Source organism: Chelmon rostratus, chromosome 16 (assembly GCF_017976325.1).
Source record: "Chelmon rostratus isolate fCheRos1 chromosome 16, fCheRos1.pri, whole genome shotgun sequence".
In the NCBI taxonomy this organism is placed as follows: Eukaryota; Metazoa; Chordata; class Actinopteri; order Chaetodontiformes; family Chaetodontidae; genus Chelmon; species Chelmon rostratus.
Genome location: NC_055673.1, coordinates 16,266,945 through 16,374,733, shown reverse-complemented (window position 1 = coordinate 16,374,733; position 107,789 = coordinate 16,266,945). Strand labels below are relative to the sequence as shown.

Genomic DNA, 107,789 nt, shown 5'->3' with positions numbered 1-107,789 from the left:
ATTTGAAACCATAATACCATGAAGAGAAAATTATGCAGAGGAGTTGCTGAGTGAGTAGATGCGGATGGAGCGGGACACTGAAAAGAGGAAAATTAATCAGTGGTTTATGCCAAAAACTGCTCAGGAATGACTTAATGGATATATGGTTTGCTGTGGTTTCGCTACATGCACAGAGGCCAGACCTCATCCAATTTAACCCTTTAACCCACCCTCTATCTGGCGTGTGTGATATCTCTATTAAACAATTTTGCCAAATTATTTCTTTTCTTTTCTCTTCTCCCATATCCCTCAGCTAGCCAAAAATCTTCCACAGCATGGGATGTCCTCTCCAGTTTCATCTAAAAAGTGGTTTAGTTAATATGGGCAGTGGGATGACCGCTGTTCCCCTCCTCTGCAGAACAGCTTTGTTTGCCCTCACTCATCCAGACATGGATAGTAGAAGCCAATTATCTCGCACCACTGACTTCATAATTACTTTGAAGGGGCTGTGTGACAGATCCGTTCCCACCGTAGCTTGTCAAGAGAAACCAACCCTCAACTAGATCAGATTGTTAAACCAGGCAACAGACACTGCTTTAAAACCACCTTTTCACCTCTGCAGGGTGGCTGGATACGGTCTGAAACACGTCCTGAACGCAGAAGGCATCATTATGCTTCAACTGAATCTGTAACTTGCATGTAGTAATGTGTGCAAGACTGTGAATTACAGAATCCTACTACATCAAGATCTAGAGATGCCATTGAGGACGCACGAGTTATAATTCCTTGCAACATTTTGGTTGATTTGTGCACAAAATAAGTGTATAATATACTTAATATGATAAGAATATTCTATGTTGAATGCATATTACCACACAACTACAGTTCGTCTCAGTTCAAGCATAGCCAACGTGCATTAAGACACACACAACTGATTCAATAAAACCATTAATGAATTGAAAAATGATCCCATCTTGCCCCTTATCGGCTATGATGCTATAGGCTTTTTATGCCAGCTTCAAGCGTGGCCTTTCAGAATGGCTATAAACACTTTCCCTTACTAGTTTCAAATAAGAACAAGTTGTACCTGTTCACATTTGTTTGTTTGGATGAAATCTGACTTTTATGAAAACCTCTGGGCAAAAAGCCCAATGCATTATCTCAGTTTGTCAATTGAATAAAAAAAAATAATCAAGTAACAATGAACAGAGGCGATTATAAGTTCCAAAAGACAGAGGCAGACTGACCTGGCCTGACTTGGCCCCAGATGACAATTCACACTTCCTCCGCCCAGTTGACAGGTCAAACAAGTGCATCCCACTTCCTTTTCCTACAGTGACCTCATCCTTCAGCTGTGGCAGGCATCGACACTCCTCCCACCTCGGTCTCTGGGTGCCCTGAAACGTTAGACAGGAAACGCTGTTACCATCCTACTGTCCCTCCGACATATACATGTTTCTGTCGGCTTCCAGAAAGTTCACTGATGTTTGCTTGCTATATACAACAAAAGATGCAGATGTTAGGTATTGGATCTTGAATGATTCCATAATACTGACAAATACGGACGCACACATAACTATACACACAAAAAGAGGATATGTTTGGATTCAAGCCCTTTCAGTAGATGGAAATAATTATGCATTTCCTTGAAGGTTGGTGTTACAGACTTGGCATTCAGAACGGCAGTTGCGAGGGGCGGGTCTACAGGTGGTGTGATGTGTCTCTGAACACATCTCACCACCATCATTTGGGTTTTAACCCCGTCACAGACTTCAAGTGCCCACGTATGAAAATGGAAACATCAGAAGCAGTTTTCCAAGCGTGTTACTTGTGCTGCTATTTTTAGGTACAACGCACCTTTTTAAAATGAGGTACACAAGTCCATGAAGAGGTGCTAATGAATGACTCACATTTCATGGAACCCTCCGCTGCGCCTGTCATTCTTTCCTTGCTGATTCAAGCATCCACACCTTGCACCAATGACCACAGTCATTCCGCTATTTTCGTGGTAGCTGTAAATATCGGAGGTCACGCTCACTCTCTCAGCTTCTGACTTGGTTTTATTGTACAGAGAAGTGACTATATAATGACTGAAAAAGATCCCTTTGTTATACTTCGGTAACCCATCCATCCATCTCTCCATTTCTCTCTCATTTATCACTCTATCCAACAGCCTTTTACTCCCTCCTGTTCCACATGATTCCTGTTCATGGACTTACCATGACCATACTGGTGTTTTGTGGTGTTAGGTCCAAATCACATTAAATCTCTTCCTTCGAGGTGGCCTCTGGTTTAATATTCATGACTGTGCTATAAAGTCTTCTATACTTTTTCAAATGCGTTTTTATAAGTCACATTATAGTCACATGTTAATGCAGCTGTGAGTAAAAACCTTCACATTGCATCTTCATGGAAGCTCCGTCAAAAATTTAGAAAACTTAAAAAAGCACTATATACGCTGATGTTTTTGCATCAAAAAGGTGGTGTGTGTGATTCGTGTTTATATTTCCGTTAAAAATAACGGCAGCACAGACCTTTAATGCACATGAACCTTCAGGTGTGTGTATTTGGCTCTGCAGTGTACCGTATGTGATCATCATACAGTATGTCGAGCACCAAGGTGTCGAGAGGTACCTCATGTGTCACATGGAGCACAATGTTAGTGTTGTGGTGTGTGTGTGTGAGAGTGTGGGGGTGTTCAGGGGGTCGCTGAGGTGTGAACAAAGAGGTGCGTACTGGTCGAGGGAGCTGCAACTGTGATTGACGGCGTCTTGTTATAATTACACACTTATGTTCAAACCTGAATATCTTCCAAACACATTCACCCTGCAGGTTATTACGTTATGGTCTTTTCCTCTCCTCACTGTTGCGCACCAATCTCCTCCACTGACATGTTTTCTCAGCGTTGGTGTTATTGCTAATACGGTTAGTGCTGGAAAACCAAACAAATCATGACACAGCACTCCATCACCTGGCCTGATGATGTCATGAAGTCATAAATACCGTGCTGAGACTGCGGCCCCACCTTCCTCCCTTCACGTTTGGAGAGCCGTGGGCAGGTGTGTGTGTGTGTAAGTGCAAATCAGTGACATTTTTTGGAGGTTGAGTAGTGACAGGGCATGTTTTTAAGACCCCCCTTCATATTGTAAAGTTGAACCAGACCATGCAGCGCCGGAGCTGGTTGTGAATGGGGGTTGTGTCACTGAACAGTCCACTCTTTGAGCGTCCACAACCAGGTCCACCCTAGCGGATCAAGCATTCATGGTAGAGGTGTCGCCGTCGGGATGGTTGGTGCCCCAGGCCTCAGGTGTTAGAGTCGATTTAGTGTTTCAGCCTTATTATGGTTGCATCACATCCCATTAGTACAAACTATGGCAACACCAGTGAGATCATTCGTGATTCCACCTTAACCTTTAGATTTATTCAAGAACATACTGTGCACAAGAGATGCCCTTTATATAGTTAGCCAGACTCTACAGTCACGCTGGCAGATTTAGGCACAATAGCGTTTTGAGCTAAAAGCTAGCAATGACAATGCAAAGATATTAGCAAAGCAATGTTTATGCTGATTAAGTTCCCCATCTTAGTGTTAACATGCTAACATTTGTTAATAAGCATTAAACACAAAGTGCAGCTGACACTGATGGGAATGTCATTATTTTAGCAGGTATCATAAACAAAAATACTGGACGTTTAAATTTAGACATGATGATGGCGCTAGATGAAAGGTTGATGGATCATGATTAAGTGATTACACTTCATCGTGGCGGGTCATGAAAGTTTGTAGCAAATTTCAATAGAAAAGCTATTGAGAAATCTCGTTCAGAACCACAAAAGTGAACCACGGTCAAAGGGAAAAAGAAGTCATTGTCAAAGGCAGTACAATATATATTATACCATGAACATCTGTATAAAATTTCGTGGCAATCCATCCAATAATGTTTGAGATATTTCTGTCAAAGTGGTAGACCAACAGGCTGACCGAGTCTGCCGTCCCGTTAGCCTTGCTGAGACTGCATAAGTAGACTCTGCTGCTAATGGTACTTTTATAATCTAAATTAAACAATCTGCATTTGCAATTTTTCATAGTATTGTAATTGTAACCTTTACATAAATTCTGACTGTATAATTCTAAGTTGAATAAAGACTAAAAAGCCTTTACAGACAGACTTTTAAACAGGGTAATCATGTGTTTAAGGCTCTGATTTGTGGTAAGAATGTGAGGCACTGAAGAAAAATGTTGGATTCACTGCCATGTGAACAAAGACATGAACTGTTTACCCGTGCCAGATAAACGTACTGCTCAAATGAAAGTGTCATCACTTTCATCTCGACTAAGGCATGCACTCGTTTTTCTCACAGCATCATCTATTCGCACTCATTCACACCTGCCAAGAAGCAGATAAAACAGAGAAGGACAAAAGGAGAGACAGAAGTGAAGAGGAAAAAAATGTGATTGTTGGACGCTCCTGTGCATTTTGAGTCATGCTTTTGTCTTCCAAAGCACATCTCCGAGGACATCCAGGTCTCCTTCAATCAGCTCCACTGGCTTTTATGTCCGCTGAAAATGTCTCCATGGTGTGTGCTGCATACCGAGAGCAAAAGAAACCAAATGTGGTATTCTGAAAACAGATTGTTTTCAGTGATTATGTTTCACTTCCCTTTGTTTCTTACATATACAATTTTGGTTTGACTGATTATGGTTAAATTTCTGAATCAAAGAAACGCTTTCATGGAATTAAAGCAGGGGAAATAGGAAATAATTACATGGTCTCACAACATATTAACAACAAAATCGATTCGTAGTTACTGTGAAACATAAACCACATTGTGCTCAGATGACAGAGGCTGGAAAGACTAGTACACACAAGAGAGTCTCACTTGGTGACAATCAGCTACCCGCTGCATGCTTCTGGTCCAGGGAGTCCAGGGAGTCCAGAGAGAAAAGATCGGATATTTGCGTGTGTGGCTATTTGTGGCTGCATGCGCACACGAGTGGTTGTAACGCGGCCGCAGAGATCACAGTCCGTCTGGCTTCTCAATTTTTTTCTTGCATGAAACCATATGACTGTCCTTTCACTGGCTAACTGATGTGGATGCTGACAGTCAGAGGGCCAGACGTTGAACTGCAGAGAGAGGCCCGGAAATCATCGGACAAAATGCCTCACAGCTTTCGTCAACTTCCTCCCTGTTCCTCTCTCTCGGCCTGTCCCTTTGGACCAGGACCCAGTGGGTGTTTTGTCTGGGTCAGATTTACAGTAGATCCAAGCCCCACTGAGCCCAACTTGGCCGGCTAATTGGAAAAAGGTTTGCGCGTTATGAGGCCCGGAGAGAGCGCTTTCAGCACCTCCATGCTGAATGGGAAACAAAATCACACAGGGAGTCACATAGGTGAAGCAGATGCACGCATGTACACGTGTGTTGGAAGAAATCCTCCGCAATACGTACACACGTAGACACAAACATCACATTTTGCGAGGACGTAAAATTATGAGGAGCTTTTGGCGCAGTGCTCACATTACTGAATGACATGAGCGAGGAAATGGGAAAGGCAAAAGGTGAACATTCAGCTACACATGTTTGGCACGAACACTGAAGAATGAGTAGAATACACTCCCACTATGCATCGCAAATATATGTATGCATGTGTTGTATTTGAAGGACAATAAATACACGCAATTATACACGTCCTCTTGCATTCCCTCATACAAAGTGGAGTAAAAACTCCTTTCCTGTATTAAAACATCCTCTCTTGTGTTAATAGGGGGCTCAGAAACCCCACGCTGTTAGCATAAATCAAGCTGTTGTTACATCTTATTATAGCTGCGCATTGACCCAAACCGTAGATTTTGCAATGTCATACCTCTGGAGGCAAAGGACTTTCATGACAGGCAATAAAATGGCAGAGAAAATCGCTCCTGCTGTAGGCCCGCTCGATGTGTGATCTTTTGCAGGCAATTTCAAATCTACCGTGTCTAATCTCGTTTGACCTCTGATTTCCATTATGGATCAGTGAAGAGGCATGCTCTGTGCATATTGGCCTGACCGATGAATACGGCCCATTAAACAAATCTCTCAGCACCCTGAGACCTTTGTACCTCTGCCCAGCAGGTGAACAAGAGGTCTCCAACCTGGCAACAATGAAAAGACTTTGAAGGCTTTACAGTTGGGCAGACGTAACACCACAGACTCTGGCAATATTAGGATGGAGCAATTACACCAGAGAGTGACAATGTGAACAACTGTAACTAATGATAAAAGGTTAGAGAGTGGTAATGACAGGATTATGCCTTCAGTAGCTGGGTTACAGGGAAAAATTCACTATTTTTATTAGCCACACTAGTGGCAGCACTCAAGGAATGGATCAGTTGATCCACTACTTTGTTCCAGACTAAAATATGTCAACAACTATGGTGTTGAATGTTTGCCATAAGGTTCTGACTTTAATGGTGCCCAGAGGACGAATCCTACTGACTTTGATGATCACCTGACATTATGTGTCGTTCCACGGTCAAAGAGTCTTGAAGTTGACTGGTATTGAGTGAACAGCTACTGACAGCTGCAGCCGTACTAAAATGTATGTTTTCTGAGCCCAGTCTCATTCCCAGGGCGTCAAATAACAAAGTTTATCATTTCCTAAACCTAACCACGTAGATTTGGTTCTGAAACCAAACCAAACAGGGAGCTTTTCATATCAGAGACCGTTTGACATAGCAAACTACGTGTTAGAAACGATTTGTGGAAGGAAGGTGCACACAGACCCCGTCTTGTGCGTGCGAGCATTATTCCTGAGCCATACTTTGTTTGTTGTGCTAATTAGCACTTTTAAGCTTGCTAAGCAATGTGTGTAACTATTTCGATACCACAGATGGAATAGTTGCGGTTAAAGTAAGGCAGACTATCTCACAGTAACATTACCAAAACAACACATCTGAACTCAACTCACCTGTTAGCTTGCGAGCTTTCGAGTGAGGCAGCAAAGGCACCAGGAATGAACGGAACAACTTCAGTTCTACAACATGGTGTGGGATTAGTCTTCAAAGTAATTTCAACAAATTACGTGTTACTTCTCATTCTTTCAAACTTCAATTTTTGGGAAAGTCAAAAACAGCCCTTATCCTCATGAGGGAACCAATAGTTGTTCATTTTTTGATGTAGTGAAATATTCCCATCTCTTTAAAGTCTTTTACCTATTTTGTAATTGAATGCATTTTAGTTGATGCTGATATGGGTTTGGTTTTAACAGATGCACATTCTTTGCATGTTATTTGGACCCACTTCAAAAATTGCACAAAATTTACACATGTGAACCGAAATATAGCTAATAATGCCCCATCATGCATCTCCCACACTGGCAATTTTTCATAAACCTCTGTCCAACCGTCAGATTCCAGTCGGTCTCATTTTCCAGTGTGACAGCTTGAGGTGTTTTATATGGAAAGTCATACTCACAGACCTGAAATGTCTAGCCTGCATAATAGGACATCCAGACCACTTACAATCACATTGACGGGTGTGAAAGGTGCATGCAGTGGGCGGATAATAAATGACTTGCTGAAGACATAAAGCCTTTGAGCTGGTGTCTAGATTTATGCTGTGATATTAGCTCGGATATCATGCTTTATAAGTTAGATAGATGGCCTGCTTGGGAGACATGCGTCATCAGAAGTACTTTGCTCTAATCAATGTATGGTGTGTTTTGTCACTCCAAGATTTTGAGGTGACACACACACACACACACAGACGGTCAGTCCATGCTTGGCAGCGGTGAGCGGTGATATCCCGTCCAGTGCAGCTGGTGTGCAGCCTCTAGGCAGCCCTGTGCTCTGGGAGGGAAGCCTGGTTTGATTTTAGTCCAGGGCAAACCAGGACTTTCACATTCCTGCTTTTCAATTGGAATTAATGTATTTGTTACTGCCTGGGAGACTGATAGAAATATATGCTTACATATGTGCATTTGGAGGAAAAGGCCCTGGAATAATGAAGTCTAAGGTGAGGTGCCGTTTGCCCTCAGGGCTAGCCAGTGTAATATTACATGACACTTTTTTTTCCCTCTCTCTCCCACTCATTCTCCTCGCTCCATCTTCAAGTGAGGCCGTTCCAAGCTGGAAAGTTCTGCCGCTGTTACATAAACTCCAACTCGAACGGCTGTGGGGTCAGGAAAAAGGGAAGAAAGGAGGGAGAAAAACAAGACAAAAGTTAAGTGTATTGTGGGAAAATGAGGCACAAAGATAAAAAGGATCTGGAATGGGTAAAGCCTATATCATCAGCAACCTCCTCTTCATCAGATCCTGGAGAAAAGAGGAAGAAGAAAAGAGCAGGAGGAAATTGGAAGCAGAGTGAAGGCAGCTTAGCAGCTCCCATCCAAAAAGCCTGGAAGAAAGGGAAGGAGCAAAAACTAAAAACAAGGCATTAAATGGCTCGGCGGCGTCCAGCTCTCCGGCTGAAACCCTCGTGGAACCAGCCAGGTCACTGCTGATACAGAAAAGAGACCCAGCTTTGGACCATTTTCAGCCTGACATGTCTTCCTGCTACAAAGATGTTTTCTTTGTTAACACGAATCCCTTGTGACACTGGTGATCCAGGATTTTATTGTACGGGTTAGCTGGACCTGATCCATGCTTTTATTTTTGAGCTTGAAGAGGCGTGTTTTACTAGTTTTGTTTCTCATTTCACCCTTCCTGCCAACACTCCTGATGACCCAAACATAACTTCTCAATTTCTATTGGATGTAGGGCCCATGCTAAATGGTTGAAGCAAAGCATGAGTTATTAAATTTATAGGAAGTGCTCAACAGTTTGTCTGGAAGTGGGTGATGATTCATATTCCAAATGGCTTGCAGATGCTGTAGCAGATTTCAGTGGGTACATACTGTGACTGAATAACAAATCAACTCATAATTACCTCTAAAAACCACATCCATGTTTATTTACTGAGGTGTTTATGCATATAAATCCCACCAAGATCCCCTCAAACCGCCAAAATCGCACTTTCATGAAGAACCACAGGATGTGTTTTAGTAGACAAGTGTAGAGCCTGTGAATTATGTAACAACTCCCGTGTTCATGTGGGCATCTTTTCAGGTGTGCACCAGAGACATGCTCATTAAATCAAACGCTTCTTCCCACACCGCTTCACTGCCCGGGAACATCATTCAGTCTGTCTGGGATTTTTACCATGAACGCACTTGTTTGCTGACTCACTGCATTCTCTTCTCAAAGAGCGCTGTCCATCCTGCTGTCACCCCCCCCTCTTTTCCACTGACCAGTCACAAAACGCACACTCCGGAAACCTCCGTAAATCCAGGGTGACTGCATCTTCAGTCAACCCTTACCTCACCTGAGACACAGCACGTTTCCCATCAGAGGCAGGACAGTCCCGAAAGCCTGACTACCACACATCCTTTCCTTGATTTAGAGGCTGCTGGCTCTCCTTCAGCACATCAGCGAAACATTAACAAGAGTAAGAAAATAGGAGGAAAAAAGGAGGAATAACTGTAACAATGAAATAGGACTGAGTAAATAAAGTGGAAAACCTAAGAGAAGCAGTGGATGGAAATGGATGGAGTGGAGGTAGAAGAAAGTGATGCGGTATTCAATAAGCGCAGGTCAATACCAGGCTGTGCGCTGGGCTTTACTGTCACAGCGTGCCTTTCACCATTTGTTTCCCATAAAGGCCACATGGAAATATTTAGCTGGCTTAAAGCAGATCGGCGCACGTTGTCTCAGGCCCGTAACATTTGCTACTTGTTTTCCAGGTCTGTCCTAATAAAGTTTTCTGAAAAATATAGGCAGCTGCAATAAGTACCATAAATGATAACAACAAAATAAACTATAAAATAAAGACAACGCATGTTTCGACGGGAGACGCCACACCAACACAGTTATGAGTGATGTGAAATAAAAGAAAGGAGAGGGGGAACAGCAATGGATAAAAATAGCATCTTCGAAGCAGTTCTTCGTAGCTTGGGGAGAGTCTTAAGTGTCTCAACAACTTTTTTTTTTTTCTCCTTGTGTTTTCATTCTGCGACAACATCTGCAGTCCTGCGAAGGGCTCACATCTGCACAGGTTATGAGGAGTGAAGTCATATCTCAGTGTTAGTTAGTTTGCACTCTTCATACTTTCTTGTTTAAAGGGCAAAACTGTGAATACAATCAAAACAAACCTCTCACTGGACACACTGGTAGAAAACTTTAAGCAGCGGGAGGGAGAAAATAAGCTATTTGTTTGGACAGGGTCCTTCTAGTGTGCTTTAACGCCGATTTGTGAGAACAGTGGCCGTAATAAATTCATCCTCCGTGTAGTTTGTGCGTACATGTGTGTGTTTGTCAGGTCAAATTCCTGCGAGCATATGGCAGAATAATACAGGTTTTCACAAGTACACAAACCCAGCTGTCCGTCCATCCCTCAGGTACACAGCTCTAATTCTGCCAAGTCATTTACATTAAGCTTCTGCACAAAAACTATTTCCTGCCCGCCATCCATCCAACATCCACATCACAGGCCTACAGGGTGCATAGATATGTGCACGTAATGTGTTGAGAGCTCTCCTAATGGCCCGCCAGGCTTATTGCACCCTGACGGCCGCCGGGGTGCTTCCACTTTCCACTCTTTATCCTTTTAAATGAGCACTACCCCAGACAGGAGTGGGCAGAGACTTAAGGCAGTAAATAATACGAAGAAATCCCATCCTAATACATCTTCCCGGGGATTATAAAGTAAAAAGACTGCATGTTGTCATCGTTTGTCTCATCTCCAGCCAAATCAAAGCTAGAGTCCACATATTGGCATCAGCCACTCTGCTCAACTACTGCGAATTGTCTGCTCTTCCCATATTCATAATCGGAAAATGAACCTCTTATTTATGTTTTCTGGCAGCTCGAGCCTTTACTCCCACAAATAAGGGAATGTATTTCTCCCACAACACCCATCTTTGGCCAAAAAATGCTAAATGTACATAACTTAAGCTTCATACCGAAAGCTGCCTCCAGCTGAGGAAGGTAATGTACACAGCAACCTCTGGTGGCTTTCTGGAGAATTTGTCTTCAAGTGCCTGAATGCTAAAATTGTAAAAGCAGAAATGGCTTCATGTAATAGCAGCTATAAAATAGGATGTGTAGAGCCTGAAGGTTTCCAGCAGCTAAAAGCTGACAGATTTCTCCAAAAGGAAATCCCTATCTTACAATCTCATCCCCTAAGTGCTTTCAGCAAACTTGTGAGTTTGGTACTAATGCTATTGTTCTGTTACACAATAAAACAGAAAAAGACAAAGAATAAGAAAAACATGGCTAATGTTCTAGTGGTATCCAGACCAGATTCTTGCTTCTAAAGCAAGACCAGGGATGATTTGTGTGTGTGTGTGTGTAGGTGTGTGTGTGAATGGCCGCCTGTGTTTTCGGTTATTGATGAGGTGTGCAGTGGGTCTAAATGAGAAGTTCTGTTCGTTACCTCTGGGTGATGTAAAGCCATTCACAGGTGTGGCAACCAGAACCAAGCACTGGTGAGTTTAAGCAAGGCAGTCTGTCCTTTTCTGCACACACACACACACAAACCACAAACACACAGATTACTTCCATGTACCCTGAACAAACATAAGAGAGGCATTAGGTCTGTTATTGTTTGCCTTTGCAGAGAGGTTACGGTACTCCAAAGGAATAACGCTCCCACAGTACACTGAAGCAAAACTGACAAGGTGGTACAGAGGACACTGTGTGTGTGTGTGTGAGAGAGACTAACTAGTTAAAACTGTTCCAGGTTGCCCAACAGGCATGTTTTGAAGTGTCGATCTCCGCTCTCACAAAGCACATTCGGAAAGCATCATATTAAATATGCCGCTTTTATTTGACATATCCATCTACATAAATTAACATGCCATATACATAACTGGCAGCAATATAATGTGTGATTTCTTACAAAAAAAAGAGAAAACAAGCAAGACAAACATAAAAACATAATGAATAAGGTTTTCAGGCCTCACACCAAAAAAAAAAAAAAAAAAAAGCAGTCTACCCATGGCCAAATGAAAAGGCATCATTCTTTTAAGAAACAGGACAGATAATAAAAGTAAAACTTTCCATGAGGGATAAATGATCAGAGGAATTCTCTTCTCCTCAACAGCAACAGCTGTCAATCAGGGACAAATCTTTACCCTCAAACTGGCAATCAATGCCAATGATGTTTTTTTTTTTTTTTTACCCCCAAGATATTCAAGGTAACAGGGCTATGATGTGATGCTGAGACCAAAGGTGTACAGTGTTTCTTTTCTCTGGAAATCTCAGTTGTCTCTTCTAATTCCCGGCATTCCTCTTCTAACAACACAGACAGAAAAAAACAGGAGATGAAGATACCAGAACTTGAGGCTGCGAGGACAGTGAACATCCTTCGGGCTGCTGGGCTTTGCACGTCACTTGTCTTGATGTTTTGAGTTCATTCATCTACTCAGTCCTCTCCAAACGAGACACAACAAGTCGAGGGAAGGAGCTTTTCGTTTCCATCACTCGTCTCCTGCCGGGAGATTTTCTTCGATCCTCTTGATGAACTTCATGCGGATTTCTGTCACATTGTCCCCTCTCAGAGTGTCTTGAGCAAATCTCACATCCACAGCCATCTGGACCTAAATCAGACACAAAGACACTTACGTTTCTATGCACAAACTGAAATAGTTGCACAAATTAGTGCTGGAGATCTATCAATGATTCTATTTTATGTCAACCATCAATGCATCAATCATTCTGTTTATCTAAAAATTGTATCGTGAATATTGTCTACTTATATAATTAGCATTGATCTTTGATTACATCGTTAAAATGGAACATGGAACTCAGATATGGAGCGTTGATCGTACCATCTCCAGGGCTCCTCTGAGGACCCCACACAGCAGGTTGGAGTAAATCAGCGTGTTGTGGTTATCCGGCAGCTCCACAAAGTCAACCAGCGGGTTGTTCTCAAGAATGAGGGAGAATTCGTCTCCTGCTGGGCTCCAGTTGGTCACACTGGGGGTGATTCCCAGGTACATTTTAAATGCAATCTAACAACAACCACAACATGGTGAGGAGTGGATGAAAGAAAGAAAGAAAACAGCGTATGATTACTCAATGGAAAACAGTAATGTCTGCTTGCAAGTTTATTTAGCAGAGGCAGATTAAATGTTTACCTTGGTGGCATTTGTGGCAGTAGGTTTTTCAGTCGCTCTGTTACTAATTACACTGGCTAGTAGCACAAAACATAAAATTAACTGCAGTGCCACAAAAATGTGCTAAACTCTATCAGTTCATATTATCAGGGTGCATACATGCAACCAAATGATGATCATCTTTCTCTGATTTCTAGCGCTCAGGAGATGCAGGTGGAACAGGTTACACAGGTCTAATATAAAGGGGAGATTTTTTTAAATTTGCGTCCAGCAATATGCTGCGTTTTTTTTTTTTTGTTTGTTTGTTTTTTTTAGATTTTCACAGAAATATATTATTGCCTTATGTGCCTTGGCGGATTAAGAATTTCTCAAAGCGTCAGCTGAGCCTGCAGCTCATCACTGACCCAGCTGACCTGTGTAAAACTGATCCACTAACCGTGCAGCAGTTTAACTGTGAAGCAAGTTTTAATTTGCACTACAGGTATTCTGACAGTAGCATCTGCACACACCTTATTTCTGATAACTGTTGCTTCCTTTCCTTCCACAGCGCTTTGTCCCTGTGATGTCTCACAGGAGGGTCGGCATATCACGCATGCACAAATCAAGGTTCGCTCAAGATAGAGAAATTGCACCCACACCGATGAAAATATTTCCGGGTGCTGGGTAGATTTTTAGTTTTTATATGTAAAATGATCAGACTTCAGTCAGAAATCAGTCATGATTTAGAAAATCTGTTTTTGAACAAACACAAGACCTCCCTCCACATATATTAAATGGACGAATGACTGAGGTGAGCTTCAGAGATTCACTAGAGGTCACATGATATCCTCAGGAAAGGCTATCACTGCACCCTCCAAACCGCTGTCCCATAGTGGTCCTCCAGTTACAACCATGACCCTCCTCTTCATGACCAAGAGCCAGTTCCCTGAGCTAGTGTGGGGTTACATCTGTGGAACGACTCCCACTAACAAACAGCTGTAACACCTTGAAAACAGCTGCAGTGCTGAACACACAGTCAGGCCTGAGAGAGGCCTCCATAATCTGTCTGACTTTCACAAAACACGACAAGGATATGTTAAAAATCCACAGGCAGAAGATTGAAGCACAACATGTCACAGCAGTAACATGATCATCACCTTTCTGAGGGAAGAGATTACATTTCATCTCACATGTAAGTGACTCCTCGCCTTCTGAATATCAAAGCAACTATCACACAAAGCAAAGAGGAAGAAGGATGCAGACTGGAGCTTTTAAGGTCTCTCGGTCACAATCATCAGTTTTCACTACCCCTCCCAACCTCCTTCTTTTCTTTCAATTGTTAGGATGTTTCATCAACATCACTCTCTCTGGTCTTGCTTTTTTCTGCTCTCCCTCCTTCTCCCTCCCTCCCTCCATGTTGGGAGAAGTCCATGGTCACGCTCTGATTGGCCTGGAACCTTCCAATTACCTTAGCAATGACATCGGCTGTTTCTCGGAAATCCTGACACCTGCCGATGTTGGAGCGTGCCAGGAAGTCCTCGATCAGACGCACTCCGATGTTATAACCCCTACGAAAGAGAGAAGGACAGAAGAGAACGAAGAGAAAGAAAGGTCAAACTGATTATTTCTCTTCATTGTAGAGGAAAAAATACTGATGAAAAATGAAAGCACTGAGTTAGAAGTCAGTTCCAAATGCGAATATTTTTGGGTCATACACTTGGCAAATGGTGCTAATTCTGATAAGGTCAAGTCAGCTTATTCTTACAGAATCTGAAGCCACCCGATACATCCCCATCCTAACATGGTCTTCCTCTGACCAGCTGGCTGGCGACTAGCAGGGTGGGCAGAGCAGACTCACTGCCTTCTAAGGCCAGGTAAGACAAGCCTCATCATGACTTAGCTTCGAGAGAGCTTAGGGTTGCTGCACAACCAGAAAAGCAAAGTACATCCAGTCCAAAGTCCTGTCAGCGTGACAGGATGTTTTGAATTTTTGAGTTATAAACCCAACGATTTTTCTTAATCTTATTTTCTGGGAGAACTGTAACCAGGATGGCCTTCCAGAGATTTTTTTTGTCTCTCATAAAAACACATATCAGTGTTCTCTTCTTCAAAGGCCCCATGGGTTCTGAGAAATTACAAAAGCAGAGGGGAACCTCTGACACAGAAGTGTGAGAAATAAAACCTGATGATGTCATCTCTGTGCTTTAGCTTGTGTCCAGGTACATTATGAATGGCGAGCAGCAAAATGTGTCAGAGCAGTGTGAAGGTGTGAGTGAAAGGGAGACACCCAGGAGGCCAAAGAAAATCACTTCTCTTCCCTTAGTTAAACAAGCAAGATGAACTTTAACACGTTGAAGCAAAGCAACTCAGCTTATGCACTCAATATGTGCGTGCACAGGGTACAACATTTATGCAATGCACAGAAAGCAGTGTTACATCTTGTAATAGTTAAACACCACTGACTGTATTTAAAGATGGATGACATGACAGCCTCTCAAAAGTGAAGCCAAAACATCTTGATCGCCCCCCGGTGGCTGGATGCAGTATAGGTCATAAATCTCATCCCCTACGTGTAGCCTAGAGGACATGGGCGAAACTAAAAAAACACACACTACATGTCATATAAATTTTTCTCAAAGATGTTGTCTGTCATAGTAGGTAATTCTCATCACACCGATGTATGTTTAAGTGTTCATTTTATTGACAAGTTGGGCTGTAATTAGTTATCTGATGTTCTAAAATGGGGTGTGACTTCAGGATTGCTAGTTAACCCACAATGGAGTCGAGCGATCCATTCCCCGATCGCTACAACGCAAACGTCATCAGTGTAAGATGGCAACGCTGGTATCCAGAATATTTTGGCTTCATTTTCACACAATGGGAGGAAGTGGAGACACATCATCCATCTTTATTTACAGTCATTGTTTAACACCAGCGTACAATTTGTTCAGTACTGGTATTTTGATGGATATCTGAAGGTGTTACTTGATGTATATAATGTACCAGTAACAAATTCCACCGCACTTTTGCAAATCATGATGTATGAAATTGTCATGGCCAGATGAAAACAGGCATATTGTGATATATAAAGAATCTGTCAATTAATAAAACAGAAAGAAAAACATGTTTGTGCATAAATTTCTGATAAAAACGATTTTGTTTGCTTGTTTATTGGACACCAGCAAGTCTTAGGGCACTTGCTTGACATCTCCACTAAACAACAGCTGGGTGTGGACACAGCTCATGACAGTAGATGGGGAACCCTTACATCTTGTCCAGCTGTTTGTTGACTTCCTCGTCATTCTCGTAGTCTTTGCAAAGCTGGGTGACCAGGGCCCCGTAAGTCAGAGTGAACAGCTCAGAGTTCTACAAGACAAAAAACAACGAAAGTCTCATATTACTGAGGCTGCTCAGAATGAAGTGAACCACGCTGGAACAACGGCATCAAGAGACTTGACTGATAGAGTGAGGTCAACTGTGATGTGGTGAGGAAAATTAAATTAGTATTAAAAGCAGGCTCGCTTGCTAAATGTGGTAAACTGCTTCGGGCAGTCCTTCAATTACCATAACCACAGCTTATATGTTAATTTTTAAAGGTTTTGAGCCAATAACACTACCTCTCTTCAGTTTAGAAAAGACCCTGAATTTTGTCCTAGGACAAAGAAAAAAACGACCTTAACCTGCCATCTGCTAATCAATTACTTCAATGTAAAGCGAGGCGTGGAAACAGATAACAGGGCTACTTTCTGCACCAGGAAGTCTAACAGGTCATGCTGTATGGACAGTTCCTGGTGCTGAAATGAATCTAATAGCAGTAATGCAAATTAAAGGGTCTGATTAAACAAACAAACACACTTAATATACACTTTGTAATGAATTGCCACAATGACTAATTAGTTTAAGCATTAACATTGATAGCTTGTGTCCTCACCATGGCTGTAAAATTGTAACGCTAATAAAAACTGAAAGCTGAGCAAGATTAGTGACTCCCTGCATGGCACAGATGGGACTGACCCCCTAATACTACCATACTGTGACTTATTGCTTCAGAGTCTACGATGTCTTCAGCAAACTTAGTCTGACAGTGTAGCTCAGCTCAGTAGTTATGTTAAATGTCGTGGGGTTATTTCAAACTTTACATGTGAGAATGCATTAAGGCAATATCTGTAATATAATCGCAGGTTATGGATTTCATTTAGAAAGTTATCTTAAAAGTGAACGGGCTAGGAGGGGACCATGTACAGCTAAGGAGGCTAACGGATTAGCTTCCGTGCTACAACGAACTATACTTCCTGTCAAAGCCAGTAATATTACACAATGAATTAAATATTTAAGTCAGCTGGTTCAAATGTCGTGTATCCAACCAAAACTCTCCAGCAATGATACCTGGCTGACAAGTAGTTCAGCTCGCAGACATAAAATGTAGCCACTTGTTATGTTAGCTAACGTCATTTGGCTACGGTTAGCATTTTGCTAGCTAGGCTTGATAGGTTTGGCTGACGTTAATGCTGCGGGAGTCGCCTACCATCTTCTTGCTGTCGGTTGTTCGGCTGGATTGCCTGGACATTGTGGACAGTGTTACAGGCTTACACAGGTGGTGACTCGATATTAATCCTTTATTTATTTGATTCTTCCTAAGCAGTTATTTCCGTAATCGCCAGTTTAGTCACGCTTCCACTAACGTTAAGGTACCTAGATTTTAAAAAAAGACTTCCGGTCGTACATTAGACTAAAATAATTATTTTGGGAAAACAATCCTGAGTAGTAAAAAGTACGGAGATTAAATGAAACGATGCATTTGAGAAAAAATCAATACATATAAATAACGCATTGTTGTTATCACATCCTTGCATATAGTGTTCCCTTTTCACAGAAAAAAAATAATTATGAGCTTTATTTTGAAGACAAAATGAACTATTTCCGGTATTGTTTCGGTAAAGCTTCACTAGCTTGATGCAGCGCTTCAGTCAGCTGTTTCGCCAACATTTCCTCTGCTATTTTCCTCTTGGAAGATTGTTTGTCGCCCTCCGGCGTCCCGGAGGGAAACTCCATGACCAAAGTGAGACCTACTTGTGGAAAAACTCCTAATGATTGACCACAGGGTGGCAGTATACCTAATGTATTGACAGTGAGATCAATCAATGTATGCGACATTTTCTTTATAAAGCAGATTTAAACGTCTTTGCTTCATAGTTGCAATGATTACTCACACTTTTGCAGCTGTATTTAAATAACAACCTAGATTGTGTGGGTGTACGCGACAGGGGAGTGTGTGTGTGTGTGTCTGTGTGTGTGTGTCTGTGTGTGTGTGTGTGTGTGTGTGTGAGAGAGAGAGAGAGAGAGAGAGAGAGAGAGAGAGAGAGAGAGAGAGCTGGAGGACTACCAGTCAGTAACAGGTTAACTGCTATGCCTTACAGTCGACATTACATTTTGAATCAGAGCAATCACATGGTGTTTTCCTCCACGTTACGTCTTGATTAGGGCATTTGCATCTCGAATAACCCGCGTGCTGGTTGGCTGAAAGGCTATCATCCCATCGTTGTGAAACAAACTCGGCTCGCTTTGACATCGCGGAGGAAGAGGGACGGAGCGCGGCGGCTCCTCACACCGCTTTCATTTGCTCACATAAGAGGTTCTTTGGCTGCAGCCGGCACGGACTGTAGGGGCTGTGGAGGAGGTGGACCAGTGCGATGATGACGGGCAAATCTGTGAAAGACGTTGACAGATACCAGACTGTCCTCAACTCTTTACTGGCGCTGGAGGAGAATAAATACTGCGCTGACTGCGAATCGAAAGGTAGGTGTTTGCCACTGTCTTGATCCCGTCCGTGCCTGCGAACGGTCACCGCATGAATCGACCCTCTCGCTCATTTACTACGCTGGAAAAATGCGGCATTGCATTCATCTTCCCTCGACCAATTACGTTGTACTATGGTGCAAGGCACGGGGCCACATCCTCACAAGGCTGGAGCATGGCATGCAGCTACATCATGTCAGCCCCTCCAATTAATGGGGTGTCCATAATGGCCAGGTAGCCAATGGCTAGATCCAGATATTATGAGGAGTACCTCTCATCACTGTCACTGTAAGTGTGATCATCAGTGGACTAACTCCATCTATTGAGCCCCTTGCAAGCCTCAGGTGTCTTGCAAACTGAGCTCCAATTTGGAAACAGAGATGGAGACACTTGTACTGACTTTGAGTCACCCTGGACAGACTGTCCCTGCAGATTGAGTTCAGATGGGGACACAGGGAAGCTTAACTCTTAATAAAAGGGCGCTCCAACATTCCCCCTTTATAGCGACACATTGCAAGCCTCAGTCATCACTTATACTTGCAGCGAAGTGAGGAATGGCCATACTTTTTTTTTTTTTGCTATGTTGTTACAGCATTCTTTTGCAGTTGTTTTAAAATGTAGTATATGATCATTTTGTATGCTGTGTATAAGGCTCACCATAGCCAGAAGCTCAGTTTTTTGTGTTTGTGCATGCCCACTGACCCTTCAGTCTGTGTGTAGCCTCAGTGAGGCCTTGAACTATATGTCATCAGCTGTTTGCTGAACCTGTTTTGCCACACTGGGGTAAACGCTGCTGTTTTGGTTACAAACACACCGAGCTGGAGACTGGATCAACAAGCCGATTCTCCAACACCTTGCCCGTTTAAACTGTCAATAAGGTGATGACATCTGTGGCCGTTAAAAATGCTGAAAACATACATGCGTCCACACGCCGTGCGATGCTCGCAAAACCACCTCACAACCACGGCTGGTTCCCAGAGGCAAACCTCAGGCATGATTACTTGTTTTCTTGCAAGTTATGTCAGGTTTTATAGGAAACCTTTTAAAAATATGTTGGTGTGGATTCCCTGCTGTAGCATTAGCCCATTTGATAACAATACACAGTGTCACAACCTGTGCTATTGCAAACTGGTGCTGATGTAACTGTCAGTGTTGAAATGGATGAGATTGACCTCTCCATACCTTGTGCGAGAAGTGACTCATCAGGGCGGCTGCGTGTCACTGCTCTCTGCGCAGTCATACATTCTCGAGTGAAGGCCCTGGATGTCCATGAATCACTGCACGCTGTCATGCAGGGGGGGCACTTGGGATTCCTTATGAAAACTTGATGAATGATATGAGTAAGCAGGTTCCCATATTTAACCAGGAGAGAGATGTATCCTGTGGTACTGCATTCGAGTTCAGGTCTGCTACCTGAGCAGACACAGAGGTGGAGAGGATGGACATGCAAAGCAGTGCAAAGCACGCTCATATCTGAGTCGTGTCACGGCTTAAAAATCACCCTTTAATCTGTATCTGCGCCTGCAAGTAAACTTCTGCTTCGTGAGAGGAGCGGGTGAAAGAGTTGAAATCACTGAGTTATGTTAGCTTTTCTCTGGGGTGGGGCAAACATGTGGAACACTGATAGAGGTGGTGCAGACAGACAGGTTGTTTGAGCTCCAGCAAGCGAGCTAACCTTCATCTCAAAGCCCCCACCCTGTTTATGCTTGCTCATGGGGGCCGTCACTATCCAGGTGCTCTCTCTTTATACCTCTCAGTCTCCGTCTCTGCACTCATTTACCGCATCTGCATCTCTGTATCTATTTCAGGTAGCTGCCAAGTGCAGGTAAAAATGATTCGGGGCGCTGATGCTGGCATCACAAATATTTCATAAGAAACACAAAGCGAGTCAAAAAGCTGCTGAAAAAGAAAGCAGCTGTCAGTACGGATGTGGAGGGAATTATTTTTCTTCGCAGTTAACCTCAACAGAAAAGTTAAGCTTTAGTTTAAGAAAAAAGCGTCATTTCAAACCCTGTTGGTAACCTCAATCAAGACTTTTAGAGGCATCAGTGACAGCTGGAAAAGTAAATCCACTATATGTCTCCAGCCCAGTCTTTAGTATGATTACAGCTTTGTTTTTTGCAGCAGATTTTGTCTTTCACACACACAGAACACAAAACTTGTACAGAACTTTCCTGAGATGACATCTGAGGTCAAGCTCTCGGTTGGATTCCAGCCAGAGACGTCACCAGAACACCACGAATGCTTTGCTTTTCAATACAAAGTTTTGTTCCACTGCGTATCGCCTCTGGATGGTCTTTTCAGTAAGGTATAAATAGAACTGCAGACATTGCTAGACTTCAGGCGAAGATACTTGTGACTGTTCAGAAGTCAATTTAAAAAAGCAAACTGTTGTCAGACTCTTGCAGCTTATCTAAAGACGTGACTGTTCTCAGACTCAGGCACAGAAATGAAACAAACAGTCGTCATTTTTGCGTTGGTGAAGCGATGGACTCTGCTGGTCCAAATCAGAGACATGTGGAGAGAAGGAGTTCATCCCAGTCCTTTTCTTTTTCTCACAAACTCACACATGTGGTCACCAAACATGCCTGTGCAGTGCTGTCTTGATTGGCGTGACTTCACTCCGCAACAGACTGATCTAATTAGACTGCAGATGAGATTAGGTGCGAGGGGAGAAAATAGCGACCACACACACACACACACACACACACACACACACACGTATACACACCAAGGATGCTTAAATCTTTAGAAAAGTGACATTTATTCTGCATAATTTAATGGTCTTTTATGACATATTATCTGAAGTGTGAAATATATGATAATATATTTACACATCACTCTTACTTCTCAGCTTGTTTCATGTCACAGTGCTGATGAATAAAGCTACATTTCCGCTGTTGGAGCTTTCACCGGGAACTAGGATTTCTGACGACAGCATTGGGATCCCACGGGACCTAACGCAGCTCTTTGTTTAAACTTAAAAAATATACATTTTAGCTGGATAAAAATGACAGAAATGAGTTCCTTTATGTGTGAGCCAATGATCACACTCTCTTTAAATAACCGCTGGCTTATTAACAGTAATTGAACATGAACAGATCAGACATTAAAACAGAGAAAATTAAGCCATCGCCTTTCCTTATGTCAGCAGACAAATTTGTCCCCTCCTTCCAAGTCTTTAACCCACACGTGCACACCTTTAACACATTTGTCCTCTCAACTTCCTTCTGCCAAGTCAGGCTTGTGGCCATATGGCAGCATGATGAGGTTTGGTCTAATCTTGTTTGCTTTGACAGAGATTACTGTGCGTTTATCACCTTCCTCCCTCTGGGTGATTGAAGAGGAAGTGGCGACATTTATGGAGCCCAGTGTGTGCACACATTGGTGCATGAAAACACCCAAAAACATGTCTTAACGGTGCTATCAGGCCATCCTCATCTATGTTTTCTGTACAGGTGCTGCAGCAATGAAACAATGTCTCTGCTGCTGCCTGTGCTGCCTAACTTCCTGTCTCTCTGGACCGGACGTTCTGTATTATTTGCTTTTTCTCACTTCCTTACAGTGTGACATTTCTACTGTAAATCCTCAGTACTGCCAGGAAATAATGAAGAGATGGGGGAGAGGGGGTGAGGCCAGGTGGATAATGTAGTCAACACTTCTACCTCTGGCTTCAGTCTCAAGAGGCTGTGTGTGTGTTTGTGTGTGTGTGTGTGTGTGTGTTTGCATAAAAGCCTTCCTCCTTTATTGTCTCCATTGTACTTGTGTTTATGTACGTACTGGGCCCTGGTTGCCGTGGAGATATCACCTGGCGATACCATGCCTTATCCCTCCACCACCACCGCCTAGCTTGCCTCCTTTCATGCCCCTTAACCTCGTCCAATAAGAAGCCAGGAGGGATTTCCATTGAAACACGCTGATTGGCTGTTTGTGCCCCCAGGCTGGCGTAGTACCAAGGAGAGGGTGACACAGTGGTAGACTGTATACTAATATACTGTTAGCATATTTTCTAATACACTGCTATGGCCAGATTCACTTTCTAAGGGCTCCTGGGAAAAATAAGTTGCTGGGTTTCTATTAACACTGCAGATCTACATAGAATCAGCCTTAAGACTTGATTTTGACACAGTCTCTTATAGAGTCCCTCTATAAGACAGGGGCTGAAAATGAAGTAATAAAGTAGGACCCCCTTAAGGTTCTGATTATGTCATTTGATATTGTGCTTCAGTGGTGTATATTCCCATATTCCCATACAAAGCAAATGAATCAAACACACACCAATTGCCACACAGTGAACCTTGGGCTTTTAGGGAGGGGCCCTGGTATTCTGAGGCCCTGGTTTGTAATCCAGCCTAGTACAGCTGTGTGTAATAGAAAAACACACACAAAGTGTGATAAGATCAAACATCAATCTGCTCTGCCCAGTTCACCAGGAAACTGCCTCATCACTGTACTGGAAAATTGAGCCCATGATGAAAAAAAGGAAGATCCATTCCGATAAGAAACAGTCTCGAAATAATGACAGAGTATTGCAAAATAAAGCTGGTTCTTTTGTAGCTTTCTCTCGACGGTCCGGACAGTTAGTTTGATATTGTCCTCCAAAACCGCCAAAGTTTCACAATTTGTAAATCCACATTTGAAGTGGTCTTCAATGATGGTGTCCATTCTCTGCTACGCTTTGTCTCACCCACTTGCTTCTGTTGCTTTAGAGCATATGAGGAAACAACACATAGGCCTATGCAAATTTCAAGAGAGTGTCTCCTTATTTTTGAGGTTCGCAAGTCATTATTTTGGGATACTAGCTCATTATTTTGAGGAAGTTTCTCATTATGTTGCAACATTAAATCTTTATTTTGGGATGCTGAGTCATTATTTTGAGAAAGTTTTCATGGCTTTAGGTGGAAATGGGCTTCCATAGAAATACCAGGAACAGCTTGCAGTAATATGTGACAGCACAGGCTGCAGCCTCAAAACGTACCATGAAGTCAAACAATAAGCATTCACAAAGGTAGTGGGTATTTCAGGGCTATTATATTGTTACTGTTACGTTGTCCACCTCTTTTGTGTCACCAACAGTGGCTTTCAAATGAAAAATAGGGTCTGAGGATGAGGTTATATACAGTACTGTAGGTAGGGGTTTTTGTTAGGTGGCATTGATTTATCTACCATGTTTCTGGATAACAGTGAATCATAGTTTAAGTGAAACATTTGTATTGTACTCTTTAAAAGATCGCAAAGTTCTCTAACACCTATGCAAATGCATACTCAATAACTACAGAGAGCACAAGCAATAATATCAGCATTGGGATCAAATGAAGCATAAAGCAAGTCTAAAGATGTGTTTGAGAAGAACCTAAAGCTTACAGTGGAGTGTCTTTCTCATCTTTTGACGTAGAACACATTCAGCCTCAGTGACTCACCTGCAGGAACACAGCCGTGACACTTGCATTGTAGCACAGATGGTGGGTGTGTATTAGTAAATTATCAATAGGGGTCCATCTGTTTAGCTCAGACTGGGACTGGGTCACTGGTTGGCCTCGGGGTTTCTGGATCGGTTTAGATGTTGAGAGGCCGGATGGGATGGGGCGAGTGCGCGTATGCATGAGCGTGTGTTTGTGCGGTGGCGTAGGAGGGCGTAGGATCCGCTCATGACTGAGGCTCTGTGGGATTAACTGGATGCATGCAGAGAGCGGCATTTATCCTTGTGGGATACAGGCTAATGAGCCATATGCACCTGCTCGTGCACGTGTGTGTGGGTGTGTGTGCATGTCAGTGGGTGTGTACACGAACAAATGTGTTTGTGTGTGACATGTCCACTTATGTGTGCCACCATAGGTGTGTGTCACAAAAGCACTCCTTGGGACGGGAGTTGTTTACTACAACCTTGCTCAGGGTTTGAGTCCCACTTTGGGTGTTAGAGGTCTTACGTTCAAATCCTGAACAAGCCCCCATTTGCTTTGACCAAGCTCAAGTGGCCAGAACAAAAGGGAGACCCACTAAGTGTAAAAGTTAACCAAGTATTTTTTATGAAACCAAATTGGGACACCAATCAGGTATTGACAACATGGGGTGTGGAAAACAGTAAAGTGTGGTGTGTGATGTGCATGGGTGTAGGATGTGGATGCATGTAACATACATCCACATCCAACATACATAACATGTAAACATAACCAAACCTAACGTGTGGTGTGCCTGTGGGGGAGCGCAGAGAGAGTGGTTGGTATGCAGCCTGGACTTATGTAACCTAAGAACGCTGGCTGCCACAAATGTTCCTGATCACGCCAATCAGCTACCTGCAGCGCAAACAAAGATACAAGCTGGCAGACCAAGGGTCACTGCAGTGTTGATGTGCGATTCTGTTTTTGGATTTTGTTTGACACTACCAGGACATCACAGAAAACTACAACAATGTCACACCACAATAAAGTCAAAGACTTGTTGTCAAGGTGCTAAGCTAGTGAACCCAGGTGCAGACATTTGAGTCAGGGCCAAGCCAAGCTGGGAGATCCAGTAAGAAGCTGAGCAGAGGTTTGAGACAGGGGAGAGCAGGGCTGACGAGATCGAGGGGTTGGAGACAGGAGCCAGGAGCCAGAGGAGAGGACTGCAGTGGACTGCAGTCAGAGGACAAACAGGCAACGAGCAAATGTGAACTGGAAAAAGGCTGAAACTGCAGTCTGTCTGAGCAGGTGCTACGATCTGGCCAGATGTGGTAGAGCTGAGTCTTTGTAGGAGTCTTGATTACAGGATAGGATGCAGCTGGAGATTCTCAGGCAGAGACACACAGGGAGGGACAGAGGGAGGGGCAGAGAGGCTCCGAGGGAGACAGGAGGTTACCGCAAATCAGATATACGAGGGGCACAAAGCAGCAATGCCATGTTTCTCCCAACCCGAATGTCGTCTTTGAGATACTCAGGGCGCTTCTGTTGTATGTACCACAGTGAATTGAGCTGTTGAACCTGTTGGAATTGCTTGTTTTTCCAGTTATTTAAAAGCATGTGCCAATTGAATAGTAAAAGCAACTCAAAGCAGGAAAATTGGCCAAGAGTCCTCCCTTTAACAATTAAATAAGCTTTTATAGCCAAAAACCTAGTTCTTTAAAGCTGTCCTCTCTCAACTCAGTCTGTCTAACAAGCACGCAAAAACTCATTATTAATCTAAGGCAATCCTGCTTTTCCACACAATGTAACGTTGTATTATTTTGATTTTATGCAGACTTGACATTTACTGCTGTGGATTACACAAGTCAACTTTATTTATATAGCTCAAAATCAATCAGAGGGCTTTAACTTAACAACCCCAGAAGGTTCAAGAGTTTACTGATTAGTTTTCATACTATTGGAATAAGTGGCTATCTAGAAGGTATAAAATCTCACTGCCAAATCAAAGTGTATAACATGCTTATAAAAATGATCACTAAAAATGTAAATTAGACATAGTAGTTATGTGGATTTCACTTTAAACCTGCAAATACATTGGTGCAGCCCTTTCAATTTAACATTTTATTAAAGGAAAAGGTTAAAAATTAGAAGTGTGCTCACATTGATAGGGAGGGATTACAAAATGAATGGAAACAGTATGGGTCCTCACAAGTGTTTTAATACAAATAAGTGTGTGCGTGGGTGAGTGACAGAGAGGTTCATTATGGATCTTTGTTTGTGCTCGCTGCTCGTCATACCCCCTGTACATCCCAGCAGGTCATCAAACAGCTAAAGTCCACCATTTGATGGCTATAAAAATCCTGTGTTGTTTGTCTCTGTTTTTGGCTTTCGCCCCAGCTCTGCCTTCTCCTCCCCTGATGTGCTACAAACTGCGTGTTTGACAACCACAACCATGGTCGGTTTTTGCGAGAATGATTCATCAGTCTCCTATGCAAACCCTCTGCTTTTGGGTAGTTTGCCCTATAAAAAAGCGAGGACAGATTTATCACTCAAACCTAAATTATATTATAATACCTCAAAAGAAGGTGTTGGCCTTTGTTCTTTGATTACGAAAAGAAAAAAGGAAGCTGATTCACCGCTCTTATTCAACAGTGGAGAATGTACGCTGCAGTGCAAACGCTGCAACACAGAGAATCTGATTTGTACAGATTGTTTGTTCGATCTTTCCTTCCTTTTTATTTGTCTGTTCCTCCTACTCTCTACCAACTATATCTGTTGAAAGTACCTGGAGGTGTGCATTGTTGCTGGACAGACATGCTCTATATGGGTTCTTACTCAAGCACTGCATTGATTGGAACCAAAGAGGCCACTGCGGTGCAGTGTGCAGGCGTGATTCACTTTAAATAACTAGTCTTTAACCCGATTAGACCAACACTTCTGCCAATGGACACTGGATCATACACGGTTTTGATGGATCCTACTAACGACTAAGAGTCTCCAATCATCATTGTGAGCATTATCTCATGCTGATGTTTAGCAGGTTAAATGTCTGCCATGTTAACCAGTCTTAAGTTCTTTATTTGTCATTAGCACAACAGTCACACTGAAGCACTTTTTGGCGATGAACTTGTGGTAGTAATGCAATTAGTTTTGCAAGTATAAACCAAAGTACTGGACACATTCAACTGTGCTGAAACTTTTGGGGATTGCCAAAATTATTACAGTTTACCCTTATGGGCACATGAGCGTTAATACCAGATTTCATGGCAGGCAATCCAATAGATGTTGAGACATTTTAGCCAAGCCTACAAAGGTCAACCTCATGGTGGCGCTAGAGGAAAAAGTCAAGGGATCACGAAAAGTCAATAGGATACATTGTCTATGAAGCATTAATGTCTGGACCAAACTTCATGGAAATCCATCCAGTAGCTGCTGACATATTTCAAGTCTGGAGCAAAGCAGTAGCCCAACACTGCCATCCCGAGAGCCTCGCTCCCGCCTGGCTAACGAGAGATAGAAAATCGGCACAATATGCAGAGAAAGAAAAATTCATCTGTGCCAGTAATTGGGCGGAACCCAAGAAAGTAAGGGTGGAGAGTGTAATAGAAAGGGAGAATTAGAACTGTGAGCGAGAGATATGGACGGACAGGGGAGAAGAGGAGGGAGGCAGCGGTGGTGAATGAGAGAGATAAGACATGGCAGCCAGGACACAGAGGAGCATTACAATAAGGATGTGGAGGACAAACAAATTCCAGCATTCAGGGGGTTAGACACATTTGACAATCTCTCTCTTTCTCTCTGTCAGGGCCAGTGTTTACAGCGGTTAAGCAGGCTTTGCGAAGTAATTCTACTATTATTAGCCGGCATGACAGCTAATGCTGCAGCCAGACGGTCAGGGTGATGGACACTCTCTGTCTGTCTGGTGATCCTCTGCTTATGTTAACTGGTTTGCTCTCTGTGCTTTTGTTTGCATGTTTGCCCATTGTTACCTCATTTGAAACTATAGTGTACAAACTGGGCAGCCTAGAAATTAATAAGCATAAACAGCCGGTCTAATGATTGCCTTCTAATGATGCAAACAGTACAACCACTACAGCGTTTATTGTCCAGGATGTAACCAAGAGAAGATTCTGTTATTTGACTCTGCGCCCACAGCGTTTCCGCAGCCGAGGAGAAGAGGAAGGTTTCGCATCTTTTCTCTTTTGAAACTCAGCTTCCTGTTTCATTTGAGTAGAGTGGCATTTCTCAAGCACTGCACAATAGCTCTGGCTCGCAGGAGAGTCCAATGAGAAATTCATATTGAAAGCTGTTCTTCCACCTAGTGGTGTAAAGGCCACAGTGCGTCAACTTGGAGCAAGGTTGCGAGCGAGGACTCGTAACGGAGACGAGTGGAGGGGTGGAGACAGGGTGCTTGAGCCGACCAGAGTGAGCCAAGGGCGGGGGAGCAGGAAGAGATGGAGGAGGAGGGGCAAGGCGAGAGAGAGAGATGTCGGGAGCGAAGGGGGGAGAGGCACCAGTATTCTCTTTGAAGCTGACTGTATTCTCTGAAGAGGACGGTTGCATAATTTCAGCAGAAAAATAGCCCGACAGTGTTGTTTTTATTTCCCCCCTCTAAGAGTACAGCTCTGCAGATAGAATTAGGATCCACACAGCAACATAGAAAGCCATAAAGCACAGGGTTGAACACAGGGCACACGACACTCCAGTGCAACCATTAAGATACATGTGGCAGTAAGCTGGACAAAATGGCCCACTCAGATAACTGTGCACCCACACACACAGGCTCATGACCAAATGAGTAATCATCCCTGCAGGTATCCAGGCTCAGAGTGTGCGTGATTGCTTGTGTGTGTGTTTGTGTGACTTTCTACTCCCCCTCTCTCCTCTCAGTCTCAGCTATGTAGGCTAACTCTCCTATTGCATCCCATTATGTGTCAGGACACCACATGACTTACACAGGATTAGATGAGTTCCCATCTGAATTCAAACTCATTATTGAATTTCAGGCTTGTCTCTCTATAATTGGACCAAAATTAATCAGAGTTTTTCTCATCATTTCTCAGCCCCTCACCTGGTTACTCTACCTCTCCATTTTACTCATAGATTCACTCTCATCTCTTTTCTTAGTTTTTGTTGTGACTCCCAGTTACTACCTCCTCCAAAGACCCTGTGCTCTGAATATGAAATTCTACCTTCCTCTCTCTGCCAGGTCCAAGATGGGCATCCTGGAATCTGGGCATCTTCATCTGTATCCGCTGTGCCGGTATCCATCGAAACCTGGGGGTGCATATCTCCAAGGTCAAGTCTGTCAATCTGGACCAGTGGACGCAGGAGCAGGTCCAGGTCAGAGGTCACACTGCAGAGCCAAACAACAAGATGGGGACATATGCTACATGTTAATGTGTGACATACAGGTTTCAGTTAATCAGCTGCTGGCTCTGTTTTCATGTTTAGCTAAAGACGTGGGGACAATTGAGATACTTGTCAATAATCTATGGAGCACCACAACATTCTTATCCATAAGGCACTGAAGAGGTTGAACGTTATCCCACAGCACGGGTGAAAACAAATGCTTTTGCCCTTTGCTAATGGCAGTTATTAGTTAAGGCACCCAAACAGAAAAGCTGCAATAGAAAACATACTCGTTCGAGTGGAGGACCCTGAACAGCTTTAATGCCTTAATGAGTGTAATTTATTTCTTCTGTCCCCTAAAATGCCCAGTTGTTACTCCCTTGTTCCGCATAGTCTTGATTTCTTCCATTGCAACTACATTTAAGTAGCAATTAGTGCCAGTGAGTATTAATTGGAACAAATTATGCTATTAAAGTTTATATATATATTTATATGTTTAAACAAAAGTATTATAGCACAAAACCCTATGTCAGAAATGACCAGTTGTTGGATCAATATTTCTATTTTTAAGTCAGGAGAAGCACGAAAAGATCTTTGAAATGAAGAAATACTCTGCAGTTCTGATATAACTGATGCTATAGCAGCATCTACGCAAACCTCTTCAGGAGCCGCCATTGTTGTTTTCAAATGAACGGTCACGCTGTCATCAGTAGTCAGTCAGTCAGTAGTTCCTCGTAGGACATCGATTGGTTTGAACGCTGTGACGAGATGGATTCTCACGTCATGTGATCTTGCGTGATCTCGTGTGATCATGTGAATCCAGCTGCTTGCAAGGTAGGAAAGGGGTCGATCACAGTTCATAATGTTAATACTTATGTATTGTGTTCACATAGAGTAGAGGGAGCAGAAACTTTTCTCATCAGTATGCAGTTCAGCTCAGAGAAAGTCGGTATTATGCTTCCCAGTTTGATCATTTTCCAATAGTCAGCATCTTTATTTTTCTCTTTCCTCCACAATAACAATTCACACTGTTTTATTGTCAGGACTCCACCACATGCAGTGTGAATATTACCTGGGATGATGTAGCTTTCCATTATTAGACCACTTAATAGTGTGACTGATGGTTGCGTTTGGGTGTCACCAGTGTGTTCAGGAGATGGGAAATGCCAAAGCCAAGCGTCTCTACGAGGCCTTCTTACCTGAGTGCTTCCAACGGCCAGAGACAGACCAATCTGCAGAGATCTTCATCAGGGACAAGTATGATAAGAAGAAGTACATGGATAAGGTCATTGACATCCAGATGCTCAGGGTGAGTCCACACACACGTGTGCATGCTGTCGTGTTTCCGTCACACAGACCACAACCCCAACCCAATAACCACCACTTGTCTAACCCTAAACCTTAACCAATTCCTTACATTGTCCCTATGAGGAAGGCGAGTCCCCACAATGTGGCTGTGTAAACAGATTTATGTCCCCGTAGCGTGAGTAATGCACATCCACAGAAACAAGCTTTGTGCTTGTGTCTCAAACAGGATGAGCAGCCAAAAAAAACGGACGAGACAGTGAATAGCGCACTTTCTTGTCTCGTCCCTCATTCCATCTGAAGTGTTTGCTTGCTCAACAAAAGCGTTTGTTCTCCCTGTACAGAAAGAAAAGAGCTGCGACAATATACCCAAGGAACCAGTCGTGTTTGAGAAGATGAAATTGGTGAGCACAGTGTTCCTTCTTCATACTGGTTGTACGTTGTATCGCAGCGTTAATAGAATGGGACTGATCTTGTCCTAAACTGTTTTTTCGCATTTAGCTGATGCGAGCTAAAGACAGATCAGAGAGTCAGTGAGGAGAAGGTCACATGACACATCTTGAAGAGATGAGTTTTCAGCCAGCGGGGGAAAATTAGGACTAACGGCTGTTTTGACTAGAGTGGAAAGGTCATTCCACCACCAGGGAGTCTCGAGAACAAAAAGGATTCTGGATTCGAGCTCAGACATATTGCATAAATTGTGTCGACTTTCTCTGTTGTGATAGAAAAAAGACATCAGCCCGAAGACAGATTCCCAGTCTGTTACAGACCTGCTCGGATTGGGTATTGTATCTCACACACATACACACACAAACACCCATTTACAGTATAATGTATAATAAAGAACTGGGTGATGGATCATTACTGGAACATTCAGTTGCCTATTGGTTAGCACAGCTGCATTATATATTGTTTTCTAATGTTCTTTCAGGATGTCAGACTAACTGGAAAATATATTTTTTTCAACATGGATTCTATTTTTCTTTCAGTTTCTATCAGTTTTAGGTCAAGTTTAAGGCTGGTCATCATATCTATGCCTCCATATACCCTTTATTAGATGCCCCTGCTCCAAGTCCTGCAGTGTCTAATGGTGGAGGATGTGTTCCAGACAGTAATGAGAGCCCAGTGGTGTCTAATCCAGCTCTGGCACAGTCTGCACTGGATCTCTTCAGCTCCCTGCCAGCACCCTCCTCTGCTTCCTCCACTAAAACCACGGTAGGAGACAACACACTGCACGAACTGTACACTGTCTGCTCTCCACAAAACCCTTATGTTTTAGCCATAGCAATGCCGGCCTCTTGGTCAGCTCATCACTTTCATAACTACTCTCGGATGGATCGCCATGGAAGTTTTTACAGACATCCACAGTCGCCAAAGGATGAAACCTGATGACTTAAGTGATCCCCTGACATTTTATTGGTAGCCATCATTGCGTCAAAATTTCAACTTGTCATGTATGACATTCCCGTCAACATCAGCTGTCCTTTTTTTCAGTGCTGATTAGCAAATGGGAGCCCGCTGAGCTAAGATGGTGAACATGGAAACATACCTGCTCAACATCATCATCTTAGCATTGTCATTGTGAGCATGTTAGCATGCTAAAGTTCGCATTTAGCACCACTTCCCTTAAGCACAGCCTCATAGAGCCACTGGCGTGTCAACTCTTAGTCTTCATTACCTTTGTAGCAGTGCTTTCATTTGCCCCATTTCTCACATCTGGTTGCATCCTTCCATTGTTGATGATAACCTTCTTCTACTTCCTCCCTGTCTCTCCCTTGTCTCTTTCTATCCTTGCCACCCTGTCATCCTCCCTCTCCAGCCCATTTCCAGCTCCATGCCCCAGAGCAGAGTGACTGCCTCAGTGCCTGAAAACCTCAGTCTGTTCCTGGATCCAGCTCCCAGAGCAGTGGAGGGCACTGTCAAGAAACTGTCCAAGGACTCTATTCTCTCCTTGTACGCCTCCACCCCCTCAGTGCACGCAAGCAGTATGGCTACACACGGTGAGAACTGAAGAGCCTTCTCTCAGGTGTTGTTTTCTCCATGTTGGTGAGTTAGTTTCATCAAAGAGACAAGGGAATTACCATTAGTAATTGCTTACCAACTGCCAAAATGGCCACTCTCTATCTGTGATTATTTTCAGCAGGCTTGTACATGAACCAAATTGGATACCCGACACACCCGTACGGTTCATACCCTTCTTTAGCCCAGGCAGGTGGAATGGGAGGCACCATGATGACATCACAGATGGCCGTAATGGGACAGCAACCAAGCGGCATGATTGGAGTGCAGCAGAGCAGCATGATGGGACAGCAGAATGGCTTAATGGGTGCCCAGGGTGTCATGGCTCAGCCTAGGGGCGTCATGGCGTCACCCTACATGACAGGGATGACCCAGGGCATGATGGGACAGCCTCAAAGCGGAATGATGGTACAGCAGCAGACTGGGATGATGGGACAGCAGCAGAGTGGGATGATGGGACAGCAGCAGAGTGGGATGATGGGACAGCAGCAGTTTGGAGGTTTACCAAATCAGCACGTGTATGGAGTGCAACATGCCCAACAGCTACAGTGGAACATTACCCAGGTGAGTGTGTGTGTGTGTGTGTTCGCATATTTGTTTTGGACCACGTGACACCGTAAATAACAAAGTGTGTTTTGTGTCTTTCAGATGACTCAGCACATGGCCGGCGTGAATCTCTATAACACCAACGGCATGATGGGATACAGCAGTCAACAAATGGGAGGCTCGACAACTCCAAGCTCAGCGCACATGACAGCCCACGTTTGGAAGTGACCTCAACCGTCCAGGAAGTGATATCACGCCAATAACCCGCAAAAGAGAGGGGAACTGAGTCGTAGGAATCTGTGGATTAGACTCTCTATGAGACATTTCCTAATGCAAGGGAGGAGGAGGAGGAGGAGGAGGAGACAGGTATGAAGAAGAATAAGGTTTGGGAAACCACTACTACCTCTTTTTCTCTCTCCTCGCTGCCCATGCTTCCTCTTCTCGTCTCATCCACGGCCATGTTTTGCATATTTCCATGCTTGCCTTGAGAACATTTTCTTATAATGACCAAGACAACAGGGTACAGAGTTCTGCTGTTTAGGACTACACATCTTTCTTTGTACCAAGCCTGTAACTGAGTGTGTGTGCGCGCATATCTGCTGTGTGTGGGGGTCAACTACCTGCTTGACTTAAAAGAACTGTTGGGTTTTTGGAGAATTTTACAGTTTTTCCTTCCTTGATCAGAATCAAGTGGAAAACCCAAATGCAAAGGTTAGGATGAGCTTGAATCTTTGCATTTATTGGAACAAGATGCATTTCTTTGTGTTAGACAACTTGGAAAATACACTTGTTTGTATTTCTTATGTCTGTACATCAAGTGACGCCACCATCAGAAGGCGGTTAGCTAAGGTTAGCATAAATTCTGGAAACAAGCTAAAACAATCCACCTACCAGCACCTCGTTAGCTTACTCATTAGCATATTATATGTTGTTTGTTTAATCCATGCAAAAACTGAAGCGTAAAAGAAGCACATTTTGGTTTCATGCGAGGACTCTTTCGTGGCCAGGTGAAGTAAGATCTTAACTAGTGAAATTGTATGTTGCTTTGGACAGAGACAGACAAGCTGTTTCTGCCTGTTTCCAGTCTTTATGCTAAGCTAACGGGCTGCAGGTAGTAGCTTCGTACTGTACAGTACAGTGAGTGGTATCGACCTATCATCTAACTTTTGCCAAGAAAGTGAATCAGCGTTGATCTTATGTCAGTCCAAAATGCTGAACTTATGTCAGTCCAAAATGCTGAACTTTTAGGTGACATAGGCTACTGTTTCAATATGATATAGCTCTATTGTGAGAGGTGAAGCAAGATAGGCAATGCTATGCTATGCTAGCCTCTTAATTTATCACACCTTCAAGCTGCAAGTAGAGGGGAAAGGAATGGATTCGTCTTTCTCTATGTAAGTAGGAAAAATGTGCAAAATCTTACAAAAGCCAGTGTATTCCTGTCTAAATAGCCGACTTTCATTATCCTACCCATCCAATACTAATATTAAAATTTAAGAAACCCCTGTACTTGTTGATAAGTTCCTCGATCCTTACTGTCTCACCTGTTAGAGCAGCTAAATCCTACCTAAATAGCTCTTAATTATGATGTCTTCTTTTCAATTTACAGAGGGCTTCTTTCAGAACCAATATCTAATCTCAACTTTACGTGGGAGACCAAAGATCAACGCTAGCTTTATTAAGGTTGTACAGTATTCCAGCGCTTTGTTACATCTGTATAGCCACTTGACTAGTGATTCGTAGAAATGTCTATTCAGCAGTCCTTTAACAGTATGTCTGGTTGCACCTGCTCATACACGATGAATGTTTTGGCATATCAGTTCACTGTGCTATTTCCTCAGTGAGTGTGGGACACTTAAAAAGTCACTTGCATGCCATGCCATCACGCAAATGTCGAGTTAACGCACACACACCTCAAGTTGATCTACCTTGTACAATAGAGGCCTCAAATAACATTGAATGTCCGTAAACAAGAGAGAAATAGAGAGAGAGGTGGGGGCGGAGAAGACTTTTCGGTACAGATCAGTTGCGTTGCAGATTCTTCCACTGAATTGCATGAGGAGAATGTTTTTTTCTAGCTCTGATTGTATGTACTGTATGTTTATTAAGATATCCGAATGTGTATCTCTGAATGTTTCTCTATACACGTCGATCAGTCTCTGACCAAGACCAACAACAACAAAAAAAAAAAAGTCAATGAACTTGTGTCCTGAATGTGTTTCACGATTGTACGGGACTCGTTGCAAATCCACACACCTGGGTATTGCCGCGGCGTGTTCGTTTTTGATATTCTATGACTCTGTCGAGCAATGTACACTTGTGTCTTTTCCAATGTTCTGTGGTCAGCAGCGTCCTGTCTGTTTTCGGTGAATTGTCCAATTCAGCCAAGTTTAAATGTTACCGTCATGTCAGGAGCAAACTGTGACCGGGCTGCCGCGTTTTAAGGTCACTCGGGGGCGTTTACAATTTGGCCAAACCTCATTGTGAAGCGAAAAAGCGATCGTACGACCACAATCTGTCACTTCTTAATATTTTAGTCAACTCTTCTGCACCTCTCCTACACACGCCTACACAAACCATCTCCGTGCACTGATTTCTCTGAAAGCGTTTCTAAATATGTCCATTCTTATAAATGCATGAAGCCATCAGTGTAAATAATCTTTCCATTTCCTCGTAGGAGCACTTCTGTTTTAAGTTGCCATTATGTACGCCGGGGGTAAGAATGGAAAAGGAGCAGTTAAAAGAGAAATAAATGAACATGCTCTGGCATAATAAGATTCCTATTAACTGCAGCCAATGAACAAGCAGTGCAGCCTTCGCGACACATCTATTCCTTCCAGGTGTTTCTGTCATTTCAGCTCGTTTTGTGGCAGCAGAGGCAACAGAGGGAGAGCAATATCACCATCAGACTGCGTGGTCTCTGCACTGGAACAGCAGATCTGTCAGCTAGCCATGAGGAGCTTCTGGAAAAGCCGAAACAGTCCATCTCTTTGGGCGAGACGGCTTCTCCTGAGCCTTTTCACTTGTGTTTATCTTTAACTTTAGCTTGCCTGTAATCTGTTCCCCTTTTTGTCTGGTATATTTTCTGTGAAATAAGAGCCAGTGAAGGAATGTATCTTTTTATGTACTTGTTGATCAAGATATCGTGTACTTTATTCTTTATCAGAATTTCTCTGTATATTATGTTTCTTAAACACTATTGATGAACCTGTTCTGTGTATTAGTTTCACATGCTTTGCCCCTTTTGATTTCATGTTCACACAAGTTCACTTAAATTTGAGAATATGTAACATACAATACCGTCTCTGTGAAATATACAAAATAAAAATTCTTTTGATTAAATTCAATTAAATTCTGTGAAATATACAAAATAAAAATTCTTTTGATTAAATTCGATAGCTTGGATCGATTTAAAAATGTTGCACCATCCACGTGCCTCCCCTCAAATTCACACAGCGGATCTTAGCAATTCCAATCAAATGCTGACGTTCTGCTGGCTGTGTGAGTGAAGCTGACTGGTGTATTTCACACATTTACACATCAAAACATTAACAATCCAGTTCCTTACAAGAAAAATGATTCATCATCCTTAATTGTAGGTTTGCAATCTAAACAACACAGGCATGCCAAGATTTGTTGTGTCCCAACTGCAGAAGTAAAGAAACAGGCTGTTAAGAGTTCACCATTGCCCATCAAACACATTAGTGACATGGTTAGAGTCAAAGTCAAGTAAAACGACTGTGTGATCAATTCGACATGTGGCGGTTTATTTTTTCTAGGCAAACCTTTCTACATATATGTAATCAATCATAAATCTTACACAGAGAAGTGTTTCTTCATTTTAAATAAGCTTTATTATTCTAAAAAAGAAAATATGCAAAATATCCATGCCATCTGTACACTTCCTGTCCAGCACCAAACAGCAGACAAGTTAGGAGTTGGTGGATCAGAATCAGCCAAAAGAGAGTAAATATTGGACTTACATTCATCAGGTGGCCAGAAACATAGAACTCTGAATAATTGCTGGAACTGAAAAGGTTAAAATACACACCTGGCAAATGTTTGTGATTCAAATAAACTTTATTGACTTTGCGTCCAGATGTCAAAGGGCATGCAAATACAGGCTTCTGAATCCGAAATTGTTCTTTTTTTTCTTTTTTCCTCAGTTTGGTTCTATTTTCTTACAAAACTACGTGCACCTTAAGTAATCAATTCTGCAGCGTACAAACCACAAAAATACCAGTTTTACATTATCAAATACTGCACATAGAAAACATTTACAAAGCACAGGTATAAAATTACAGCTCCCTTTTTCTTCTTTGCCATAAGCCGCCTCCTTTCATCAGACAGTCTGCTATGCTTTGCCCTTTAAAACTTACTCTGTGAACACTCCTCGGTGGAAAGGTTAAGGCCGGTTAAGAAAAGACAACCGCTCATCTACCAACAGCAGCAAGCCAATTGAAACTGGCTGAACGTTTGGATGCTCCCACCTATCTTTACATGTGATTCCAAGATGGGAATGTCATTGTGTCTCATTAAACATAATCAAAACCTAAAAGGTTTACTTTATTTAAGGTTTACTTTATTTTGAGGTTCCACATTCAGCCATTAGTTCAGGTTGTACTCTTGAGGTTTGTGCTCTGCTGGGCTTGATACAATGAAGGTTGTCTTGACAGTGGGGAGGGGAGCTACAGTGGCCTTAATATCGTCTGACGGACAGCAACAAGGACAAAATGCCTACTCAGGAAACTTGTGCTGTGATTACAGACATTTATAGACGTGGATGACGACAAACTGGCATATTCAGCAGCAAAAACTCCAATTTGCCCATCAGCTCAGAAATAACGTCTGTTTTGATCTCGGTGACAGCTGCTACATTGGCAAACAGACATATGGAATGCATGCTTCATTAGAAAATCAAAGTAAAATAAAAACTCGGATAAAAATTTGTTGCTCATGGAGGCTATCATAAAATAGCGGTTATTCACAATGCATTGCATGCTCTGTTGAGTCTAAAATTGCTTCTAGTGCTTGAAAATGTGATTCAACTTTATATTTTATTTGTCACCATGGTTAGCTGATCCAGACTCGGCCTGAGGTTGCCATGACCCAACTCTAACGAGTGGGAAAAGAGGCCGAGGCCAGAAGTGAAGAACAGCAGAAGCTACAGCAAATGGTTATTGCAAGAAAAGTATTTCAGGAAATGGAAGGGTTGGTCCATGCTACGTTAAGATACAGCATTTTTGATAATTCATTTGCACCCAAATGAATGATCTTTGATATTGTACTGGGTCTAATTGACTTCCTCACCATTTGTCGCTCTCGTAATTATTATCATCATAATCATACCATCATAAAGATTAAATACAAGAAAATCATCAGAGTAACCATGCTGCAAACATTTTCTAGTTCAAAGTACAAAAATCAAAACAATCCCATCAGCTTGACAGATAAATTGATAAGTTAATCAGTGCGGGGGGAGGGGAACAGCAATCCTTTCTGTTTGACACCCATCGTGGCGATTTAAATAAATAAAAATGCATTTCGCCCGACAGAGTTCATGCTTGTTTCAACCACAGAGCTGCTCTTTTAAATGAACACACAGAGAGTAAGACATACAGTATACAGTACAGTAAAAGTCGGGAATACCTGAACCAGTGCAGGCGAGATCCCTGGAAAGTCTTCAAAGAGACGGTATAGCAAACAAGATGACAAAAAAATTACACTCAGTTCTGGTGTAATAATTAAGAAATACATTCATAAAACTATACATATACACATATATAACTTCAGTACAATATTTCAAGCAAAATACATTTGTCAAAACTTTCAGTTGTGTGCTACAACAGTGAAGCAATGTCTCCTACACAAAATAAGGCCATTGTAAACCGAACAAGCCCTCATTTTTGCAAAAATCTAAAGGCAGGTTTTGCCCACACCGCCTCTCTCTCCTCCCTCTTGAAATAATACCTCTCTCCTTACAAAAATAAAATACATTTTCAACATAGCACTCAGGAGACGACTCAGGTTGATTGAAGATACGTTATAAAAGTCTTGTACACAATTAAACAGGGTTGGAGAATGCTCAGTGTGGATTTTACAGGGAAGCGAGCGAGCGTATGGGTTTACATTCCAAGCATGTGCAGCCTTTACATTCAAACCTCAGCTGAGCCATGTTCAGATACTGCCTAACTCAAGCTAAGACCATGTTAACCTGCCTGAAACACTATCTTCCAAGCTCCACTTGCTCTCGTGCTGTTTCCCATTAACTGCACATAAGTGTCCGCAATCGACACCTTGATGAATCCAGCAATTTAGCTACCCTGCTTGCATGCATCTACCTTCATACTTCTAAAAGTCTAAGAATCGCTCAGCTTCACCAAACCACTAACAATCTCTGCCGACCGGCCGTGACTCAGCCCTGCTGCTTGTGAGGCTTCAGTCACCCCTCAGCATCTTTTTTCAGCTCACTTCTAACAGTAGAGTCTGTGTCCAAATGAATAAAATGACCATGTGATGAGACAATGCTTGTTAACCATGTGATACTACAGCAAATTCTACGCTAAACAACATGACGACAGAAAAAGATGTTAATGTTCACAGCCGAAAACCCTGATCCGGAAGTTCGCTACGCTGTGGTCCACAACCTGGGTTCACAAGTGGCTTTTTTAACAAATATCTACACGTTTAAATCTCTCACTCACATTCTGCTGCCCTGCCACTCTTCTTTGTGCATCACCTCAGGAGAAGACATACACCCTCACTACACTTCGAATAAAGGCAATACTCTCCTTTTGGTTGCAGGGATCAAAATTTGGCAAATGCTCTCTGCTCTCAATAAAAACACTTTTTATAGGATAATTATACATATCTTTGCATCATCTCTTCCTCTACCTTCAATCCTTAGAACTGTTAATGTTTAGGGCTACTCAATATACAGCAAAGGGACATAAACGCTCTCATATAAGCTCCAAACTATTGGAAATTACATTGAAAAATATTAACAGTATTTTTAAAGACTTTACCAAGGACTAAACATTCAGCAGGGATGTTATACAAGTCTAGAAATATCTTATAGATTTCTATTTTTTTCTTTTATGCTGTTCCCATTTATTTTCTTTCTTATCAACCAAGCTTTTTTTGTCTTCACAAAAGGCGCGCACTGGAGAGAATGTGTGCAAATGCCAAGAGTATAAGTCCTTATTTTTAGATCATGCCAGCTGTCCACAAAAATAGATACAAATTAATAAGGTACATAAAACTACTTCATATACATGACCAGTACAGTTACAGATCCAGCAAGGAATAGCTCCAAACCGTACAAAGAAACTGGAACCAGGACCTTGACGGTTCTTTGGAGAAGGGTTGTACACGTGATGGGACGGTCAAAAACGACCATCATCATCCTCCCAAAAAAAAAATTCAAGAATGCCAGAGATCCCTTTGTCCAAAGTTCAAAGCACGTTGAAATGCAGATTCTGTTGGTCTGAGGTGCCGAGGAGGAAAAAATGAGTTTCCCTTTTTGCAGAAAGATGACGAGAGGAACGAGCAACACGGTCTTTAACAGTCGACAGAACATATGGTGGTGATAAAAGCGAATGTCAGCTCGTAAACACGCACAAGCTTTTAAAAGCCTGTAGCTCGGGACTTTCATGTCTCATAACGCTATTGAAATATGACAGTCTTTAGTGTCCTTATCCACACACAGGGTCTGGTATTGGTCTCAAGACAGACAGACTGAAAACACCCTAAAACAAGCCACTAAGGGAAAGATGAAATTTTCATCTTAAAGGAAACAGTAAACACCAGTAGCTCCGCGTGCCCTGCTGTTCCTCTGCTACCAGTGAGCACGCAGCCATTGCGCATTTTACCTGAACAGCAGACAGGTCAGTCCCACCTGGTTTGTGTCCTCAAATGAGTCAAATAAAATACTAAAATAAACTGCTTCCAATAATAAGAACAAGGTGGTGTTTGTGAGAATTAAGAAAAGGTCAAAGTTGTCAGCTGACTCATTTCTTTAAATAACATGAAAGTAAATGTTATGACCTTTAAGACATACATTTTTAAGATCTAAATGTGAGTTAAATGTTTGTGATGTTCTTGAATAAGCCTACGTTGTACAAGACTGAAGTTTTTTGCACACAGTTTGTTGTGATTGCTCAAATTTAAGTCAAGAATCAGTGGCAGAGCTGACCTGTTTCAGCTGTCCTTTACGCTGAAATTTAAAATACACTCGAGTTACATTTCCATGCTGGCATTCAGTTAAACGATTCGGAGGTGCACACTGCAGTGTGATAAATATATGAAAAATAAATAAACAGGTGGTCACGTTTGTAATTTAAACATAATATATCTATCTTACAGTAAAGTGCCATCTTCCTTACAAACACACTGCATGACAGGAAATGTGAAGAGTGACATATTGCACCTGAAACAAGTAAAACTACCATACATGGCAGGTTAACAATCACCCTGCGAGCAAAGTAATACTGGCGTTAATAGTCAGATATCAAAAAGAAAAACTTATCTGGAATCAAACACACGTTTACACATTTACAACAGGTTTAGTCACAGCCGGTGTGACAGAGAGGAGTGGCCAGAGAGACAGTCGAGGGTTAAAGGTTGCAGTTGGTACCAGCTGTGTGCGTGTTGAGCTCACCAGACGTGGCGAGACTGACAGAGGCGCGCTACATCCCTCGTGGATTAGGAAGAGTGTGAAAAAAGGTGACATCACAGCAGGGAAATTGGCAGAAAGTTCAAACAAGTCTGGGTGCTGGTATATATACGGAGAGAGTGATACTGTGGCACCCCCTGGATGTGGAACACAAGAACCCCAGACAAGAGCTGGACACATTTCCCACAACGCCTTTGTGCTGAGCGCCCTGTGTGGTACAACGGCCCCTTATACTCGAAAGATGAAGGCAGGATCAGAAACGTGTTTATCGGCGAATGGAGAGCTGGCTGACTAATTTGTTCTCTTCTTCTGCAGACGGCGCTGACGGTGCTCTCCCTGTCACCCCGGTCCTTCTCCCTAACTCAGTGCAGTGCTCTTTTCTCAGGAAGGAATGCAAAATAAAGTGGCACTATACTCCCGTTACATTGGTCAAGCTAAATGAAAAGATGTAAGCACTTTAAAATGTCTCTACAAGGGTTGCAAGCGAACATGCAGAATGCAGCCGATACATACATAAACACAAATAAGTATTTAACTATCTATTTATATATATATGTATATCTATATATAAACTCTGCCCTGTGAAAATTATAGAATAGCAGTGTTGCTACCTCACATAATAGCCATTATGTGAACATCCAAGCCTGTTGCCCAGGTATGTTTATGTGTTTGGCTTACCGTTCTCAGCCTGTGTGTGTAGAATGTATCTTCTTTTTTTGCATTACATCTAAGTCATCGACTCTGCTACATATCCATACTTTATATTGTATGCTAGTTCACCTACTACTTATAGTAATAATAACAACAATAACAATTGCTTTGGTTTTAAAAAATAAAGTTTTTTTTCTTAGTTTGGCATAGAGAGTTTAGAAACTGGCATCGGGATGGCCTTGGGATGAGTCGTGCCACGGAAATCTGGTACCTTGGAATGCAGAAGATGGCACCCGGTGGGGTCGATGTGTCGTGGTTAGAGATGCTGAAATGGGAGGGTGAAAAATGCTACATGTTCTGGTAAATTCTGTCTACTTCAAGTTGAATTTTCTAAATGTTTAACCCACTAAAAATACTGATTGGTGGGTGAGAATACGGATGCTGTGTGTAATGTCCAGTAAAGGATATGGCAGCATATCAGTGTGTGTATTCATGTAGATGAGATCGGGTGTTTGCACCTGTATGTCAAATGTGTCTTCCTGCAGAGATGCACACGGGTATATGCGTGTGTGTGTCTGTGTGTGTGTGTGTGTCTACCTGTCTTGCATGTCAAATACAGTTGTCGTGTAGGCCTATATACAGTACGTGTGTCCATGTCTGCATGACTCTGTGCCCCTGCGTGTGGTTGTCTACTGGGTGTCTAGGTGCACGAGGGGCTGGTGGCGCTCTCCAGGGAGGACTGGGAGAGGCGTCTGGTGAGGGGTCCGATGCTGGGATCTGCCAGAGAGGAGGTAGGGAACAGCTTGTACCAGCCGCTGACTGTGGCAGACAGGTCCAAGTCCTCCAGGAGGATCTGGGCCATTCCCATGAAGCACTTGTGGTCCATACGCCCGTAATCTCCCCACACTATTACCTACAGAGAGGATGAGAATAAATCATACATATAGCACAGCTCAGGTATGTACCATATGTCATCAGCGTGGTTGTTGTTGTTGTATCCTACATACACCACATTTCCACATATTTTAAAGGCCCTGAAAATGTCTTCTGCATTCTAGTCAGGTCCAACATGAACACACTACTTGTTTGCCAAAGTTAGATCAATTTACTTCTTTAGTTAGTTAGTTATTTCACACGAGAGACTGCAGTATATCTGTTACTTTCTGCATTCTTCTGACTGGTTTGAAGTGGGTCGGCTCACGTAGAAAAAGGTGATGTCACATACTTCCGTGCACCAATCAGAATTTAGTAAATTGAATCAGTTTAAAGACTAATGTCAATCAAAACCAAACAACCCCAGTGATAAATTCTTGATAAATAATACCTAAAGATATTTTAAAGCTCTGATTGTAGCTTATTTAGTCATCAATCTCTAGCTTGCTCAATACGCATGATTCTCAGGGGCAAATATAAAGTTAAACATAGCATTAAAAAAGACCCCTGTCATTTAAAATATACAAATTCACTGATGAAAATGCCAAAGCCGTGAAAAGAATTCGACCAATTCGTTACATGATTCCACTTGCTTCAAAAGCTAGATTTCCAGAAATACAGTGACTATCATGAAACAAGGAAGAACAAGGCAGCCCTGCTCAAGAAATTCTTCAAACACATCAGTTTACTTTGACAGGAGTTGAATTTCTCTCAGCAGCGCTGGAAGACTTTTTGAAACATGAGGAAACACATTTTAGGGTGGAAATGAAAAGTAGGAAAAAGAATACTATTAAAAAAAAGGCGTGAAAAAGGAAAAGGAAGACAGGGAGGAAACAAAAAGAAATCCTGTACCTGCAGGACTTTGCCCTGAGGACTCTCATCAAACAACAGAGCCTGCTGGTAGGTGGGGTCCAGGTTCTTCTTCACTACTTTGGTTTTCTTCTTGGCCAAGCACATGCCATTCTCCAGCACATACACCTTCACGTAGGTCGCTGCAGACAAAGCAACAAAAAGCGACAGCAAGGAGTGAAACTCCTACATGGGCATACAGACTGGACAAAAGGGGCTAAATGGGTAGATTTTAATTTACCTGGTATGTTCTTGGAACCCGGCTTGGGGGTCAACCCTCTGGCCTGGTTGACCTCCACCTCCAGCTGCCCTCCTCTGTCTACCATGCCTACATGGACATCCCCTGCAGATGGAAAGAAAACACATCTCTGGCAATCCAGCAGGCATCTCCATAATCAGAGCCAAAAACTTCACACACTCTGGTGCTCATGGTTTGCTTATACACTTTGGTTCACTGATGCTGCAATGGCCAATATCTAACTGCAGAGGGCGACACAGAGCTGTAAGTCTCTTCATAGCCAGGTATGCTGGAGCACAGTGCACTGTTCTGTTGTTTTTCCCAAGCAATGACCTTTGCATGAAAGATTTATACCTCATGCAAGAATAACTTCCTCCGTGCTGAGTGAATACACTAGTATTTTGCAGTATTTTTAGATGCTGCTGTGCATCTAACAGCTTGTAATTTGGCTGTAGATTAATGAATTTGATTCTCTGAGATTCTACAGTCTTTAATTACCTCTGATTGTCTGGTTGCTACTGAAATGTGAAAAGATGCTTTGTTAGTGCAAAGTGCCAGTGCAAAGAATCTCATGATGTCTTAGAAAGAATAAAAACAATTCAGGATGAGATTGGGATGGACTGAAGAGGAAAAGCTGTTGACGTTGGCTTACCCATGGGGGGTGTAGCGAGAGTTTGCCGGCCTACAATCTGAGCAGGGCCGAGTCCATCCAGAAAGTCACTGAACTGGCTCTCTGGTCCCAGGCGTGTGGTAGGGAAGACAAACCTGAGAGAGAGGAAGCAGAATAAAGACAGGTGGATACTGTATATGGGTGGATGGGTGGAGGAACTGCGGGCTGGACACTCACGTTCCATCGGAGCTGTTTGAGTTGGTGCTGCCATCAGTTGAGTCCTTGCTGCCCTGCCGTGTCACTCGGTTCCTCATCTCCACGGCGATGCCGGTCTCCGTGCTCCGTCGGATGGTGCTGCGAAGCTTCTTCGTCCCGCCGTCTGAAAAACACAGAGGTCACAGCTCCTGCTTGAAGTGCCTTTATTTCAGCAGCGTAATCCACTGAGCACAATAATCAGAGGAAGCCGTAGAGGTGTCTGATAAGGAAGTATTACACAGCGCCAGCGCCTGCATGATAAGCCTTTCATGAGGTCCTGCTGCCCGTACTTCTGAGTGCAAATAGGTGTCCTGAAAAGATCTGAGCCCATACAGATCATCCTCTGCAGACGTTAAGATAAAAGTAGATGCTTCTTTCTTTCAAGAAAAATTCTCTTAGTTACCAAGTTTAAGAAAACACACCCAAAAAACACAGAGTCTGTCAAGCTCTTTCATGTCTGTGAGCAGCACAAGAAACATCCACAATGTTTACTTTTATAAAACTGCTCACTAGAAATAAGGATAAACTCAGGCCGGCCTTGAGACCACCCATCTCTCAACTATTTATTTTGAAGTAAGTCCACTCAGGCGAGAAGGCAATCTCACCTAATTTCCACTGAGACGTCCCCACACTATTGGAAAATCTCTCCACTTCGCAGGTTTTACTACGGCCCATTTTAAACACACACTCCACAATGGCTGATGTGAGAGGGGGGCAATAAGCTTTCAGGGGGGCTCCTGAGCCCTGGCTTGCGAGGTAGAAACACACACAAATTGGCAGCTTGAGGAATGCTCTGAGTGGCGGGGTAGAAGGGAGGTGGAGGCTGAGCCGAGAGGGGGGAGGAAAGGGAGCGAAAGGCTTTACGGCTCTGCTGACGCTAGGAGAATGGGAGCGAGCTGGAGAGTTAGCGAGCTGCTAACCCCAGAAGAAGCTTTCAGGGCATCATCCCCTGTAATGACACACTGTACTGTATCTCTGTGTGACTTGACATGCTGAGTGCAAAGTAGCAGGGCACTGTCGGAGCCATTCAGGATGTGACATGTGAGGTTGTGCTCTCATGCAGTTTTAGCAGACAACCCTTCCCTCTTGCCTTCTATTGCGCCCGTCTTTTTCTCGCTATCCTTCTCGCAACATTACCCAGAGTTCCTAGGGTCCAAAGAGGCAATGCAGGCTAACATCTCACCAACACACTTCAGGGCGCTTTATGCACAAATACACAGCGAGGGTTAGGGGTAGGGTTTCAGAAGTGAGGATTTGCTGCTTTTCTTTGTCATATATGATAACAAACTGAACATGTTGTGGTATTACGCTGTCAGATGGACAAAACAAGGAATTTGAGGACATCACCTTCGAAAATACAACTAAATTAAATTTTATAGACAAAATATTTCATTGATAGATTAAGAAAATAACCATCAGATGAATATAAATATAATGAAATAATCACCAGTTAAGGCCCTTATATCAGTGCAATTAACACATACGTACATACATACACATAGATTGCACTTACGTATACACACACTGAGTATGTATACAAGATGCTGAGGGGCAAATAAAAGGGAACAGTTTCGTTCTCCCTCAGGTCTGCAACAGTAAACAATAAAGCAATGCAAAAACTCCCAGAGCTATTCAATGCAATAACCTACAGAGACACGTGCACATGTTCACACACAAACATCATGCTGGCACTAGACAGCACTAGTGTCTGGACAATCACACACACACACACACACAGAGTCTGCACGTGAGCAGCGAGGGTGACAGTTCAGTCAGACGGGAGAATGAGAAAGCTGCTGTGAGTCGTTGTGTCAGCAAAGCTTGCTTTATAAAGACCTCGACAAAGTCTGTGTTCTGGGACTTCCCATTGACAAGGGCTTTCTAGGCTGGCAGATATTTTTCTTTAAATCCTGCAGTTGGGATTTAAATTCTTGAAAACATCTTAAACCTTTTACAGACGTCTCTAAGTTTTCCCTCTCAACAAGTTAATTTGGAGGTAAATCACTGGTTGACAAGAACACTGCCCTCAGCAGAACGCAGATCTCCACCAGGTGTGTCAGGCCGAAACTGAGGAAAGTGAAATGTCTGAGGTAACAAATGGTCAAGCACCTCTTTCAATGCCACCACGACTACCTGGTGCAACCAGTGGAGATTAGACAGGTTTTTTGTATAGTGTAAGTGGCAGTGTGAGTTGTGATGTGTGATTGTTTACACAGATGTATATACATTTTTTAACACAGCGTTTTTGTAGAGTATAGCCTCAGTTTAAGATGCATTGAAAAGTGTATTGTAACAGAGCATCCTGGATTATTTTGAACATTTTGTTGTCACGCACCACACAAAACAAAGCCCTAACTACCTCCCGCTTCTCTCTAAAAACAAAGAAGAGCTCAATCTCACTCAGCCTAGCCGACTGCAGGAAATGCCTTTTGCCATGCTGTAACACATATCGTAAAATGACGAATTCAGCAGCCTAAAGAGGCAAAACCAGAATAAAATAGATTTCTCAAAAATTGCGACTCACTGCAACCAGAAGAGGTCCTTAAGCATACACTCATAAATGTGCACAGAAAATATTAGGCCGATGGCTCCATCAGCCTAATAGCTACTTGGACTATGAAGTAGCTATTCATTTAACTTAATATGTGAGATTAGCTGCGCGCGCACACACAAACAAACACACACACACACGACTGAACACATGACCCCCTCCAGTCTTACGCCAGGCGGAGAAAACAAAGCAGCAACAAGAGGAACAAACTGACAGGCTTCCTGTTTTAGTGCAGTGTCCATGCAGCTCATTATGAATGCAGTTGCTGTAGAAACTCATACATCTCTCCTCTATAGGAGCCCAGATAGCTGAATGGTGCAGTGAAGTCACCAAAGGAGCGACTGCTTTAACAAGCGACTGCTCATTGTTGCCAGTTAAGCGCACACCCAGGTACAGCCGTCCCACTTCATTAGCCTGAGCAACTCCAAGCTCATTAAGCATCCTCACCGTACCTAACCCATCGTCATGACAACCACAGACACCCCACATCATCACCATCACTATGGAGATAAACAGACAGCAAACAAAGCCACCTGATGAGACTTTGAGTGGCTGAAAAGAGGAGATTTAACGAGAGCAGACAGGGCTTAGAAAGAGGGATGAAGAGTGGGACAGAGGGGAGAGGACAAGTAGAAGGAAGTGTTGAGGAGAGATGGGAAGATGTTGGGAAGAGGAAGATGAGAATGATAGGGTCCCATGGGTGAAGGAGATGAGGAGAGGGGTGCTGCCTTCTGCTGCTTTCTATTTATAATCCTGCAGTCAAGAATATTTTCAACAGACAGTGTGTGTGCGTGTGTGTGCGTGTGTGTGTGTGTGCGTGTGTGTGTTTGCAGCATCACACCCAGACAAACTCCATGTGCTCCTGCTACCATGACAACCCCCGCCCTCGGATCTGGACCCAGACAATGCCACCTGAGACAACTGGCGCCATGGCGGCAGGCTCATCCCCCATCACTTTTTTTTAATCAATCTATCGAGGCAACATTTCACTGAAACTCCTGCACTTTGGACCGAAACAAAGGACCAGCAGCATCACTGCAACAGTAACCTGAACTCCTGCCTGGCTCTTAATTAAAGCTTACTGGTCAAGAATGCCTCTTTAATACATAAACACGTGTGTATGATGGTGGTGAATGTGTCAAAATAAGAGCACAAGTGGGAGATCTCCACTATACATCACACCACCCATCTCTGAACTATCAAGTAGCTACTCATTTTACTTCATAGCCACACTTGTTACTCATTTGTCAGCCCTCTCTCATCAAAACAGCCCCCCCACCACCACCACCATCCCCCCATGGTGTGAAGCAGTGATCTCTTCCTTCCTATTTAATCCCCTCCTCCTCGTCTGCGCCTTCCCTCCATTCGTTTCCATGGCAATGCCGTCTGCATTGCACCAAGAGCCCCGGCCGGCGTGTTCGCTCATAAGCCTTTCCCCCCTCTCTGCGTGTGTCTTTCTTCGCTCGTATTGTCCTCTCCATGAATCTCACCCCTTAATCTGCCCCCACTTCTTTTTCTCTCACACTGTCTTTAAATCACTCTTCTTTCTCTTTAATGCTGCTCTTTATCTCCAGCTCTTTGCTGGCATGCTCTTTTCCCATCCTTGCTATACAGACGCTTCTTATGCATCAACTCCTTTTTGCTTTATCTGCATTTCCAAATCACTCTCACTTTTGTTTTCCCTTTCCTGGTAGTTCCGCAGTTCTTCTGGCCTCTGTCCATCTTTATCACACAACTCTTATCTCTTTTTCCGGTCCAGCCCATCTAAATTATTTAGCGTACTTTCTCCTTTAGCTCTGCTGAACTAACTTTGTTACACAGCGTTGACATCAAACACACACAAATCCTGGACAAAGAAATTAGAGGCACATCTCACATCTCACATACATGCTGTTTGAGCAACATTACATAAGCTGTTGTGCTTCAATGTGCTAGAGGAGAGAGTTTCTCTGTCTTTTGTGTGCTACAAGGATGTTAAAAGTGTCTCCTATTGGCTCCACTATGATGAGTAATACCTCGTCCCAGAAGACATAGTCACAGAAATGTGCAGCCCGGGGAGCAATCACACACGCAAAACTTTCTTTGTGTGCGTGTAAAAACCAAGGCATTCTGCAAAGCTACTTATGCAAGCCACGGTTAATAATCACAACAGGGCAAGATCAAGTCACAGGAAAGAAGATTAGAATGGGAGAAAGACAGAGGTGGTGGGGATGGAAAGAATTAATAGCTTCAGTGGAGAGAATTAATAGCAGAGAGGGAAATAAAGAAAGGTGGGATTACTGAAAACGCCAACAATGCAGAAAAGAGCCACACACTGTGACTGCATGTACACTCACCAGATATATAGCTTTTGTGTGTGTGTGTGTGTGTGCTCAGTAGATCATTAAAGCTGCTCTGACATTTGGAGAGAGCACTGATGAAGCCTTTCTCATTACATGCTGTAATATAGAATGCTGTTTTTAGACTCGCTGGCTCCGCCGACATGCCTATTGGATGCACTGGTGACGGCAACGATCCACCATGCATAGCAACAGTAACCAAGCACGAGTGTTGGAGATCAAAGATCTGTTGTGGCATCTTTACTGGCGGACCCCTGCTAAATTTGGGAAAAAGGAAGATTCAAGGTCAACTTATGTAAGACAAAAGATCATATCTATCTATCTATCTATCTATCTATCTATCTATCTATCTATGTATAACTATATATGTGTGTGTGTGTGTGTGTGTGTGTGTGATTCAGAGACATATTTATCTATCATACAGTTACATAAGATTATAGCCAGTGAGTCAGTGGTTAACACTGTGAATATATGTAGTATAAAGCTATCACAGAAGGCATCATGTAACGTATATTTATAGTACTAGTATAGGAATTGGTTGTATTTATGTTTGTATGCTTGTGTTTTCTCTCCCTGGTGCTTTGTGTGTGTTTGTTTGTGTTATTCCTAAAACCTTTTTCTCTATAATTCAACAATTTATGAGACACGGTCAACTGGTCCACTTTTCTCAGACAGTACTTTAACTCTAACGGTGCATGCAAAAACAAATAAATGTGGCGGCGAGTTAAGTGTAGCCTAGTTTGCTAAGTGTTCCTCTGTCTTTAATGATAATGCATGGCAGTTAAACAAAACTAATCTCCTGTGCTGTCTTTGTGTGTGTGTGTACTGTCTGTGTGTGTGTGTGTGTGTGTGTGTGTGTGAGTCACGTTAACAACTCAGGCAGGGACATAATCCAGAGAGTGTACAATGTGATGCGATTAGCCTTTCTCAGCACCACGTTGCATAGGAAATGATTTCTTCAAATCTAAAACCTTCATGTATGGCAGGATGTCTGTCAGTGAGTTAATATGCCACACGGGCTCCTGTCTAATGACAATTCATTACAATGAGGAAAGAAGTAATCTAATTCAGATGTAATTTCCCCTTGATTACTCAAGTTGGCTGATGAGCAAATGATGCAAGATGGCCAAACGATTTATAGGGAAGAAGCAGATGAGAAGAAACAGATGACATCAGATGGCTGGAAGCTAACAAAAAAAATCTAATATTTCATAAAGATTTCCATTGCATGTTAAGCACTGAACATAATTTTCCACTTGCGTACCCAGCGACAAAGAGACAACAGAAAAATATGCCACACTGAAAAAAAAAAGTTCATCTCACGTATTCAGTCTTAAAATCAAAATTCTGCCAGTGGAAGACAAGATATTTCCATTTCCATCGGATCTAATTAAACTGTTTTTTTTTGCAGGAAACTGTGTCAGCATCTTCACTTAAAGCAGAATAATGAAGCCACTTCCACTTTGTAAGAAGAAAATTACACTTGTGTCAAGAAAATTCCCCAGAAGAATTGACTTGCATTGAGAGCAAATAACATTTTAAGTCTCAGAACTAAACAAAATCTCAAAGTCGAGTTGGATGAGGTAACAGCAGCCTTGTGTGTGTGTGTGTGTGTGTGTGTGTGTGTGTGCGTGTGTGCGCGTGTGCGTGGGTCTCCTATGCACCAAAAGATGCACTCTCCAGTCCACCTCTTCTTTCAGGGCACCAGACGGCAGAGGGCTTGTGTATTTTCTGTGTAAGTGTGTGTTTACAGCACTCCATGCCGGGAGGAGTGGTAATGACACCCTGATTATAGGCCTTTTACACACACACATTCATATGCGCACACAACATGGTGACTCACCTCATACACTCTTGAGCTCAGTGACACTTCACTGCCTGTTAAAGCCTTGCTGGGGTGCCAAGAAGTGCTCTTACTCATTTTGAACCTTGCTAAATCTGAGAGCTTTTACTGTGTTAGTGCAGGTTGCCAGATCAGCTAGACTCCTGCAACATATATGAGAAACAACACTTGAGCTCCATGATTTTTCCATGATTTTCAATGTTTTTTTTATGATTTTCATCAAAGGTTAGGGGGGGATTATATTTCTCAGCCAGGTGCAGTAAAGGCCTGGTCACACCAGAAAGCGGCACAGGCAAATTAACCCGCATCTTTGTAGAATACATGTGGTTCTCCACCCTGAGCTAGCTGGGATATGATAGGACCAATCAATCACAATGTATTTTGTTCTGTACATAACATCATTTAATTCATTCACAGTTTTAATGACAAGGGAAAAAAGCTCCCTGGGCTAAAAGAAGGAGAAAATGCAGGTTACATAAAACCAGATGGCGTAACACAGCTAATAAAGTACAATGGGTTCCTCTGAAGCGCTCCATTCTGTCAAAGGTCAGCTCTGCCAAGATGGCTTGCTATTGGTTAACAGTGTAAATTTGCAGGTCAAAGCTGTGGCTTTCCTTCACCCCTATGAGCACATTCACTCCTTAAAACCAGTTGATTCCGCTGCAAAATTTCACCATCTTAAATGCTGGCGTGAGCTTTACGTCTCCGCTGATTGCATGGCAACCTCACAGTGACAAGAAGACTCCGGGCCAGCTGTTTCCCTCTGTTTCCAGGAGGGAACAGCTGGAAAGCTGTGCGCTAAGCAAACTAACTGTTGCTAGTGGTAGCTTCACTTTTTTAGATTGGTATAAATCCACTCATGTAACACTCAGCAAGAAAGCAAAGTACAATTTCCATATTGTCTAATATTCAATACAAAGGTTGCATCAGATTGCAGGTGCAGCGGTTCACAGCTGAGATTAGTTCACAGTTGGTTGAGAGGCAGTGTTTTACATGCAGAAACTAGCTACACACACACACACTCGCACATTCGTGCTCACACACATTAGCAGATATGCAGGTACAAAGAAAAACAGATTCACAGTTGAATCGTTCGCCAATCATAGCATGGCTAAGAATGGAGCATGGAGGATGGAGGAGCCGCTAAGCGAGATTGAGAAAACACGATAGAACGTTCTGAGTGAAAGTGAGAGCAGTGATGGAGATGAAGGGAGGAGAGATAAAGGAGAGGGGGAGATTAAGATGTCAGTGAGCTGGAGGAAACACAAAGAGGGTGACAAGGGAGTGCGGCAAGTGGAGGGACGAGAGACGGGAAGGGGAGAGAAAGCGATGGCTGGTCAGTCTAGCTGGTGTCTGGTAGCCTCTAAATGCACCGGTGGGGAAGAGAAAGCTTTTAGAGACACGTGTAAGGTTTCAGTTTGTGTGTGTCAGGAGAGCCGGTGACTCAGTACGCTTTAAAGGAAAAATGAGGTGGAGGAGCAGAAGGTGAGGTGAGGAAGACAACAGAGCAGCAGCCTCACCTGAAATAGCAACTCAAAACACACAAGGAGGATTTTTCCACTAGTCATAGTGAATATGAATAGCTACCATGAGTAGTCATTCTGTGACTGAGCTACTATTATGAAGGGACATTTCAAGTGCTACCACAGCTCAGATGCTGCAGTGATTCCAACAATTCATAGCTTTTTATTCGCTGTTGCTCATTTTGTTCACAAGCCTTTTCTGTGCTGTCTCGATGCCTCAGATTTTCTCTTTCGGGGTGAATTTTCCCTCAAAGGATCTGATCACCGTAAGCTTTCCAAAATGCCTGCCAAAATTCCTGAAGTGTGTTTCCTAGCTGTGACTCAGAAACAGAGCTAGAAGTAGGGCACGAGTGAGTCACCCCAAAAACACCCTGAGTACTAAAATGCCAGGTCTCTTCTCTGGTAGCTGTTTTTAACCAGTGGATGTAGTAGTGTGTGACCTTCTGTTGTGCTATTGTTGGGTTTCTTTCTCTTGCCAAAACATCTTTGATCACATAAAAAAAACCCAATTCAATTGAATAGGGTTGTTGAGATATAGGAACATCCCAATCCAACGTACAAAACATGATGCACAACTTTAATAATGACGGAGAAAAGAGGCTGGAACTGAAAGCAAAGTGACTATTACAGGGGAAGCAGACTTTGTGCTGCAGTATTTATTTCTAGTGCCACATGAGTGCCAAGGAATAAGAGGAAGGCCTGCACACACACGACATGGTACTGTTTAGTGTCGAACTGTCTGGGACTACACCAGCGCTCTTATTTTGGAATAGAAAGAAAGGCTCCTAGATAATGTTATCATAGCTATCTCCCATGTGCATCACATCAGCCTGTCCTGCAGAGTTATCTCAATGTGGGGGAGCACTGTGTCCACAAGCAAGCATTCAGGAAACCACCAAGACTTATGATGTGTGCTGTATTTCAGGCAAACTGATCAAAGAAGACCTTTAGCTAAACATTGTCCCGTCGTCAGAGTTACAGCATCAGCACCGCCCTTCGCTTATCACATTTTTCTTACTTCTGTCCTTCTTTTTTTGTTATTTTGAGAATAAAATCAACTCATCTTTAAATGGCTTTGAACTCTTCCACCATCCACAGTAAAATAGTCACCAAAACTAAGTTTCACCGTACGCTAAGGCTAACTAACGCGAGCCGTGATTTACACTGAAAGAATAGAGTTCTCATGCTGTTTACGATCAATTTCTGTAGTTTTGAAGTTTTTGGTTTAAATTTGCTCTACATGGAGAAACAGCTTACAAAGGTTATCATTGCTTGGCATTATAAAACAACAAGACACTGTCTTTTACCAGCACTCCTAGCTTGTGACACCGAATCAGGCAGTTTTTATAGCTAGGGAAATGAAACATTACCAGCTGTGCTATTCTATTGAAAGAGTCAAAAGTTGGGGAAATGGTTCACACATCCTCTCTCGCAAGTTGGAGCAAGGGATGCAGTCGGCAAACACCAAATTATTTGTCTGACAACAGAGCACCCAGACACATGGCTGCTGTTGAACAAAGCTGAAATCGGTTTAATAAGCAAACTAACAAGTACTCTCGCTTGTGTGTCAGACAGTTTTTCCTCCTCTGTCTCTCTGCTTCTTTTCCACGTCTCTGGTGTGCTGCCAACGGTATCTACAGCAGCACAGAAATAAACACGCTGAAGACAGAAAGAATTAAATAAAGAATATCTGAAGGAATTGAAAAGTGAGGTTGAGAAAAGAAGACGATGGGCGTTGAGTGGGTTGAGGGAGCCAAACGGAGCAGAAAAGAGTGAGGTGTTTGAGTGGGAATGTACAGCAGCCGAACACAGGCCACACACACACACACACACACACACACAAACACAGATTTTTTTTTATATATGCATATGCACAAACTGGGAGGGGTTTGAGCTCAAAATTGAAGCCACCCAATGGGACATTCACCAGAAACGCACACACACCCATGCCTGGTTTCCTTTAATGTAACTCTGCTGGTGTGCTGCATCTCGTCACTTGTTTCTCTGCGTCCCTCGGTGCAGACTGACAGCGTGCTGGGAGCTGCTCCGCTGGCTCTGTTTTCACAGTCATGGATAAACCTGCTCAGGAGATAAGACTGTGTACAGCGGAGGAGTGACTCACCCGTTAAACCTGGGAAACCATTTGTGTGTGTGTGTGTGTGTGCGTGTGTGTGCGTGTGTGTGCTTTCTCCTGACTGATTCTAATAATAGCAGGTGATACATAGAACACAGAGAGAGCCAAAATGCCATCCCCACTCACCTGTTACAAAACCTAGAATAATGAGACGATGACACAGGCTATGTATGGAATTACACGAACAACACTGAGAGACATCGTGGAGGAAAAACGTACACCATGTATGAAAATAGAATCTGAGAATCTAAATAGGGAAGCACGCCTTACACAACTACACCAGTTTTCTGAAAATGCGCTGTACATCAACATTCATGTTCATGTTCAGGGTCCCTTTTGCCTGATCTGCACTGTGATCAACCTAACTTTGACACCTTTATTCACATAGCTATATAATTGGCAGGTAAGTGCAGAGAGGACTAGAGGTGTAATGCAATAAAAAGTGAAACTTTTGAGATACAGAATGGATTGTTAATATTGCATAAGTCTGACCTCTAAAGTTACACATTGTTGTTTGGAAACACCAGAGGCCACAATTAAATTGCATCCATTAACACTAAGAACTGTCAGAGGGCTCAGCTGCCGTCTGAAAATGTTGACAAGGCTGCAGCCATAAAAAAAATGCCCTTGTCCTACTTTAGGCATCTCATATCAGTGTGTGTGAAGATGTTGAAATCAAAACGTTTTTGTTGTGCTGTTACCTTATTGTCGTGGGGACGCTTGTTTAGATCAAAAACCTTGAGCGCTCTGCAGGAGTTTTTGCTCCTAAGAGGATTAAGTATGCAAGTAAAAGTTTGTTTTTTGTTTTACTGGTACACCCCTACTGATGACTACTTCAAAAGGCCCGATCATTGGATATTCAAAATGGTTTTAACACCTCCACTGTCCAGAAGACGCAACACATCTTTATTTTGCAGTTTGGAAATGAAGCTGTTTGGAAAATAAGGTGCAATTCTTGTTTGGACACATCTACAAAAACACGTCCTTGGTTGCATAAGAGTTTACCAGGACAGACCCTGCTGATGGTTGTAAATTAACTGGATCCAATTCGCAAAATGGAGCACGGCTAGAACATACCCTGCAGAAACTCTGACACAATAACAACACCATAACCACGTTACCACCTAATAGCCCTTTAAGGGTGAGATGCTGACATATTCGCCCACCGTCTCCATTCACTTTGTCTTTCTTTACATCTTTGCCTCACTTTCTCTATTCCTATTCAGACATCCACTATAAATCCTATCATTTACAGTAGAAAAATGAGCAACAGGAACAGATTTTTAGTCACTAGATAGACGACAGCTGGTGACCTTCTCTTAAAAGTCCTAAAAAGGCAAGCAATACATTTAGAATGACAATTGGGAAAATAGAATCAAGGCATTTCATAGGTTTTGTGGAGCGTCCTCACAGTTCACCACCGCAATGCACAGCAGCAAGTTATTCAATAATATCAGGTGTCAATCAATTATGGCCATAGCTACGGTCATATTGTCAGATGGCCTTTGTTTTGCAGAGTGCATTCCATTAATTTTTCCCATCTCTACACCCAAAGTCCAAATTGCTTCTCTCACAAATTCCCTCTCCTCTGGGGACCAGTTCAACCTGTGGCTTCTCTGCCATTAGGCGACCAACCGAGCGAGGCAGGGGGCTCGGCACCTGCGCCGACCCACCCCGTCAGCCGATCGATGCGTGTGTCACTCAGAACATGGGGCAGTGACAGCTGACCAGACTGGGCTGATAATGATGGCCAGGAAGGTGCACAGAGAGGACCATAATCGAACTCGACCAAGCGAGGGGGAATGCTTGCCTGCTCAGCCGTCTGTGTGACCTGCTGTCGGCCTCCGCGGGTCAACCATCTAATTGCACAAGCCCATTTTTTTTTGCCTCTAGCTGGTGTGAATTATGAGGCAGGGAAAACAACAGATTAGGGTAGCCCACTTCGGCCTGACTGGGTCATTGAGAAAACAGCCTAGTTTGTCTCCAGGAGTAGATTTCCAGGCTCAACTCTGGAATGTTGTGAGGAAACAGCCAACTTCTAGTAGAGGAGTGACATAATCTTGTAGTTGGGTGGATTTTGCGTAACAGAATTAAAGCAAAACAGCTGGATTTTGATTCAATTTACACCTAAATCGTTCTTTTCAGCCTACTTGAGACTATCAAATAGGGATGCACCCATCACATATAACACCACATTCTAATAGCTAAACTGGCAGCAATAAGTACAGTTAAAGGGTATCTGGCAGTAATATGTACAGTTAAAGAATCTACTATACTGAGTCAATTTTTGGTAAGTAAACAGTAGAGATCTATCACGCACTACAATTGAAATGCACCTATTGTGAAGACATCCAGGGCATAATGAGTAACAGCAGTAGCTCAGTGCACTAAAATAAGCTCAACACAGCACATGAATAGAGATAAACTGAAGATTTTTAATGTTCTAATGTGGATCTGTCACATTTGCCGATACCCAATCCAGCTAAAAAGGTATCAGGAACGATCCTGAGCCGTTTAGCTAGACCTCATTCTTGAGTCAGGCAGTCAGAGGTTTATTTCTGAAAAGTATCTCAAAACCTGCCGTGGCCAACACAGCGAGAAACCTAGCCTGCAGGAGCTGAAGGGGAGCTGTGGAATAGATGGAGGAGGAAGGAGCGGTGCACGATACTGTGATTTTTGTTCCAGGCGCGATGTGTTCCTCTGGCAGCTGAGAACATCTAAATTTAGACACACCCCTCGTCTCCCCTTCCTCTTCTCTACATGCCCGGCCCCTCCTCGCCTCCTCATCCGCACTTTCCCCATCCATTGTGCTCTCCTCATCACCGCGAGCACAGCGACATGAAAGCCCCCGTGGTGAAAATATCGACAGCTCTCCCTGCGTCAGACAAGTATCAGCTGTGCACGAGGGCGCCGAGCCCTGTGTGTTCATGTGTGTGTGTGTGTGTGTGGAGCATCAGCCATCTAAACCTGATAGGTGCTAAAAACAGGTAATGATAGAAGATAATGATACAGGAGTTAGGTGTGTGTGTGTGTGTCTTCCTGTGTAAACTGCCCATTAGCCATATGGTGGCCATGTCAGAGATGGCATGACAACATGTGCGAAGTAAACTCCCACGTTTTTTTTAGCTTCATTTTTTTGGTGTCATGTTTTCATCCACATTTTCCTCTCTGCCGGGTCTTGTTATATTAGCTGAATACAATCACAGCCCAGTGAAGGACTGAAGTTATGTGAGAAGATCAGATGAGTAAGAAGAGGACAGAGGTGCTTTGGTTGACAGGGTGGACACCATTTGCTGTGTCCGATCCCAGAGGACGTGCCATTGGCGTGATGAATATCCTGAACGTCCCAGAACTAGGACTGGGTGTCACATGAGCACAGGCCAAATTCTGTCTGGAGCATGAAGCACAAAAACTGTGAAGGATTAAAAGTTGGCACTGAATCCTTTGTCAGGTTCTAAGGCTTGTTTACTTGTTCTTTGATCAGATGTTTTCTGATCTCAGTCTTCAGTATTTTATTCAGGCACACATCGGCTGATTCTCTACAGACACTATTAAACGTACAGGTGTCAAGTTTGCCATATTTTGTTAAATATTTGTTAAATTAAAAAGAGTCAAATTATGTCTACAAGGAAGTAGAAGCTCATAATTCTATTACAATTTGCATCTAATATTTTACTCATACACTTTTTAGATTTTTGACTTGGAGTAATTCTGCTGATGATCGTCCAAGTATTTATTGTTTTGTTTTGTTTGATAGTAGAATGTCACCTGGACTCCTCCATCTTTGCTGTTTTTACATCATAAACCATCACTGAAATAATGCTTGGACTGCATTGTGTTACCTTTGATAATTTTGTAGTTGTGTGCGATTTATTTTCATTATCTGACATTTATTCCCTCAGTTAACCAATTCATCAGTTATGGTGTTTTAGTAGAAAAAACGTATTTGCATGCAACTCAAACTAAGGAAATGGGAAAAGCATCATTTTGACATTGGTGCAGAGACTCAGGTATCCTACGGTAGAAAGCAAAAAACAACCACTCTCAGATGTTGTAATAAGGCTGAACATTTGCACAGAGTAACACGCACATACTGTACAACCGCAAAGCGAGCGTGCAAGCAGAAGAACACATGCCTACATTGTTCTGACAAGGTTACAGTTTAACGTACTGGAAGGGGAAACAGAATGTACTAAGAGGATGCTTGGAGACGAATAATGTGTTTGCCATAGTCAGACAGAAGAGCGAAGAAGGAGTTTAACCACATTAAAAAAGGAGCTGCAGCCCCTGCCCATCCTGGCCCAGCCTCTCAGCCTTTACCAAGCCTCGGTGTGTGATGTGTCTTCCCCGTTTCCTACCAGGAGTGAATGCGTTTTTTTGTTCAACGCTGAGGCGCAAAAAGAGAAACACTTTTGTTGCTGCTGCACAATATCTGTAATTATACCCCGCAGGACACATATAAGAACGTAGTGTTGCTATCATTACCATACAGCCACCATGCATACGAGCTGCCACTGCTGCAAACCCACTCCAGAGTGCAGCACACAGTGATGCTCACAATAATGTTGAAGGCTTTTAAAAAGGGCTCATTACAATGATAATACCACAAAAGGTAAAGCCAGTGAGAGCTTGTTGAATAAGATAGTCTGGGTATTAGAACCTCGGCAGTGCACCACCAAATACCCTTTGGAGTGGATTATGCTAATGTCATTGTGCATACTCCAAAACAATCACTGCTCTGTTAGACCGGTGTTAGCATCCGTGTAACTGTTAAACTGCAGCGGGAAAACATTTAATCATTTTAAAGGCATGTGGAACATTTGGAAATGCTAAAGCCAAGCCAGGTGGGTAAAGGTGATTAAATGCCTAAACTAGCACAAATTCCGTCTTCATTTGGAAAGCATTATGATTTGCAGCTTGGACTCGAAACCGAAATTTAAATAAAAGATTGATATCATACAGACCAACTAACAACAGACAGAAGAGGAAGAGGAAAAGGTGAGGAAAACTGATAATTAGAGGAATGGAAGGAGAGAAGAACACAAGTGTAAAGGGAGAAACTGAACTTGAACTTGCTGAACCTGCTGAAATGGTTCAAAAATGGTGGAAAATGACAAAATGATGCTCAACAGTGATGGAAAGGAAAAGAGAAGGATGGAGGGGGAAATGAAACTTTACTTGCACAAGCAGGGAAGCTTCATCTAGACTGTTCACATTCAACAGAAGCAACAGAATATTGTAAACTGACCCTGCTGGTTGAGCTGCTGTGTGCTCTTGCTCCACTGCGACAGCCCCACGATGGCCACCATCTTTGCGCCCAGACTGGAGCGCCGCTTCTTGTTGCCAGCCAGCGACGTGGAGTCCGGGCCGCCGCTGCCGGGACTCTTCTCCAGGCTGTACATGGCCCCCGAGATGCTGGAGGAGCGCACCACATTCCGGGCCGCCGCGCTCAGCCCGCTGAGGCCGCTCATCCCGCCTGGGCTGGGCACCTCCACGGAGCTGCTGAGCATCATGGTCCCACTGGACAGGAGGGCCGGAAGGTTGGAGCGGGGCTGAGGAAGGAAGATGAAGGAGACGATAAGGTGAGGGACAGAACAGCTCAAGTAAAAGGACGCCTTGATGTGCAGCGTGTCTGATGAAATACAGAACGATAGCTTGTCTTACAGCGGCAGTAGCTCCCTGAGGCTGAAGGACACCGAGTTTAAATTTCAACCGGAGTTTGGTTTCTCAATTAAATTCCCCGACTTATTGCAGAGGCAGCAGAAATGACTTCCTGCCCCATAAAAGACAAATAAAAAGTGAAAAGCTCAGAAAATCTCCAATAGTTTGAGAAAACAAAGAACACAAAGGTCAGCAGATGAGGACAGTGCAGATGGCGGCAGACTGTTCAAGTGAGTTAGGAAATATCTCCAGCCACACACACACAAATGTCAGGGCAGGCCTGCTGTTGAGGGGTGACCCTGTCAGCTGGTATTTGTCTGCTGTGTTGTTTTGGAAGCTCATTCTGTGTCTGACAGTGACAGATAATAAACTCTGCAGCTCAAGTCATCACTGGTTGGTTGAATCCTGGGAGGAAACCTGCGTGTGTGCGCACACTTTGTCGTACTTTGGGATATCTGACCGATGCACATGCAACTCTTTGGCTGCAAAGGCACAACCCTCGCTCTTCGTCTTCAAAGTAGGAAAAGCGCAGGTGTTACTAAAATCATTATTGAGGTCGATTCAAGTAAGTGATGAGAGTATGACAGCGAGCCAGTACGCACAATCCCAGGACCCTGAAACTGAAGCAGCTAAATGGAATTCAGCCATCGCTAATTTAATTATTTACACACGTGTTTCTCCTAATGTGACGTGTCAAAATGTCTGCTGGAAAAAAGTATTATCCTTCAACATCTCTGTCACGCTCTCACCTCTCCTTTCCTTCTCTCTCTCCTAACTTCCGTGTGATTATACTGAGGCTAAACCAACATCCCGAGGCCAAATTCAATATGCAGATGCATGCTGTGCTTTCACACTCCTTTTTAATATTTCTCTTTCTTCGTTTCTCCCCTACCATGTAACCTCTCTTTCTACCCGCTCTCTCTTAATCATTACGATCCTCGCTGTCATTTTTTTTTGTCACACAAAGTACGGCAATGCAGTCTTTTGCTGTCTCAGAGCCCACTAAATAAGTGCCTCGCAAACTTTAGTCCAGCTCAGGTGGTTGGTTGGTTTTGGCTCATCCGTTTTCCAACAGGGGGGCCGGGTCACAAACTCTCTCATATAACAGCTAAACGGTACACTAGAATAAATGTCTGAAAACATCTGAGGTGAGAAATAGGCAATACACTAACAGAATCTCCAGCACTGCCTAGTTTGACAGTTGGATCTGATTTTCCATGGACTGACTGATTTGCATGAAGTCGTGATTATGCTAATTTGGAGAAAGTGACTGGTCTGTCAACTCACCACGTCGTGTCCATCATACTCAGTGCTGCCAGATCTCCCGCTCTCCACAGAAACTCAATAGGCTCTGTCGATGGATCCAGTGTGTCTGCACCCTGAGGCTGTACTTAGCACATGCCAACAATTACAATGATAAAATGCTTTTGTTTACCAGGCATAATGTTTATGCTAATATTTGCTAATTAGCATTAGCATGAGTACAGCTGAGGCTGATGTGTTTGTTGTTAGTTTTGCAGGTCACAAATCAAATTACTGAACACATTAAACTTTTGACCTGATGATGGTGCCATAAAGGAAGTTATGGGATGTTTTATATTGCGATTCATCCTGACGGGAACATGAATGTATGTGCCTAATTTCATGACCATTGTTGAAGCTTTTCAATCAAAACCGCAGAAGATGACTTATCAGTAGCATTCAGCATGTGGGCACCATAAATAACAATTGCTGAGATATTCAAAGCAGTGGACCAGCCAACATTTCCACCTCTGGAGCTTCTAACGTGACTAAAAGACATCCGTTCACCACCGCTGATTGCAGGGAATGCTGCACAAATTCTTTATGCAACTTAAACAGTCCCATGACTTGAAACCATAAATAATACATATACAGTACAGCGAATTTGCCCTTAATACGTCTTTGGAATTGAAGCCTCAATTGTAAATGCCCTGTGCTTCAGATGTCTCTGTAAATCATCATCATTGCGCTGCTTTGTCACACCACCACAACCACGATGTTTCCAGCCCGAAAAGCATTGCTGACAGGCACTTTTTGCCAGGATGCATCGAGCATTACCACTGTAACCAAAGTGGGTGCTATTGAGGAACAATGAACTGATGAAGCAAAGGGCAAATTTTGGCATTTTGTAATGAAACTCATAATAATAGCAACTAGGCGGAGGTGAAAGACTGCGTGCTTTGTACAGGGCTAGTGCAGTGACATTTGCTGTGACTGAAAAAGGGTACCGAGGGGAAAGAAAGAGCGAGGGGAGATAGGGGCTTGAAATCTGAATTGCAGGTGAGCCTATATGTCCTTATTTTCTTCCCCTCTCTGTTTCTCCCTCCCTCCCCCACTCACCCTCTCTTTTCTATTCCAGCCCATGCGCACTTGTCTCTCGGGGGGGGGGGGCAAGTGCGCTTGTCCCCCCCCCCCTTGTATACTTTGAACACACAGCGAGCAGAGCAGGAGAAAATGAGGATTGGGGAGGGATGGAGAAGGCTTTCTGAGAGCCACAAGGACAGTGAGGGAAGACGGAGGACAGGGAGGGAAACGAGGGAGGAGAGGATGCTTCATAATGAATGGACACACAGAAAAACACTGCAGGGAGCTGTGAGAAATAATGGAGTGAAAGCCAGAAGAGGAGAGGAATATGACACTGATGGTGACAATGACTGAGACATGCATCCATTCCTTCTTTCCTCTTAATGATGAGATCCTCAGCCCTGTGTGTGTGTGTGTGTGTGTGTGTGGCTGAAGACATAGTCCAAAGAGAAAAGGGTGAACATGTACTGCATATAGTCTGTGTATATGTTTTGCCCAGAGGACATTTACACCGACAAGTGACATTGGTGTTGTTTCTATATCAGTGGAGCTGAACTTTTACTACTTATTTGTGAGTTTGACACACAGAGTCATCCAGTTAAAGGTTATCAGTCCATATTTTAATAAATACGCTTACTTGCTTACTTATGATATATCACGCAGCTATCTTAGCTTAGCATAGCATAAAGACTGGAAACAAGGCAGCTCGCCTTGCTCTGTCCACAGGTAACAAAGTACCAGCACCTCTGGTTGGTTTGTCAGTTTTACACATTGTTTGAACAGATTCAACAAACAAGATATAACACACTAATTAGAGAGCTTTAAAGGTGCTGGCAAACAGAGTCTTTTATCTTTGAACAGCAAACACTTCTCAGCCTTTATGCTAAGCTAAGATAAACCATCTCCTGGCTCCAGCTTCATATCTTTTCATCTAGCTATTTGCAAGAAAGTGTAGTTTAAGAAGAAAGTGTAGTTTAGTTGCTTAAATAAAAGAAAAAACTCATGAATTTGAATTATTTTTGGTAGTTTTTTAATGGGTTAATGAAATTACCTATTTTTTGGAGCTGACAAAATCTTGACTTAATGTTACTTATTTGTTTGTTGTGGAGAATTTGATCTTATAATAAGACAGACAGTGTGGCGTTGTCATGAGGACAGATTACGATGGTTTTTAATCTATTTTGCATTTATGAAGGATCTGTTTTTGTGCAGCAGAGAAGAGTCAATTGAGAAAAATATTGAAAAAAAACAGAATTGTGTAATTTTTCCAATATTAAGAAACTGTTTAGGGGTCATGTCTCCTGTGATTTATTCTCTGAAGCAGAACATTTCCCAGGTTTTAAAGAGTTTCTTATCTTGTCAGCTCCATACCTTAGAAATCAAGCCACAGGAAAAAAAAATCCACACCTGCATGAAGGAGTCTTTCAATGTCTAATATTTGCAGTTGAAGATGCCACCATGTACCTGTCCCCACACTGTGTTTTGCTGGACCTGAAGGTGCAACCAGAGACCATCTATCTTCATCTCAGTGCCAGACAGCTCCCCTGCCATATGTCTGTGCTCTCTTAACTTCTCATCTCAGAGCTCATTTATTTCTCCTCCCGTCAGCAAACCGACCCTTTCCACCCTGCCCGGTGCCATAAGCCCCTCCTCTGCAGCCTGACACCACCCTGCACGTTTACATGCATTCAACAAACGTGATCAAATGTGTGAAGCACTGAGCGTCAGAGGTGCTGGTAAGCGGATTTCTTTGACATGTGAGAGTGGTATTGATCGAAAGTGATGAGCATATTTCCCAAAGTGTCAAACTATTTCTCCAACAATTCACAGATCCTCTCAGGTAGATATCCATAGTTCACAGCTTAGGTCTTCCCTGGTTTAAAATTCAAGCAAGTGTACAGCTGAAAACTCTGTTGGCAAGCTATATGTGCCAATCAAAAAGCATGAACTTTAGTGTGATTGGATCGACATGACTGTCAGTGTCAGCTGATGCAGAGATGCAAAGAGTAAAAATGTGATCTCTCCTTGCAGTTTCTCCCATAAACACAATGCTACAACCTTGTAATTACGATAGATATGGCTGAGTGACCCTTTAATGTTTTTTTTTTTTTCGAGTTCGCTGTTGGATGAGTCTGTTTTCGAGTGTTTTTGCCAAGTCTTTTTGGCTGCTGCAAGCCGGATTTCCCACGTGGGACAGAAGAGAGTAAACTGAGCTGAATCATAGCTAAATTAACAGAAAAAAGGTATCTATCAGCAGCATACTGTTGGTCGTCTGTCAGCAGTCAAATGTCATCAGGCCTTTAAATTCAAAAAACAGTCAGCATTTTATCTGATTGAAAACTGAATTGCCATGTGTGGTTATTGAATGCCAACCACCAGTGTTTACCATGAAGAGCCTGTGTGCCACTCAACAAACTGAATGAAAAAAGCGTATGCACACTCAAATCTGTGCAAAAATCTTTTTAATAACGGAGCTTTGCTGCTAAGTCTGACACCGGGTGTGCAGCATCGTTTTTTTTCTCTATTTTTGAATTTGATTTTTTTAAAAAAAGCATCATACAGTATTCTTTTGTGTGCTTCCCTCATTTATCCCAGCTAACTGGTATCAAAGTCTGAACTATAGGACACAGTAAATGTAATGCAGTGCACATATTTGAAAGGATGATGTTAAAATTCTCAGCAAAAGCTGAAAAACTGTAAATCTCTGTTTCTCTCTGTTCTTAGTGCAGAAGAAAAGCTATACACATGACCAAAAAACTGGTTTGAAAAGACAAAATTGGGCAACTGAGGGTATCGCAATATGTTAAATGCATCTACAACATTCACAACAGCATTATATCCTACACATGTTGTGTACATGCAATTTGCAACGAGAGGGATACGTTTGAATTAAAAGGAAACACATGATGAACAATCACACCGGCAGTGCACAAGGACAGGCGGGAGCTGTAATGCACTTCCTGTTGAGGCGACCATGGAAACTTCCCAGGTGATGCGATATGTGTCGGCCCGGTGCCTGCTGCCGTAGTGCTTGGCCTGGTGGCTTGTATCGCTGATGTATCTCTCTGATCATTAGGGGTCTCTTAAGGCGAGAAAACAGAAGGCTGGTTCTGCAGCCATACACACATACACACACACACACACAGAGTGTACGAGTGCCAGGCTGTGGGACGAGTGAGAGCCAAATGGATCACACACAAAATCACACACAGAGAAACCCAGTAGTAGTGCAAACACACATATGCCACACTGAATGTGCGTGCCAGGATGTGGCGGAAGAAAGAGCTGAAATACTGAATGACAAGGGGCACTGACACTGGTGTCTTGGCTGACAGACTTGAATTAACATCCAAATCTTCTGTAAAACACTCAGCTGACACAGATTTGATTTCTCCAGTATCACACCGGCCGAGAGAGTCAGTGTATCAGAAACAAATTGACCAGATGCAGTCAAAGCACCATTAAATATTCACAAATTTCCCATTTCACACTTTGCAGAGCAACATTATGCCTTGTGCGCGCACGCACACACACACACACACACACACACACACACACACACACACACAAACACAAATCTGAATCAAACGTTAACAGCCATGAAAGGGACAGAAAAGGGAGTTCATAAGCAGCTTTCGTTTTGCTCTCCCATTGGCCCAATCAAATTTTTATCCAATAAAATCTTTAATGAGGTGAGTCAATGAGTCACTCCCTCTACATCACCTTGTGACAGCAGACATAAATTCGATCCGTCACGCCGTGTTTTCACACAAATTGCCTGAATCATGTTGAATCAGCCGTGGCAGGGAAGCAAAGGTTTACATTTTCTCTACCAGAGCTACAATTAAAGGGTCAGATTAGCCTGTCAGACATTATATTAAAGGTTATGTAGCACTGAAATGCTAAATCAAAGCGTTCAGCACACATTTGTGACCAGTGACAGCAGCAAAACACAGATGGATAAGCCATTCTGTTTTCTCATAACACAAATGACAATCAACTCTGCTTTACAAAAGCATTATCGATTTTTTCCTGTCAAAAACCGCTTCTCATTAAAATAGACTTGATTACATTATTTACCCTGTGGAGGTTATTGTGCCAGCTGTACTATAGAGCAGTGTCTTTACAAGTGGGGCCCTTTTGTTTGCATTATATATGTGCACAAGGACGCACAAGAACAATAATTGATGAAGGTAACGTGGCAAGAAGTGTAGCAGCGTGTCACCGAGGGCAGCGAAGAAGAAAACTGCCAGCAAGAAGCAAATGTAAACAATACAGGACTTTACGTGTTCAAGAAATCAGCTTTCTTCAACACATAGCAAGCTTGATTTTGTTAGCATGCAAAAATATTAGATGGGCAATTTGCACATTATATATTATATATATGTTTCTGTGCTGGTTAGCATGATGGTCTTTTGTAATTAGCGCAAATGTGATCTTGGTATTGACTTACATGAATCAATACTTTAAGGAGCTAACATTTTTTATCATGCACAAACACAATCTGTTCAAAGATAATTATGGTATATCACAACGTGGGTGTTATTTTCATAGTTTTGGCTGGACTCATGGTTCAGAGAGTTTGGTGCTCAGAGATCTGGGAAAATGTCCAGCAGCGTTTCTGCATTAAAAACTGACAGTGTGGAAAAACATGAGCAGTCAGCCAATAAGACAACAAGCCAACAGTTTCGCCAGATTATCTAAAGCACTTAATTTGGTGGTAAAACCAAAAGGGAGTCCACCTGTAATGTTAGCAGTAATCCACAGCTCATAAAATTTGGAAGCCAGTCTGTGAAGTGTGAGGGATGTTTCCAGCTCGGCACCTCCAAACCAGTTCGGCTAACATGGGGATTTGTTTGAAACCTGTCTGATCATCCGACTGCGCATGTTTCTTATCTTATATTCTTTTGGACCATTCCAACATCTCAGCAGGCAACATGGTGAGCTCACTGATCTGAGGCCAAAACAATGTATATAAAATCTTTAATGTACTGAAGTGAGACAGAGCTGCATCACTGCAGGCTCTCTTGGCACCATATTGCACATAATGCACAATAGGTGAGCTGAGTTTAGACAGTTTTACCCATCACCTCCTTTCTGTTCATAGGACGCTGGCTCACGAGGATACAGAAAACACACGCACACTTGGGAGGTTAACCGGTTAACAACAATAACAATTACATGAAAATGCTTTTTGGCATTAAGCCACATCGACAACCATCAAATCACTGCCCCGTGGAGTATCATTTCAAATGTTCAGTCACTCATCCCCTGCTTCGCCCATGTTTCCCCGCTAATCCCTCCACAGCTGAGCTAGCAATACAATGTTTCCGTCTCAGCAGTGAATCAAATACCTTGTCCAGGATTTGAGCCAGCAGCCTTTTGGAGAAGTAAGACCTCTCTCATATCATCACTTATCACCCCAAAGCAGTCTCACCAGCTCACAGGGTTTCTCTCTGCACACCACCATGGGGAATCTGGTGTGAAAATGAGGCACGCTATGTCACTGTGTTATCTGCTCTCCCTCCCTACAGAGACACAGGCAAAAAATGCCTCTAATCTTTAGATTTATTTGCCTAAAATTGTTAAAAGCTGTTTTTGGGAGAAGCTTCCTAACTGTTTCCCTCGCTGCACTTGGGAGGTTGACCCTGAACCCCCCCCTCGCTCCCATCTCTCACCGTGACTGGCGTTATGTCCAGCACTGAGCCGTTCTCTTTGCGCCCGCTTCTCCTTTTCATCAGCATCGAAAGGAGGATGGCAAAGTTACTCCATCAGCAGCAGGGGGATGGAGAGCTAGCAGAAAATAGAAAAATAAAAAGCCGGAGTGGCTGGACTGAAAGGAAAGTGGGTTAAGAGGGGCGTGATGGATGAGGCTGGGAGCTTTCCTGACTCATGGCCTGCTTTCTCTGGTGACTAATGTGGTCAGTGACATCTCTCTCACTTCCCCTCAGCCACCCCCCATCTCTCCACCCCACCTGGGATTCTGGTATCCAGCCCGGGGCGGAGCAGCACACAGGATCTCACTCCCACTTACCACGTCTGGATCACCAAGTCCCAGCTTAGACAGTGTGGGTTGTGTGTGGTGCTGAGGTGGGGGCTACAACGGGCCTTTGGGGTCAACCAAAGCGTGCCTCCCTGTCTTATTTACTGCTAAAGCTCTGGGAGGGACGTGTGCACTGGAACGTAGTGAGACCCTACAGGAAGACAAGATAAGAGCTGTATATTTATCTCTCTCCCCGCTTATGTTTTTAAGGCTTCTATCACAGGCTTTTAATCCATTTCTCTCCCATCTTCCTTTTATATGTGACCTCATTTTTGGGTTGCTTGCAGGTTCGAGTGTTTGGCCGATCTGTCAGACTGATAGCAGTCTTTTAGTGCTATAGGAGAAATATTTTTGAAATATTATGAATCATAATATGGAATTGAGTTGTAAAATTACAAAAATATTTACAATACTAATCGCAAGGCAGATTGCAAATGTAACTCATAGTTTAAATTCTCATTACTGTGCAGTCCATTGTGAGGAACATGTACCACACAAATGGACATTTACCATGCATTGACTTTCACAAGCAGCAGATAGTTTAATATATAGTGAAAGGTCGTCTTATTATTGCTATATCTCTTATGTAGAATTTCAGCCCTGACAAATGCAGTTTGATAACATATCTGATGGATGATCATGACCTGCATAATCTTAATGTTGCATAATCGAGTTTTGCAGTAATGTGCATGAACTCCTTTCACATTATCATGCTGTGTCAGTGTCTTGTTACAGATGGGCTTTTGGTGCATTTTGTATAAATATAGCATATGTGAATAAATAATTAATTTCCAGCAAGCTAAACTACATATAAAACACTGCCATGTTTTTATTCTGTTGAAACAACTTTCAGCATGAGGTATAGACGACGTTTGTGTCCCAGACAGGTGTTCCGTTAGCAAGCCAGCAACACTTGTGCATATGATAGAGGTCACCTTTGCTCCTGCAGCAGGCTCAAACACATATCAGGTGTTGAGCGGAATTGATTTTCTGAGGTCTGCTGTCACAGAATCCCGGTATAGCTCGGAAAAAAAGTACAGCGGCATTCGACTGGATGATCAGCTGACGCAGTGCAATGAAAAATACAAACTTCAAAAATGTAGGTCAAAACCCACATCCGCATGTGTTGAGCGTGAGTGTGCAAAATAATCTCACAAAAGACTCATTTGTGATTTGTGTCTCATTAGCAAGTCCAGTTTGAAGAGCAACGTGAGGCACAATAACCGCTCATTGGCAACCAATCGCAGCTCCTCTCTTTGATGATGCACACCAGTTGGCCTGTGAATTGTGCCTTACAGATGGCTGTCCACAAGTGTACACAGACACATAAGCTGCCAGCACACACACACTGAAGCCTGCTCATTGCTATATAAGTGTCTACTCTGGTGTCTACCCTTGGATGTTTTTACTTTATTTTAATTTCAAAGAAGACCAGGACCAGCGGCTGCCAGCTACAGATCTGAAGTGTGGTCAGATGTGAGTGTGTGTGTGTGTGTGCTGCACTGGACTTTGCCTTTGCCCTTTACAGCTATCAGTTTTGAGAATGTGTGTGTGTGTGTGTGTGAGCAGAGACTCTTTGATGGAGGATGATACAGTGCACAACAGTCAGGCTGGCCTTTTGAGCAGCCAGTTCTGAAACACACACACACACACACACTCAGTGAATATTTCAGAAGAACAAGGTTTTGCCTGCCCTCTGAACTTGCGAGCCACACATCTCCAATCTGCCCGGCAGCCACGCCCATCCCAATGTGACACACATACATGAACGCTCGCAGCCGTGTGGGCTGCGTGCCACAGCTGTTTGAGGACATAAAAATGAGATGACAGACTTTTTTTTTTTCCACTCTCGCTTTTGTGCTAATATAGAATGCAGAGTTTGTGGAAAATGGCTCCTGTATTTAAATGTTCGAGTTTGTAAAAGGAGTTATAGAAACACGGTTTTCCACAGCACTGGGCTGAGTCTCTTTCCAGCTTTTACTGTCTCAATGGATTACTTAGAGGATCAAGTTTGAGTCAGGCACGGATTTCAAGAGTTAAGCATAGGGATAATTATTCCCTTTCTCCTTAAAACGGGCCAAGGATGGCCCTACTCCTTCAGGGCCAGCTAATGTACTCACTCCATGCTTCACACTATTTAACACAGCTGCACATGTTGGAAACGTCACAGCTTTCAGAGCGTTCTTAGCAAGAGTTAGATAAAGACAGAGGCACCCATCACGTGTCTCTGCCCTCATCCACAGGTGGGGGGCACAGTTTGAGCTGAGATCTGGAAATGATTCTGTTTGTGTATGTGTGTGTGTGTGTGCAGCCATCTGACATAATCTCGCACCTCAGCGTGCACTTGGCCTGACCTGAGTGCTGGCAGAGGACAAGCATCTGAAAATATGCTTATTCTCTTCCCACCCTCCCTCCCTCCCCCCTCGCCCTTGCTCGCATGCGCTCACACACACAAACACAATCGAAAAAAGCGGTACCAGTGCAAAGCTGGCTAATCCTGAGACACCTACATGCATTTGACCCCATGCAACCCTGCCACACATCACCAGCACAAGTGCAAAGCTGACCTCTGACATGCTCGTTCTTACATGGCTAAATCAATAGAGGCAATTAGTTTCTCCTTTCTTCAGCAGCATTGTTACAAATCCCAGCAGAACATGTTTAAATGTCCAAACACAGCAGGCTACTCAGACATTTTACTTATTGGTTCCAATCTTTGCAACTGAAAAAAAAAATAAAAGAAAGCACAAATGAGTATTTAGGTCACACTGCAATCACTCCCCTGCAGCCTTAATGTGCATTATCTTGTCCACATCATCTCATATGATCATATTAATCCCTTTAAGCGGTTAATGAGACCGAAGAAGGAGAAGGTATGAAACTGTAAGCCGTAAGCGCATCTTGGCATTGCTGGGCTTATCATGCCACAAAGGTGAGAGTATAAAAGAGGAAACCAAGTCTCCTCAGCTGATGCTGATCATCTAATCTAGTGCACCCTGCCTCTACAACAGGCCCGCACGTTATAACAATAAAGATTCAGATGACAGCGCCCAGTTTGAGCTGATCATCGGCTCTGCTGTTAATTGCATTCTTCACAGCGTCAGTCCACTGGCGCTATCACCCTGCCCTGTGCGGAAACTGAGCGCTGCGAGCCCCGCAATTAAAAAGGAATCAAGAGGCACTTACCACTTACAGCAAGGAGCGGCGAAAGCAAGGTGCGGGGTCGGAAGTTGTCAAATAATTGTTTGCTTCTGTCGTATGTGTAAGAATGTCATCGTTTGGGTTTTATTTTTGCTGTGCTGGTGTGCAGACGGCGGCGCGCTGGACGGTTTCTTCGCTCAATGCTGCTGGTCACACGGCATCCAAGGCGCGGTGAGAGACGCGCTGCTGTGGAGAGAGGAGAGGAGAGGAGGGAGGGAGGGAGGGAAGGGGAGAGCTTGCCGAAAGCGGCGTGGCAAACAGCGACAACGTGTGGCCTTGTGAGGGGAGTGCGTTTAAACGCTGTTGAGCTGATGATTCACATCAGCAGGCTGATAGCGCATGGACGCCTGCGCTAAAAAGCCTGGCGCAGACAGCATGGACTGCTCCACATAGGCTCCCTTCAAGTCAGGTACCACAGAGGCGCATGGACGGAATAACCCTCTCGGTGGCTATGGGGCAACAAAAAAAGTTGTAGGCCCCTATTGACCCCCCCCCCCCTCTCTGGTAATTTAAACAGAAATGCATTTGGAAATATACATCACATAGCATTAAAAAGTTAAAGATGGCGTGTGCAAGCTTATGATGGGAGAAAAAAACCAAACTAACTTTTTCCTCCTGTTTCCAGTCTTTCTGATAAGCTAAGCTAACAGTCTCCTGGCTGTACAGATTCATGTTTAATGGACAGACACAGGAGTGGTATCAATCTTCTCATCTAAATGTCAGCAAGAAAATGTCAAACTCCCTTAAGTTGCTGCTCTTATGGGCCTTGTGTATTTCAGTGGCTACTTAGCCTTAGCATGCATATCTTCTGCAAACTTATGAAGTCACCACAAACCATGTGAAACACAATGGGCCCTGAAGGTCAGGGGCCCTAGGGCCCTAATGCCTTGCACTGGTGGTGATTCAGCCTCGCAGAGGTAATGCATATTTGCACACAGAAGCTACAACATTTAATCCACATGTAGTGAGCATGATAATATTACTGGTGTTCTAAAGGTGTAAAGTTTCTTCATCAGTAGACCTAAAGCCATCTCATCCAAATATCTCATCAGAGAGTTTAACAGCCAGTGCCTTCAGGGCAAGTAAAACAGCTGCTTTTGTTTTGCAGCTAAGAATGATTCAGGAGGCAGTGCCACAGCAGAGCTTCACAGATGCCATTTTTGACGGCGATCATCCTTTTCTGGATTTTATTGTAAACTCAGCTTGCAGCCTCGAAACATGCTTGAGAAAAGTCATGCATCACATTATTGCTGTCATGCATTATTGTTGCTCGATCTGCACTGCATCACGGCACTGAAGTCGTTCAATGCTGAAGAAACAATAAAAGCAGACAGGCTTGCTAAAAAGTATTTGACATTTGTATTAAATATGGAAAAGCATGCAAAACAGTCTTTCATAGTTTGATGCAGAATGCCTGAAGACTGCGTTGAGCATGTTTCCCCCTCTGCTGAGGGATCATGCAGCACCGTCCACATGCACAGATGAAATCAGTGTTATGAATGTAATGTAGTGAAACTTTCTGCCCAGCCTCTCAGTGCCACTCCAGGTCAAACGAGCCAGGCCTCACCCACTCTCGAATACAGCACATAAATTCTCTACACCGACAGTATTTACTCACTAAAGTGTGTTATTACTGTCAGTGTGTGGAGGTGCACTAATATAAACCCATAAACATCTGCACAGAAACCCAGGTCCAGAACCTTGCAGGTGAAATATGTGCCACTCAGTCACCCATGCGGCGAAGCACTCAAATAGGCATAAATCACAGGCCTTGGATCAATGCCCTATTTCTTATAGGCGAGCCGCTGTGGCACAACACAATCAATTCTTGTTCTCTGCTGCAACAGTGAGGAGAGTCGACTGGAATCAGCCCCCATCAAACATTAATACCAGCACTGAATCCGAATCAGCTCATTGGCATTCTGTAGGCAGAGGGGATTCAAGCGGTGGTAAGAGCATCTGTTGCTGTCGTCAGCCAACGTAGTGACCACAATCGCTGTGTAATAGCAATGTGTGCATTTAGGTGGTGTGCATCATTAAAAAACGTTGATCTGGAGAAGACAGCCAGGGAGGAGGAATTTGAATAGCTGCAGGCAGAGGTCATAATTCATAGGATTGATCTGTTCAGAGCTCTGACACACATACACGGGTAACAAGACAGACAACCCTTATTGCCCCTATGTGAACGCTAAATGTATTCAAGCACCATATACAGTGTACGTGTAGTCCATGTTGCTGGAGTCAGGTCATGGTCAATTGAATCAGAGTACAGATTATGATCATGCGACTGGGTTTGTGTAAGCTATGGTTTTCACAGGAGGGTGGGGCAGGTTGCCGATTAAAGCAGGAGGAGGAGTGTGTGCAGTGCACGACAGGTGTGTATATGTGTGCGTGTTTGTGTGTTCATTTCAACTCAAATGTCATTTCTCAAAATCCAGGCTCCCTCCTGGGAATACTGAGCAATCCCCAGGAGGGAGGGAGGGAGGAGGAAATGACTGCATTCATAAGTGATATTCCTCGCTATTCAACACAAATGAGTGAAATGTAATAATTTCTTTTAATGTGATTGCATCTTACCCCATAACCTTATAGGGGTCTTAACACACTCCAGAGTGATTAATTGTCTCAAGTTAAAACATTCTGCGCCTGGCTGAGTGTGTGCAGGCATCCACAGACTCATCCCTCATCTTTAACATTGCTCTGATTCCACTCTGTGCTGCTCATGCATACATTACTTAAACACAGGCAAGCTGGTAATTTAATGCCAACGGTTAGTGATTAAATCTGCTTATTTGCTGTTGAGGAAACAAGGACTCACGAGTGCTCATATTTCTCGGCTAGAATTATTTAAGAGTCACCGGATGGCAATTTAAACAAGTCTCACGGAAGTGAGCGTGCAAGTGCCTTTTCATGAGATAGTCTCTTCTTCAATCGTTCATTAATCTGTTGAATTATTTATGTATTATCTGCTAGCAGGAGGTGGGTGGGAGGTTAGTGCTGACAGACAGCGGAGTACGAGAGAAAATTGCTGGGTTGCACTCTGTTGCTGGCAGTCAGAGCTTTTACTTCAGTGAAAGTAGCCTACTAATACTGATGAAGTCCTGTATTTGTATGTAAGTATGTATAATATGGAAAATGTACTTTAATGGTAAATGTACTAAATGTGTAAAAATGGTCCCTGCATCCGATATATGATTGAATTATTATTACTCATGCATCAATGTGTAAGCAGTGTTTTGCTGCTGTAGTTGGTTGAGAGCTGCAGCTAATTATTATTTTCAGTTTTGGTTATATGGATTTATATGATTATTTTCTCAATTAATCTAATGATTTTTTTGTTTGTGGACACATAGAAAAGTGAGACACACCATCATAATTACCCAGAGCCCAAAGTGCCACTTTTATGATGCTTCTTTTGTCCTACCAACAGTCCACAATTCAGTTATTAAAATATTTAAAGCTTGGTTCCAGCTTCTCACATTTGAAAAGTTGGAACCATTAAAAGTCCATGTAATGGTACTTTTTGAATGGAAAATGACTTAAATGATTATCAAAATAGTTGCCGTCATCCGAATCATCCAAATGATTGATTAATCAACTAATTATTTTGTCTCTACTTGCATTTACTATTGGTTTGTTTATTTCTTAACAAAGCAGCAAACAACATAAGTTATCATAATGTCGTAGTGGAGTAGAAGTATAAAGTAGCATGAAAAGGAAATACTCAAACCACAAATTCCCCAAATTTGTACTTTAAGAAAATCTACTTACTAACACGCCATTACTGCTGCAGTTAATGCTGTGTTAAATGTGTAATGTTATGTACAGCACCTTTGACCTGGCCATGTAGATATTAACTGGATGATTTCGCACACATAAACTCACAGTGAGACACACACACATACAGGAGGCAGCAGCAGCAGCTCAGTTTCACCTCTTGCTGATATCACAAACTCCCCGTCAGCTGAAAATATGCTCCAGTCAGCAGAGCCGTCGCCCCTATAGCAGCAGAATAGCTTATTGCTGTCTCTTTGTCACCGTATTCCTCTTCTTGTGGTCCCACCGGGTGCTCAACACCTAATGAATACATATTGAATAGCTTGCTCACTCACTGTCATCTGTGCATCAACACACTTTCCTCTCTTTTGGCGGATGTGGGCTTACGAGCTGGTGTGGATGGATGGATTTAGACGGACGGGCCTGGCTTCGCTTATTTCAGTGTCACATTACAATCCACGGAAACAGAGGGAGAATAACACCCACAAACTACCTCTTTATAAGTTAGTCCGAAGTCCTAGCATCTGTGCTTCAGTAAAGGAGTTTTGTACAGATGAAAGTTTCCAACCCAGTTCAACGCATGTTTTTTTATTGTTTCGTTGCGATAGATTATGTTTGATCACATAATCGTGCAAATAAATCTCAGAAACTTTTATCATCCACTGATCAGTGAAACAGTAAATGGAAAAAGGTGAAACTATTGAATGATTCAGTTCAATCCAACCTAAAAGACATTCAATCATCTCAAAAATAGCACTTTATAGTATAAGACACATTCAATCCATCGAAAAATATGTACTGTGTATTGTGCAGCTGTACATGAAGCACACCTTGCATATATACAAAAATCTTCTATGGACCCAAAGCAAGTTTTCTCTGTTAAATGTATGTTAAAAGTATCTGAACCTAAGCCATATCTTAAAAATGAGTACAATGGCTTTGGTTGAAACAGAAGCACAGTGCAGAAAAAAAACTTTACTTCGAATAAATTATGTTTATTTCATCTTGCAAACCTTTCCCACAGCATCAAACCACCAGCATGTCAGCTGGAGGAGGCTTCAAAGGGATCTGGCCTAGAGTGAACCTCTTAGCTCTGAACTGATTCAGTTCCTCTGGAGTCAGTTTGCCTTCAGGTGAAAACAGACTGTCTGTTGCCCCGCCGGCAGACCCGGCTCCTGCTGCAGCTGGAGCAGTGGATGCTCCAAACCCTCCACTCGCCTGTCCAAAAATACTGCTGTTTCCTGCTACAGCAGGTGCTGCAGCGGGTGCAGCCCCGAAACCACTCCCAAATCCTCCTGCAGTGTTTGCTGCCGTGGAGAAACTGAACCCTGAGGCAGAGCCAAATCCTGAAGTGGCTGCTGACGTGTTGGAGGTCGGTGCACTGAAGGAGAACGAAGAGGCCGAAAGGGCAGGGGAGGCGGCAGAGGAGGAACCAAACCCAGAAGGAGGCTGTACAGGAGCTGCTGAGGCACTGCCAAAACCTGTTGAGGATGATGGAGCCACTGAGGAACCAAATCCACCACTTGCAGCAGCAAAGCTGAAAGTGCTGGCCTGGGCTGGTGCTGGAGCCCCAAAGCCTACATGGTCAGAAAGATTTCAAATGAACAGAGGAGCAATGTCTTGTATTGATCTGATTACCTGATCAGCATATTCAGAGTGGACAAGCCAATTACGCAAACCTGTTTCCAAAAAATTTTTGACAGTGTGTAAAACAAATACAAAACAGAATGTGATAACTTGCTTATCCTTTTTGACATATACTAAATTGAAAGCTATATACAAAAACAGTATATTTAATGTTTTACCTTATCAGCTTCATTGATTTTTGTAAATATGTGCTTATTCTGAATTTGATACAGGAACATGTTGGGACAGGAGCAACAAAAGACTGGGAAAGTTGTGGAATGCTCCAAAAACACCTGTTTGGATCATTCCATGGGTAAACAGGTTGATTGGTAACAGGTGATAGTATCATGATTGGGTATGAAAGGAGCATCCTGGAAAGGCTCAGTCGTTCACAAGCAAGGATGGAGCGAGGTTCACTTTGTGAACACATGATTGTATAAAGGACATTACTGCATGGGCTTGGGACAACTTCGCAAAACCACTGTCAGTAAACACAGTTTGTTTAAAAGTAATTGCATTCTGTTTTAACTGTTTAACCCAGCATCCAAACTTTTTGGGGGATCAGGTAAAATCATCTGATTTTATTTGATTCTGATTTTTTTTTATTTGCCAGACTATTTCTTGACTGGGCGCAGTCACTTCCTCTTGTCCTTTTCAATAATTAAAATTCTAAGTATTTCCCAAAATGCTGATCTATTGCCTTTCACTTCTGCTCATACAAAGAAGCAATACTTTATCTTCACCTTTGTTTCCAAAGCTGGATGTAGAGGATCCAAATCCAGTGGCTGTCGATGAATCAAAGCCAACTGAAGATGCCTGAGGTGCTGGGTTGCTTAACTCTGCAAGCTGCAAGGTAATTAAATAAGACATGTTCACTGCATTTATAAATACTCCTTTATTAATATAGATGGGAGTGCTGTTACAGTAACTGTGTGTCTCACCAAGGCTGTGCGGGTGGCAGGATTCATGACTTTCAGTTCCTGCACTCTGCTTCTCCACTGGTTGAGTAACTGATTGACACCATTAACCTAAACACATGAAACGGGACTTTGTCAGGTTCTTGCACATTCTGAAATTCCTGCAGTTACGTTTTTAACATCCTCACAAATGGCACACTACTAATTCAAAGTCATGTGACAAACACACTGAGCTATCACCCATCATCTTTACTGAAAGGAATACTCGTATACACAAAGACAAAGAGCCAAGTCTCACAAGTTCACAGAAGCCTTTACTTTCTTATTGGCCTGAAGACAAATATTAGGCATGACATTAATGACTTCCACTACACTTACATAACTCTGCAGATCCCCTGAAGCTCTGGTAGAGTAATACTCCAGCCTGAGCTCTTCTGGAGAGAGATCAGTGAAACCTATGGACAAGAAATATCAAACATTTTTAGGTCTTGTCTCTTGATGATAGGCCTATCATTTACAAATAGTACTGTGACTGTGCACAAATGATGACAGAGATCATGTGATTAAATATACATTTGACACAGACCAGATAAAGATGTCTTGGAGTTAGCGTAACACGAGAAGCCCCACTGCCCTGAACTCTCCCAGATGTCCATGTCCAGCTGAATGAGCTCCCTGGGTGAGACAGACATCAAATGATTTAATTCCGTATGACAACATTAATTTTGATGCCACACAACTTTGATATATATAAGGAAACAGCAGACTCACAGCTTTTTCTCATCATCTTCATCACCAGCTGCGACCTGCTGTCCTCCTCTTCCTCCCCTGTCAAAGGTGTTGAGCCCTGAAAATCTGTTTTGAGTGGAGAAACTGAATTCGGAGGCCTTCGCATTATCTCTTCTCCCTCCACCTCCTCTGCCCCAGTCATTCCCTCCCCCTCCTCCTCCTCCACCTTGACCCCAGTCATCGCTTCCACGAGAAGAGAAGGATGAAGGCTGGATATAGCCTCCTTTTTGCTGGGAGGGATTCACCCAAACTCTGTTTCCAAACCCTGAAACAAACATGCACACCAATACTAGTGAATGGTGAGGAAGTAAGGGGTTAATGCTAAGACCATTGCAATTACAAATGTACAACTGCAATTTCTACCTACTATACAATTAAAGCATACATGGTTAACATGGCTGTCTAACCCTAACCCTAACCCCTCAGCCGCCACTTTTAACAAATAGCTACCTAATTCAATGCACACTCCTGCAATAAAGCTTCTTCATTGCGGTTATGAGGTTCGCTTTTTGTTTACAATGTGTATTTCGAGGACAGTGCTTTTGAATTGGACTGTGTTTTACTAAGAGGTGTTTAGTATAATCTTATTCAGCCAATAATAAGTCCGTTGACATTAAGTTAGCTAGCTAACGCTAACGCCACAACTCTGCCTAGCAAGTTCGCCATTAAGTAGTCAACGCAGTTTACCATACAAAAACAGCTATATAATTATTTTGGGAGGTGTAGCTATATTTATTTCTCCTTAATGTTATATCCACCTCCTCCTCTCGGCTGCTGCTGAGCAGAAGAGCGGTTGTAGTTGTTGCTGTTGTATCCTCCACCTCCTCCTCCTCCACCACCACCTCTGCTTCCTCCCCTCGGATGTTCATTCCAACACTTTTCGCCGTAGCGACAACGGCCCTGAAGAAAAAAATTGCATACTGTCATTTTCACACGGTTTTGATTCTATCAAACGCAACGTTTCCACTCCAAGCTGCCAAACACGATCGCTACTCGGCAGTGTTTTCATGCGCGAGGAGCCGGTGTCGCAGGATATTTACGTCATCGCTCACTGTCCTGCCTCCCGGCGTCAACGGCGACCCCACGTGGCGGTTGAGTGAATTGCAACGGCTTCTCCAGGACGGTTTCGGTCACATCACATCTGGTTTGCATCAGATACACGCTGAGCAGGAACTGTGTTTCATCAGATCACAAACTGCTAAATATATCAAAGGTCTTACATCACACATCATATCAAAATGTGACAAATGACCGAGTTCTTGAGCTTGTAGCGTGTGTTTTAGTCTAAAGTAGGTTAACCCTGTAACATTTCTGTGGTAATAATGTGGTACCAGAAAAGAGGCTGATTTGCTGCACACAAGGTCCTACACACCCACACAGATGTCTGACATGATTCTAGGTAATTAGACTCCTCAATCTGGGCAGGGCTCTGCAGGATGTTCCTGAGATCACCAAACTCTGCCCCCACAGTTGCCGATTCATCACTGTAGATACACATTGCTGGTTTGGCTGGATTAACTTGTTAGGGGTCCCTGAGGCAAATATTTGTTGTTGGGCATGGGGTTGAGAGCTATTTGCCCTCTTTGCCAGGTTGGTTATCCAGCCATGCCAGCTAGGTGTACCAGATAAACATGCACCTGAGTGCATAAAATAACAATAATAAGCAATGGTGTCAGTTGTCCCACCTTAACAGGTGCGGCAAACATTTTCAGGGACAATTTCATGGCCTGTGAACACATGCACACATTGTACTGGGAAGTGGTCTAACCAGTCATAAGTGAAAACCTGCGTGGGTGCGTCAATGTTTGAGCATAACTGTCTTCAACTCTCCCCATCATCACCCAATATGTCAAATGCCACATCAAAGACAATAAAACACTGGATTTACTGTATGCAAACACCAAGGATGCTTACTGCTCTCCAACCCCTGGGGACAGAACTGAGTTGAAGAGGGTGCAGAGGGAGCTGAAAAGAGAGATCAGGAAAGGCAAGGAGAGCTACAGGAGGAAGCTGGAGGAGCGCCTGCAGAGGATCAACGCCAGAGAGGTTTGGAGGGGCCTGAAAACCATCTCAGGCCACAGCAGTGACAACGGCAGGGGCCCTGAATCTGGAGACCGGAAAAGGGCAAATGAGCTGAAGCTGTTTTGTAACAGGTTTGATTCTACCCCCGTTCCCTCCCCCATCCACCAAAGCCCAGACCAGACAGCGTTACCTCTCAGCATCCCCTCCCTTCCCCCCAGTGAATCCCTGACACCAGCAGCTCCGTCTTCACACCACTTCACCCCCCTCCAATCCACATCGCAGACTTCGAACCCAGCCCCCCTCCTCACACAACAAGAGCCACCCCCCTGTCCCCCACCCGGCCTCTACATAACAGCTGATCAGGTGAGGAAGGAGCTCAAGAGGACAAAGATGAGGAAGGCTACCGGCCCTGATGGCATCAGCTCCAGACTGCTCAGGGATTGTGCAGAGCAGCTCTGTGGAGTTGTTCAGCACATCTTCAACATGAGCCTCAGCCTGGAGAGAGTTCTTGCCCTGTGGAACCTTCCTGTGTGGTTACAGTGCCAAAGACTGTGCATCCCAGGGAGCCCAACCACTTCAGGCCTGTAGCCTTAACTTCCAACCTGATGAAGACACTGGAAGGATTATACTTAACCATCTTCGTCACCTGGTGGGCAGCGAGCTGGACCCGCTACAGTTCGCATATCGACTAGGCATTGGTGTGGAAGACGCCATCATCTACCTGCTCCATCTCTCTCTTTCCCACCTGGAGAGCGCTAGTAACACAGTGGGGATTGTGACATATATATGTGTCTGCTGGGGCTGTGAAAACTCTGAGAAGGACAGGAAGGGACACAATAAACTGGTCGGGAGAGCTGGCTCTGTCCTGGACTGCCCTCTGCACACTGAGGATGTAGGTGAGAGGAGGATGTTAGCCAAGCTGACATCGATCGTGGACAACCCCTCCCACCCCCTGCATGACACAGTGGGGGCCCTGAGCAGCTTCTTTAGTAACAGACTGTTGCATCCAGTGTGTAAGAAGGAACGCTACCGCGGGTCCTTTATTCCATCATCTGTCAGATTATTCAACTCTGGCATCACTTCACAAAGGACTGTGCTGATGTTGTTTGCCATATATGTATTTTTTTTTTCTCGTCATTTATGCCATCATACGCTCATATGCTTACATTTTGTGCAATATTAGATATTTTTTACTGTTTTGTATATTTTTTTCTTCTGTGCAATAGTATTAACACTATTTATTATTTTCAATCTGAAGGCAGCATACATTTTTTTCCACAGCTATTGGGGCAATATATATATATATTTTTTTTCACATATTTATTGTATATTTCTCTACATATTTTTTCTTTTATATAGTCAAAATTTCATTTTGCTTGTATAATATGTACATATATAGTATACTTTTTATATCTCTCTGTTGCTATTTTTTCTTCCCACTGCTATCACATGCTGCTGTAATGCCCAAAGTTTTATCTTATGTTATCTTATCTTATCTTATCTTATCTAATCTTATCTTATCATAAAGCTTCTTGCACTCACTTTTCTTTGACAATGAATATGTTGCTAATATCAGACAGATGCTGTTTTGGGATCTTAGTCAGAAAATTCAAAATGAGCAAAGCTTTTCAGTAAAACTGGAATGAAGTGGAAGTTTACAAATAAATAAATGTTAAAAGCTGTTCAACACAGAGCACTGGGGTAACCTCAAAAGTACACACTTTCCTTCAAAATTTCCAGGACTGATAAATACAATTTCTCATTTTGCATGTTTGGGAGATACCATTCATGGAGTATTAAAAGCTTTATTTGTCATTTCTGTAAGACATATGATACACTTTGATAAAACAATGACACAGACAGAGAGTTAAATGCAAAGACTTGATGTAGTATAAAGTAAACAACAATAAATAATTGTAGCTTAGTATCAAAACATTTTACTGCATTGTAAGACAAAACAGCCTTTTGGTATTCAATGCCAGCATTTCAATTAATCTATATAGTTATATACTATATAGATTTTATATCTGATGTTAATATAATATATAATATTCTTGATAAATAAAATTTCATAGCATATCTGTTGACTAAGAATTGTAGCAGCAATAAAATGCATACTCATTCAAAATAAACCTCCTAACAAGAATAGGCATGCAAGACACAATGTTCAGTAAGCCGAATTAATGAATACTGTGATCTTCTTCGTGTATCATTGGGCGTGCATTCAATTTTAGGCTTGTGGTTAATCAAAAAACTTGAAATTTGTGGACATTTAAAATATGTATGTTAACAAATCTGAACAATATTACTTACAATTGTGTAAGTGCCTCATCAAGTATCTAAGCTCCTTAATGGTTTATAAGTTATGAGTTCATCTATGAACCATTTCAGAAAAAAGTAAAGTGAAAAGTGTTTATCACATAAAATATATATATATAAATTTTTATATAAAAATTTGATATGTTTGCTACGTATTAAAATATATGTGTGAATAAAAATATAATAGTATTAAACAATATAGAAACATCCACGATAATAAGAAGAAGAACATAATACTATATAACTATATAGTTTACAATAAAGAAAGAAAGAAATGGACAGATTATTACTCATGAAAAGAGGAAAGAAAAGTCCACATGCAGACACTACTTCTACTTCAGCCCTTTGCTGAGCAAGGTCAATCCATGTATGCTGAGATAGAGGACCAATAGCTGAACTGCTGCTTTCCCTTCTGCCTCCACCCACAGCGTGTCGGAGTCTCTCCTCAGCGTCACACTGGTGGAGCTGAGCAGCTGCTCTGCCAGCTGGAAGGCCTGGCTGTCCTGCAGCAGGACCGGAGGACACGGGATGGAGAGGGGCTCGCTGCTCTCCTTTAACCTGCACACCTGGTGACAAAGACGGATAGATATACACATGGATGGGTTGATAAATAGATAAGTAATGCTTTGTTGGAAAGCGATGGTGTAAAGGTTTAAATCAGACTTTTCTTAACAAAACAGTGTGTAATTTTGGGTAATACGCTTTTTCACTTTCTTCCCAGGAGTGAGATTGACAGGTTGACATTTCTCTCATGTCTGTGCAATAAATGTGAAGCTGCAGCCCAGCCAGCAGTCTGTAAGCATGTAGCAGGTCAGCATAAAGACTCCAAACAGGGGGGAAAGAGATAGCCTGGACTGAGTTGCAGATTCCAGGAAGTCACAGGAAATGTTGCTTTTAAATTAAATAAACAAGATCTCATTTGTTAATCTGTGATCTTAACAGGGCCGATTGGTGGATTTTGTTATGTTTGGACAGAGCCAGGTTAGCTATGCTAAGCTAAGATAACTTCTCATTTAACTCTCAGACAGAATTTGAGTGAGCGTATTTCATGCAGTTAAACAATTCCTTTCCTTTTTTTGCCTTTCCTTACATTTTGATTTGACAATCAAAATTACTTGACTTTTTTGTCAATGCGAAATTTAAGTGTTTTAATAATTTTCCCTCATTACTGACAGTTTTTGCAGAGGTAAACTCAATTAACAGTATATTCAACTCATGTATGACAGTCGCCGGTGTTGGGATGTGCAGTAAATGAAGTTAACTTACAAGTGTGTCAAAGGCCTCCAGAAAATCAGGACAGGTCTCACTCAAGAGGCTCAGAGTTTCATCAGGCAACTCTGCAAAATCAGCACATAGAACACAGAACAAGATTAAAACCTCATCCTTCTTGGGTGCTACCTTGTTCTGCTCAAAACACTGTGAGGAAATTGTTTACAGCCCCCATCAGCCGGGAGTGCGCCCTCACCTTCCATGGCGCTGACCAACAAGTGAGCTGCATTCAGGTGAGCGGGGACGCCGCCCTGGCTGTCCTCAGGGGGACAGTCTACGCCGAGTTGGTCCAGTATGGCTGACACTAGTTTTCTCTGACTCTCCGTCAGCTCCTCGTGCTTGGCCATATCGGGTGTCTCACCACAACACAAGTCCTCCAGCTACCAGAGAGGGGTACAGAGAGGGGGGATGGAGAAAACAGATGTGAAAAAGAAAAGAAAAAAGCAAAGACAGATTTTTGCTTCAAATAGACTCTGATTTTGGAAGACTGTGTGCGTGAATAAGCATTGGGGCCATGTCACTGTATCACTCACCACACACTGCAGATATGACAGAGCAGTTCCATCGCTTAGAGTCTCTTGGAGTCCCTTAAATAAGGCACGTCGCACTGACTGGGCCAGCTCGGCCAGTGGAGAAAGGTCCATCTCCTGTGATCCTGCAGAGACCCGCAGAGACTGCATCACATTTAAACTGAAGCTACAAGCAGAATTTGGCTGGTACAAGTCTCAGTCACCCACTGTGGAATGATGGGTGCACTAAAGCTTGATTGATGTGGTTTGAAGGAAAACCGCACCAACGGTCGTCTCAGCCAGCTGCAGCTGGACAGTCAGCTGCATTCCTGTGCAAAGCCCTCCCTTTCCCTCGATCATATTCTCCAAAAATCTGCATCTTTTTTTTAATGACCGTGTTTATTTTGATACAGATCAAAAACCAGATGCAAAAGAACTTACATCTAAACATTTTAAAATAGCATATTTCGAGGATTGTGCAACCCTTTTTGACTTTTCTCTCATTTTCAGTTTCAGTTGGGAAGAACTGCTGTTGGTTTACAGCTGAGTGGGTGAATTAGGCAGGATTGCACTGGACAATCACTTAGAAATCTGAGAATAGAAAGCTTTCCATTTGGCAAAATTACAAGATAATAGCATTGTGTTCAAAGTTGCAATAATTTCACGTTTATTTGTATTATAGTTAGTTTTAGTTCCATTGTTTGCTGTTAATGTGAAGCTAATTCCAATTATTTTATAACCTGTCAGGTAGCCTCTGAATTTCCCCACCAGGATCAATAAAGTTTTATCTTAACTTATAATTATACATCATCATTTATTGATTAGATTAGTATTTCTAATCTGAATGTGCAAAGTGACAAGAAACAAGAAGTTATCAGTTAAATGCAGTGGAGTATAAAGCATAATACTTCAGTAAATATATTTGGTTACTTTTTCACCACTGTGGTTGCTCATATTCCAGAGCAAAGAACTTATGCAACTGCGGATGCAACAATTCATTGAATCCACAAAGCCATTTATAGTAAAAGAAGCAGAAAACCTACGTCAGCTCATTCATTTCACTCCCTTGTGTTTCACTTCCTCGTGCAATTAAATCAACAAAATAAAAACACAAAGAAAATATGGTGAAATGAATACGATAAATTATTTCTCATTAATAAGTAACTGGCAAAATGTATGAATGAATGGACACAAACCATTTTGCAGTGCACCCGAAGGTCCTTTTTCTTGAACCTTCTCCCCATTGCACTTGCCGTCCACCATACTCAAGGACTCATGAGATGGCCAGGACAGTACGGTCGAGTCTGCCTCAATGCCTCCGATTGTGCCAGGCTGGAGGCATATATCTGGAAATACACACAATCAGGTAAACACACAGAGGCAAGTTAGGTACCGGACACAAAGGTGCACAAGCATATCAGTAGACATAATCAAACCACATCATAGAACATCAGCCTGTGGGATGTTAAAATCATTAACTAACTGCAATTATGAAAGGTTGTATCATAGACACTATGCAATCCACTCTGTCCACATGTTAATCCGCAATTTGGTTCATTTCTTATGCAGCATATTTAAGATTCAAAGCTGCAACATATTTCCCAGTATTTCTGAGATATGGCTGCATTTGTGGTCAGTGAGAAGAGTGCAGTGACATTGTGATTCAGTTTCCTCTCCAGACACTTGTTTTTGCAACACATCAATCTCAGTTTGCTTCCCTGTAACCACACACACACACATGCACACACGCACACACATGCACACACGCACACACATGCACACACGCACACACAAACACTCTCACCATAGTGTCCATTCTTTTTAATCTCCAGTTCTAAGATGCTGTACGCAATGACTGTTCCAGCTGGGATCTCCAAGGAAACATCACTGTCTGTCTCAATGTCGTTGGTGTCCTTCACACACACCTGGGAATGGACGGAAACACACACACACACACACGCAGGTGATTTAAAATCTGATGAAAATGAAATTTTTGGGTTGAAGAACTGATATTTGTGATGCTTAAAGAGAATTTAACCAAGAAACAATTAAAATTTCCCCCAAGAATGTGACACTACTGTAATGACAATATTAACAATAACAAGAGTATATGATCCGCTGAAATGGATCTCGCACACACACACACACACACACATACACACACACACACACACACACACACACACTCAAGCCCACCCACACCCACCTTAACAGAGCTCCCCAACATGCCCACCAGCCCGAGCACCCCCTGAAAGGTGCACTGCTCCTTTTTCGTCTGGGTGACGGAGCAGGAACTGGTGGTGAGGATCCTCTCCTTCACCACCACCAGCACCTCAGAACGCTTCTCCAGCTGCTGCACCAGCTTGTGCTGCATGTTCACATGCCTGTTGCAAAGAGGAACTGGTTTTGGTCGACAGCGGCAACACAGTGTACACTACAGTGTGTGTGTAGCATTTTTGCAGTGTAATTTGTCAGCTATTATCAGACAGCTATGAGTCCATTCACATCAGGAGAGTGGGATTCGAAACAATCCAATCACAAGAAACACGGACAGACCCAGTGCAGTGTATTTAAGTAAGATGACACCATTGAGCTCTGTGGTTACTACATTTGTAGTGTTCATCCCATCGGTAATGAACTCGTCACCCCGTCACCCTCTGCTGACTAGCTGCAAAGTGTAAAAATTATTCAACACCTGTCGCTGGAGTCACGCAGCAGCTTCTTCACATCAAGCTCCTCTTTCTTCAGCGTGCCAAAAGATGATTGGAGCTTGGAGGAGCCGCAGCCCTCCAGTGTGACACTGACAGAGCCAGCCTCGGTGTCCACCTTCCCAGAGATTTTGTCTCCAAACGTCCCCTTGTAGGTCAGGAATTCTGTCTCAGACACTCCTGATTAGACACATGGCGTTAGAATATATGTGAACATGTGTTAGAAATGCTTGAGTGTGAGAATGTCAGCTTGTGTCTTACAAAAAGGTAGCTGGCATGGAAATAAAATATCATAATCATACATGAGTAATTTCTAATCACGTTGCATGATGATGATTTTTAACACAAACAGTCAGTACGTGCACACCTACATACCAGGAATGAGCATCTTGTCACCCTGTAACAAGTCACTCAGAGTGAAAACTGTTGGTTGGTACTTGGGCTTCTGCCAGAACCAGATACGGTTGCGCTTAACAACTAGTGCCATGGGAACCAGTTTGTGCGAGTCATTTACTCTGGACACGTGGATGAGGCTTCCCTCAGGGTCAATCTGACGGACGAAATTGGCAGTGGCTTTGGAAAACATGGCTTCAGCAGATGAGGACTGCAGACAGCTGGAAAAGAGAGAGACTTTTGAGGCAGTTCAATTTGACCTTATTTTGTCCAGTGAAAGGCACTGAGAGCAGAGCCCTGATGTGCTTTGACTTAAACCGCTGAGGGTGATTTCCACTTGGTATTTTCCCCAGTTTTCCCTTCTAGATGAAGTTGATGTAAGTTTTGAGAAGTCTCGATAAAAGCCAAGAAGACCCTGCCTGTGTGTTGGCAACTACTGTGTTACCCCACGCAACCCCGAGTCCTGCAATCAACAGCAAGCGGTGACTCACAAGGTTTAAAGGAAGTCCCCCTGCATGTTGTTAACATATCAGTATGACCACACACATGGAAATACACACAAACACCCTGACTCGTTAATTCTGCTGGCTCAGCTTTCATAGTTTAGATATTTAAATCAGGCGTGAGGGAGATCTGTGCTGTGTGGGATGAGGGGGAGAGAGAAGAAAAGAAAGTTTGAGCTGCGGTTTGGGGAATGCTAGAGTTAAACATAAGAGCGCAACGTTGGCTGGAGGACAGAGAGAGACGCCATTTAGGGGAAATGATTATTAAACAGAAGGGATCTCAGAGCTCTGACGCTTTCCTCCTGAACGAAATAAAGAACGCCACCACCTTCTCACACATATAACACAAACCCCTTCACATGGTCTCGGAGCGTTGAGTCATTTGGTCTGAATTATTTAAGAGTTGTTGTAATGTCAGCGGGGACCTTTCTCTAACCACAAACTCCAATTCCAAAAGCTCAAATATGCTGTTTCTAAATATTTTATGTTTCTTTTGTTTAGTGTGATCTGGACCAAGGAAAGAAGAGAAGGGGGGGAAAAAAAGGCATGATAAAAGCAACAACCTTTTTTCTAACCACAGCATCCACATGCTTAAAGTGACATTTGTGACAAATGTATAGCAGCAATGTAATGGCAAACATAATGTTTTCTTAAATACCTTTGTGTTTAAACAAAAAGCAAACAATCAACCTCTGCTTTTTAGTAAGTGGTTATCTATAAGAGGTACATTAGAAGTTGCTGTAATCACCGTTAAGATAGCGTGACGTCACACACTATGAAAAAGTTTCTAGAAGTAATAGAACAGACGGCAAGTAGCGGAACAGACAACAACTTCCAGTCAAAACCTTTGCCAGTATGAGCAGCTTCAGCGGCTTTGGCTCCCAACACATTCCTGCAGTGTACAACTTACACACAACCGCACACACTTCACGTGTGCCAGCGCGCGCGCCTCTTTCCCGGCAGCCCACTTTCTCTAATGTAACCAAGCTGCAGTGGCTGAGAGCCGCGCGTGCTTCCACGGTGAGATCAGTTGTGCACGCGCCTTAAAGTCTCACTCATGACTCGGATTACGAATGACAGAATCATTTGTCTCGCGCCGACACGCCGACAAACCCACCCAGGAGAGAAATGGACGCGTTGCTCACCTCTGACGATCTCACAAATAACTCTCCAAGGTCAGGATTCGGCGTCGCGGCTTCTCACAGGGCTCCGTCCGTCCAGTTGTCACTCCTGGAACGTCACCGACGTTGCCATGCGTAAAAGTGGACCGAGTCGTTGAAACGCAGACAAAAATAGTCGTCCGGACGTAGCCTCACGGTGTCGGTATAAAAGTAATATCTGGCGCGAGTGAAGCGGATAATGTCACTGATAGCGGCAGCGGTCTTTTAGAGCTGTGGCCGCATGGTGGGACACTGTTTGACTGCACACTCTGCGAAGCACCGCTTCCCCTCCCACTCTCGCTGATGGGTTAAATTATGATCATGCGAACTCTGGTACCCTAATTGTGTGTGTGCGTGCCCGTGTGTGTGTGTGTTTCAGGACATGAGCAGACTTGCCTCTTTCTCTCTCTCTCTTTTTTTTTTTACTAAATTGAGAACGGAAATGCTTGCAAACTGTCCCTTGCTTCATTCATGCTGTTTTCTGAACATGTGCGGAGCAGTAACCAGACTGGTTTTTGACAGCTTCACCACATCCGATTCAATGAACACCTGTGCAGCCAGTGAACTTATCACGCGGCACGACATGAAAAATCATTTCACCTTGAATCACCCAAACAGCTCAGGAGCCAGCAAAACGTGTAGCAGCGCCAGATGTGAACATCATGCTGAAAGAGTGGTACACCCTGAGCCGGGTGGGATGTCCTGAAATGGGAGGAAATCCCCCTTGACGTGAAAAGAAACCATATTCTGTGTCAGTGCTGGTGCCATCACATCATATGTGGGGGTTCAGATTTAAAGTGAACTGATGTGAGGACTGGAATTGGAACAATGAGTGTATGTGTGAGTGGGTGGGTGTCTTGGTTCACGACAGGCTTGCCAGTGGTGATAAGCAGTCACTTTGTAAAGGCTGACAGGGCGTTGTCACTCAGATGTAGACAGTGTTGGGAGTGGCTATCTAAAAATAGCGTTAAAGTAATGTATTACTTTTTGCAGCAACAAGGTAATGTAGTGCACGATTAAGATTTTGGTGACAATATGTGTTATGTAATGCATGCATAATGTGTGTGCCAGTGAGTGAGTGTGTGTGTTTCACCAACAGAGTGAGATTGTTGGAAAGTGAGGACATTTTGGCTGGCTCTCACCAGCCAACCTAATGTGTGTGTGTACCTCTGTGTGGGCTTGTTGTTTTGTATATTTGTGGTGTGGGGTCCAACAACTTTGTGGGGAGGTTTTAATGTATTCTAGCCTACTCATAACAGGTTTTTGCCTAACTTTGCAACTGCTGTGACCCCTAAGCATGGATGTACCAGTGACAAGAACACTTTCATTTGGACTCCTGCAGCACAAACCAGTTTTAAGGTGGTCAAGTGACTCCTTGTGGCCAGTCCTGTCCTTACACTGTTTGATCCGACACTGTATTGCAATATCCAGCGATGCATGTGGCTGTGGACCTGATGCACAAGACCAGCCAGATGGCACAGAGAAACTTGTGGCTTTCGCTTCCCGCACACTGGCTGGAACAGAGCAAAAGTGCTCTACTGCTGAAGAAGAAGCGTTTTGCTTGTGTGCGGGCTGCAGGGAAATGGAGGACATACTGTCTGCACAGATCACCACTGCTCAGCCAAAAAGGAATGAGTCGGGCTGAAATGTGCACCGGCCGCTGGTGGCGCTTGCCTCTCACGCCCTTTCACAATCCTTTGTGTGTGTTAGGTCTGTTCTTGTGTTGGTTAGGTTAGTCAGGTCTGTTTTTGTCTTTATTATCTTAGTTTGGTCTGTTCAGTTCCATTCAGTTCAGTTTTGTTCAGTTGACCTCTTTTTTTATGAGCCCAGAACTTTATGTATTGACTTTATTTTCTTGTAAATAAATATATATTTTTTGAAAATCCACCTATGTCTCCTTATGCCTGCCTGCTTGGTCCCTCACACTGCCTTTCGACCATAAATAAAACCATAATAACTGCTTCCCCACTAATCAAAGTTACGTAATGTTTCCAAGCAAATATATACATACATTGTTACCTTCAGGGCATGCTTGTCAAGTACATTTACAAACATCACCAGCAACACACACACACCAACAGGCATCTGTATAACAATAGTACTAACACTAGCTGAGCTTGTACTGCAGTAACATTACAAACTTTCACAAAAAGTGAAAACATAAAAAACAGTTATTGGCATCCAACCTATTACTTAAGTTATTTATTTGGCTTCAGATGAAGTCAGGGCTTCTCAAGGTTCCGACCTCAATCTGCATCCGGACCAAAAGGCAAGTCAATCCCGACCCAGCCCACACCTCAGTGATCGTAGACTGACGCCTGCGGCGTATCCATCCACATATATTAATCAATCAGAAAATACGGCCGTCTGAAATTACTCACCGATGGAAGAGGTCTAGTCCATCCTGACAGTGATCGTTGATTCACTTGTCCACCTCTAGGAACGAGCCAAAAAGTCTGGAAGTGTAGTTCATCTGTTCTATGGAACCAGGTAATTGCATTTTATTGCATTTTCTTGTTAAGAATCTAGTTATCATTTCTAGAGTGTTTTAGGGGTCAGTTCACACTCATATCAAGAAATTAAAATGACATAAATTTTGGAAAAAATGAAACTATTGACAATAATAGTCCAATTAGCCTTTGATTTTAAGCACTCATGCCTGTTGCTCAGGTCTGGCCCGATGTCCCTCCAGCAGCAGCGAGACCCTCAACACTGGTAACTCAAAAAAATAAACCACTAGAACTTAAAGAAACCACTGTACTATTAACTTATGCTAAATAAATATGTGTTGTATGAAACCAAAAGGTATGTGTAATCCTTAATTTTTTCATATGTGTCCCACCATCATGGTTCAGATCAGAGGTGGTTCTGGCTAGACTAGGGCCCTGGGCGAACCATCCCTTGGCGGCCCCCAAACAACACAACAATACATTATATTATTTTGATTACTTTATTAAATATATTAATAAATACAAAAAAACATTGTTGTGAGAGGTGAGCAAATAACTTGCATGTTTCCAGTCTGTCAGGCCTGAGCTTGTTAAATGAATTGTCCTCTTAGAAAAGAGTTTGCAGCAGAAGCAGAAAAGGCTGTTGTTTTTCTCAGAATAGACTAACCAGCTTCTGGGAATCTTTTCACCATTAACCAGTGTCTTTTTGAAATACTGGTGATGACAACTTCTTCCATCCAACTCATTCCTGGGGAAAGCAAAGTCAGCAGGTACCTCACTTGGTCCTCTACAAACCAGCTGTCTCCGAATTCTGTCAGTCAGAACTGAAGGCCAATTAGCAGGGTCAGCAGACAGAGGCTCATCCTCAGGCACAGGATTTGGTGAGATTTCTAATTGAGGCATTTCTAACAAAGAGGTAGATGGCTCCTTATCAGACTCCAGGACCATGTCTGTGGCTGCTGTGCAGGTGTCTGACTCCTCATTTTGGCCAGTGGGTGCTCCAGCCCCAAAATATTTCAGAATTGCCCCTGAATTTACAATTAAGATACAACATGCAAGTTAGATCACACTGACATCAGTTACCCAATTAAAATGACCATAATGCACATTTGTTAACATTCTATTAACTAAGCATAACATACTACAAATTATTTAAAAAGCTATATCACATGTAGCTAACAAAATACCATGTCACTGTATGTTAGAAGTTATTTAACTTAGCATATATTGCATATGAATAATAATGTCCACAGTCAGGACGGCTGTGTGAATTTGCACTTGTGTTGCAAACACAAACTAGACTTGGTTGCCCATGGGTGAAATAAGTTGCATGACATGATGCCTCAGTTCTAACAGTTGCTAGTTCAGCAAAACTAAATATCAAATACAGTCGTCTTCTGGAGCTTAGCATCCCTCACATCGCTCATAGAAATATGCATACCTTTTTCTTTTGCCCGTTTCTCCTCTTCTTCTTTTTCGAAACTGGGCACCTGGTGGGTTCTTTGGTCTTTTAGTTTGAGCCATGATTTTCATTTAAGACACACATAAACAAATTTACATAGATTTTTTTTTGGCATTTTTCACATAACCCAATCAATTACGTGTAGACATATGGGTCTATGTTATTTGGAAGCAGTTTGTGTTGTGTGGCCTGGCACAGTCTATGCCCCGCCCCCCTTGCCAACCTCTACAGTCGCAAGTTGACCCCCCCCCCCCCCCCCCCCCCCCCGCCCCCCCTTGCCTCTTCGGACAGTGTCCGAACAGACACACACAACCTGTATGACTCTCAGACACACGTCCTGTATGACTCTCAGCAGCAAGTTGACGTGACAATGAGGGCGCCCAAGCGCCCTCTGCTCTAACTTGACATGGAAATAAGCGGTAGTCTAGAAAACTGGCGAGTTTTGCTTTGACTTTGGTTTATTTGTTTTGTTTAGTTTTTTGAGGGCGCTCGGATGTGGCGCCCTCGTGCGCCCTCACATAGACAAGCTCAGCCACACAATTGTGTGTGCATTTAGGGATTTTGAGTTCAAGCGACTACAATTTTTGGAAGCACTTTCAAAAAAGAATTTAAGTACCTTGACATTCATGTTTTTATTGATTTTATTGATTGATTTTGGAGTTTGTGTGTATTCATGGAGCTTAAAAAAGTTACAAAACCATAAAATTAAGAATTTCTTTCGATTTATTTGAATTGTAATGAAATGTCCGAATGAAGTAGTCCACTTAGGTGCCATATTGGATGTGAACTGCTGTTGCGTCTCCTTCTTTTCCTATCTCAAAAGAAAGAATTTAAAACAGAAATGTAATTTACAATTGATGTATTGTTTTTTATTTTGATTTCATTTTAATTTTTGATTTACGTTTATTATTTTATTTTATGCCGATTTTAGTTTTTTTAATAATTGATTAATTCTTTGAATTTGTACTCTTCACAGCAGATTCTTCTTCAAGACAGACTTAATCCAGATTTGTGGGAAATTCTGTCATGCCGTTTGGGGGCAGCCGTGGCCTAGAGGTTGGAGAAGCGGCTTGTGATCGGAAGGTTCGAATCCCCCACCGGACGGGCAGAAAAATTTGGGTGTGGTGGAGAATCCCCTCCCCCTCCATTAGCCGGCTGATGTGCCCTTGAGCAAGGCACTTAAGCCCCTTATATGTTCCCCGGGCGCCTGATGCGGCAGCCCACTGCTGTGTGTTTCACTGCATGTTGCGTGTTTGTTTCAAACAGTGATGCAGAGAAGTAATTTCCCAGTTTGGGATCAATTGTCTGTCCTTGTCCTAGTATTCGATTTGAACTGCTGTTGGGTCTCCTTCTTTTCCTAATTCCAACCAAGGAAATTGAAAACTGTGTCCCAGAAAGAAGGCTCCTCCTCTGCTTCGACATCCATCTCCTGACTGACTTCAGCCTCTTCCATGACTTCCGGGTCCTGAAACACATCAGGGGACTCGTCCTCCTGCTGGCACACCTGGTCCTTGAGCTCTTCCGTCTCTTGGACCCTTCCTTCGTTGAGGACCTGGTGGGCCTCTTCCTCAGCCTTGAGCTTAGCGGCGAGCTCAATGTTTTTGGAGGTCTGTTCGTGGAGTTGGGCTTTTAGGTCTTCCAACTCGCTGCGGAGAGATTTCTCCCTCTCAGAGGCCTCTTGTGACAAGAGTTTGATCTCCTCCTCCATTTTCTGACGGAGGGCTTCCTGCTCACTCATCATATTGTCAACAAGCACCTTGTGCTCTGACATCTTGTCAATATGAAGCCATACCTGTGTATCAAGTTCCTGTTGAAGTTTGGTATTCATCTGTTGTTCTGCCCTCATGTCACTGGAATACTTGGACAGGCTCTCTTTGTACGCATCCTCCATATCATTGTATTCAGAGAGGAGCTTATTGTAGGAGATAGCGAGCACTTGGAACTTGAGCCGTTGTGCCCTCTCCTTATTTGCCTGCAGTCCTTCATGGATCTTCATTGCAGCCCACATTTTGTGTATTTTCTCTTCTTGTCGGTTCATCTTGAGGCCCATTAAGTACGCATCACGTTCCCTGGCTTTTTCTTTTTCTTTTAATTGATGTACGCGATCCCTCTCTCTGTGGAGCTGATTAGTCAAAGTCTGAACCTGGCCCCAGAGAATCTTGTTTTCATCCGCCTCTGATTCCAAGTTGTTGGTCAGCTCAGTCATCCACTGCTTCTGGCAGGAAATGTTTTCCTTTGCTACTTGGAGCTCAGTTGTCAGCTCCCCGACCTGCTTGACAAGAGCATCCATTTTTGTCTTGCCCACAAGGTTGTAAATCAGACCCCTGGCCCAGTGGTAAGAGGCCAGAGCTGCATCCATCCAAGTCTGTCTAAGAGCCATTATTGTTTGTCTTTCTCACACCAAAATATCACTTGTTGAAATTCCTCAAATGAAATGACTTTGTCTAAACACCCTTGTATTCATAGGCCTGCTCATGGCATCACACACAGAATGACACTATGCTTGCTTTGATCTGTGACATCATCAAGGCAAGATCAAAGACATCAAAGCAATATTTAACTGTTGTCCTTGGTTACTGTTGCCATGACTACAAAGTGACATTTCAGCACAGAGCATGTGCAGTAGAACAACAATGGTGGATTTTTCAATCATGATTCTTAGTTGTTTTTCAAACAATGTTTTGTCAATTTCACACAGAAGTAGACAACAGCAAAAACTTTTTTTTTCAAAAAAACAATGTCTTGGTTTGAAAACACCATTCGAGAGCATTTAATTTGAAATTAAAAACAAAACACATTTATTTCTTTTTAAATGTTTTTTTTTAATCAAGTAGGTTACAGATAAAAATACTGAAGTCATGCAAATTATTTTTGAGAAAAATAAGAACATGTTCTGTAAAATTCTCAGCTCAGCTGCTCATAATACTTCACAAAGTAACTTAAGAGTGAAGTTTTGCCCAAAAGACCAAAAGGCCAATACCTTTGACATCACCCACAAAGTCTCAATGGAGCGTGAGGGGGCGCAGCGTGAGCCTCCAGTTAAACCCAAAAAAAAGAATTCCTTGCTAATATACAGCATGCCGACATTTATGCGCTCATGTTTCTTTCTCCCTTGAACCTTCTGCCCTCCAACAACGTCATGTTAGGACCCGCCTGTTTTACGCTGGGCAACCAACCAATAGGACATGTGTGTACATCATGTAATTCCTAAGAAGATTAACAGAGTGTAAATACTGTGACCAGTTCACTCATCAAACTCAATGCCGAACAGCCCTGACCAATTTGCCTCGACAGTGATATCTGCACATAAATCCAATAATAACCTGCTGAATTCAAAAGCTAATTTGAAGCATAAACTCCCGACATTACACAAAGACTTCAACTGTGAACTGCATATTCACCAGTGCATCATAGGCTTTAACAATGTCAGCCAAAATATCTGCAGTCTTTCCAGTTTTGGAAGCTTTCTGTCTAAATAAGGCCTATTGGTTGTGTTACCGTTGTCACAGAGACCTTGCTGGACGACAACATCCCGGACGCAGCGGTGGAGATAGCGGGGCGCTTTCTGCTCTGGGACAGGAACAGGACTGCAGCTTCAGGTAAGAGCAGAGGCGGAGGCTTGGCGCTGTATGTACACAATGCCTGGTGTACAGCCACACGCACCGTCAGCACGTTCTGCTCTCCTGATTGGGAATACCTGGCGGTGAAATGCCGACCGTTCAAGCTGGTTAGAGAACTCTCGTCTGTTGTTATTGTGGCCGCTTACATCCCACCGTGGGCTAATGCTAAGTTAGCATTAGAGGAGCTGTACTGCCTAATCAGCGGGCAGATGAACGACAACCCGGAGGCGGCTGTGATTGTAGCGGGGGACTTTAATCACGTTGAACTGAAGGCGGTGTTTCCCAAATTTCACAAATACATAAAGTTTCCTACCAGAGACAGCAACATTTTGGATCAGGTTTACTGCAACATCCCTTCTGCCGACAAGGCTGCAGCAGCTCCACACCTGGGCATGTCAGACCACATCTCTGTGAAGCAGAGCAGTGACAAGCAGTTTTTATGTTTGACTGTTTCGCTTGTTTTAAGTGTTTTGGTCCCTAATTATCTAAATAAGATATTACAGCTTGTTAATGAGATTTTATGACCTGTTCTGAGTAAGTGATGCTCGAAACTAGAATATCAACCGTTACAAAGCTGAGTCATCGACACTTACAAGTATAAAACCTCGTTTTCAAAGTAATCATTTCTTATTTCAAGTACAACTAAGAAATCATAACTTTGGCAGAATTTTATCCCTTCACATACTTAAAATCAGAAATAAGAAGCCAGATGGAATCAATTGTTTTTTTTGTGAATGAAGCAGTAGAATGTATGTAGCCATATAGTACATTGGCACAGAAATGTAAATTGACACTTCATATTAAAACATTTAATATGCAACATTTGAAACAATTTCACACAAAAAACAGTTTGTCATTATACATTCAGAGACTTCACTGTATTGTATGTGTTCATCTGCTACAGACCATAATTTGATCACAAGGTCAAATTACAAGGCTACTTTAAAAGCTGGCCATACTGTATCTGGAGGACACATCATGAGTTATTTTTCACTGTTGTACAGTTCTATTATATCCCCAAGATAGTATTTTTTTATCTGCACAAAAGTTTGGCCTATGCTGCTAGTTGTGTAATAAGGGGTAAAATCCACCAGCTTTTCATCATCGACTAACTCAGGAGCCTACGCAAGGTGTGGGATCTCAACTTGGTAGGCCATGACGCTTCTATCAAAGTGTATCGTTTGAAATGGTTGGTATTCCAAACAATAAAGCTTAGAATCAACAAGATATATGTTTTTGACCAGTCCAAATTCTGCCGCATTACCATTTGCTACTTTGGCAAGGATCATTGACTTCTGTGTTATGTATTTATTGCCATTTATCATAAGCCACTTGACTGACACAGCGTGGTTTACTTCATCATAACCTAGGAAGTCTCTCAGTTTTCCTTGTAAATACTGTAGGTCTTGAATCTCAGATACAGGTCCCATCTCTCTTTCATTTGAAAAGATTGGGTGTAATGCAGGGTCAACATTTTGACAGCTTTCATATAGTTGGTTCTGACTGATCAAAGACTTGCAAATATTTTTAAAATTGAGTTTCGAAGCCCATTGTTTAAAGAGGCAATGTTTAGATTCAAATCGCAAACACATAGATCTAACCATTGGACCCAGTGATTTTATTTGTGATGGCAAATGTATCAGATAATGCTGTTTAGGTGTAATATTGCGTTCTGGGAAAAGCTCTTTAAAGTGCTTCATATGAGTTTCAATCTAGAAACAGTTGCAATGGTAAGAACAGGATCTGCACAATCTCTAGCTCAGCTAAGATGCACATGTGCATTGTCATTTAAGCTCCTCAAAACAAATGGTCATGTCCTTATTAGGACAAGCATTTGTCCAGATGACAGTTTTAATTGACCATCATTTGACATTAATGTACTCAGTGAAATCTCACATCCGGAGGGGAATAAGGAAACCTTAAACATTATCTACAACAATAGGGGACCTCTATAAATTAAGATTTTTTTTAATTAGTATTTCTAATGCCCTCTATAGGAGTGACCAGTTGCAGTGACAAGTCTTAAACTTTTCTGTATGAATTTCAAATTATGACTCTGTCAGTTAGTCATATTCTCCTTTTATATAAATATTTACGACATGTATGACCCCCCCGGATTTTATGACATAGTACCTTCCAAATGCAAACGCGCCACAAGGGGTCAGTTAACGTGTCAGTTCAGTTGCAGCAGCCGTCTAAACTAGCTTTAGCTGACCTCCACCTTGCTGTCTGGCCTTTGCAAGTCCTCCAAATTAGTGACGCCATGGATGAAGATGGAGGGGCTTTTCAGGGTTTGGATCCTACAGCAGTCTCAGTGTTGAAAGGTAATGTTAATTTGCTTTTGTCTGTCTTCACAAAGCTAATTGTGAAGTTGGCTAACAAGTGGTTGCGTGCTAATTTTAACAAACTGCTTTAGCTAGCCTACTTGCTGACCTGTTACACAGGGGCTATGAACAGTTAACTGTTTTAATTAATTTAACAGGGCTCTCAAGTCTCCTGCATTCAGAGTGAGACACGCATTTCAGTTCACATGCTCACATGCCACAACTTGCATTTCTCATGCAGAGAAATTACATGGCCAAGTTGCGATGCTATTTTTTGTAACAGTGAAACAGACAGGAATCAAACTGAACAACCAGTCATAAAGCTTAAATAGCATTGCTGTGTTCGGGTAAGAGGTAGATTTTTATTATTATTATTTATTTATGTTACCATGCTCTCTGTGCATATGTGTGTGTGCAAGAGAGAGACTAAGTCCAAGGGGCCTACTGATGGAGATGGCGGCTGCCAAATTTGATTTATGGGAAACACTGGTTGATGTGATGAAATCATTTCTGCCTTGAGTTGAAATGGCAGGAAGACTTAGCTCCTTCCTGCTTGGATGTGTGCTTCTCGGCTGCCACCATTAGCACATTCTTACTTTTTGAATACAGATTGTGACTTAATAACCAGTTTATTAAATTATACAGTATATTTATAATGTGGCTGTATGTGTTTTTCAGCTGCTAATATCAGCACAGACATGCTCCCAAGTCTTTCTAAGGAGGACTTGCGTGATCTCTTTCCGGGGCCTGAGCACCTTTTAAGAAGGAGACCCATTTGGAGGATGACACATAGAGAAAATCAGGTGATATACATTTTAACATGGTGGAGATTTGATCATGCCATGATTTATAATTTCAATGAGGCATTGCCTTTGTGATGTAGTTGATTCTAGTGCACTGCTGTTGACTTATGCTTGTCTTTTTCAGAGTGAAGATTCAGACCAGCTCCAAGCAGGCACCTCCTCTGGGACTAGTGCGCTTGCCAGCTCCCAGTACCCCACTACCTAAACCCCTTTGCCCATGCCTTCTTCCTCCCCCACTGCCCCTTCCTGACCTTGACTCTATATATGAAGGCTGGGTGAGGAAGAGGGCAAGATCCATCGCCACAGACCCCAGCCATCCGTGCCACAGACTGTTTGTACCATCAGGAAAGCGGTACAGGAACATCCGCACCACCACTAACAGACTGAGGGACAGCTTCTTCCCCAGAGCTGTTAGAGCCATCACCCCCAGCAGCCCCTCACTGGAGTGAGAGACTGTGAGGCCTATGAGCCACTGCACACTGCACTTTTACACCTTCACCTCCACCTCCACCTGCACCTTCTGTGTTCTTGACATTTAACACACTTAACTAAATTATAAACATTTTAGTATATTGGTACATTTCATTTCATGGGTATATTTTATTGTTTATGACAATAAAGAATCTTGAATCTTGAATCAAGGAATGTGGTGATCCAGCTCAGCATAGAAGGTGTTAGGACGGTTCTGGTTTGTGATCCATTGGAACTCTGCATACTCCTGCACTGAGGAAAGAACAGTACAGTAAAAGCAATTATTAATTTATGATGAATGAAATAAGGTTAAACTACACACATCATGTGTTGGTGTCTTATTGCCAGTGTCTTCAGGACATTTTTGAGGTTTTGAGCATCACAGACCACTCTTTTGAAGAAGCAATGTTTAGCTTCAAGATTGTCAGCAGAAACACAGAAGATTATTAGTTTTATTAGTTTATTTTTTTCAGTCATATATACACTTCAAAGCATCAAAAGAAAAAACCAAAAAAACAATTTTGACTGAAAAAGGCTCAGGCAGAAGCAAAGCTTATTAATGCCCGCCTACTATGCATCTTAAGCTACACAATTCATGGTGTCAAGTGGAAAGAAAATATATATATATATATATATATATGCAAAGATGGTTTCACCTCCATTGCATCCCCTCAAAGTTAAAATCAAAATGCGTACCAGCAGCATCGTAAGGACTGTGAGTGGTGCCACACGTAAAAGAAGTGGAAGAGCCACTGCCAAGAGTGTACATACATACATACATACGTACTTTTCAATCACATCTTCTTTTAACTTCTTTTTTGCTTTTGGTGACACAAATTTGCTTCCATCTCTCAACTCATATTTACTCTCAGACACTATGAAAAACTTGCGCACACTGTCTGGTAGTGTTTTATTTTTTACTTGAAACATAATTTGCATTGTTCTATAATAAACCAATTCTCTAAACTTCAGAACATGAGAAAGTAATGTATTTGTATGATCGTAATAACCAGCTTTGTTTATGATGCGTATGGCTCGTTTTTGTTGTAACACAATTTTATCAGTTGTAGTTTTAAACATAGATCCCCACAATTCCACACAATAAGTTAAATAAGAAATTATCAGAGAACAGTAAATTAAATATAAACTTTTATAATTTAGCATGTCTTTGGTTTTGTACATGATTGCAATTGATTTTGAGATTTTCCCTTTTACAGACTCAACATGTTTTTTCCAGTTTAGTTTATGATCGATCACAACCCCGAGAAATTTGGTCTCCCGAACCCTTCCTATTTCAATGTTAGAGATTTTTCATTTAATATTACTTTCAGATTGGCTTCCAAATATCATAATTTAGTTTTCTTTGTATTAACAGATAATTTATTGACATCAAACCAAATTTTGAACACTCCAAGTTCTTGTTCAACAGTGTGCAGAAGTTCTTCTACAATTTCACCGGAGGAGTACAAATTTGTGTCATCAGCAAACATGATACATTTTAACTTGTTAGTAACATGACAAATGTCATTTATAAAAAGAATAAACAATTTGGGGCCAATAATGGAGCCCTGAGGCAATCCGCAGGTGACCGGTTTAAATTCGGACATTGTTTGATTTATTTGAACATATTGCTGTCTGCTTTCTAAATAACTTTTCAGCCAGGCATGAACTGTCCCTCTAAATCCATAGTGTTCAATTTTTTCCAGTAAATAATTATGATCAATAGTGTCAAAAGCTTTACTCAAGTCTATGAAGATACCTACTGCATGAAGATCGTTGTCGATTGCATCAGCTATTTCTTCAGCCATCGTCATCACTGCATATGTAGTTGTTTTGTTCTTTTTGAATCCAGTTGATGTTTTATTCTTGAACTTATTTACATAATACGTCAATGATATCCCTTTCTTCAAACCCACAAAGAAACATAGAATTTGGATTAAACCATTAAAGAGTTCTTTATTTTGATTGTCCATAATAGTTTTGTTTGCCAAAGTAGGTCCAACACGAACAAAATAATCATTAAAGTTGTTTGCAATTGTCTTTAAGTGCTCAACTTTTGATCCACTGACGCTCCAAAAGTAATTTGGAAATTCAGTTTGTATGGATTTTTTTCTAATAATATGATTTATTACCTTCCAGGTTTTTTGTATATTGTTTTTACTAGCTTCTATCTTTTCAGAGTAGATTTTCTTCTTTTGTAGTCTTATGATTGTGGTCAGTTTATTTTTATATAATTTGTATTTATGTTCACTTTCATTAGTTCTTAGTTGCAAAAATTGTTTATAAAGTATTTTTTTCTTTTGGCATGACTTTTGGAGGCCTTTAGTCATCCAGGATAGTTCTTTATTTGAGTCTTCTCCTTTTTCTGGATACTTTTTGATAGGGCAGTGCTTATCGTAAACATTTAGAAAATGTATTAGATTTATTTTAAATTTATTTGGATCTTCCACATAAACAGTCCCCCAATTATAACTTTTAAGTTCTTCCTTTAGTCTTCCTGGTGTTCTTAACCTTCTTAACCTAAACAAAGGTTCACCATTCTGGGGTGCATTTGAGCACTTTGTACTATGCATGAAGGTGCTTTTCACATTCTGACCAACAGATTCAATGAAAACACCATCCTGTTCAAGTGTGTGAATATCACCAACCAGTGCAGCAAGTACAGTTGTATATCCACATTTCTGGAGGTCTGTCACTTTAGCTAGCACAGCCAAATGTATAGTGTGCATTACTGATCTATACTTGGGCGCACATTTGCTAGTGCCCAGTATACAGCACAGAGTTTGTGAACTTTACGTGATGTGCCGAGTGGGTTAGCAATTTCTAGCTCTATATGTCTGTGCAATACATCATTATTTGCGTCCTTTATCAATGGCTGAGATAAAGAGAAAATCTGATTCAAGTCATCAACTATTTCTTGTGTAGCTGAGTTTGACACATGAGGACAGTCTGCATCTTTAGAAATAGAGACGCTGCATTAAGTTTGAGCTGATTTTTTAGTTTTGCAGAATCACACTGCTCATCATCCTCCATTTCTGCACTCTGAACTGGACACTCTTCATCCAAATCAATAGTGACGTTGGAGCTGGACGCTTGGGGATTCTGAGCATGGCCATAGACAAGATAAGATAAGATATACTTTTATTGTCCCCGTGGGGAAATTTTTCCTCGACTCCTGGACAATGTCGCTACAAAAGTCTGACGAAAGACTCACTTGGTGCATTCTTCTCTAAATGAAGAGTATACATTTGTGTTATAGTTACAACCTTTGCATAGGCATACCACTGTCTCATGCTTTTTTATGCATGTTCTTATGTGACTGGGGAGCATTGACTCAGAAAAAGGTTGCGGAAATGCGCATAAAAAACACTTGAAAGTCACAAGTTTGTGAATCTCGGTTGCACTGCTTTTATGTTCTTCAGAATACAAAACAATTTCATCAGACAAAAGCTTTTTTTTACCTTGATATGAAGGCTAATGGTGACCATATTGTTTCAATAAAAATTATATACAACCAGGACCCTTATTTCACTCCCCTCAGGCTTTTGCCAGATTGTTGTTCTCACTGGCCATGGTTTCTGGTTATTTTTATAAAGCTGTGACTCACATTAGAATTGTCTCTATTACCATGTTTTTAAATGTTGACTCAACATGTGTGCATTTACGGATTTTGAGTTCAAGCAACTACATTTTTTGGAAACACTTTCAAAAAAGAATTTAAGTACCTTGACATTCATGTTTTTATTGATTTTGGAGTTTTTGTGTATTCATGGAGCTTCAAAAAGTTACAAAACCATAAAATTAAGATTTTTTTTCATTTTATTTGAATGGTAATGAAATGTCTGAATGAAGTAGTCCACTTAGGTGCCATAGTGGATGTGAAATACTGTTGCGTCTCCTTCTTTTCCTATCTCAAAAGAAAGATTTTAAAACAGAAATGTAATTTACAATTGATTTATTGTTTTTTATTTTGATTTCATTTTTTGTACTCTTCTCAGCAGATTCTTCTTCAAGGCAGACTTAATCCAGATTTGTGGGAAATTCTGTCATGTCGTTTGGGGGCAGCCGTGGCCTAGAGGTTGGAGAAGCGGCTTGTGATCGGAAGGTTCGAATCCCCCACCGGACTGGCAGAAAAATTTGGGTGTAGTATCCCCTCCCCCTCTATTAGCCGGCTGATGTGCCCTTGAGCAAGGCACTTAAGCCCCTTATATGCTCCCCGGGCGCCTGATGCAGCAGCCCACTGCTGTGTGTTTCACTGCATGTTGCGTGTTTGTTTCAAACAGTGATGCAGAGAAGTAATTTCCCAGTTTGGGATCAATTGTCTGTCCTTGTCCTAGTATTCAATTTGAACTGCTGTTGGGTCTCCTTCTTTTCCTAATTCCAACCAAGGAAATTGAAAACTGTGTCCCAGAAAGAAGGCTCCTCCTCTGCTTCGACATCCATCTCCTTACTGACTTCAGCCTCTTCCACGACTTCCGGGTCCTGAAACACATCAGGGGACTCGTCCTCCTGCTGGCACACCTGGTCCTTGAGCTCTTCTGTCTCTTGGACCCTTCCTTCGTTGAGGACCTGGTGGGCCTCTTCCTCAGCCTTGAGCTTAGCGGCGAGCTCGATGTTTTTGGAGGTCTGTTCGTGGAGTTGGGCTTTTAGTTCTTCCAACTCGCTGCGGAGAGATTTCTCCCTCTCAGAGGCCTCTTGTGACAAGAGTTTGGTCTCTTCCTCCATTTTCTGACGGAGGGCTTCCTGCTCACTCATCATATTGTCAACAAGCACCTTGTGCTCTGACATCTTGTCAATATGAAGCCATACCTGTGTATCAAGTTCCTGTTGAAGTTTGGTATTCATCTGTTGTTCTGCCCTCATGTCACTGGAATACTTGGACAGGCTCTCTTTGTACGCATCCTCCATATCATTGTATTCTGAGAGGAGCTTATTGTAGGAGATAGCGAGCACTTGGAACTTGAGCTGTTGTGCCCTCTCCTTATTTGCCTGCAGTCCTTCCTGGTGCTTCATTGCAGCCCACATTTTGTGTATTTTGTCTTCTTGTTCAACCATCCTGAGGTTCATTAAGCACACATCACGTTCCCTGGCTTTTGCGTATTCTGTCAATTGATTTACGCGACCCCTCTCTTTGTTGAGCTGATAGGTCAAACACTGAACCTGGACCCAGAGAATCTCGTTTTCATCGGCCTCTAATTCCAAGTTGTTGGTCTGCTCAGTCATCCTCTGCTTCTGGGAGGAAATGTGTTCCTTTGCTACTTGGAGCTCAGTTGTCAGCTCCCCGACCTGCTTGACAAGAGCATCCATTTTTGTCTTGCCCACAAGGTTGTAAATCAGGCCCCTGGCCCAGT

At 42.7% G+C, this 107,789-nt stretch overlaps 5 protein-coding genes across 5 annotated transcripts; 1 reads left to right on the top strand and 4 right to left on the bottom strand.

The window, feature by feature from the left end:
• Positions 1-11,818: 11,818 nt before the first annotated feature.
• trappc3 (trafficking protein particle complex subunit 3) lies at positions 11,819-17,772 on the bottom strand. The gene is made up of 5 exons (XM_041955391.1): positions 17,616-17,772; positions 16,359-16,456; positions 14,559-14,658; positions 12,824-13,006; positions 11,819-12,592 (listed from the first exon to the last, which is right to left on the bottom strand). Exons 1-5 carry the CDS (start codon positions 17,655-17,657, stop codon positions 12,473-12,475), a joined length of 543 nt encoding a protein of 180 aa, XP_041811325.1. The 5' UTR covers positions 17,658-17,772; the 3' UTR covers positions 11,819-12,472.
• A 756-nt stretch (positions 17,773-18,528) lies between these two features.
• Positions 18,529-36,837, top strand: smap2 (small ArfGAP2). The gene is made up of 9 exons (XM_041955261.1): positions 18,529-18,886; positions 29,474-29,607; positions 30,761-30,925; positions 31,266-31,325; positions 31,647-31,704; positions 31,979-32,136; positions 32,741-32,921; positions 33,065-33,504; positions 33,589-36,837. Exons 1-9 carry the CDS (start codon positions 18,781-18,783, stop codon positions 33,712-33,714), a joined length of 1,428 nt encoding a protein of 475 aa, XP_041811195.1. The 5' UTR covers positions 18,529-18,780; the 3' UTR covers positions 33,715-36,837.
• Positions 36,838-43,511: 6,674 nt separating this feature from the next.
• Positions 43,512-61,614, bottom strand: rims3 (regulating synaptic membrane exocytosis 3). The gene is made up of 6 exons (XM_041955895.1): positions 61,335-61,614; positions 45,679-45,820; positions 45,484-45,596; positions 44,835-44,936; positions 44,597-44,736; positions 43,512-43,724 (listed from the first exon to the last, which is right to left on the bottom strand). The coding sequence occupies exons 1-6, from the start codon at positions 61,597-61,599 to the stop codon at positions 43,512-43,514; spliced, it is 975 nt and encodes a 324-aa protein (XP_041811829.1). The 5' UTR covers positions 61,600-61,614.
• Positions 61,615-78,067: 16,453 nt separating this feature from the next.
• Positions 78,068-81,433, bottom strand: nup42 (nucleoporin 42). Its single transcript, XM_041955759.1, has 7 exons — positions 81,184-81,433; positions 80,408-80,690; positions 80,223-80,311; positions 80,015-80,091; positions 79,661-79,747; positions 79,463-79,565; positions 78,068-78,670 (listed from the first exon to the last, which is right to left on the bottom strand). The coding sequence occupies exons 1-7, from the start codon at positions 81,350-81,352 to the stop codon at positions 78,120-78,122; spliced, it is 1,359 nt and encodes a 452-aa protein (XP_041811693.1). The 5' UTR covers positions 81,353-81,433; the 3' UTR covers positions 78,068-78,119.
• A 2,874-nt stretch (positions 81,434-84,307) lies between these two features.
• Positions 84,308-91,558, bottom strand: LOC121619904 (gasdermin-E-like). The gene is made up of 10 exons (XM_041955844.1): positions 91,294-91,558; positions 89,628-89,866; positions 89,240-89,432; positions 88,751-88,928; positions 88,349-88,469; positions 87,741-87,890; positions 86,569-86,690; positions 86,232-86,415; positions 86,033-86,103; positions 84,308-85,332 (listed from the first exon to the last, which is right to left on the bottom strand). The coding sequence occupies exons 2-10, from the start codon at positions 89,836-89,838 to the stop codon at positions 85,099-85,101; spliced, it is 1,464 nt and encodes a 487-aa protein (XP_041811778.1). The 5' UTR covers positions 89,839-89,866; positions 91,294-91,558; the 3' UTR covers positions 84,308-85,098.
• Between the last annotated feature and the right edge of the window lie 16,231 nt (positions 91,559-107,789).

Excerpts from the sequence above, each read along its gene's own strand:
- trappc3 (XM_041955391.1), bottom strand. The coding sequence starts at position 17,657 with ATGTCCAGGCAATCCAGCCGAACAACCGACAGCAAGAAGATG. Across the intron at positions 16,457-17,615 it reads CAACCGACAGCAAGAAGATG|AACTCTGAGCTGTTCACTCT; the intron begins GTAGGCGACTCC and ends TTTGTCTTGTAG. Across the intron at positions 14,659-16,358 it reads AACAAACAGCTGGACAAGAT|GGGTTATAACATCGGAGTGC; the intron begins GTAAGGGTTCCC and ends TCTCTTTCGTAG.
- smap2 (XM_041955261.1), top strand. The coding sequence starts at position 18,781 with ATGATGACGGGCAAATCTGTGAAAGACGTTGACAGATACCAGACTGTC. Across the intron at positions 30,926-31,265 it reads TTGACATCCAGATGCTCAGG|AAAGAAAAGAGCTGCGACAA; the intron begins GTGAGTCCACAC and ends CTCCCTGTACAG. Across the intron at positions 32,137-32,740 it reads CTTCCTCCACTAAAACCACG|CCCATTTCCAGCTCCATGCC; the intron begins GTAGGAGACAAC and ends CTCCCTCTCCAG.
- rims3 (XM_041955895.1), bottom strand. The coding sequence starts at position 61,599 with ATGATGCTCAGCAGCTCCGTGGAGGTGCCCAGCCCAGGCGGGATGAGC. Across the intron at positions 44,937-45,483 it reads TCTCGCTACACCCCCCATGG|GGGATGTCCATGTAGGCATG; the intron begins GTAAGCCAACGT and ends TTCCATCTGCAG. Across the intron at positions 43,725-44,596 it reads CTCAGGGCAAAGTCCTGCAG|GTAATAGTGTGGGGAGATTA; the intron begins GTACAGGATTTC and ends TCCTCTCTGTAG.
- nup42 (XM_041955759.1), bottom strand. The coding sequence starts at position 81,352 with ATGACAGTATGCAATTTTTTTCTTCAGGGCCGTTGTCGCTACGGCGAA. Across the intron at positions 80,312-80,407 it reads GAAGATGATGAGAAAAAGCT|GGAGCTCATTCAGCTGGACA; the intron begins GTGAGTCTGCTG and ends TGTCTCACCCAG. Across the intron at positions 80,092-80,222 it reads CTCCAAGACATCTTTATCTG|GTTTCACTGATCTCTCTCCA; the intron begins GTCTGTGTCAAA and ends TCTTGTCCATAG.
- LOC121619904 (XM_041955844.1), bottom strand. The coding sequence starts at position 89,838 with ATGTTTTCCAAAGCCACTGCCAATTTCGTCCGTCAGATTGACCCTGAG. Across the intron at positions 88,929-89,239 it reads CTGCGTGACTCCAGCGACAG|GCATGTGAACATGCAGCACA; the intron begins GTGTTGAATAAT and ends TCTTTGCAACAG. Across the intron at positions 86,416-86,568 it reads TGTCATATCTGCAGTGTGTG|CTGGAGGACTTGTGTTGTGG; the intron begins GTGAGTGATACA and ends CCTCTCTGGTAG.